The sequence below is a fragment of the Coregonus lavaretus genome (assembly GCF_964263955.1).
Source record: "Coregonus lavaretus genome assembly, chromosome: 2".
Taxonomy (NCBI): domain Eukaryota; kingdom Metazoa; phylum Chordata; class Actinopteri; order Salmoniformes; family Salmonidae; genus Coregonus; species Coregonus lavaretus.
In genome coordinates this window covers 38,223,855-38,368,033 of record NC_139989.1, presented here as the reverse complement: position 1 = coordinate 38,368,033, position 144,179 = coordinate 38,223,855, and the positions used below count along the sequence as shown (strand labels likewise).

The 144,179-nt window shown below is 45.7% G+C and overlaps 3 protein-coding genes across 3 annotated transcripts; 2 read left to right on the top strand and 1 right to left on the bottom strand.

The window, feature by feature from the left end:
• Positions 1–44,570: 44,570 nt before the first annotated feature.
• LOC311105094 (rho GTPase-activating protein 23-like) lies at positions 44,571–98,584 on the top strand (the record flags this gene model as incomplete). The annotated part of the gene is made up of 23 exons (XM_084147095.1): positions 44,571–44,855; positions 58,325–58,528; positions 62,208–62,232; positions 62,762–62,848; positions 63,745–63,823; positions 65,552–65,606; positions 67,273–68,884; positions 90,399–90,474; positions 90,614–90,653; positions 90,841–90,978; positions 91,127–91,435; positions 91,681–91,742; positions 91,859–91,977; positions 92,092–92,210; positions 92,441–92,593; positions 92,874–92,952; positions 93,086–93,159; positions 93,314–93,403; positions 93,647–93,772; positions 94,051–94,092; positions 94,422–94,515; positions 96,498–96,529; positions 96,786–98,584. 23 exons carry the CDS (start codon positions 44,571–44,573, stop codon positions 98,256–98,258), a joined length of 5,373 nt encoding a protein of 1,790 aa, XP_084003221.1. The 3' UTR covers positions 98,259–98,584.
• Positions 98,585–104,654: 6,070 nt separating this feature from the next.
• Positions 104,655–106,668, bottom strand: LOC311145302 (protein HEXIM1-like). Its single transcript, XM_084181537.1, has one exon. It carries the CDS (start codon positions 106,318–106,320, stop codon positions 105,190–105,192), a length of 1,131 nt encoding a protein of 376 aa, XP_084037663.1. The 5' UTR covers positions 106,321–106,668; the 3' UTR covers positions 104,655–105,189.
• Positions 106,669–111,230: 4,562 nt separating this feature from the next.
• LOC311100483 (1-phosphatidylinositol 4,5-bisphosphate phosphodiesterase delta-3-A-like) lies at positions 111,231–141,295 on the top strand. Its single transcript, XM_084141405.1, is given in 17 exon segments — positions 111,231–111,336; positions 111,338–111,344; positions 111,347–111,560; positions 126,289–126,456; positions 132,560–132,788; positions 133,784–133,913; positions 135,361–135,586; positions 136,082–136,283; positions 136,442–136,586; positions 137,021–137,173; positions 137,407–137,547; positions 137,663–137,816; positions 138,052–138,168; positions 138,512–138,690; positions 138,914–139,049; positions 139,510–139,659; positions 139,752–141,295. Coding segments are annotated over 17 exon segments (2,574 nt in total). The 5' UTR covers positions 111,231–111,262; the 3' UTR covers positions 139,901–141,295.
• The last annotated feature ends 2,884 nt before the right edge of the window (positions 141,296–144,179 follow it).

Below are 144,179 nucleotides of genomic sequence, written 5' to 3'. Positions count from 1 at the left end.
CTGGGAGACTAGTCAGGATCGAGGGAAAGATGAACGGAGCAAAGTACAGAGAGATCCTTGATTAAAACCTGCTCCAGAGTGCTCAGGACCTCAGACTGGGGCGAAGGTTCACCTTCCAACAGGACAACAACCCTAAGCACACATCCAAGACAACGCAGGAGTGGCTTTGGGACAAGTCTCTGAATGTCATTGAGTGGCCCAGCCAGAGCCTGGTCTTGAACCCGATCGAACATCTCTGGAGAGACCTGAAAATAGGTGTACAGCAACACTCCCCATCCAACCTGACAGAGCTTGAGAGGATCTGCAGAGAAGAATAGGAGAAACCTCCCAAATACAGCTGTGCCAAGCTTGTAGCATCATACCCAAGAAGCCTCCAGGCTGTAGTCGCTGCCAAAGGTGCTTCAACAAAGTACTTAGTAAAGGGTCTGAATACTTATGTAAATGTAATATTTCATTTTATTTATTTTTTACATTAGCACAAATTTCTAAAAACGTGTTTTTGCTTTGTCATTATGGGGTATTGTGTGTAGATTGATGAGGGGGAAAAAACTATTTAATACATTTTAGAAAAGGCTGTAACGTAACAAAATGTGGAAAAAGTCAAGTAGAGTTAAAATTCAGGTATAGGCCTAGCATAACAATTGCACCCAATATGATAATAGCGTATTTGGATACATTTCAAATACAATATTAAACCAGAATGTATTTTCAAATACTGCAGTAATTCGGTAGATCGGGTGTTTTATGTCAATTGGCGGAATTATAGGCCCATATAAAAACAATGGAGTTCAACATTCACCACCTAGACAGGGCTTATGCAATATCCGAAGTATCCAGTAGATGTCACGCTCTACTCAGACAATACATGACCATACATATCAAAGTCAATGCAGTCATTTATAATAATTCCATAGTAATACTGCGTCTGTTAGAGCCAAGTGAAAACTATGAGTATGTCAAAGAGGCCTAGGAAGACCAAAATTCCCCTGCTCTGATGCCATATTTTTCTACTGTATTCCTTCTATTGATTGGTGGTAACATTATGGCTAAATGGCATTGGTGCTTCTATTTCACAATTTTAACACATTCATAACATAATTATAACTTGTTGAATAAAGGAGATATTATGTTGGTTGTTGTAGCTCTAATTTTATCCATCTATTCAACAGATGATGATGACCTTCAGAAACCACCCCACAGGACTGATAGCACCTGAGTCTCTAGAATCTTCATCCCTACTTTTACACAAGGTCAATGAGTTTTAAAGACTGGGTCATTGCATATTGAGAGGGTATAATACATTTCCATTTGATTATAATCTTGCCTATTTATTAGCCTTTTTCTGGATGGTTTGACCCCCTGCCTGCAGCACCCCTTTCTTCCTCTCAAACGACATTATCAGCTTTTAGCCCAATAAATGCACTATTTTGCCCTGGTGCCCCCCTCTACCCCCTTCACCCACTACTAAAGTTTCTCCCCGATATGTCCATGCCCAGCCAGTCCCACTCTGTCAAACAATAACCCTGCTGTTCTATCTTAGAAAGGCTGTAGCTCACACACACACACACACTTCTCAGTTCAAACAGCAATATTGGAATGACAAGACCAAATGAAATTGCGGCTCTCCAAGCACTGTAGATGTTGTTCATTAGGATAAAGAAGGTAGAGATAGATGCATTACTGACTCCCAGCCTTCTATACAAAGACAAATAGAAAGTAGGCCACAGCTTGTTAAAATGCTGTTTGATGCCCCCTTTCATTGTCTCCCCTACTCTCACCCCCTAGTCCCCCCCACTCACCTCCTAGCTGACTATAGTATCTATCACACACTACCCCAGGCAGCATGTCACAGCTATGTTATGTGTCGGTTGAATCGGAATAAGCCAGAACAGGTGCTGTTTTGTTTATCAGATGTGGAGAGACCGTTGATTCCCCCTGCTTACCAGATTAGCCCATGGTGTTTTTATGTGTAGGATGATTGACTAAGCTATACATCTGTTTTTATGCAGTGTTGTGGCTGATATAGAAAATGTAGAGTTTGGCGTACAAATTGATTAAATGATGGTATTTATGCATGGTATGATCACAATGGCCCCCATGGCATTTCTCTTCTATGGCACCTGTAACCTAGAGATCCTGGTTTGAATCCAGGCTCTGTCGTAGCCGGCCGCGACCGGGAGACCCATGGGGCGGCGCACAATTGGCCCAGCGTCGTCCAGGGTAGGGGAGGGAATGGCCGGCAGGGGATGTAGCTCAGTTGGTAGAGCATGGCGTTTGCAACGCCAGGGTTGTGGGTTCTATAAAAAAAATAAAAAATAATAATGTATGTGCTAACTGTAAGTCGCTCTGGATAAGAGCGTCTGCTAAATGACTAAAAATGTAATGTAATGTAATGTAACCTCTCATAACCCTTTAGGAATTCTAATGAGGGAGAGAGAGAGAGGTCTCTATTCCTTTGGAACTTTTGTTTATTTCACTTTTGTTTATTATCTATTTCACTTGCTTTGGCAATGTAAACATATGTTTCCCATGCCAATAAAGCCCTTTGAATTGAGAGAGAGAGAGAGAGAGAGAGAAGGGTGAGGGGTGGGGGATACAGAGGGATATAGCAGAGGGAGAGGAGGAGGGAGTAATAATACAATAGAGGGAGAGGGAAGGGGAGGGAGATAGACAGAGGATAGACAGAGCAGAGAAAGAAAAATAAGTAGCGAAGAAAGGAGAGAGAGAGAGCGGGAGAGGGAGCGTTTGTGTTTAAGTGTAGCCATGGCCTTCAGTGAGTTGTCCAGTTCCTGTTGTTGAGGTGTGGAGGGGAGGGAGTTTCACTCAGTACAGGCTGAGAGAGGAGAGAAACTATAGACAATGTGTTTTTCCTGACTGACCAACAATGTGTGTGTGTTTCCGTGTGTGTCTCTGTGTTTACATTTTTGTGTATATTCACATGTACTGTAGGTAGATATAAACAGTCCCTTACTCCGTCTCACTTTTCCTGTCTGTGTGTGGCACTGCATCATTAAACATTTCTTCAAGTGAGGGACGCACCATGAAAAACATGCATTCCTTAAAGGGGCACAGGGATCCCTATAGCCCTCCCCTGCTCTCCCCTTTCCCCCAATCACAGTACCAGGACTACATGTCCCCCTGCAGGGGGCGGGGGTCATAATTCCTGTCAGCCAATGGTTTTGTACCAGGAGACCTCCTGGTTGGTGTCTTCTATGGCAACTGAGGTTTTCACAGAGGTATTAACTGGACAGCTGGCAGAGGGTCCCTCAGACCTCTACTGGGAGTCACGTGGTCTGGCCCGACCAACCCCTTTCCTCACCCCCCTCCCTCTTCTCTCATTTGCTCATTCTGGCTCTGTGTAGCTACAGCGAGAGGGGGAGGGAAGGAGGGAAGTCAAGAGAAGAGGAGGAGGAGGAGGAGGAGGAGGAGGGAGGGAGGGAAGAGGTGGAGGAGGAGGAGGAGGAGGAGGAGGAGGAGGAGGGGGGGGGGGCAGCACCAGAGAGCGAGTCGAGGCTAGGAAAGAGAGGGAGAGAGAAATTGAATTGAGAGAGCGCAAGCGGGAGTCCTCTCCCTGTGTAATTCTGCTATCAGTGAGAGAGGAGAAGATTCCACACACGCCCTGTTTCCCCCCGCAGCTCCACGGAAACAAGCAGGAGAACGACAGAAGACAGAGGAAGGACAAGAGAGGAGCGACTGGCGGGATAAACACAGGCTGTCAGAGCCACAGAGAGGAGGGAGAAGGAGCGAGGTATAGACAGAGAGAATCATGCCTCTCCAGAGAGGCGCAGCCGCCTGCTGCTTGGCTGCCTTGCCAATTTGAGGAGAGGAGGATCGCAGTTGGGAATACTGAGCCAAGAACGCCGAAGGGGAGCCAAGGAAACGCTGGTGATTCTGTGCCATGAGCGGGAACAGGAGGAGGGAGGAGGCTCGCTGAAAACATGGACCAGGTGAGGAGAGGAAGAAGAGAGGAGAAAGGAGGAGCAGTGGGACAGGGAAACGCCGCGTAGTTCACACACACCATAAACATACCTTACGCACACTAAACACACGGTAGACCCTCTGATTCATTCATAACATCCACCACCCCACCTATTTCCCTCCCAACACCCCCGGCCCCCGGGCAAAAACAAACAGCACAGCATGCTTCTTCTCCTCTGCCGCTACTACCGTATCTGATCCCCCCGACTACTGCTGCCTTTCCCCGTCAGGCTGAGGGGCGGTGGGGTGCCGTTCCGGGGGGAGGGGGCCATCGGGTGTGCCTGTCGTCAAACAGCCACCACCAACAACCAGGCCTCTGGAGGGTTGACAATATCACTCAATACTATGTATTTTCTCCCAGATTTGTACTGTGATCAACAATACACAGGAGAGAGATTACTTGCTTTGGCTATGTAAACATATGTTTCCCATGCCAATAAAGCCCATTGAATTAAATTGGAGGGAGAGAGAGAGGGGTGTGGCTGTGGTTTAGCAGGCATCCTTGATGATGATCCCTCATAACCAGATCCCTGTAATTAGCACCGTGTCACATTATCAGTTAGCATGGAGGGGATTGCAATGCTAATCAGGGCTTTACTATGGTTGTGTGCTTCACTGTGTGTGTAACCCATTGACTTTAAGGAGGGTGTCACGGTGAGGACGCCATGCAACAGGGCTCTCTGAGGAGGACGCTCAGACAGTAGAGTTCAGAGTCGAGGGAAATTAGCAAACACTGTCTGAGCTATTCAACCAGGACCACAAGTTTACTCACAAAAAGAGTTCAGTCATCGGTGTGTACTTTTTTTCTCCTATATTAGCATGGACCCCAATGTCCTGACAATTCACCCGAATATCCTGAAAAGGTAGGAAAACAAAAACATTTTTGAAAAGTCAGGATTTTTTTCAGGTCCTGAATTTGTTCAAATGCTATTTTAAGCTTAAGGGTTATGATTATGGGTTAAGGTTAGGGTTTTTGGGGCTAGGGTTAGGTTAAGGGGTAGGGTTAGGGAAAATACGATTTTTAATGGTAAAACATTTTTACACACCAAAAAGTCCTAACATTTAATGAAAACAAAGCTGTGTGTGTGGATCATGTATGAGGGGCTGTGAGTGGGTCATTTATAGAAATAGAATCTGGTTATTCTTTCGATGGGGTCATCATGGTACATTCATGGTCTGTGACAGTGTGTTTCTGTGTCAGCTGCACTATGACAGTTTGTCATCAGCCTTATAAGTGTTTGTGCGTCACCTGTCCCTGTGCTGTCTCCACTTGTTTACCTTCTACTCAATAGAGAATGAGACATAGGGAGAAACCACTACAGTATTCTATAGGATAGCATAATACATTGTGTGGTTGTGAATTCATTGGTCTCCATTTGTCCAATGTCTCCATTTCAATGTTGCAAATGTCTAGATGTGTGTGCAAACATATGTCCATAAATACATGTTTGTAGGCTACATGTCATATACACTGAGTGTACAAAACATTATCAACACCTGCTCTTTCCATGACATAGACCAGGTGAAAGCTATGATCCCTTATTGATGTCACTTGTTAAATCCACTTCAATCAGTGCAGATGAAGGGGAGGAGACAGGTTAAAGAAGGATTTTTAAGCCATGAGACAATTGAGACATAGATTGTGTATGTGTGCCATTCAGAGGGTGAATGGGCAAGGAAAAATATTTAAGGGCTTTGAACGGGGTATGGTAGTAGGTGCCAGGTGCACTGGTTTGTGTCAAGAACTGCAACATTGCTGGGATTTTCACACTCAACAGTTTCCCGTGTGTATCAAGAATGGTCCACCACCTAAAGGACATCCAGGCAATTTGAAACAACTGTTGGAAGCATTGGAGCCAACATGGGCCAGCATCCCTGTGGAACGCTTTTGACACCTTGTAGAGTCCATGCCCCGATGAATTGAGGCTGTTCTGAGGGCGAAAGGGGGGAGGGGTGCATCTCAATATTAGGAAGGTGTTCTTAATGTTTGATACACTCAGTGTTTGTTTGTAGGGGACATGTGTGATACTATCTTTATTGCTGGCATTCACACATTTGCTGGTGTTTACATTAAATGTCAAAGGTTTTCATTCATGCCTTAATGACCTGAGGGTGGATTGAACAGTAGAGATCAGAGAAAGGGGCATCTATGACCCAGCCTTTACCTTGCCATCAGGTGCCCTCCATCACCCCATTAGGGCTTACAGTATAGTCACCTCATATACTTCTATGGCCCTGTCTCTGTCCCTGTCCAGTTGGGGCCTGTGCTTGGCTGAGGTTGATGAGACTGATGTTAGGCGGGACTCTGTAGTCTGGTTGTATCTGATGTTAGGCGGGACTCTGTAGTCTGGTTGTATCTGTTGTTAGGCGGGACTCTGTAGTCTGGTTGTATCTGTTGTTAGGCGGGACTCTGTAGTCTGGTTGTATCTGTTGTTAGGCGGGACTCTGTAGTCTGGTTGTATCTGATGTTAGGCGGGACTCTGTAGTCTGGTTGTATCTGTTGTTAGGCGGGACTCTGTAGTCTGGTTGTATCTGTTGTTAGGCGGGACTCTGTAGTCTGGTTGTATCTGTTGTTAGGCGGGACTCTGTAGTCTGGTTGTATCTGATGTTAGGCGGGACTCTGTAGTCTGGTTGTATCTGTTGTTAGGCGGGACTCTGTAGTCTGGTTGTATCTGTTGTTAGGCGGGACTCTAGTCTGGTTGTATCTGTTGTTAGGCGGGACTCTGTAGTCTGGTTGTATCTGTTGTTAGGCGGGACTCTGTAGTCTGGTTGTATCTGTTGTTAGGCGGGACTCTGTAGTCTGGTTGTATCTGTTGTTAGGCGGGACTCTGTAGTCTGGTTGTATCTGTTGTTAGGCGGGACTCTGTAGTCTGGTTGTATCTGTTGTTAGGCGGGACTCTGTAGTCTGGTTGTATCTGTTGTTAGGCGGGACTCTGTAGTCTGGTTGTATCTGTTGTTAGGCGGGACTCTGTAGTCTGGTTGTATCTGATGTTAGGCGGGACTCTGTAGTCTGGTTGTATCTGTTGTTAGGCGGGACTCTGTAGTCTGGTTGTATCTGTTGTTAGGCGGGACTCTGTAGTCTGGTTGTATCTGTTGTTAGGCGGGACTCTGTAGTCTGGTTGTATCTGTTGTTAGGCGGGACTCTGTAGTCTGGTTGTATCTGTTGTTAGGCGGGACTCTGTAGTCTGGTTGTATCTGTTGTTAGGCAGGACTCTGTAGTCTGGTTGTATCTGTTGTTAGGCGGGACTCTGTAGTCTGGTTGTATCTGTTGTTAGGCAGGACTCTGTAGTCTGGTTGTATCTGTTGTTAGGCGGGACTCTGTAGTCTGGTTGTATCTGTTGTTAGGCGGGACTCTGTAGTCTGGTTGTATCTGTTGTTAGGCGGGACTCTGTAGTCTGGTTGTATCTGTTGTTAGACTGGACTCTGTAGTCTGGTTGTATCTGTTGTTAGGCGGGACTCTGTAGTCTGGTTGTATCTGTTGTTAGGCGGGACTCTGTAGTCTGGTTGTATCTGTTGTTAGGCGGGACTCTGTAGTCTGGTTGTATCTGATGTTAGGCGGGACTCTGTAGTCTGGTTGTATCTGTTGTTAGGCGGGACTCTGTAGTCTGGTTGTATCTGTTGTTAGGCGGGACTCTGTAGTCTGGTTGTATCTGTTGTTAGGCGGGACTCTGTAGTCTGGTTGTATCTGATGTTAGGCGGGACTCTGTAGTCTGGTTGTATCTGTTGTTAGGCGGGACTCTGTAGTCTGGTTGTATCTGTTGTTAGGCGGGACTCTAGTCTGGTTGTATCTGTTGTTAGGCGGGACTCTGTAGTCTGGTTGTATCTGTTGTTAGGCGGGACTCTGTAGTCTGGTTGTATCTGTTGTTAGGCGGGACTCTGTAGTCTGGTTGTATCTGTTGTTAGGCGGGACTCTGTAGTCTGGTTGTATCTGTTGTTAGGCGGGACTCTGTAGTCTGGTTGTATCTGTTGTTAGGCGGGACTCTGTAGTCTGGTTGTATCTGTTGTTAGGCGGGACTCTGTAGTCTGGTTGTATCTGTTGTTAGGCGGGACTCTGTAGTCTGGTTGTATCTGTTGTTAGGCGGGACTCTGTAGTCTGGTTGTATCTGATGTTAGGCGGGACTCTGTAGTCTGGTTGTATCTGTTGTTAGGCGGGACTCTGTAGTCTGGTTGTATCTGTTGTTAGGCGGGACTCTGTAGTCTGGTTGTATCTGTTGTTAGGCGGGACTCTGTAGTCTGGTTGTATCTGTTGTTAGGCGGGACTCTGTAGTCTGGTTGTATCTGTTGTTAGGCGGGACTCTGTAGTCTGGTTGTATCTGTTGTTAGGCAGGACTCTGTAGTCTGGTTGTATCTGTTGTTAGGCGGGACTCTGTAGTCTGGTTGTATCTGTTGTTAGGCAGGACTCTGTAGTCTGGTTGTATCTGTTGTTAGGCGGGACTCTGTAGTCTGGTTGTATCTGTTGTTAGGCGGGACTCTGTAGTCTGGTTGTATCTGTTGTTAGGCGGGACTCTGTAGTCTGGTTGTATCTGTTGTTAGACTGGACTCTGTAGTCTGGTTGTATCTGTTGTTAGGCGGGACTCTGTAGTCTGGTTGTATCTGTTGTTAGGCAGGACTCTGTAATCTGGTTGTATCTGTTGTTAGGCGGGACTCTGTAGTCTGGTTGTATCTGTTGTTAGGCAGGACTCTGTAGTCTGGTTGTATCTGATGTTAGGCGGGACTCTGTAATCTGGTTGTATCTGATGTTAAGCAGGTGTCACGTTCGTTCATAGACGGGTCAGACCAAGGTGCAGCGTGATATGCATACATGTTTATTTAAACTTAATAAACACTCGACAAAACAATAAACGAAACGTGAAGTCCAAGGTAGACACAAACAACATACCTTTCACGGAACAAGATCCCACAACCCACTAGTGCCAATAGGCTGCCTAAGTATGGTCCCCAATCAGAGACAACAAGCTACAGCTGCCTCTGATTGGGAACCACACCGGCCAACATAGATCTAGACCTACTAGATCGAAACATAGAACTACACAACATAGAAAATCACACCCTGACTCAACAAATAAGAGTCCCCAGAGTCAGGGCGTGACAGCAGGACTCTGTAGTCTGGTTGTATCTGATGTTAGGTGGAACTCTGTAGTCTGGTTGTATCTGATGTTAGGCGGGACTCTGTAATCTGGTTGTATCTGTTGTTAGGCAGGACTCTGTAGTCTGGTTGTATCTGTTGTTAGGCAGGACTCTGTAGTCTGGTTGTATCTGTTGTTAGGCAGGACTCTGTAGTCTGGTTGTATCTGATGTTAGGCAGGACTCTGTAGTCTGGTTGTATCTGATGTTAGGCAGGACTCTGTAGTCTGGTTGTTTCTGATGTTAGGCGGGACTCTGTAATCTGGTTGTATCTGATGTTAGGCGGGACTCTGTAATCTGGTTGTATCTGATGTTAGGCGGGACTCTGTCGCTATGTTATATGTGTTGTCTGGCTGGAGGCAGCCCAGGTGATGAATGAGTAGGAGGAGAGAACTGTGGGAGATGGCAAGGAGCACAGGCACGATTCCCCCTCCCGTCCTCTCTCTTCACTTCTCTCCCCCAGACAGTGTATCCCCTGGTCATTGATTACCTCATCCCCCATTCTACCCCTCCCTCCCTCCCTCTCCCAAGGTGGTGTGTGTGTGTGTGGTTGTAAACAACAGGTTTTAGGGGGCTACTCACACCCTCCTCAGGTCAGGGTGAATTATTCATAGGGACAACTGATCTGCATTTCAAATGGCACCCTATTCCCTATATAGTGCACTACTTTTGACCCGAACCCTATGGGCCCTGGTCAAAAGTAGTGCACTATAAAGGGAATAGGGTGCCATTTGGGACGCAACCATGGTGTACTTTTCATGCCCATTCTGTCAGTCTGCCAAGGTGACGCTAGCCCCCCACTATAGTAGAGGTTACATCATCACTGCCAGCCAGCATCCGCTTGTGCGCGCGTCCGACTTGATTGTGTATGTGTGTGTGTGCGCATGCGCATGCGTGCGTCCAAGTATGTGTGTCTGTGAGCATGCGTCCGAGTGTGTTTGTGCGTGTGTTCCATTTGTTAGCCTAGTTTCTCATTTCGGAGATTGGCCTGGGGCAATCACACAGTGTGCTTCTGTACTGTGTTCCACGCAGCAGAGGGAGCATCTCGTTTTGGGGTCATGCCACTATCATGTACAACAACAGAGCTTACTACTACAGTATTTGCATGCATCAGTGTTGGCTGGGGTAGCTTACACTACCACAATGCAGCAAACAGGAAGCAATACTATTTATAAGATTCTAAACTGAGAAATGCTGACATGGTATGCATGGCCTTGGTGCAGAGCTCGGCTCTGATGTCATTGTCATGAATAGTCTGTTTTCTGATGTAATTCAATTCTATGGAAATGATGTGTCAATTCTATTTCCACATTCGATTGGAACTTTTCTTTGTAATGGGCTGTCTCTTCAGTTGCATGGGTGTGGACTCTTTGAGATGACATTGGACATTAGAGTTTCCCGAGGAGTCATTTGATCTCGCTGATGGTTATTTCCTCAACAAAGTTGGGGAACACGTCTCCTAATGACATTGGACCCTTAAAAGAGGAGGAACATCAGAGAAGCTGTACATATGTTTGTCAGTGTAAACAGGCAATATAAAGAAACATCAACATTACATTTTAGCAGACGCTCTTATCCAGAGCGACTCACAGGAGCAAATAGGGTTAAGTGCCTTGCTCAAAGGCACATCGACAGATTTTTCACCTAGTCGGCTCTGGGATTAGAACCAGAGACCTTTCGGTTACTGGCACAACGCTCTTAACCACTAAGCTATAGAGACTTACTATAGAGACTTAGTGGAATGACATCAAATCAAATGTTATTTGTCAAATGCGCCGAATAAAACAAGTGTAGACCTGACCGTGAAATGCTTACTTACAAGCCCTTAACCAACAATGCAGTTTAAGAAATGTATACAAAGTCACATTACTGTGGTCTCTCTTTCTGTTTCTCTCTCTCTCTTACACACACACACACACATTTCCGTGAGTAAGTGATAAGGAGGGTAGTGGCCCACAGAGGGACAGGAAGAGGCTGGTTATATAAAGAGTGTGTGTGAACAGATCAAGGACAGACAGCAGTGAAGGGCTAGTGCAGCACTCCTTCCTCCCTCCCCCGCAGGAGGAGACCTATCTGTGTTTGATGTTTTGACCTGAGAGCAGAGGCCACACAGGGCACTTTACCACAAATGCATATCTCCTCGGTGCTCCTCGGTAAGTGTGTGTGTGTGTGTGTGTGTGTGTGTGTGTGTGTATATATATGTGTGTAAAGTGTACTCTTGCTCTGCACTGAGAATGAGAACCCTGCCTGGGGGCACGCAGCCGCACAGCCAGACCCACTGCAATGCACCATGGGTAGGGAGAACCAGGCAGGCATGCAGGCAGGCCAATCAATAGTCATTTAGGGAGACCTCAGTGAACCCTGTGGGCTCTGATCAGCTCCGCTCCGGTCTGATCAGGGCTGTGGCTGTGCATGTCAATCCCAGCTCAACCTGCTCTCAGCTGGAGCTGGTTCATGCTGCTCACAGACTGGGTCAGGCTGGGGGGAGAGGTCAAAGGGGAAAGGTTACACTGGGTCTTTGGGGGCAATGGGGAGAGCATGGGTGAAAGACCAAGGGTTTCTGTGTAGTGCACCTATAGAAGGAGTCGTGAAATATATGTCTGCATCGGTATACTACATGTACACCTGCTCGTCGAACATCTCATTCCAAAATCATGGCCTTTAATATGGAGGTGATCCCACCTTTGCTGCTATAACACTCTTCTGGGAAGGCTTTCCACTAGATGTTGGAACATTGCTGCGGGGACTTGATTCCATTCAGATACAAGAGCATTAGTGAGGTCGGGTACTGATGTTGGGCGATTAGGCCTGGCTCGCAGTCGGCGTTCCAATTCATCCCAAAGTTGTTAGATGGGGTTGAGGTCAGGGCTCTGTGCAGGCCAGTAAAGTTCTTCCACACCAATCTCGACAAACCATTTCTGTATGTACCTCGCTTTGTGCACGGGGGCATTGTCATGCTGAAACAGGAAAGGGCCTTCCCCAAACTGTTGCCACACAGTTGGAAGCACAGAATTATCTAGAATGTCATTGTATGCTGTAGCGTTAAGATTTCCCTTCACTGGAACTAAGGGGCCTAGCCCGAACCATGAAAAACAGCCCCAGACCATTATTCCTTCTCCACCAAACTTTACAGTTGGCACTATGCATTCGGGCAGGTAGCGTTCTCCTGGCATCCGCCAAACCCAGATTTGTCTGTCGGACTGCCAGATGTTGAGGCGTGATTCATCACTCCAGATAATGCGTTTCCATTGCTCCAGAGTCCAAAGTCGGCGGACTTTACACCACTCCAGCCGACGTTTGGCATTGCGCATGGTGATCTTAGGCTCGTGTGCGGCTGCTCGGCCATGGAAACCAATTTCATTAAGTTTGGAACTCGGTAGTGAGTGTTGCAACCGAGGACAGACGATTGTTTTGAGCTTCTGTGAGCTTGTGTGGCCTACCACTTCGCGGCTGAGCCGTTGTTGCTCCTAGACGTTTCCACTTCACAATGACAGCACTTACAGTTGACTGTGGCAGTTATAGCACGGCAGAAATTTGACACAGTGCCACGTTGAAAGTCACTGAGCTCTTCAGTAAGGCCATTCTACTGACAGTGTTTGTCTATGGAGATTGCATGGCGGTGTGCTCGATTTTATACACGGGTGTGGCTGAAATAGCTGAATCCACTAATTTGAAGGTAGATTATGTACATATGTGCATGAACCAGTTGCAGACACTCCTAATATGTCCTGTACTTAATGTATGTCCTGTACAGAGCCTCAGTCTTGTTTATAAGACAGTGTGGGTCTTCATACATTACATTCCATGTAAGTACAGATAGAGAATGGGGCTAGGGTGTAGGGAGGGAGTTCCCTCCTGGCCCCTGTACTGTGCCACTGTGGATATACTAAGGCGGTGTCCCAAATGCCACCCTATTCCCTACATAGTGCAGTACTTTTGAGCAGGGTCAATAGGGCTCTTTTTTGATGCCTTTTGGGATGCACACTACTCTGTCTGTACACCACTACCTGGAGGCCTGCTCTTAAACACAAGGTGACACGTGTGTGTGTGTGTGTGTCCCTGTGTGTGTTTGTGTGTTGCTGTCTTTATGTGCGCTGGGGCTCTCTGCCAAAGTTATCTGGCAGATTGTTTTGTCTGTTTCCCACAGATGGAATGCAGTCAGCTTGGAGCTAGGCAGCCAGAGTGAAAGGCGAGAGGTGAGATTGAGGGAGGGAAGACAAGAGTGGGTAGTTATAAAAAGATAATAAGAGAGAGAGCGAAAGAATGAGAGAGGGAGAGAGCGAGATAAAGGGAGGGAATGAGTGTGTGTTCCACAGTGGAACAGGTGCTATAATCTGAAGGCAGCCCTACCAGGCACCCCCCTGTCCCCCTTCTCTGCAGTGTTAGGAATTTCTCACTCCTCCTTTTGGGCCATAAAGAGAGATGAGCGATGTTACTGTTCTGGAGTGTGTGTGTTTATAACAGAGATAGACGTTGTGTAACCTATTGCCTATGTGTGTGTTTGCAAGTGTGTCTTAAGCACAAATAACACTGTCCTCAAGTCACCCTCGCGTACACCACACTGTACTAGCATCTAAAAGTTCTCCCTCACTTGCAAACATTTGAACTATTGACTAAACAACATCTGCAAGCATTGTCTACTCTCTCTGAGAGAGAGAGAGAGAGAGAGAGAGAGAGAGAGAGAGAGAGAGAGAGAGAGAGAGAGAGAGAGAGAGAGAGAGAGAGAGAGAGAGAGAGAGAGAGAGAGAGAGAGAGAGAGAGAGAGAGAGAGAGAGAGAGAGAGAGAGAGAGAGAGAGAGAGAGAGAGAGAGAGAGAGAGAGAGAGAGAGAGAGAGAGAGAGAGAGAGAGAGAGAGAGAGAGAGAGACTTGCGATGGCTCATCATTAATTTGTCATCGACCAATGACCTCTCTCTCGTTGTATGTTTCTGTAAGCCAGGGTCTGTCAGCTACATTGTTGCCATCATGCAGAGTGAGATTGTGTGATCAGGGTTGCCCATTGATTGGTAGTGATGTACACTGCATATACCAAACATTTGGAACACCTTCCTAATATTGAGTTGCATCTTATTTTGCCCTCAGAACAGACTCAATGCTTCCTAAAGTTATGTCAAGTTGGTTGGATGTCCTTTGGATGGTGGACCATTCTTGATACACACGGGAAACTGTTGAGCATGAAAAACCCAGCAGCGTTGCAGTTCTTACATTTTAGTCATTTAGCAGACGCTCTTATCCAGAGCGACTTACAGTTAGTGAGTGCATACATTATTTTTCATTTTTCATACTGGCCCCCCGTGTGAATCGAACCCACAACCCTGGCGTTGCAAACGCCATGCTCTACCAACTGAGCTATATCCCTGCCGGCCAATCCCTCCCCTACCCTGGACGACGCTGGGCCAATTGTGCACCGCCCCATGGGTCTCCCGGTCGCGGCCAGCTACGACAGAGCCTGGATTCGAACCAGGATCTCTAGTGGCACAGCTAGCACTGCGATGCAGTGCCTTAGACCACAAACCTGTGCCCCTGGCACCTACTACCACACCCCGTTCAAAGGCACTTAAATGTTTTGTCTTTCCCATTCACCCTCTGAATGGCACACATACACAATCCATCTCAAGGCTTAAAAATCCTAAGCAGTGTCCAGGCACTGTGTGAAGGATGTCAGTCTGGAATGATCAGCTGCTGCTTCATTACTGTGATCATTATTGAGGCCAAGTAGTAGTCCTCTCTTCTCTGAGCACCACAGCTGGATCCTATCCTAGGTATACATGCCACTAACCTCCTGGCCCAATTACTGAACCACTGAAGGCTACTGATGCTCCCATTACCAAGGAAATGGAGATACTTCATACAACCAGTGTGTGCTGTAGTGATCTTGAGTATGGTGTGTGTGGGAGGGTGCGTTGGAGATGGATGAGTGTCCACCTGCACTCATCGCTCCACTCCAGTATGTCTCCTCTTCCTCCATACATCACTATAATGAGTCATTAGGCTGCTCCTTTAAGCATGGCTCCAGTTCTGTCTGTTCTGTGCTCTGGTTCATATGCTCTGGACTACTACATATCTACTGTGTCTTTACATCTCTGGGTAGAAATTGCCCAGATCTTGGATCAGTTTACCCTCCCCAAATCCTAACCTTAACCATTAGGGGGAAATGCTAAACGGACCCAATATCAGTGTTTAGGGGTAACTTTATCCAACTTTTTTAGTCTTTACATGTTAAGTGCCCACTAGTTTCCCTCTCTTTCTGTACTTCAACAGCCCTGCATGCGCCCTCCAGTGGCCATATGGTGAAACTGAAACTCAATTCATTTCCATGTTGAAGGGATTATGGATTATATATTTAGGGTAATTCTCCCTACTGTGCTGTACAGGAACAGATGGCCCTCCTCTTTATTCATCTCCACGCCAACACAAGGCAGATGTTTATTTATGTGGATTTATTTATTCAAATTTTATTGCCCATTTGTGTTAAATCCAAGACAATTTCTAATCTGTCCCAGTGGGGCTGGTTATTTGTTTCAGTGTTGATCACAGCTAGGGTGTCTAGGGTAAGTTAAATACGAATTAATAAACTGTTGTTACTGAACTGAATGTTAAATATTGTCTGGTTAAACATGCAGGGGGGTCTAGGGCCAGGCTATTTTTATGGCACCTTGTTTCATTCATATAACTGTGTTAGGAGGTGCAATAGGCTAGCAGGACAAGCATACAATATATGGTAAGGATGAGTGTGTGTGTGTTTGGAAGGGGGAAGATGTCTCCATGAGATAAGACCCCTACACCAGTCCCCCTCATGCCCCCCTTCTCCCGTCCCCAAACCCAAGGAGTGAGTCCCTCTTCTAAGGCCCCGTCTAGACAAGCTGTCCCCCTCTGTTTTTAGGACAGGGGACACTGGGGAAATGCCAGGATTAGGATATGACCCTCTGACAGAGATACAGTAATTAACACAAATATACAATTGTTTGTACAGTACAATCCTTCTGCTGTCAAATAAATCCTTAGGGGGGCCCTAACCAAGATGTCTTTAATCCTTGACGTTCTGGTGTTCTAAAATCATATCTGGTCCATATTAATGGATAGCAGGAAATGGGGTCAGTGGAAGGCCTTTATGATTGGTGATGTGAACGGACTGTGTTTATACTATGGTTAAATCATGACTGTGATATTTAATTTGAGCTCCACAGCTACCTAACGGATGTCATTACTCAGTCTGACACACAGAAATAGAATCGGAAATAGAATCTATTCTCTGACTAACAGAGTGAATAAAATAGGATAGGCAGAAGCATCAGAAATGGTATACCGTATATGAGTGACTCATCTCTGGGTCCTTTGCAGTGTTATTGCTATAACCTACATTTTACACAGGACTCCTACATGTATGCACTTACGTATAGGTCGAAGGGTCAGCAGCGTGAGGAGGTTTCCCATTGTCTCCAGCTCCAGGAAGTGACATCAGAGACGGGAAGCGGAGCGGTGAAGGTAAAGGAGGCAGCAGATACATATGTGCCTGTGAAGTGACGGGCAGAGGAAGGAAACAGGAGACCTACTGGAACCGTCTGTCTCCCAGATTGGGGGTAGAGTGCTGGGAAGAGGTGGGGTGGAGAGAGGGTGGTGGGTGCAGCACAGCGGGGATGTCTTCCGACTGAGGAATGTGTACCACTGCCAAGCAGTTATAGCAACAGTTGAATTACCTGGATGTGATGCACATGTTACGGCTCAGTATGGGGGGGGGTCTCATATTTCCCTTATTATTCACACAAGTAAAGAGAAAGGAGCCAGACTGGAAACAGTGTGGATATGACTGTGAATTGGTTACCGATTGTGACGTCCCTCTAATCAGCAGCCAGTGTGTGAAGGCCATGTATTCATGTTTTTGTGTATCTCAGATAATGGGGAATTAATATGTAGGATACATTGTGTATTTATACAACCTCAGATTGTGCTATGAGATTAGTGTGTGGGTGTGTGTACATTTTCTGGACTAATGCCAATATGATGTACCTTGACAGGGGTGTGCTAGTCCACCACACCTAGTGCAGGGTACACAAGCTGGTGACACTGCTGGAGGCCCTGAACCATGACTCCAGTGACGCCCTCCACAGCCTCAACCTTGACCTTAGCCTCAGCCCCAGACATAACCTTAGCCCCAGCTCTGAGTCTAATCTGTCTTTACAGACATATACAGTTATTATATATGTCTGACAGGGAGTTTCTCATCCATTCTCTATCTGGCTGAACAAACCTGGAGAAGAGAGGCGAGGAATGAGTGAGATGGGCAGCTGCAGAGAAGAGAGGATTATAATGATATGGAGTAAGGAGAGAGGGAGCGAGGGAGCGAGGGAGCGAGGAGAGGCTAGAGGAAGGGTGGAAGAGAGCAGAATACCAGACAGCTAGAGGAAAAGGGAATGGCAGGGGTGAGGAAAGAGGTTGGGCAGTAGACCAGGGAAAGGGGATGTGGATGGTTGGGGGAGGGGTGGAAGGGCACAGAAGTTTGAGGAAATTGTCAGTAGAAGTGACCTAGTAGGGGCTGGGGGAGAGGGAGAGGGCGGCTGGGAGGAATTTTAGCAGAGGAGTGGAGAGAGCCCTGTGCCACCTGCAATAACAGACCAGCCTAAATACTCTAACCAGTGGCACTAACACACTACCATCGCAGGGGTTTCACCACAAAAGGACACCACCATGTGTGATATTTCTGTGTATTTTACTACATGGTTTATTCACAGTATTCACATACATTTATGAAGTCCAGTCAACAAAACTACACCATGCCTTCCTGCGTCTGTACCAGTCTTGACTGCAGGTTCATCATTAATCTTGTTCTGGAGGCAGCTCTGCAGAGTGGTCACTAGCTGGCACAGCCACAAAGTCATAAAATCTGATTTTAAACCTAACCATAACCTTAACCACACTGCTAACCCTAATTCCTAACTCGAACCTTAAATTAAGCCCCAAAAGTTCATTTTAGTTTTCATAAATTTTTACAATATAGACAATTTTGACTTTGCAGCTGGCCTATCTAGCGGAAATCAGGGGTTGGAACCAAAATTATTTTCCAATCTTATTTTCCAATCTAGCTAGCTAACAAGCTTGTGTGTGCAGAGCAGCACTATCATTAAAAACACGTCTTACCTTTTTGCAGTTAATAAATCCAATATGAAACGTGATAACTATAGTATCCTTAACTAACATTGAAAAAGTTAATCCATTATATTAAACATCTCTCCCTAATTTCTGAATCATGTTTGTAACATAATCAGTATGCTTCAGAGCTTCAGAGCGTGAATGCTTTGCATAGGTGCTTTGTTGCGATTTTTGTGGGACTGAAAAAATAAATGCCCAGAATTAAAAAGAACGTTATTAACCGGTTCCCATGCTTTTAAAATAAAGGTTCTGTTCCGGAACAGTACAGATCACTTTTGTTTCCGGTTCGGGTTCTGTTCCTCAAATAATGTAGTTATTTTCCGGTTTTATTTTCTGTTCCCTGAACCGTTTCAAACCCATGGCAGAAATCACTCAGGTTTGCCTCCAGGACAAGACTCATCCCAATGAATGTCAACCTGCGTCTTGACTGGTCAGCTGTCTCCCCCCTCTACATGCCAGTTGTCCAGGCAAACAAAGAGAGGACCCCCCCCCCCCCCCCATGCCTCTACTCCTCCATACCGCGAGTGGGGAATTTATGGCTCACAGTGGAATCTGGACATGCTGGGGTCACCACCCTGCACTCCTTCCCACAGCCCCACAGCCTTACCCCCTTCAAAGGAGTGCCCCAGGATCCTCTGTGTCAACAGGCAGCACAGCCACGACAGACCAGGATGTTACTTACTGCAGTCTATCTCAAACACTCTATGGGACAAGACACTCAGACATACACACAAGTGTCTGTTACGAAGATGACTGTATGATCACTCAGAATGATCTCTCAAAAAGTGTCTATCTCTCACTCTCAAACACACACACATACACACACTTCATTATCATTCCATTGTATTTATTTAGCCAGGATACTCCATTCAGTAACATTTGCCCCAAACACATACATACACATACCACACACTTGAACTCATCCACATTGATCGGAGACCCATGCCTCCATCTCTCCCACTCCACTCTTACAGAGCACATTTTGTGCTGTGTGACCAAGACAGCTATAATGGTTTTCAATTATTATATTTGAGATGGGGTCAGAGTGAAGGTTACTGTGTATATTAGATCAACAGAGAGAGAGAGCGAGGGAGAGAGAGAGAGAGAGAGGGACAGAGAAAGAGGGACAGAAAGAGAGGGAGTGAGAGAGAGGGACAGAGAAAGAGGGACAGAAAGAGAGGGAGTGAGAGAGCGGGAGAGAGAAAGAGGGACAGAAAGAGAGGGAGTGAGAGAGCGGGAGAGAGAAAGAGGGACAGAAAGAGAGGGAGTGAGAGAGCGGGAGAGAGAAAGAGGGACAGAAAGAGAGGGAGTGAGAGAGAGGGACAGAGAAAGAGGGAGAGACGTCTTGGCTGGACTCGAACATTGTGTCCATTCAGCTCTTAGCAGTGCTACAGATACAGTCCAGGCAGCAGCACTAAATGTAATTGTGTCAGATGGAGGGCTGAGAAAGAGAGAGCGAGAGAGGGCTACTGTGCTGTGACAGGCCTGACAGAGTAGCAGTGTGTGCTAATGCGGCACTCCATACTAAGGAGGCCCACTGTGAATGATGTTGAAAGGATATGGCAACAAAGCTGAGAACGAACAAAAGTGTGGTGTGTCTGTGTGTGTGTCATACATTTACTCACACAGGAAGGAGGGCTTCAATCTCAGGACTAGAGGGAACTGGAGTGAAAAAGTGATATGAAAAGAGGAGAGGGGACGAGACATCAGTCCGAGGGGGTGAGAACAGCGATGGGACAGGCCTTGAGACGAGGAGTGTGAGTGTAGATATCCAGCTAAATGGAGTGACCGGAATTGATTGTAACATACAGTGAGTGCAGAGGCACGGGACTGTGAACTGGTCCACAGTGATAGCTAGCATGGCATTTTTTTTTCTTTCCTAATTTTATCAAGTTTGGCACAGTTGGAATCTCGTTAATGCGGCGGTTGGTTGGTTCCGGGTATGACCGCGAGCCGACCCCGTGAGCGGGCAGCGGCGAGCGGGCAGCAGCAGTGGTGGGGCCCAGCCCAGGGGGGTTTGAGATGGGGCGCAGTGGAGCGAGTAAACATGATGAACGTTGATTGTTTGTCGGTTACCCTCCAAAGTGCTCCCTCTGCTGTGCGTTGTTATGTAATGACCGCCTGGGAGGGCTGATGGTCTTTTGGTGCTCTCCCCCTATACACCCCCCTGGAGGAGAGAGATAGGGGTGTCAGCACCCATCAGCGTCAAACTCTGTCTCGCTCAGTCGACCACAGGGACCCTCTCTGGGCCTTGGGCTGTGTGCCAATGACTAAGGCTGTTCAACAGACCCAGAGAGAGAGAAGAGAGGGAGGGGGCGAGTGGTATTACTCCAGACAGATATACATACTGTACAGCGCTCAGACCTACAATAGTGTAGGAAATACATCACTAACACCAGGGGCGCAACTTTGGTTTTAGAAGTGGGGGGGACATATATACACTACCGTTCAAAAGTTTGGGGTCACTTAGAAATGTCTTTGTTTTCGAAAGAAAAGCAATTTTTTTGTCAATTTTAAATAACATCAAATTGATCAGAAATACAGTGTAGACATTGTTAATGTTGTAAATGGCTATTGTAGCTGGAAACTGCTGATTTTTAATGGAATATCTACATAGGCATACAGAGGCCCATTATCAGCAACCATCAGTCCTGTGTTCCAATGGCACGTTGTGTTTGCTAATAATAATAATAATATATCCAAGTTTATCATTTTAAAAGGCTAATTGATCATTAGAAAATATTTTTTTCCAATTATGTTAGCACAGCTGAAAACTGTTGTGCTGATTTAAAGAAGCAATAAAACTGCCCTTCTTGAGACTAGTTGAGTATCTGGAGCATCAGCAATTGTGGGTTCGATTACACGCTCAAAATGGCCAGAAACAAAGAACTTTCTTCTGAAACTCGTCAGTCTATTCTTGTTCTGAGAAATGAAAGCTATTCTATGTGAGAAATTGCCAAGAAACTGAAGATCTCGTACAACGCTTTGTACTACTCCCTTCACAGAACAGCGCAAACTGTCTCTAACCAGAATAGAAAGAGGAGTGGGAGGCCCCGGTGCACAACTGAGAAAGAGGACAAATACATTAGTGTCTAGTTTGAAAAACAGGCGCCTCACAGGTCCTCAACTGGCAGCTTCATTAAATAGTACCCGAAAAACACCAGTCTCAATGTCAACAGTGAAGAGGCGACTCCGGGATGCTGACCTTCTAGGCAGAATTGCAAAGAAAAAGCCATATCTCAGACTGCCCATCTTAATCTTTTCTTTTCATTGGCCAGTCTGAGATATGGCTTTTTCTTTGCTACTCTGCCTAGAAGGTCAGCATCCCGGAGTCGCCTCTTCACTGTTGACGTTGAGACGTTGCCTTGTTTTGTATCATAAAAAATAAAATAAAAAGTATCACATTCCAATGATAAAACTGGGGGGGAACAAAAATGCAATTTCAGAATGTGGGGGGGGGGGGGGGGGTGGGGGGGACGGACATGTTCTGTCCCCAGTGAAAGTTGCGCCTCTGACTAACACACTATAGTACAATAGTAAATAAACTACTCCTGTCTCCATAGTAACAATGTAGTAGTAAGCTAAATCCAAATCTGCCCACTCAAACACCTGATAGACCGACTTCATCACAGAAGGCTCACAGTGGCTCCTTGGCTGGGCGTATTCTTGCTCTGACTCAGTCTCACCCTCATCAATAATAGAGGGGCCATTTTGCTGGGCTGACAGGCCAGTTGACTTCTCGTGGAGAAACCCAGACAGTGGAGTGCTGTAGCACTGTATCACCCGACACAGACCCAGAGCACATACAAGTGATTTACTCCTGTTTCTGGTTGAACAGAAAACACATGTAGCCTACTGTAGGGTCAGGGTGAGTCAGAGATCGGGGGCTGCGTCCCAAATTGCACCCTATTCCCTATCGGACCTGGTCAAAAGTAGCGCACTACTTTTGACAACAACAAAAAAAATACATAGGACAGGGTGCCATTTGAGACGCACCCAGAGAGAGCCTACAGACAGTGCTCAATAGTCACAGGGGACACGGAATAGTTCATCTCACCAGCTGCTATGGCCCTCACGCTCTCTGACCTCCCACCACTGACCTTAATGCTGCAACCCACCCTAGTCCCATATCTCCCCTCCTTACCCCCTCCTCCTCCTCATATCCCCTCACTCAGGGACCACGTGACCCCTCCAGACAGCACCATCTGCCCACCCTGCTCTGCTCTCCCACCTTATAAGCACAATCTCCTAGATAAGACCCTGGTCTCTCACTCTCCCATGGAGGACTCCGACTGACCAGCTATAGACTGACCTTCTGGCAGCAGTATGGAGCAATGGGTGTCTAAAATGTGTTCACTAATAGGGCCTCACCGAATCTTCAGACTCTCCATAGATATGTTTGGAAGTGAGCTCAGGTGGAAGTAGTTGAAGGTCATGGTGTATTCAAGATGTGTGTTCAGGTGCTGAGCTGCCCTTGACAAGGCTGGTGTATCAACACAAGGTGGGTGAGGGGGTCTGCAGCCATGTGGAGGAAGGGAGGAGGAGAGGAAGGCAGGGAGGGCAGCTGTGCATGGGAAGTATATTTCTCCCTGTGACTCGTTTCCCCAGGCAGCCAGGCAGGCAGGCGGCTTTGAAGTGGCTCTCCTTAGCCTGCTCCCTGCACCCCTCTCCACAGTCCAGTGTAATAGCAGCCATGTGGGCCCCCAGCTTTGAGCCACGTCTCAACCCCACCATATTTCTCCTTACACCAACAAACTCATTGCACTCTTTCCCCCTCGCCCCTATTTGTTCTCAATCATTCTCTGCTGAAGTTATTGTCTCTCTTTCTTTTCTACCCTTTCTGTTCTTTACTCTTTTTTGTGGTCAATATCTGTCCAGAACACATGTAATAACATTGTTTTGCACTTCAAGAATGGAAAGCATAGCATACAGAACTGTAGAATAACAATACTATTTGAGATTGGATGTGGTTGTGGTTTAGATTGGGAGTGACTAGTTATTTCTGTAATTTCTTGTCATCTCTGGTCAGAGGTGACTTAAATAACCATCTGTGGTTCCTGTCAATGCAATAACTTCCTGTGACTGAGTTTCTATTTATTTACACCTACAAATGTACTAATCTGTCTATTCTGCAACCTAATGGGCTATAAATACCACTTTAGTCACACTTCCCCCAAATTCCCATCTGTACAGTATGCAATGATCTAGCTTAGGCATTTACCAGAAACTGTTTTGTTTCTCTCAACCCATGTATCACTAGGCAACAGCTCCATGCTGACTCACCTTCATATGAACCTTAATTTCTCCCCTTGTATTTTTTCCCAAGTCTATCTCTGTATCTGGGTACAAAATGGCTTTGTTTAAATGGCATTGGGAACGCCGTGGCATGCGCACCCTGCACGCGTCACGGTTTCAGAAGAGACACGCATAGTAGTGTAAACATTCCGACCTAAACTTTTTGGCACAGCCAGAGGGAGCCCGTACGCTCCTTTACGGCAAGCCGAGTGCACCGTAATGGAAGGCAGGCGCTTTGCTCAATCCGCGCGCAGATTTCCCCAACGCGCCCTCAGCCTGTTTGTCTCAGTTTAACAGGCAGGCTGAGCAAGAGAGGGATTTACGTTGAGCCAGTCTGGCGGAGGAGGGGGAGCGACATCAACCAAACAGCCCAAACAACGGAAAAGAGGGGGGTTGGAAAGGAAGGAAATTGGATAGGTGAATGCCACAGAGCATCGCCACCAGACTAGGCAATAATAGTCTGTTCTTTACAGACTATTCTGTATTTGCAGATTTTTATATTATGTTGTAACCTCTTATAGCAGCAAATCTCACTCTCCTTTTTACTGCTCAACAATCCCAGCTGTCCAATGAATGGAGTTGCTTTCTGCCTTGTTGGAATCCCACCCTACCCAGCGAACGAAGTAAGTGATCGACCCCACTGTGTTGTCATCGATGTATTCTCGTAGCCTATGTTTTGTCTTCAAGATTTACCTCAGAAGCTCTTGCATTGGGCTATCTGGTTGGTCGGAGAGCATGATTTCCTAAGAGGATTAGTCCATGTCGCTACTGTGTACACACACAGACATATGATACAGAAAACCCGTCATTTCAACGAGTTCTCTGCAACTTAGTCCACACACCAACATTTGAATGTGTTCTCTGCTGGTGTTGATTGTTTATTTTGCTAGAACGCCAACTGTGGTCAATGTCCGAGAGACAAAACTTAAACCGCTCCCTTGCGAATTGCGATTTCAAGGCCACACTGACTGACACTGACGCTGGGACGATTGAATGTAATTTTGTCTGTCTGACCATTGAGTGGAGCTGTCAAACTCGGGACGGACGTCCGGCACAGGGATGGAACTCACGTCATTATCCAACGATACCCGCCATACCCATATAACGGTTTTAATTGGCTATTTAATCAACCCGTTTAGAAGTTTCTCGGTTTGTTGAAGTTTGTTTCCATTTCAAGTTGTCGACATGATTGATTAATAAAATTCACTCACAAACGTGTTAAAAAGCATTATTGAGCTTTAATCTTAGGACTCTCTTCCCCTATCTTTCCGGTTAGTTTTCCTGCAAGTCTTTCCCTATCTACTTTGGGTATTCAAGGACATGTGTTCCCTCTCCAAAATGTTTCTGTAGCCACTTGATAAAGCCAGACAAAGCTGTGTACAATATAACGGTTTCTAGATTAATTGTTACTTTGAACTCCACATGTTGCAACATAGTATCCCTGCAATGGCCGACTGAACACATTGAATTAGAGACTTGCCTTCTAAATGACTTTTTATGACCACAGACACAAAAAAAACAGTTTGCCAATGTATACATACAAACTATCTAGTTGTTTGCTTTGCAGAAAGCTGTCGAATAAAGGCTTGTATGTTTCATTTAAAGCCTAAAGAGTACAGTTGTAGTCCTATTGGTGGATAAACTCGGATAACCTCCACACATTATTGTCCCATGTTTGCAACGCTGTCCATCCCTACATCCAGTGTTGTGGTTGAGGCCTCTGAGGGTGGTGTGACATTGCTCAGCTATGCGATAAGAGCAGAGGTTGTCAACTGGGCCTCCCAGGTGGTCTGTGTATGTTTGGAAGAGGAGGGCTCTGTGTTGCTGTTTGTATGTCCTGGCTTGGCCGCAGAGGGCTGTGTCTGGGGGAATCTGTTTTTATTTAGCCTCCCAAGGCCTTTGACACAGTCTGGTGTGTGTGTGTGTGTGGTGTCTATCTCGTGTGTGTGGTCTATCTCATGTGTTTGTGACACAGTGTTTCACAACATCACCTGGGTCTTATCAACTTCTGCTTTCAAACTTGGCATCTCCTTCTCCCTATATCTCCCTACTTTTCTGCGCCATAGGCTGCTACTCTGAGGCACTCCTTGCTGCTCTTGCTTCCTCCTGCAAAGTTTATTTTCCCTAATCCATTTTCCTCAAAACAAGACAATGATTTTGTTGACGAGACTAGTTTGATTACATTGGGACAAAGTTGTAGGAAGAAAGTAAAAGATAAGGTAATAAGCAATGATGAAACACCATGATGTTCTAACTTTCCCCCATATCAGCAGTGATGATGTCCTACATTTAAAGGTCCTAACAGTCAGAATATGACCCTGGTCACAGCCAAAGCCTCCTGCCCCAACTTCAGACCTGACCCCTGCCCCACCCTAAGATCAGACCTCATCCCACCTCTAACCCTGACACTAGTGTCAAGCCCCAATCCTGGAGTACGCCCTGGAGAGGGAGATTGAGATGCCATTTTGTTTTTAGAGACTCTTCTGAAGGCCAACAAGCATTCTGTTACCACAGAGCTTGGTGTTTGTCTGTCTGAGTGTAAGGAGGGGAGAAGTGGACCTGCGTGCTTTCCCTCTCCTTCCCCTCCCCTGGTCAGGCAGCCTGGCCTGATTGAACACTGATTCAATTAAGAGCAAACCGACCAGCAGAAAAAGAGCAACGTTTTCGGTGGCCATTTGAATTTGAAAATAGAGGCCACAGTCTGAGGAGTCTGTTGTCAGTTGGCTCAGTGTGGAGTCTGATTGGAGTCTGCTGGGAGTGACAGTTGGAGTAGGATAGTTCTGTGGGACTGCATGTTGTTTGCAGGGCCTGATGGTTGGGTGTTGCAGTGATTTGGTGTTGCAGCAATGCTGTAGCTGGAATCAATAGGGATGACTACATTACAGGGGGGTGGATGGCTGGATGGGCCAGAGGCAGGCCCACTAAGACCCAGAGCGCATTGCGTCATGTGATGCTACAGTTTATTGATAGGAAATATGAGAGTCCTGTTATGAAAATCATCTCTGGTGCTAAGCCAATCAATGATGCAGCTGCCCTTGTGTTACAGTAGCACATGGTTCCCATTGGGTTCTGTGCATGCCATGTAGGCATATGCTTTCTTTCTTTCATATATGTATTTGAGGAACACTTTTCATTATGGTGTCTGTACGCTCAGTAGTTGATAACCATCAACATAACAATATTTTAACCGCTACTGAAGTATAAGTAAAATCTTTTTTAAAAGCCCCTCTCTCTTTTGCACTTAAGAGTAGAGCATCAAACTGCAGTGCTCAAATGGGCCTGCCGATTCAGCTGATCCTAGATCAGTCACGTGAGTCAGGTCCCAGACCTCAGACACCAGAGGCATGCTGATTCAGCTGTTCCAGCATCATTTACTGGTCAGAGCCGTTTCTCAGCATCAAAAGTGCAGTGTGTGAGGCTGCAGAGGGAAAAACCCCTATCCTGGATGATTATTAGCAGATGCCTTCACCACCTAGGAAAATGTTACATCAAGACAATGAATTCCCCTACAAGTTGTAAACATAAGCATTTACAAACTTCTTATGTACTGCTTATAAATGCAGTGTATGGGTTATGCATGTGTTCTTGTGGGTACCATTCAAAAGGTCAAGTATAATGTAACCCAGGAAGAATATACTTCAAGGAAATCCTATTTGTTGTCATGTGTCCATCCGTGTTGAAGTGACTGGATGGGAGAGAGGGCAGTGGGTAACATTTCACATGGGGGTGGAGGGAGAGCGAGGGGAGAGCGAGGGGAGAGCGAGTAAGCCCAGTGTTACAGAGTGGCCTGTGCTGTGTGAGTCCATTTAACACGGCTACGACGTCTCTCACACCTTAACACCAGCACACCGCCCCTCAGGCATTCCTCAAGGCCTCTACGGCAGACAGAAACTGCATACCACTGCACTGCACTGCATACACTCACACCTCACCTCAACAATCATTAACCTACACTGGGAGAGTGGGTGAGTGTGTGGATACTTTAATCTCCCAGACACGTACAGAAGTACAGGTGCACACAGTATACTTATAATATAGATGCATTCTAGAATGTCTACATACAAACAGACTCATAGTTATTCATTTTACACATTCTCCAATGTGTATGTATACTGCTGCAGCCCTAGGCTGTATTGGACAGTATGTACTGCTTCTAAGCTTGATGTGGTGACAGTGACAGAAGAGCATGGGAGAGAGAAATGCTGTTGTTTTGAATGCTTCACGAGCATGTAGCTACATTCGGAAGTGGAGAGTGAGAACCATGCCGCGTATTTACGCTGTACATGGCTTAAATGTCGCAAGCATTCCTATCCCAGGTCTCATGCAACACAGCTGATCTGAAGACTGACGTTAGAAATGAGATCCGCTTCACGTTTCAATGTCGCGTTTCATTCAAGACATCCGTGCAAATTTCACTTTCACGTGTCTGTTGTCATCCAGTACATCTGGCTGTTGTCATCCAGTACATCTGGCTGTTGTCATCCAGTACATCTCAATCTGCAACACTTTGGATGTCTTGCCCCACTGATCAAACCTCCCAGTACAGTATGAACTTAGTACACATTGGTAGACACTGCTGGAGCATTATGGACACTGCCCTCACTGGTCACACACGCACGCACGCACACACACACACACACACACACACACACACACACACACACACACACACACACACACACACACACACACACACACACACACACACACACACACACACATCATTTACTCTAGTTTTCGTAGCCTGACTACTGAAATGTCTTCTCAACTACCATTTTGCTACTTGAGTTCCCCTGTAGAACTTGTGCATAGCTACAGTATAGGCTATGCAAACATATAGAATGAGAGTAGGAGTCATCATTGAGTAGGTTGATGTTTATTGTCATGAGTCTTGTCCTGGAGGCAGAACTGAGCGATTTCCCCTTAGATGGGTCCCTCAAATGTGGCTTTATTGTAAAAATTCATTCAAACATAAATTAGCTTTTTGGTCATAATTTAGGGTTAGGCATTATGGTTAGTAGTGTGGTTAAAGTTAGGGTTAGGTTTACTATCGGATTTTATGACTTTGCGGCTGTGCCAGCTAGTGACCACTCTGCAGAGCTACCTCCATAACAAGATTCACGCCGAAAAAAGCTAACCTGCTATCATTGACCTTGTTTACCATGGCGATGAGGGGTGCGGCCCCTATAATGCAGCTATGCTGCTCAGGGCAGACTGACATACTGTACTCCCACTGCTAATGGTTGTGTATAGACCCCCTCTCTCTCTCACTCACTCTCTCACACACACACTTCCCGTAAGGAGCACTTTCAAGGAAACCGTCTGGGAGAAATGGTGGTCCTGTTATCTTAGCTGTCCTTAATGATTGCCTGCCCCAAATAGTGGGGGTTCCACAGTGGATTCTCCTACCCCTGTGCTGGCTGGAGGGCCAGAGAAGCTGGGCAGCAAGGACAGAACCTCTGTGTCTCTATCTTATGTGGCGTCTGATGGTCAGGCGTGCAGTGGTTTAGTGGAAATACAAAGGCTCTCTCTCAGTAACAGAGCAGGGCTAATTTGATTTAGCCTCCTGACAGTCTGGCCTGCCAGTGTCCCTTTGTCTGTGTGTGTGTGTGTGTGTTTTTAAGTGTGTTGCTCTTGTACAAGAAAACATGTGATTGAGTGTGTCTCTCTGTCTCTGATTGTTGTTGTGGAGGGCTCTCAATTAAGGAATTGGGAACAGGTCACGTCTTGTTCTGCGATGCAGACTTGACTCTGTCTGTCTGACTAGATAACTGTCTATCTGTCTGTGTGATCAGCCTGAAGCCAGGGGGCGGGGCCCACACAGGGGTCAGGGTTCAGAGGTTAGGGGCCCCTGATCACACACTTGGCCCCCAATAAAGAGAGGGTAAGGAGGCAGGAGGAGACCCCTGTCACTGGGTCCAGCAGAGGCCAGGGGGTTAAGTAGGGGAGGCCTTTGAGTACCCCCCCCCCCCCCCCCCCTCCCCCATTCAGATTGTGTATACAGATGTTTTGGGTGTGTCCATATGCATATTCACATCTATGATCTATGAATCAAACTTTTTCAAGATTTTGTTTGGTGGTGTAAATGCGATGACAGAATACTGTTTGTGAGTGAGATGAGAGAGAGAGAGACGGGTGTGTATTTGTTGTTTTAATGTTGTGTATATCTGCTTGTGCATGCTGTGTGTGTGTGTTATCTGTGTGTGTGTGTGGCTGCAGTGAGCTGAATGGTGCTCTGTCTCCATGCTCCTGTCAGATGTGGGAGCACAAGCCTACTCAGCCTTTTTGTGAACAGCAGGGTATTCTCAGGAATGTGTGGAACACAGAGAGAGGGAGAGAAAGAAGGAACACAGAGAGAGGGAGAGAAAGAAGGAACACAGAGAGAGGGGAGAGAAAGAAGGAACACAGAGAGAGGGGAGAGAAAGAAGGAACACAGAGAGAGGGGAGAGAAAGAAGGAACACAGAGAGAGGGGGGAGAAAGAAGGAACACAGAGAGAGGGGAGAGAAAGAAGGAACACAGAGAGAGGGGAGAGAAAGAAGGAACACAGAGAGAGGGGAGAGAAAGAAGGAACACAGAGAGAGGGAGAGAAAGAAGGAACACAGAGAGAGGGGAGAGAAAGAAGGAACACAGAGAGAGGGGAGAGAAAGAAGGAACACAGAGAGAGTGAGAGAAAGAAGGAACACAGAGAGAGGGGAGAGAAAGAATGAACACAGAGAGAGGGGAGAGAAAGAAGGAACACAGAGAGAGGGAGAGAAAGAAGGAACACAGAGAGAGGGGAGAGAAAGAAGGAACACAGAGAGAGTGAGAGAAAGAAGGAACACAGAGAGAGGGGAGAGAAAGAATGAACACAGAGAGAGGGGAGAGAAAGAAGGAACACAGAGAGAGGGAGAGAAAGAAGGAACACAGAGAGAGGGGAGAGAAAGAAGGAACACAGAGAGAGGGGAGAGAAAGAAGGAACACAGAGAGAGGGAGAGAAAGAAGGAACACAGAGAGAGGGGAGAGAAAGAATGAACACAGAGAGAGGGGAGAGAAAGAAGGAACACAGAGAGAGGGGAGAGAAAGAAGGAACACAGAGAGAGGGGAGAGAAAGAAGGAACACAGAGAGAGGGGAGAGAAAGAAGGAACACAGAGAGAGGGGAGAGAAAGAAGGAACACAGAGAGAGGGGAGAGAAAGAAGGAACACAGAGAGAGGGAGAGAAAGAAGGAACACAGAGAGATGGGGGGAGAGGGAGACTTGGTGAGTCAAAGCAAGCGAATGATAGCAGAGTGACAGACAGGTAGCCACAGACATCCATCTCAACAGATTGAGAGGGAAAGTAGATGAGAGCTGCAACCCCTCTATTACCCAGTAACATAGCATGCACCTTACCACCTCTTTCCCTGCTACACCTACTTGTAATAAAACACACACATGGCTCAAAGTGTGTTGGGCCCTGGATGGCTCAGTTGGTAGAGCATGATGCTTGCAACGCCAGCATTGTGGGTTCGATTCCCGGGGCCACCAATACGTAAAACTCTATAAGTCGGTTTGAACAAAAGTGTCTGCTAAATGGCATATATTCTATAGTGTTTGTGTTCTTTCTGGGTGTCGTGACCTGGAGGTCCTGTTGGTACCACATTTGCAGTGAGCAGAATGATCCCCCCCAGTGTGTCTCATGTCCCATAACTGGCATGTAGAAGACCTTCCAGTAGTAATTTGCTGAATGGGAGGTTTGGTATAGCACGGATCAGGGAGGATCCTCCTGGTTTGGGTATGGCAGATAATCAAAATGCTGTTGGAAGTGGATGAAGTGGGAGCTGTAGACAGTGAGTTACTCTCTGTCTGTTGGACTGATTTCCTAGTGGACTCACTGACCCCAATCAGCATTTCATCCATTGGTCAGGCTCTAACACATTCACAACACCACACACTCTCACTCTCTCACACACACACACACACACAATCTCTCACTCACACACACACTCACTCTCGCACTGCTGCAGGACATACTTATATACTGCATGTGTGCAAACACAGAACATGCTCATACTCTCTCTCTCTCTCTCTCTCTCTCTCTCTCTCTCTCTCTCTCTCTCTCTCTCTCTCTCTCTCTCTCATCTCACATGTGTTCTGTAATGCTTGTTGTCCCTGCAGTGAGCCAGTTAGCTTGTTCTGACAGGCCGGTTGACAGCTTGGAGCAGGGGGCTGGGATGAGCAGGCAGGCTGATGAGGAGATAAGGAGGCTGGGTAGAGATAGCGTGCTGAGCTGGGCTGGTTGCCTGGGGGTAGGGAGGGTTGGGTACTAGGGAGGATAGGAGAGCCTTCCAGGCAGGCGCCCCAGCAGAGCAGGCCCCGGGCACACTTCAACTACTCAATGTACTCCTATCTCTATATCTCTCTCTCTCTCTCTCTCTCTCTCTCTCTCCTCTCTCTCTCTCTCCTCTCTCTCTCTCTCTCTCTCTCTCTCTCTCTCTCTCTCTCTCTCTCTCTCTCCTCTCTCTCTCTCTCCTCTCTCTCTCTCCTCTCTCTCTCTCTCTCTCTCTCTCTCTCTCTCTCTCTCTCTCTCTCTCTCTCTCTCTCTCTCTCTCTCTCTCTCTCTCTCTCTCTCTCTCTCTCTCTCTCTCTCTCTCTCTCTCTCTCTCTCTCTCTCTCCTCTCTCTCTCTCCTCTCTCCTCTCTTTCTCTCTCTCTCTCTCTCCTCTCTCGTTCTCTCTCTCTCTCTCTCTCTCTCTCCTCTCTCTCTCTCTCTCCTCTCTTTCTCTCCTCTCTCTCTCTCTCTCTCTCTCTCTCTTCTCTCTCTCTCTCTCTCTCTCTCTCTCTCTCTCTCTCTCTCCTTTATTTACTGTGTGTATCAGGTCCTTCTGACACTCTTCCTTCCCTCTGTTTTCTCTGCTCCTTCCTTGTGGACTTGTTTTCTTGTTTTCCCCCTTCTCCTTTCTCACTGTTTTGTCTCGTTCTGTGATTAGACTTACAGAGCCACACTCAAACCGTCTACTTTGATCTCCTCTGTACTGCCTTATTTGGAAATCTCTAAATGCTCACATTTTTCAACTTGATGTCCGTGTTTGTGTAGTCCTGGTAGGTCTCTTCTAAAGTGCTCAGTTGTCACGGTCTAAATGGCCTTTTAGGTGTATGTTGTAGACTGTATTCCATCTTTCCGTTCTATACTCAGTGTTGAGATGTAACTTGGCTTTGGTTTTGGAGCTGTACAGTTTGTTTTGGAAGAGCTCTGTCTGTCAGACTCAATGTTATGCATCGGACTCTCTCTCTCATGCTATGTTAGAACGGTGTGTCACACAAACATACATAAACACACACACACACACAGTCACACACACACACACACACACACACACAGTCACAAACCCAACCACAAGGAAATGATAAAGGAGAAATGGTGTGTTTCTCTCCACTATCCACAGTAACTGTATCCCTTTCATCTGAGAGTGAGACAGAGGGAGGCCATATGTGTGGATGTGACTGGCGTGTCAACAGCCATGTTCCTATAGTCTCTGTGCTCCTCCTGGGGGGAAGGGGAGAGACCAAATTGAGGCTCTGCATGCAGAATTCTGCAGAAATATCTTCAGTGTACCGCGTAAAACACAAAATAACGCATGCAGAACTAGGCAGATACCCGCTAATTATCAAAATCCAGAAAAGAGCCGTTAAATTCTACAACCACCTAAAAGGAAGCGATTCCCAAACCTTCCATAACAAAGCCATCACTTACAGAGAAATGAACCTGGAGAATAGCCCCCCCCAGCAAGCTGGTCCTGGGGCTCTGTTCACAAACACAAACAGACCCCACAGAGCCCCAGGACAGCAACACAATTAGGCCCAACCAAATCATGAGAAAACAAAAAGATAATTACTTGACACATTGGAAAGAATTAACAAGAAAACTATGCAAACTAGAATGCTATTTGGCCCTAAACAGAGAGTACACAGTGGCAGAATACCTGACCACTGTGACTGACCCAAAATTAAGGAAAGCTTTGACTATGTACAGACTCAGTGAGCATAGCCTTGCTATTGAGAAAGGCTGCCATAGGCAGACCTGGCTCTCAAGAGAAGACCGGCTATGTGCATACTGCCCACAAAATGAGGTGGAAACTGAGCTGCACTTGCTAACCTCCTGCCAAATGTATGACCATATTAGAGACACATATTTCCCTCAGATTACACAGACCCACAAAGAATTCGAAAACAAATCAACGTTTGATAAACTCCCATATCTATTGGGTGAAATACCACAGTGTGCAATCACAGCAGCAAGATTTGTGACCTGTTGCCACAAAAAAAGGGCAACCAGTGAAGAACAAACACCATTGTAAATACAACCCATATTTATGTTTATTTATTTTACCTTTTGTACTTTAACTATTTGCACAACATTAACAACACTGTATATAGACATAATATGACATTTGAAATGTCTCTAATCCTTTAGTGTGTAATGTTTACTGTTCATTTTGTTGTTGTTGCTTATTTCACTTTTGTTTATTATCTAATTCACTTGCTTTGGCAATGTAAACATATGTTTTCATGCCAATAAAGCCCTTTGAATTGAATTGAGAGAGCCTTGTATCTGACCTTTATCTGCTGTGTAGAACATGGAGACCTTCATGGTCTGGAGGGGTGGAATGCTAGAGGGACCCGTCTCTCCGAGTCTCTGCCAGCCTTCATCTTCTACCCACAGCTAAGCTCTCCTCTGGCATGCAGGAAAGGCCACTAACACACAGTGAGGCTAAAGACACAGAAAGGCCATCAGGCCTGGCATATGTATCTCATCAAATTACACATGGAGATACAAGGCAGAGCCTGTGGCATATAGAACCGGCAGGGGTGCTGTGTACTGGCCTAGAACACACACCCACGGCTGGCTGGGCAGTACAGTGTTCATTCTAACAACAGGAAGGAGCGTGCAGCTCTACTGAAGATGAGACGATAGTGAGGACGAAGAGGACTTATCCTACCGTTTTCAAAACATGCCCAGGGAGAAGGACCTATTTGGGTACCATCTCTGTGCCAGTGGGGGATAGGGTACGGCTGGACCAGACGGTGGCTCAGGGGGGCGGTGCCCCGAAATCTCTGTGTCATCTCTACATCGTCTTATCACAGTGTACAGTGTGGGTAGTGGGAGCTGCAGCAGCTCAAGTCCAGGCTAGCACAGCATAGCATAGCACAGCATAGCACAGCATAGCATAGCACAGCATAGCACAGCATAGCACAGCATAGCACAGCATAGCATAGCATAGCATAGCATAGCACAGCATAGCATAGCACAGCCATGTTTCTTCTCCGTCCTTGTTGTCCTTTCTCTCTTTTCTTCTCCGTTGGTCTGCTGTAGGGTCTCTTGTGAATGACAATGAAACTCCAGCTCTGAGTTTTGGCAGATATGTTGACGTGTCACTTAATTAGCGACTGAGAGAACAGAATGTTGAATGGGGAAAAGCCTTGTGAAGAGAGAGGGCAGGGGGTTGTTAGAGTTTAGTGGTGTGTTCTGTTCTGTTCGTTGGCTGGCTGCTGTGCTGTTGTTGCTGTCCCTCACTCCCTGGGTGGTTGTCCTCCACTCCAGCAGAGAGAGAGTTCACTGACTCCTAAGTGCTGATAGAGAAAAAGTGTGGACTGGAGCAGTAAATGAAAACAAAGAACTGAGAGAGATAGGAGGATTGGGGAGGGTTGAAAGAGACAGAGAGAGATAGACGTTTATAAGAGAGTGAGTGAGAGGGAAGACATTTAAACATAGCCCTTTTTCCCACCTAGAAATTGTGCTCACACCCACCCTGTGCTCAAGCTGTGTGTGTGTGTGTATGTGTGTTGGATATGTGCCTTCTTGTGTGTACAGTAAGGACAAGGAACTCTCCTCTCCTCCATCTTCCTACTCCAGTCTTTGGTGCGTGGTAGGAATGTAAAAGCCATCTGACCTTGAATGGAAACTCCAGTGGTGTGTGTGGTGTGATTGACAGACCATCTAGCTTGACTGTATTAACATTCAGACCCTGCCTGGCTTAGAGTATTATACACTCCATCCATCGGTGCGAGTCCTCCTCCATCTTGGCTCAATGCTGGCTCCGCTACGCCCATGCCTTTGGCCCACTGCCCAGTGTGGCTCCATGATGAGCCTAGCAGGTCCAGTTTCAGTCTGCCCATGCCACGGAGGGAAACAGAAACGTCATCCCCAGCCCAAAGTTATAATTTTCATCTGTTAATTACATAGAGGCTCAGATGGGCTAAATATACCGGCAGCCGGGGCCTGGAGTGGAGGAGGAGGAGGAGGAGGAGGAGGAGGAGGAGGAGGAGGAAAGGGGCCCCAGGATCCCAACCCTCTACCCAGACACAGAGGGGGGTGAAGTGGGCACAGAGACCTGCTGGAGCCCTGTGGTTTCGGGACCTCTACTCTGCTTCTGAAAACACGCTGAAAAGAAAGAGTGAGCGAGAGAAAGAAAGAAAGAAAGAAAGAAAGAAAAAAAGGAGGGGGGGGGGGGGGGCTGTCATTGCAGCTCTTTGCCAGATGTTGTCATTCCTCTGTTTAGGTTACATGTTACATGGAATACACACAGGGAGACGGATGTTAATGCTGGAACATAATCAAGGCAAGACAAGGTTCTGTACCTGACAAGACCAAGCCGTTGCCTCTCACTGCAACCTTCAGACAGACACTACTAGATGTAGACTCTAGTGGTGCAAGGGTTCTGGAAGATAATTACCTTTAGACGTATTATTGATGGTTGTCATGGTGACTGGCGATAGTGAAAGTTAAGGTGGGAGAGTGAGTTAGTAGTTGGTTGTGGTAACGTTATTGATGGTTGTTGGGGTGAGAATTGTCTTTGTGCCTGTCACTGTTGCTATGGCGACTCCAGAGATTGATGGGCTCCAGAGGTGTAGTAGCAAGGAGTGATGTTGATGGTCGTCAGGCAAGGTGGTCACCACGGTGATGGGCAGGGGTATGCAAGAAGAGCAGCCGCTGCACTTGTGGAAAAACAGAGCACGAGAGAAACAGAAAAAAACAAAAACATGCTCAGAACATTTGAGGGTGTATTTTTAGGGCAGAATAATTTCACAGTTGAGTAAAAACAGGTCAATTTGGACACGTCTCGTGCCTTTCCAGTTACCCCTTCATCTCTTAGTCCTCTTAGTCTTAGTGAACGTGACCAAACTCTCCTCCATAAACAAGCAGCTTCAAATGAGGAACCAGCCACTCCTTAAGTAGGCTAAAGTGTATCACTCTCTCTCCACTTAGTGTGTGGTATGTGCTGGGGAGATGGAGGGAGAGAGGGAGAGAGGGAGAAAGAGAGAGACAAGCCCAGGAGGGTTGTAAGGGGAGAATGAAATTCTCATATCTTCTCTCTCTCACACACTCTTCTTTCTTTCTTTCTCTCTGTCTGTCTGTGTGTGTATGTGACTAATGATAACATGGAGTCAGATGATACGAGCACCAGACCACCCTCGGTGGCATTGAAGTGCTGCACAGCCAGGGAGAAGGTTGACAAGGCTGGGTCTCTCACCTCAGTATTCCACCCCCCCCCATCCTCCTTCATGTACCAACAGCTCATACTAGTTAATTGTTCATCAACCTAATGATAATGCTCTATGGGGCGAGACCTGCGAGACTTACACACCGCATTTAAGACAGTGCAGTGGGTGTGCCTTAAGGCAGGGGTTTTCAACTGGGGTCTGTGGCCCCCCAGGGGGATGTTTTAATGTCAAAACATATTATTTTATGAATATCGCTTGCTGCAACAGAATATCATTGTGCATGCCATTTTTATGTCTCTGCGTCCAGTATAAGGGAAGTTAGAAGTAGTTTCACGTGCCAATGCTAACTAGCGTTAGCGCAATGACTGGAAGTCTAAAACAGTTAGCAAGCTATCCGACTCTGGGGAAGTAGATAAATGGCTTCATTGCAAAATCTCGAACTATCCCTTTAATATGGAGGAAAGTACAGTTATTGGAGCTAATTACAGGTTTTTTTCTGTATAAGAAATTCTTAGGCGGGCAGTCTAAGTGGTAATTTTCGGGATGGAAAAACATTTTGTGCCAACTTAAATGACCAAAACCAGATAGAAAGCATGCAGAAAAGATATTGAACTATATATCTATTTAAATAATACCATATTTGAGAACTAACAATAAAATAAAATCTAGACAGTCAGGGAGAATAGAAAATTCCCAAAAATGGTCATTCAGGGCACATGCCCATTTTGATTTTGTTATAATGTTTGAGCAGAGGAACACAGCATTAGCCATGGCAAAATGCATAGAATTGCAGGAAATTAGCTTTAAAACTGTAAAATGGTCTCTCAGCTCCATGCCAAACTGTGTAGAATTGCTTGAAATTAACTTCAAAACTGCAAAATGTTCTCTCATCTCAATTGTATTAGTTTTAGAATTGCTGAAAATGTGCTTTACAACAGCAACATTTTCTCTACACTGCCAAGATACCTCTCTAGCTAATATGCTATTTTAGAGTTTACACTGCCTTTATAAAACTGTCTACCAAATCTATTCATTTTTACAATGTTGATTACTTCTACTTGCCAATAGCATTCACCTGATGATAAGAAAATACGTGATTTATTTATTTAGCTAACATATGATGGGGGTCCCTAAATTGCTGGTTTGCCTGGGTGGGGGCCCTGGGCAAGAAAAGTTTGAAAACTGCTGCCATAGGGTGTATGTGTGTGCATACAATCACAGGCACGCATCCTCCAAGCTCTTCCAGCCCCTACCCCTCATGCAGGCATCTTCCAGTACAGTACAGTCAGTGGAGGAATTCTGACCACACTGAAGGCTATACTTAAAAAATCCAGCCACAGGCGAACTCCATATTTAGGGATTTTAGTGCTCTGTGTGTGTGTGCGTGCGTGTGCGTGTGTGTGTGTGTGTGTGTGTGTGATCATATCTGTCACATCCTGCTCTTGATCTGCTTTACATCTCTCCCTCTCTCTATCTCTTTATCTCTCTATCTAACTATCTCTCTCTCTCTCTCTCTCTCTTTATCGCTCTCTCTCTCTCTCTCTCTCTCTCTCTCTCTCTCTCCCTCTATCTCTCTGCCCTCATTTCTATCCCTCATAGTAAGTTTTCCCCCAGTTTACCCTTTTAACATCTGTCTCTGTCTCTCTCTCTCTCTCTCTCTCTCTGTCTCTCAATTTAAGGGCTTTATTGGCATGGGAAACATGTGTTTACATTGCCAAAGCAAGTGAAATAGATAATAAACAAAAGTGAAATAAACAATCAGAAATGAACAGTAAACATTACACTCACAAAAGTTCCAAAAGAATAGAGACATTTCAAATGTTATATTATGGCTATGGACAGTGTTGTAACGATGTGCAAATAGTTAAAGTACAAAAGGGAAATTAAATCAACATAAATATGGGTTGTATTTATAATCTCTCTCTCTATCTCTTCTCTCTTTCTCTCTTTCTCTCTGGCCTGCTAGGTTTCAGGCTGACTCATGTATCCCATGTTCCCCTGGGGCATTACTGGGGTGATGGATGTTCACTGAAGGATATATTGGACACACCCACCTCCTTGTATCCCACCAATATCCACATTCAGCCAATCAGCTCTCTCTGAGCTCCCCACTCAGCCAATCATCTTCCGCTATGTGTCTCACCCCAGTAGTGCCATGTTCCCTGTAATCACTGTATATGTGTCAATGCGTGCATGTGGGAGGAGGTGTGCCTGAATATGTGTCATTGCTTGTATGAGTAGGGGGAATACGGGTAGGTTGGATTTGTCTGTGAGAGTGTGGATCAGTCTGGGTTGGCCCAGGTTAGAACTCATATGGTCTCACATGGTTCCACTATAACAGCATGAGGTCACCACACACACACACACACACACACACACACACACATACGTAGAATGCATCCGTAATGTGCTGTCTGCGTTCCTGTTGGGTAAGTGAGGGGAAGTCGAGGGTCAGGTGGGTCTAATATGTGTGTTTCCTGTCTGCTGGAGAAATGGGGGGGTGTTGTGTCAGTCAGACAGTCAGACAGTTAGACAGTCAGTCAGACAGGGCCAGGCAGGGAGGGACCACCCTGCTCCTCTCAGCTGTGTAGAGGGGGTAGGAGTGAGGGGGAGGAAGAGGTAAGAAGACCCCACTCTTGTTTCCCCAACTCCACCTGCCACTGGCCTCCTACGACTCTTTCCTCCTCCGAACTCCTCACAACAGGTGTGACCTCACCTCTGATCTCCCATCAGAGTATCCTGTCCCAGCCCTAACCATAACCATTAGAAGGGGAACCTAAAACTGACTGTAGACCAGTGCTTACATACTGTACATTATTTATTTTTATTTTTTATTTTTTGTCATTTAGCAGACGCTCTTATCCAGAGCGACTTACATTTAGTGCATACATTTTCATACTGGCCCCCCGTGGGAAACGAACCCACAACCTGTGTCCCTGTCCCATACATACCCATCTGCCATTGAGCTGCATGGTATGTCTGCCCTCTAGTGGTCAGAGAGCTGTAACTGCGCCCTGCGGGACTCAGCCTTTGGCCTCTCTGTGTGTTGTGGATTTGCAGGAGATTAGAGTTAAAATTAACCTGCTTAAAAGAGACTGGTCCTTTTTTTTATCCATCCACTGCTTTTTATAGGATCCACTGCTGGGAGTAATGGTAGTCTGTCTAGACTGTTCTGCTATCTAATGTTTTCTAGACTGATAGGCAGAGTCAGCCAGCCAGCCAGCCTCTCACTTTCTCTCCTATCGTTTTCACTGTGCTTACTATATGTGTCTCTAGCTCCACACAGGAAGTTATAGTGACAGTGGAAGGCTGTGGTATGAGTGCTGTTGTGTGTGTGTGTGTGTGTGTGTGTGTGTGTGTGTGTGTGTGTGTGTGTGTGCGTGTGTGTATGTGTGATGTGGTCAATGGCCATTCCCTGGGAAAGCCACATCATGTGGAGTCTACTCAGACTGGTGTTTGGTGGATTCCTCTGGGCTGGCCATGACTCTGACCTGGAAACTTGGAGCTAGAGGAAAACCCCTCCACACACACACACACACACACACACACACACACTCATACTGTGCCCACACACTATACTGTACACTAGCCCATACCCTCATAGTCACCTTGTCCTCAGTGACCCTAGTTTCTTCTTGTTAAGCTCTTGTCTCAGTGTCTGTGTTTACTGAAAACATCCCCCTGTTTTGTCTGCGTAGTCATTTGTTTGATCTTTCACACTGATCTCTCACTGACACAGAAGGTCTCACTTTCTCTCTAACACACACACACACACACACACACTATTGGTGTCTCTGAATCTCTGATATAGATCCTGCCTGATGTCTTGCTCAGCTAGCTGTGTGTATGAGGGTTGTTTTGGCTGGTGGTTCTCAGTCAGTCAGTCAGTCAGTCAGTGGAGAATGGGAGTAGGCTACTCTGCTCTGCTGTGCTCCATCAGACTGTGTTAGTTAATCTGCTGGCCGGTGGTGTCGTGGTGTCGGCGCCACTATGAAGGGGATTATCTACCGACTAATCTGTCTGTGAGCACACCACCGCCCCGACCCACGCTCTCCCTCCGTGCTCTCTTTCACACTCTCTCGCTCTCTCTCTCTCTCTCTTTATCGCTCTCTCTCTCTTTATCGCCCTCTCTCTCTCTCTCTCTTTATCGCTCTCTCTCTCTTTATCGCCCTCTCTCTCTCTCTCTCTTTATCGCCCTCTCCCTCACTCTCTGGCTCGGTGGTGTGCATGGCTGGGAGGGCGGGCGGGGGGCCGGGGCGGCTGTATGGTAGGGTGGGGGCAAGAGGCGAGCAGTGTGGCGTCTCTCCAGAGATTAGAGGCGTGTGCCATTTTAATCTCACACTCTTTGATTTCAGGACTTCAAGGGCTTTAGAGGCGGATGGGAGGTTACGATGACGTTGAAAGAAAGACGTTGAGCCACAGACAGACAGGTGCACAGGTGTTCACTTTCTCCCGGGATGAGGAGGAGTGTTTAGGATGTAATGTTCAGGAGCTAATGAGCGGTGTGACCCGTTAGTGGTGTTTAGGCCTCATCCAACCACAACGTAGCAGGATGTTTACCTGTGCACGTTTATGGGCATGTCTCAGCCAATCAAATCAAATCAAATCAAATTGTATTTGCCACATGGGCTGAATACAACAGGTGTAGCCCTTACAGTGAAATGCTTACTTACAAGCCCTTAACCAACAATGCAGTTTAAAAAAAAAGTAAGTGTTAAGTAAAAAATAGATATATAAAAAATAATTAAAGACAATCAGCACCCAGCATGGTCACTGGTGGCAACAGTGTGTGACTACTTTGTCCTCCGTTTAAACTGTAACTCAACACCTTTTCTCTCCACTCTTTTGTTGCTTTCTTCTCCTCCTGTTTTTGTAAATATCGTCACAGGTCACTAGTGAGAAAGGGGGAAAAAGAGAGAGAGACAGGGATCTTTTGTTCCCAATTGGGCTTGTCTGTTATTGGCAAAACTCTGCGGCAAAATTCAATATGGGTCTTTCTCAACGCTGCACTTGTGATAAGCAGACCGTTTTCATTGATTGAACCAGGTAGGCTCATCATAGGGTGGTGCTGGCTTATGATGTCATACACACAGCATCCCCTATCAAGCCCAGTCCCCTTCTGAAGCTTCCATCTGGCTGTGGTCTTTTTCTGAATGGGACGTCCCCTGACTGATCTGGTCCTGGTGTCTCTCCATCCGGTCCGGGGCGGTTCTGCTTGGCGGTCTGTCAGAACCCAAACCTCCGGTCTGACCACAGGCTGAACACAACCCCTCACAGTCACAACCCACAGCCTATAGGACTTTAGTCTTTATGAGAGCGTAATTACACACCAGCAGTGTATTTATACACGTGTGTGACTCAATGGGCCATGTGTGTGTCTGTGTGTGGAAGGAGCGTTCCCTTTGTGTAGTGTGTGTTTGTGTACAGTACAGTTTGTACGTCTGCACATTTGTATTGTGTAAAGCTGGTGGCTGTTTATCACAGGAGGTTGGTGGCACCTTAATTGGGGAGGAAGGGCTCGTGGTAATGGCTGGAGCGGAATAGGTGGAATGGTATCAAATACATCAAACACATGGTTTCCATGGTTTCCAGGTGTTTGATGCCATTCCATTCACTCCGTTCCATCCATCATTATGAACCTTCCTCCCCTCAGCAGCCTCCACTGATGTTTATGTATTTCAACATAAACTAGGTGAGCCTGCAAAGTGTATTTTTTGTGTGTGTCTGGAGGGCACGGTCTGTGTGTGTGTGTGTTTTAGAGAGTGTGTGTGTTCAGGTGTTGTGGTCATGTTGATGCTTGCCCTGCTGTATGGCAGCAGGTGAAACCAGTCTAACCTCATCTGTAACAGGTCTATGTAGTGAGGTTATAGAGAGAGCATCAGGGTATGAAGCCTTACCTCTGTCAGACTCACCATGGTCACCTGCCTACCACTTTCACATACACTCAGGACCCCTGGATGTTTGGTGAGAACTCTGCTGTATGTGTGTGTGTGTGTGTCACTGTTTGTTTTAGTGTGCGTGTGTATTCATGACTGAGTGTGAGCGGGGGTCAGTGTCAAATTGATGTCCAATTGCAGCTGTTTTATTCTGGGCTGGCAGTGGGGCAGCTGGAGTGAAGCGGCAGCCTGTTGCTCGCTCTCTCTCTCTCTCTCCTTTTATTTTTCTGCTCTTGCAGTTGTTCCACTGTGTCTGCTCGACTTGATCCCATGTCATTTCGATTTTGCTAGAGCGAGAACGAGAGAGAGGGAAAGAGAAACTGTGTGCGGTTACAGTGGTGGAGCATGTTTTATTTTTTCTTTGTATTTGAATTTCTTTTAATCCCCTGAGCTGCGGCAGGTGGAAGGGGGGGGGGGTGGTTTTGTGTGTGTAAGTTGAGTGCCGGGATCATAGCTGTATCACTGTGTCTGTGTCTCTTTCACACATATACACGCCACTAAACTCCCTCTACACACACAGGACAGGACAAAGCCACAGGGACCTGCTGTTGGATTTAGGCCTACCACATTACCAGCCTACAGTAGAAAACTCCATCCGGACTTTAAGAGTGGAGCACAGTGTTGGGGCCCGGCCCTCAGTGTTCACAGTGTACATGTTGGATGTTGTGTGTGTGTTTTTGTCTCTCTGTCAGAAAAGTGGATTTTGAGTGACATATTGGAATGATCGTGACGGATCACACGGAGCGGAGTGCAGAAAGGAGGGAACAGAGGAGGGAGAGCGTGAACGAGTGACCGAGACAGAGCAAAGGAAGAATTGGTAGAAGTGAAGTTGGACAACGAGCTGGAGGCTGACAAAAGGAGGAAAGAGAGAGGGAGTTGTGAAGAGAGAGAGAGGGAGGGCGGGAAAGAGAGAGAGAGAGAGGGGAGGGCGGGAAAGAGAGGGAGCGAGAGAGACAGAGGAGCCAGCCCTCTGGCAGTGACAGTTTGTGTGTGTTAGGGGGGTTGACAGACACAGTGGCTTTGTGTCCTGCTGAAAACCGCTGGACAGGACACTGCTGTGCTGGGAGAGGAGAGGCACTGTCAGTTAGTCTGTCAGTCGCTCTGTCTGTCTGTCTGTAGCGAAGCCAGACCTCTCTGTTACCAAACCCTCTGGCGTACATCTGCTCTCCAGGACTTCTTTGATTTCATCTCAGGGCCCAGGACGCCCCACCACGGCATGCGTGCACCCCCAAGCGTGTGTGTGTGAGCGTGTGTTAGTGTGTGTGCCTTGGAAAGCTCATGCCCTTCACATCCATGGAGGTCAGGAGTTTGAGACTGTGATGTGGGACTAAAAGCAGGTATCTTTGGAGACGTGCCAGCGTCAGGATGGAGAGGAGAACCGAGGACTAGACTGAACTGAATTGGTTGGAACTATTGGGATGTAATTTTTTTCAGGGATGGTCTTGGTCCATCTGAAGAGCTACTCAGCCCTCTTTGTTTCTGCTTTCACTGCTTGTTTTATCTCCACGGATTTATGCTGACAGTATGACTTGGCCAGAGAGGGGGAGTGTGTTACACTGACACCTGCGTCGTTTACTGGAAAATAGCGTGTTTGTGCGATACTTTCAAGACTTTGTGTGTGTGTGTGTGGCCCATGTGGGCATTGAGTCGGCCCGTGTTGGGTAATCTCTGTGCCCCCATGCCCGCGGCTATGCCCCCCTACCCTGCTCTACCAGCTGGGTCAGAGTGGTGCTTCCAGAATCCCGTAGGGGTGGACTGTAGTGCCCCCGAGCCTCGCTGTATCTGGTTGGCAGTGCTGCATGGTGCCCCCTTGCCCTCACCCTCGCCCTCACCCTCGCCCCCCACCATGAGGCCAGTCACGGTCGGCAATGGACACGGCTGCACCAGCAGGGCCCAGCAACGTTCTCACCAGCCCAGGGTAAGGACTGGGCCCAATGCCCGCCACACCCTGCCATGCCATCTGTGCTCTGTGGGCAGGGGGTCTGTAAGATGGAGGTTTGTGTGTCTACCTCAGAATCTCAGTTGAGGTATCCATAGAGAGAGTTATGTGGAACTGGTGTTTTGCTAATTGTGCAGTGTGTATGCTTGCTTGTGTGTTTGTGTGTCAGAGAGAGAGAGAGCTCCTCCTAATGTGTTTTCTCTGTGTCTGTCACAGGAGGTTGGTGGCACCATAATTGGGGAGGACAGGCTCGTGGTAATGGCTGAAATGGAATAAGTGGTTTCCATGTGTTTGATGCCATTCCATTCGCTCCGTTCCAGACATTATTAAGAGCTGTCCTCCCCCAAGCAGCCTCCACTGATGTCTGTGGCAGTGTGATGCTGAATGTGAGCGACAATAATGCACTAATCATTAAGCATCAGCTATAGTTGTGTTGTCCTCTTTAGGGGGTTGTGCCATATTGACTGTTTTCCCCTGGAGGGTTGTTACTAATTAGTGAGTTAAGACAGATGGAGGGGCTTGTTAAGTGGCAGTTTGAGAGGGGGTGTAGGGGCAATACGCCCCCCAGAATTCAGGGCATCTCTCATCCATGTGCACTCGTTTAGTGTGTGTGTGTGTGTGTGTGTTTGCTCTCTCTCTGTCTCTCTCACAGACACACAGTTGAGAAATGGCGGCTTGGGGAATGTGGGCAGGCAGGGGAAAGAGCAACCAGGGCCAGGCTACAGTATATGGACACAGCTGGCGTAAACACACTGTCTGTGTGCAGTAATGGCCTCTCGCAGTATGTGGACTGCATCAGTCCTGGAATCTCAGCTAGCTCCATCTGTAATTGTGTTGACCAGGATAGTAACACCAGTGTAACAGTATGTGGGTAATGCCAGTTAAATGCCACAGCGATGATGTCATTCTAATGTTGCTCAATGGCCAGGTTGGTGAGGCCATAACACACAGCACTCTCAGTATCTCTCTCTGATGGGAGTAGACACATTTGATACATCCAGTAGCCTAATAGACGTTACTGTTGTCTGTATGCCACTGAATGTAGGGTTTAAAGAGTTTGGGTTATTATGGCTAGGATCTGTACTGAACAGAAATATAAACGCAACAATTTCAAAGATTTTACTGAGTTACAGTTCATATAAGGAAATCATTCAATTGAAATAAATTCATTAGGCCTAATCTATTGATTTCATATGACTGGGACTACAGATAAGCATCTGTTGGTCACAGATACCTTTAAAAAAAAGGTGGATCAGAAAACCAGCATTTGCCTCATGCAGCGCGTCACATCTCGTTCGCATAGATTGATCAGGCTGTTGATTGTGGGATGTGGAATATTGTCACACTCCTCTTCGATGGCTGTGCGAAGTTGCTGGATATTGGCGGGAACTGGAACACGCTGTCATACACGTCGATCCAGAGCATCCCAAACATGCTCAGTGGGTGGCTTGTCTGGTGAGTATGCAGGCCATGGAAGAATTGGGAAATGTTCAGCTTCCAGGAATTGTGTACAGATCCTTGCGACTTGGGGCCATGCATTATCATGCTGAAACATGAGGTGATGGCGGCGGATGAATGGCACGACAATGGACCTCAGGATCTCGTCACGATATCTCTGTGCATTCAAATTGACATTGATCAAATTCAATTGTGTTCGTTGTCCGTAGTTTATGCCTGCCCATACCATAACCCCACCGCCACCATGGGGCACGCTGTTAACATTGTTGACATCAGCAAACCGCTCACCCACACAACGCCATACACGTGGTCTGCGGTTGTGAGGCTGGTTGGACCTACTGCCAAATTCTCTAAAACGATGAATGGAGGCGGCTTATGGTAGAGAAATGAACATTCAATTCTCTGGCAACAGCTCTGGTGGACATTCCCGCAGTCAGCATGCCAATTTGCGCGCTCCCTCAAAACTTGAGACATCTACTGTATGGCATTGTGTTGTGTGACAAAACTTTACATTTTAAAGTGGCCTCTTATTGTCCCCAGCACAAGGTGCACCTGTGTAATGATCATGCTATTTAATCAGCTTCTTGATATGCCACACCTGTCAGGTGGATGGATTATCTTGGCAAAGGAGAAATGCTCACTAACAGGGATGTAAACAAATTTGTGATTTTTTTTCTCCAGATAAATAAGCTTTTTGTGCGTATGGAACATTTCTGGGATTTGTTATTTAAACTCATGAAACAAGGGACCAACACTTTACATATTGCGTTTATATTTTTGTTCAGTGTAGAATAAAAGCTCAGGTTAGACAATTGCATTGGTTAGACAAACAATAAGATGATAATTATACAGATAGTTAACTAACCTCTGGTTGATGTAGTGTTAGCCTAGTCCTCTCCAGTCCTACCTATTTCCCCCTGGGGTGTAGGTTAGAGGCCGTTTTTGGGAGGGAGAGTTGGGTATGTATTACTGGAGATTCATATTCAGCAGAGTTGCTCAAGCTGAAAACCCTGTTTAACTGATGTGACATCAACTGACTTGATCTGACAGAGGGCTCAGACAGGTTCTTGAGAAAACACACACACAGAGGAATTCAGGCGGTTATGTAAATGACAAACGTTTTTTTGAAGCTGTGTGTCTGGTACAGTGCCTTGCAAAAGGATTCATCCCCCTCGGTGTTTTTCCTATTTAGTTGCATTACAACCTGTAATTTAAATGGATTTTTATTTGGATTTCATGTATTGGACATACACAAAATAGTCCAAATTGGTGAAGTGAATTCAAAAAAATAAATAACAGAAAAGTGGTGCGTGCATATGTATTCACCCCCTTTGCTATGAAGTCCCTAAATAAGATCTGGTGCAACTAATTACCTTCAGAAGTCACATAATTAGTTAAATAAAGTCCACCTGTGTGCAATCTAAGTGTCACATGATCTCAGTATATATACACCTGTTCTAAAAGGCCCCAGAGTCTGCAACACAACTAAGCAAGGGGCACCACCAAGCAAGCGGCACCATGAAGACCAAGGAGCTCTCCAAACAGATCAGGGACAAAGTTGTGGAGAAGTACAGATCAGGGTTGGGTTATAAAAAAAATATCAGAAACTTTGAACATCCCACAGAGCACCATTTAAATCCATTATAAAAAAATTGAAAGAATACAACAAACCTGCCAAAGAGGGCCACCCACCAAAACTCACGGACCAGGCAAGGAGGGCATTAATCAGAGAGGCAATAAAGAGACTAAAGATAACCCTGAAGGAGCTGCAAAGCTCCACAGCGGAGATTGGAGTATCTGTTCATAGGACCACTTTAAGCTGTACACTCCACAGAGCTGGGCTTTACGGAAGAGTGGCCAGAAAAAAGCCAACACGTTTGGTGTTCGCCAAAAGGCATGTGGGAGACTCCCCAAACATATGCAAAAGATACTCTGGTCAGATGAGACTAAAATTGAGCTTTTTGGCCATCAAGGAAAACGCTATGTCTGGTGCAAACCCAACACCTCTCATCACCCCGAGAACTCCATCCCCACAGTGAAGCATGGTAGTGGCAGCATCATGCTGTGGGGATGTTTGTCATCGGCATGGACTGGGAAACTGGTCAGAATTGAAGGAATGATGGATGGCGCTAAATACAGGGAAATTCTCAAGGGAAACCTGTTTCAGTCTTTGAGATTTGAGACTGGGACGGAGGTTCTGTCAGTGTTGTTGTATTGGTGTGGTGGGGAATCAGGCGCAGAAGCAGAGGTACAGTCCAACAAGACTTTACTATGAACAATAATCCAAAAAGCGGCTGAAAGCCAAACAGACGCGCACAGGCGTCCACAAACTATCGCACGAAACACAGTGCGCAAAACTCTCCTAACAGCGGAGGAACTACTGAATAAATGGCGTACTGGCAAACAAGGCAAAGGTACGCAAGACACTTGACCAAACAATTACACACAACACTATACAAACAACAAGGAAACTAAATAGGGTGCTTAATGAGACCTAACACTAGACAGGTGTGGCTAACAGACAAAACTAATCAAACAGGAAACAAAGAACATAGAACGGTGGCAGCTAGAATTCCGGAGACGACGCACGCCGAAACCTGCCCGCACAAGGGAGAGAAGCAGCCTCGGCCGAAACCGTGACAGTACCCCCCCCTTGACGCGCGGCTCCAGACGCGCGCCGACTCCGGCCTTGGGGACGACCCGGAGGCCGCGGCGCAGGGCGCGTCGGATACTCCCGATGGAATTCCGTCAGGAGCGACGGGTCCAAAATGTCTCTCCTCGGCACCCAGCACCGCTCCTCCGGACCGTACCCCTCCCACTCCACTAGATACTGAAGACCCCCCCTCCGACGTCTAGAATCCAAGATGGATTTCACGGAGTACGCCGGTGCCCCCTCGATGTCCAACGGGGGCGGAGGAGTCTCCAAGATCTCATTTTCTTGGAGTGGGCCCGCTACCACCGGCCTGAGAAGGGACACATGGAACGAGGGGTTAATACACTTATATTCCACTGGTAACTGTAATCTATAACATACCTCGTTCAACCTTCTCAGGACTTTAAATGGCCCTACAAACCGCCGACCCAGTTTCCGACAGGGCAGGCGGAGGGGCAGGTTTCTGGTAGAGAGCCAGACTCGATCACCAGGTGCGTACACCGGTGCCTCACTGCGGTGGAGATCAGCGCTCGCCTTCTGACGTCGGAGGGCCCGCTGCAGGTGGACGTGTGCAGCGTTCCAAGTCTCCTCCGAGCGCCGCGCCCACTCATCCACCGCAGGAGCCTCGATCTGGCTCTGCTGCCAGGGGGCCAGAACCGGCTGGTAACCTAACACACATTGAAAGGGAGTTAGGTTAGTGGAGGAATGGCGTAGGGAATTCTGGGCCATCTCGGCCCAGGGAACGTACCTTGACCACTCCTCCGGCCGGTCCCGGCAGTATGTTCTGAGAAACCTGCCCACATCCTGGTTTACGCGTTCCACCTGCCCATTACTCTCCGGGTGGTACCCCGAGGTGAGGCTTACCGAGACCCCCAACCGCTCCATAAACGCTCTCCAGACTCTGGAGGTGAATTGGGGACCCCGATCAGCCACAATGTCCTCGGGTACCCCGTAGTGCCGGAACACATGGGTAAACAGTGCCTCGGCAGTTTGCAGGGCCGTAGGAAGACCCGGCATGGGGAGCAAACGACAGGCCTTAGAGAACCGGTCCACAACGACCAGGATGGTAGTATTCCCTTGAGAGAGAGGAAGGTCAGTTATAAAATCCACCGAGAGGTGGGACCATGGTCGTTGTGGAACGGGCAGGGGCAGTAACTTACCCCTAGGCAGATGTCTAGGCGCCTTACACTGGGCGCACACCGAGCAGGAGGAAACATAAACCCTCACATCCCTGGCCAACGTGGGCCACCAATATTTGGCACTAAGACAGTGCACTGTCCGGCCGATACCCGGGTGTCCAGAGGAGGGTGACGTGTGAGCCCAATAGATCAATCGATCCCGACACTCGAGCGGAACATACTTCCGACCCTCCGGGCATTGTGGTGGACTAGGGTCGGTGCGTAATGCCCGCTCGAGCTCAGAATCGAGCTCCCACACCACCGGTGCCACTAGACACGACTCCGGCAGTATGGGAGTGGGCTCCACGGACCTCTCCTCCCCGTCATACCGCCGAGACAGCGCATCTGCCTTACCGTTTTGTGACCCAGGGATGTAGGTGATCTTAAACGAGAAACGGGTCAAAAACATACTCCATCTAGCCTGCCGAGGGTTCAGCCTCCTCGCTGCCCGGATGTACTCCAGGTTACGGTGGTCCGTCAAAATGAGGAAAGGGTGTTGAGCCCCCTCAAGCCAGTGCCTCCACACCTTAAGGGCCTGTACCACAGCTAACAGCTCCCTGTCCCCTACGTCATAATTTCGCTCCGCCGGGCTGAGCTTCTTAGAATAGAAGGCACAGGGGCGGAGTTTAGGTGGCGCGCCTGACCGTTGTGAAAGCACGGCGCCAATACCGGCCTCAGACGCGTCCACCTCTACCTGAAATGGTAAAGAGGGATCCGGATGAGCCAGCACCGGAGCCGAGGTAAACAGGTCCTTCAGTCTCCCAAACGCCCTGTCCGCCTCGACCGACCACTGCAGACGCACCGGACCCCCCTTCAAGAGAGACGTGATGGGAGCTGCCACTTGTCCAAAACCCCGGATAAACCTCCGGTAGTAATTCGCAAACCCCAAAAACTGCTGCACCTCTTTCACAGTGGTTGGTGTTTGCCAATTACGCACGGCTGACACTCGGTCTACCTCCATCTTCACCCCTGAAGCTGACAACTGATAACCCAAAAAGGAGATCGACTCCTGGAAAAACAGACACTTCTCCGCCTTCACATACAGGTCGTGCTCCACCAGCCTCCGCAACACTCTGCGCACCAGGGCCACATGCTCGACACGGGTGGGCGAGTACATGAGAATGTCATCAATGTACACCACCACTCCCTGCCCCTGCATGTCCCTAAAGATCTCATCTACGAATGATTGGAAAACTGACGGAGCGTTCATCAACCCGTATGGCATGACCAGATACTCGTAATGGCCCGAGGTAGTACTAAAGGCTGTTTTCCATTCATCTCCCTCCCTGATGCGCACCAAGTTGTACGCGCTCCTGAGATCTAACTTCGTGAAGAAACGCGCCCCATGCAACGACTCCGTCATGGTCGCAATCAGCGGGAGTGGATAACTATACTTCACCGTAATCTGATTGAGACCACGGTAATCGATGCACGGGCGCAAACCCCCATCCTTCTTCTTCACAAAAAAGAAACTCGAGGACGCAGGGGAAGTGGAAGGCCGTATGTATCCTTGTCTCAGAGATTCCTCTATGTAAACCTCCATAGCTTTCTTCTCCTCCTGAGACAGAGGATACACATGGCTCCGTGGGAGCGCAGCTCCTGCCTGGAGATCTATCGCACAATCCCCCTGCCTATGGGGTGGCAACCGCGTCGCCCTCGCCTTACTAAACGCAATAGCCAAATCCCCATACTCAGGTGGAACGTGCAATGCGGGCACCTGGTTTGGACTCTCCACCGAGGTAGCCCCTACGGAAACGCCCAAACATCTACCCACACACTGAGCAGACCACTCCATCAGAGCCCTCTCCTGCCACGAAATAACTGGGTTATGGGTACTCAACCAGGGCATGCCCAGCACCACCGGATACGCAGGAGAGTCAATCAGGAACAGCTGAATCATTTCCTGATGATCCCCCCGCGCACACATCCTAAGTGGCGCCGTGACCTCCCTGATCAAGCCCGTACCCAACGGACGACTATCTAGGGCGTGAACGGGAAAAGGAACATCAACAGGAATAAGGGGAATCCCTAACCTTAAACAAAACTTTCTATCAATAAAATTCCCAGCCGCGCCCGAATCTACCAGCGCCTTATGCTGGGAATGAGGTGCTACCTGTGGGAAACTGACAGGTATACAAAAATGGGCAACAGTGAGCTCTGGGTGAGTGGGGCGCCTACTCACCTGGAGGGAATCCCCAGTGCGGGACCTGTCGTCATCTCCCTGAGGAGGCCATCCCCAGCACCTAGCCGCGGTGTGTCCTCCCCGACCACAGTTGGTGCAGCGGATGGACCCCCTCGCCTGCCGACTCCTCCTATCTCTAGCGCCAGCGCCCCCGAGCTCCATAGGACATGGCTCGGATGCGCTGGAGGGTGGAATGGACGGACCCCCTCAGGACGTCCGCGGGTGGCCAATAGGTTATCTAACCTGATAGACATGTCGACCAGCTGGTCGAAAGAGAGACTGGTGTCCCTACAGGCCAGCTCCCGACGGACGTCCTCTCTTAGGCTACATCGGTATAGATCGACGAGGGCCCGCTCATTCCACCCTGCATCAGCCGCTAGAGTACGGAATTCAAGCGCAAATTCCTGCGCACTCCTCCTCCCCTGCCGGAGGAAGACCAGACGCTCCCCCGCCGCTTTCCCCTCCGGGGTATGGTCGAACACCGCCCTAAAGCGGCGGGAGAACTCGTCGTAGGTGACACTCGCGGCGTCGATCTTCCTCCACTCCGCGTTGGCCCATTCCAACGCCTTCCCGGACAGGCAGGAGATCAGGGCAGACACGCTCTCATGCCCCGAGGGTGCCGGGTGTACGGTGGCCAGGTACAGTTCCACCTGGAGGAGGAATCCCTGGCACCCAGCCGCGGTTCCGTCATAGGCCCTCGGGAGAGCGAGTCGGATCCCTCGGTGTTCTGGCGCTGGAATGGGCGGGCTGGCCGATGGTGCTGGCTGTGCTGGCGGTGAGGAAGGTGTTGGAGGTGCGCCCCAGCCTCGGAGCGTGGTGATTACCTCCTGCAGGGCGGTTCCCATCTGGAGGATCTGTTCTTGTTGCTCCCGAACCTGGACCTCCAGTCTCGTCGGCGCTGCTTCGGCTCCTGCTGATTCCATTTGTGGTGTGTAATTCTGTCAGTGTTGTTGTATTGGTGTGGTGGGGAATCAGGCGCAGAAGCAGAGGTACAGTCCAACAAGACTTTACTATGAACAATAATCCAAAAAGCGGCTGAAAGCCAAACAGACGCGCACAGGCGTCCACAAACTATCGCACGAAACACAGTGTGCAAAACTCTCCTAACAGCGGAGGAACTACTGAATAAATGGCGTACTGGCAAACAAGGCAAAGGTACGCAAGACACTTGACCAAACAATTACACACAACACTATACAAACAACAAGGAAACTAAATAGGGTGCTTAATGAGACCTAACACTAGACAGGTGTGGCTAACAGACAAAACTAATCAAACAGGAAACAAAGAACATAGAACGGTGGCAGCTAGAATTCCGGAGACGACGCACGCCGAAACCTGCCCGCACAAGGGAGAGAAGCAGCCTCGGCCGAAACCGTGACAGGTTCACCTTCCTGTAGGACAATGACCCTAAGCATACTGCTAAAGCAACACTTGAGTGGTTTAAGGGGAAACATTTAAATGTCTTGGAATGGCCTAGTCAAAGCCCAGATCTCAATTGAGAATCTGTGGTATGACTTAAAGATTGCTGTACACCAGCGGAACCCATCCAACTTGAAGGAGCTGGAGCAGTTTTGCCTTGAAGAATGGGCAAAGATCCCAGTGGCTAGATGTGCCAAGCTTATAGCAACATACCCCAAGAGACTTGCAGCTGTAATTGCTGCAAAAGGTGGCTCTACAAAGTATTGACTTTGGGGGTTGAATAGTTATGCACGCTCAAGTTTTCCGTTTTTTTGTCTTATTTCTTGTTTGTTTCACAATAAAAAAAATATTTTGTATCTTCAAAGTGGTAGGCATGTTGTGTAAATCAAATGATACAAACCCCCCAAAAATCTATTTTAATTCTAGGTTGTAAGGCAACAAACTAGGGAAAATGCCAAGGGGGGTGAATACTTTCGCAGGCCACTGTATGCTGATATGACTGTTCTGAGTGTGCGTGTTTATCCTGTTGTGAAATACTGTATGTGTTTAAGAGACTGTCATGGTGCAGCTGGCCTTTTCACTGTACTGACACACAATCAGATGTTGGCTGTCATGCTAGTTTGAACTAGGATGTATTCAGACTTGGAGAGGAGCCGGAGTAGAGACAATGATACAGCTGGAAGGGCCTTTGATACACAGTAGATGATGTGGCTAGGGCCCTGGGTTTTTCCTAACTACCTGATCTGACCAGGAAGAACTATTGACCCTTAAAGTATTAGTAATTATCACTTCAGTTTGTATCCTGTTCTCTTCTCCAGTCCCCCATCCACCCATCAGACCAGCTCTCAGACCAGGGCTATGGAGCAGACAGTGGGTCTTTGGATTAAAAGCGTGTCAGCGTTTGTAACCTCTGTAAAGCTCCACTTTTCAAACGGGATGCAGCTCTCAGCTGTTTGAAAGAGCATTGTTCCCCCAGTGGCTCTAGCACTGTGTGTGTGTGTGTCTGTGTGTGTCTGTGTGTGTCTCTGTGTGTGTGTGTGTGTGTGTGTGTGTGTGTGTGTGATAGAGAGGTTTGTCAGGCATTTCTTTCCTTCACCATCAATTTCAACCACTCTGAACTAATATAGCTTTATAATCACTTCATAACTGTATCATCTTTAGGCTGGTGATGTAGTGGCTCATATGGACATGGTTGTAGAGTAGTGGTGACATGGACATGTCTGCTGCCCACCCCAATAGAAACACAATCTTTTTTAGTTTTAGTGGAGAATAGCCAGGCAGTCACTGATGTCCCACACACTCAGGGCCAGGCAGGCAGGCAAGACAGGCAGTGGGGTGGGAATCATCTCTGGCCCAGAGCTCCAGTCTCTGTGTGTTTGGGGTAATCACAGGGTTTGGTATTCCCAGCGCCGGGAGGGGCCGTGTGGTCGAAACCAGCGTGCTGGAGCCTGTCTCGCACTTGGCCCAGCCTGCTCTCGCTCCTTCCCTCTCCACTCGCTCCTTCCCTCTCTCTATCATTCTCTCCTTCCCTCGCTCTCCTCACCCCCTCCTTGCCAGTCCCTGTCAGTGTGTGTTTCAACATGCCTCGATCCAACCGCTCCCTCTGTGGAATTCTCTTTCTTTCTCTCTTCATATCTTAAGCCTACTCTTTCATTTTCACTCTCTCTATTTTCCTCTCTTCTCTTCCCTCCCCCTCTCTTTCATACATCTCTCATTTACACTTTCTCCCTTGTTATTCTCATGTCTCGTCTGTTTATGAAATGTGGGAGAGTTACTTGGGCATTGTGACATGGTGAGAACAAGGTGACATCATCAGCTATATAGAGAGCTATGCATCGAGCGGAGGAGAAAGAGAGGATGTGTTGTAAAGGTCACTACAGCTGGATCATATGGCAAGAATGTATATGTGGTGATGGAGGAAGGAGAGATGGAAGGGAGGAGAGGTGAGAGCGGTAGAATGGAAGGAAGAACAGAGGAGAGAAGGGACTGTATTGTAGAAGCGAGGGATATTGTGAGAGAGAGCGAGAAAGAGCTGACCCCCTGTGGTTTTGTATTTATAGGTGCTCTGTACGCCTGGTTATCCCTCCTCTATGGTACCACACTTCCTGTCCCCAGCCTGCCACTTCCTGTTGTTGAGCGGGCTGGGTGATTGGCCCTGCGAGGTCAGAGTGTGTGGAGGGGGGAGGGGGCACAGGAAGTGAAATATAGGGTTTGTGTTGGGGGTTAACCCTTTACACTTGTGGGAATTGACCTATATGGATAGGGCTAAATATATATATTTCCTACAGAAGAAATATGGAAAGCATATGCATAACCATGGTAGCAATTAAAAGGGAACAGTTTGGAGATTATGGGAAAATCATTAGATTAAAGGTGAGGACAGTTCATCTGACACAAGACTGAATCCAAACATTACACTGTTGATTTAATGTACATTTTACATTTACTGTACTTTTTCGCCACATTTGTTGATAACGAAATCTGATAATACTCTGGATACCTTCAGTAAAATGAGAAGAACATTCTTGGAAAATGTGGGGTAGGTGCAACATAAAACAAAAACTTTACAAGGGTTTGAGTGAGAGGACTAACTGGTGTCTCCAAGTGGCCACACAACTCTCCAGAGTGTGCACAGTTCTTAAGTATTTTCAATGCACTTTATGACTCAAAGAAGAGTCATCAACTATAAGGTGCTTTTTTGAGCACTCCTAGCTGTGGCATTGAGGAACTAGAGCACACTTGTAGTTGTTTTGGTTGGAACACATTCCTGCATCCCCGCAATCATACAATTACCCTTGTTGTTTACGCAATCCAAAAACGGTCCATTATAAATAGCAATATGGGTCAGGTGGGCATAATTTGAAAGCTTGTTCCATTGCCAACATGACTAGCTACATTTCTATAATACGATCTTACAGTCTTAGGCTTTCCCAAGGCAATTCAGAGAAGCAGATCGTAATTCTTGTGCGCATAGAATGGAGTCACGAATGCATTCAAATGCGTGGTCCTTCTTCACAATAGACAAACATAAGCTCATTCTGTTCAGGACAACCCAGGGTATGACGCCATGTCATCTTGTAACTGAACATCAAACATAGTTATCATAAACATGGACACTGTATATGACATGAGTTTTATGATATGGAAATGTGAAGTGCACATTTGGACTCACAGGTATTTGGCTTGCTTGTATGACATCAAAGCTGTATTTATTATAATCCTCAACGTCTCATCTTTCAAAATACATCGAGTCCTCTTAATTTACAGCATTTCCCTCACACAGAAAACAACACATTTGCAAAAGTTGCCCAATTAGCGGGAGAGATGGGGGCAACTTCTTCATGTGGTGCTCAAGTTCAGAACGGCTGTAAGTCAAAACCCATAAAGCACTGTGAAGCGGAGACCCTGACTTCCATGTATAGGATGTGACAGTACTGCCACTGCATTCCAATTTAGGCTCTTATCAGTGCCCAAATCTGCCATTTCAACCCGTATACGGGTACGAGTGTGAAGGGCTACTGCCAGCTGTGGGCCAGCCGTACTCACCAGTCACCTATTAGCATTAAAACATGGATACACACACACACACACACACACACACACACACACCCTCTCACACACCCTGGGAGTGGAGAGTCAGGAGGAGAGACACCGGTACAATTATGTAACTGGGCTTCCATAGAGAAGAGTCAATAGGTATTTTGACCAAACAGGCTCATCTACGTTTACGAAGGTTGTGTCTCCCTCCTCCCTCCCTCCCATCCCTGTTTGGTCAGGTGGTTGTGTTTGAGTGACAGATTTGGGTTGTAGCAGCAGAAGCAGGGTGTTAGTTTTCACATGTATCTGTCATGTTTGGTATTTTCCCAGGCCCAGAACTATGATGCCTTCTTTGGGGAAAATGAGTGGAAATCTACTCCAAATCACCCTGACCCTTTCACACAACTCTGGTGCGCTATGACATGACCAAGGTCAATCCTGATTGGTTACCGGCATTCCTTAATTGGTTAGAGTTCCGTCCTGAGCATTCCTGAGTGTTTCTCCCAGGAGCCCCTCCCGCTCCACTCCGTCTAGACCTGGGCTCTTCCTGACAGCGTCCGGACCCTCCAGGACCCACTAGTGTTTTATGGGACATTGTTGTGGTGCTGGGTGCCATGTGGGGACTGCCTGGCCCTATGGGCCAGCCGTGCTCACCTCTCACCCACTAGCATTAAAACATATGGATACACACACACTCATTGTCCGCCAGTCTCCCAGGACAGAAACAGACACATTCCTATTCCTGCCTGCAGGGGAAGTCACTAATGAAGTAACCAGCAACCCATAAGGTGGTCACTCTGGGGTCTGTCTCTTGCTGTTATGGCTCCAAGTATAGCATGGATGTCGTTTGACCTTTGTTCCAGTTCCATAAAGTTATGAAACTTTTTCCTGAGAATACTTGGTGGAAGGAGGAACTGGTTGGGTACTTATGGAGTGTTGACCGTTGGAGTGACATAGGTGATTGTTTTAGGGATATGACCTGAGTCTCACGTGTATTCATTCTCTTTCTGTTCAACAGGCAAAGGGGTGGAGAGATGGGCTCTCCTCGTCCGGTGACAACCCTCGGCCTGCGATGGCAGCGGGAGTGGGAGGAGAGGGGGTTGGCGTTGGCTGGCAGGGCCCCCGGACGCTACTACTCCAGAAGAACTCCCAGGGCTTCGGCTTCACACTGCGCCACTTCATCGTCTACCCACCAGAGTCTGCCCTGCACACCAGCCTCAAGGTACCACCACTGGACACAACAACTGGGGCTTTAAAGGAATAATCCACTCAAAACCACACATTCTGCAAATATGTGAGAGCAACATATGTTGTGAAGAAAAATCGCATTTCAACGTTTATAATAAATTAGAAGACAATAAAATCATACTTGTAGATATCTGCAGAACTCAAGTCGACTACAAAACCCACAATGCAATGCTCTATCTAGAAAGGCTGGCTGGCTGGCTGGCTAGCTAGGTAGCTAGCTAGAAAAAATTGCTACACTCCATAATACCAAAGTCATTATCATCATGTGAAGTAGTTACAGTAGCTAGTTGTAAAATCCCTGAAACAAACTGCACTATCAATTTTGGTATTTTATTAGGATCCCCATTAGCTATTGCGAAAGCAGCAGCTACTCTTCCTGGGCTTCACACAAAACATGAAACTTGACATAATACAGAACATTAATAGACAAGAACAGCTCAAGGACAGAACTACATCAATTAAAAAATTGCATACGTAGCCTACATATCAATACATACATACAAACTATCTAGGTCAAATAGGGGAGAGGCATTGTGCCGTGAGGTGTTACAATATCACCATGTTCGACCTGGTAGAGATAACGTTTCTAGCTCAAAGCTGTGTGAGTCGAGTTGCTATGGCAACTCACAGGGCGACTAGAGGAGAAAACAGGTTTGTGCCATGGTAGTTGAAGGAAGAAAGGATATTAATCTTTGAGGACGTTTGAACAAAATATATACTTTGTCGTGACGATATAGACTGATGGATGTGTTCTACACAAGTATGCCCATATCATCTATTGGCTTATTTGGCGATCTGGAGTGTTCGGGTAATTGTTTTAAAAGCGTTATGAAAACGGATAGTTTGTAATCCCCATCTCCATTGACGAGAACCTTATCATGATGAAGTATCACGTCACATTTCATTTCTAGGGTGGATTATCCCTTTAAGACTGACCCAATCATATCACATGGACTGTAAGGCTGAGCCAATCAGATCACTGGAACTGTAAGGGGCAGTAAGACGGGACCAATCAGATCACAGGGCAAGAAGGTCGGAGGTCGATCAGAACACAGGAGCAGTAAGGTCAAGACAATGGGGGACAATGGATGACAAGCCAAGCATAGCTAATTAAATGCAGGGATTGAACAAGCGTAGCCAATTAAAGTGTTGGGGTAGACTCGTATGAGTTAATCAGATTAGGGACATAGACAGATGGATGCCATAAGAAGAGCCCTGTCATTAGAGTAGAGATGGATAAACAAGCGAAGGACAGAAGGGGATGCAACTTAGGTGATACACAACCTGTATGACCAATTAAGGAGAGAGAGTCCCATTAAGTTATCAGTCTGTTTTACCGTCTATGGACAGACAATGCTACCACTGCCAGCGTACCTTTTGGCTGACTTTTTCCAAAAGGAGGGCACTGCTGTAAGAAACCGTACAGGGACAACAACAGTGTTTACCTGAAAGATATGTTCTATCTTAACCTTACAGCCATTCAGCATCATAGATAACAATCTCCTCAGAAAAAGCATCATCCCTGTGGGTGTTTTGTTCTGTTCTCTGAGGTGTCGGGGCAGACAGAGCTACAGATGTGAAATGGGGGGGGGGGTTCAGCCAGCCGAAACAAGGTCCCTATTATGATGAACCCCCTTCAGCCCCCAGCCGAGCAGCTGCAGTAAGGACAGGACACAGTGGGTGCGTCCAAAAATGGCACCCTATTCCCTATATAGTGTATTAATTTTGACCACAGCCCTATGGGCCCTGGTCAAAAGTAGTGCACTATAAAGGGAATAGGGTGCCATTTGGGACACAACCTGTGTCAATAGGCTCTGTTGTCCTGGCCTGCCTGGTACCACTCTCATATCACCCCCAGCCTGGACCGGCAGTACCATGCCCTCTACCAGGATCCCTACGGACAATGGGCCCACTGCTGCCTGCACTGTCCTGTCCCCAGGGTCACATGCTGCTGTGAGGGGCAGCTAGTGGCACAGAGAACGCAGTCTTCTTCCCTACCCATCTGTAAGGGCCTCAGGGGTGACTGCCCCATCAAAGACCTGTATGATGTGTGACTCCCTTCATCATGGACAGATGCCTGATGATCTTCCTAATGGACTGATCAGTGCATACATGGCACCTGTCCCTAACCCGAAATCTATATCCACAGAGAGAGAGAGAATCAAAGAGGGATGTGGAGATGAGGATAGTGCATCTCCATCTCTCGGTCCTCAGCCCCACCCCAGGCCCGCATGTGTCCAGACAGGGGTGGTCAGCTCAGCTGGGGAGCGTCCCTGGCTCCTGGCTCTATTCTGGGGCGGCAGCCCTCCTTTCTCTAGCCATAAACCCCCACTATTGTCTGTGGAGGCAGGAATGAGCCCACTCAGCTCTGCCTAAAGCCAGGCACCAGCCAGCCAGTCCACCCTGCCCCTCACTCACCCCAAACTGCCCACTCAGCTCAGTGTGTGTGCGCCTACATCAGTCTATCACCCTATCAAACAGCACCCATGATAGACAGACTGTTTGCTCAGTGCTGCCCTCGTCTGTCTGATCCAGACAAATACATGTGTTTGGCTCTGTGTATGACATCACCACCTGCAGACAGTCAAACCTGTTTGAGTGTCTCTGCTGTGTGTGTGCTGAACGTTAGGAGCTCATAAACCAGAACTGGTCTGTTTGTCTGAGAGTCCTGGCTGGGATACCAGTGAAGTCACTCCTCACATGCTAATCATCTTGTAAAAAAAGATCTACATGATTCAAATGCCAGACACTGTGCATAAACACGAGCTTAGGGGACACTTTGAGTGTTTGGAAGCTTCCATTCACACGAACAACCACACATGTGCACACAACAAGTAGATACACTAGTGTACACTAGTCTTTTTTTATTTATTTTTTAACCCCTTTTTCGTGGTATCCAATTGGTAGTTACAGTCTTGTCCCATCGCTGCAACTCCCGTACCGACACAGGAGAGGCAAAGTTCGAGAGCCGTGCGTCCTCCTAAACACAACCCAACTGAGCCGCACTGCTTCTTGACACAGTGCCCGCTTAACCCGGAATCCAGCCGCACCAATATGTTGGAGGAAACAACGTACACCTGGTGACTGTCAGCGTGCCCGGCCCGCCACAGGAGTCGCTAGTGCGTGATGGGACAAGAACATCCCTGCCGGCCAAACCCTACCCTAACCCGGACGATGCTGGGCCAATTGTGCGCCGCCCTATGGGACTCCAGAGCCTGGACTCGAACCAGGATCTCTAGTGGCACAGCCTTAGACCACTGCGCCACTCGGGAGGGTGCACACTAGTCTAAGGCGTCGTGGCTGTTTCCTCACCCAACTCCACCCTTCCTATGGCGGCAGGTAGCTTAGTGGTTAAGAGCGTTGTGCCAGTAACCGAAAGGTCGCTGGTTCTAATCCCCGAGCCGACTAGGTGAAAAATCTGTCGATGTGCCCTTGAGCAAGGCACTTAACCCTAATTGCTCCTGTAAGTCGCTCTGGATAAGAGCGTCTGCTAAATAATGTAAATGTAATACCTGTGTCATTCTGGTTTCACGGAAAGAGGTGGACGTTGTGTGAACAGATGTTAAGGTTGTCGTGGAGCTTTGTCCCCTGGGTAACATTGTCTGTATGGGCCTGGATATCAGTGTTGATGTTGTTTTTCATTGTCTTCACAGGACGAGGAGAACGGGAATGGAAAGGGTAAGTTGCCCCCCCTCTCCCTCAGTCAACACCATCACCACTAGACTCTGGTCTCTCGATGATGTCACCACCCCTCTAGCCAGGGTCCCCCTCTAGTCTGTAGCTACACTGCTCCCCCTGCAGGATCGAGCCTCCCCGCTGCTGCTGATGGGCTGGTGGCCCCAAAACACTGGTCCTAGGACAGTTTGATTCCTTATCTTGTAATGCTCACAGTTAAGAAAAGGGGGAAGGAAACTGAACCTGGACCTGTGCATAGAGTTGTCTTTTTATTGAGTCTCAATTGGATTATTGGCAGTATTTATGTTCATGTCATGATATTGATGCATATAGTATATTCCCACTAGGCACACACTGGTTGAATCAATGTTGTTTCCACGTCATTTCAATGAAATTACGTTGAACCAACGTTGAATAGACGACGAATTGAAGTCTGTGCCCAGTAGGCAATGATTAATTAATAGTTATTATCAGGTTCTATTTAATCAATTGAAGAATGAACTGACAGTAACATACTGTATGTTCCATGTAGGGAGAAGTAGGTTGGAGCCAATGGACACCATATTTGTCAAGAATGTGAGAGAAAGAGGTCCCGCTCACCAGGCTGGCTTGTGTACAGGTAAGGACAATATGTGTGTGAATGAGAAAGAGCGGGACGGGAGAATGAGTGTGGGCAGAACAGTCTGATTTGTAATGGAAATAACCTGAAGAGCATCAGACATGATCACACATAGATGATGAGATCAGAGCGAGAGGGAATCAGGTGCTTCCAATGATTCAACAAGGATACTAACCAGACCATGTTCAGCAAACACACACACATTAAAGTTGCATTACTGTCTTAGGAAATTAGTAATGATACTGATGAGAACAGAATTACACAGACTGACAAATACCCAGCAGTGTGACTTAGAGCTAATTAGAGATATTTTCCTGTTGTGTCTTGCAGGCTAAGCTGGGTAGCATTCCTCTCCCTGCAGCCCAGCCAAGCTAAATCAGTACTCCTAACAAATATATACGCACACACACACACACAAACGTGCACCACCAAAACACATCCACACACTAACACACAACGAATGACTCATCCCTTCTCCTGCCATACACACAAACAGATACAGGCATTTTTCCTCAGGCTTATGATCCGGTATGTCAACACACAATATACCCCGAGGCGACACCTTGTCCTTCCTGACTTCACAGCACCTATTGCAAACACATAGTTCTATATTTCCATACACAGTCCCTATCAAGCCCCCCTCTCAGCCATAAACCACCCATCCCCCAGCAGGATGTGTGTGTCTGGGTCTGGGGTCTCCCTGACCTTCCCTCCCCTGACCTGACCCACCAGGATATCCCTCTGCTGGAGGCCTGTGTCTGGGGGGGGAGGTGGGTGTGACTGGGGTCAGTGATGGGGGTGGTGGAGGGGTTGCTCTAGTGCGTGTGTGGATCACTGAATATCTGTGCTGTGTTTGGTCCTACTGTGATTTAAGTATGTATGCGTGTGTGTTGCAGGGGATCGGCTGGTGAAGGTGAATGGAGAGAGTGTCCTGGGGAAAACCTACTCCCAGGTGATCGCCCTCATACAGAACAGGTAAGTGCCACTGGACTGTGTGTGCCCACAGTATGTACAGTACAAGTCAAAAGTTTGGATACACCTACTCATTCCATGGTTTTATTTATCTTTACTATTTTCTACATTGTAGAATAATAGTGAAGACATCAAAACTATGAAATAACACATATAGAATCATGGAGTAACCAAAAAAGTTTTAAACAAATCAAAATATATTTGAGATTTGAGATTCTTCAAAGTAGCCACCCTTTGCCTTGATGATAGCGTTGTACACTCTTGGCATTCTCTCAACCAGCTTCGTGAGGAATGCTTTTCCAACAGTCTTGAAGGAGTTCCCACATATGCTGAGCACTTATTGGCTGCTTTCCCTTCACTCTGTGGTCCAACTCATCCCAAACCATCTCAATTGAGTTGAGGTCGGGTGATTGTGGAGGCCAGGTCATCTGATGCAGCACCCTTACACAGCCTGGAGGTGTGTCCATTGCTCGTGTTTCTTGGCTCAAGCAGGTCTCTTCTTCTTATTGGTGTCCTTTAGTACTGGTTTCTATGTAGCAATTCGACCATGAAGGCCTGATTCACACAGTCTCCTCTGAACAGTTGATGTTGAGATGTGTCTGTTACTTGAACTCTGTGAAGCATTTATTTGGGCTGCAATCTGAGGTGCAGTTAACTCTAATGAACTTATCCTCTGCAGCAGAGGTAACTCGTGAGAGCCAGTTTCATCATAGAGCTTGATGGATTTTGCGACTGCACTTGAAGAAACTTTCAAAGTTCTTGAAATTTTCCGGATTGATTGACCTTCATGTCTTAAAGTAATGATGGACTGTTGTTTCTCTTTGCTTATTTGAGCTGTTCTTGCCATAATATGGACTTGGTCTTTTACCAAATAGGGCTATCTTCTGTATACCACCCCTACCTTGTCACAACACGACTCATTGGCTCAAACGCATTAAGAAGAAAAGAAATTCCACAAATTAACTTTTAACAAGGCACACCTGTTAATTGAAATGCATTCCAGGTGACTAACCCATGAAGCTGGTTGAGAGAATGCCAAGAGTGTGCAAAGCTGTCATCAAGGCAAAGGGTGGCTACTTTGAAGAATCGAAAATTGAAAGTATATTTTGATTTGTTGAACATGTTTTTGGTTACTACTTGATTCCATATGTGTTATTTCATAGTTTTGATGTCTTCACTATTATTCTACAATGTAGAAAATAGTAAAAATAAAGAAAAACCCTAGAATGAGTAGGTGTCCTAAAATGTTAACTAGTACTGTATGTATGGGTGTTGTTTATGTATGAGATGTGTCTGTTTTACAATGCATGTTTTATGTATGTATAGTATCATTCTGGAATGTGGAACATAACATGTTCAGTTGTGTAAGTCTTCCTTGACTGTGTGAGTAATTCCTCCTAAAGAGAATAGCCTGGAGCAGTGAGTGTACAGATCACATCCACTGAGAGCAGTAGTGTCACCAGGGTCAGCAGCAACAGTGTCTCCTGTGACATGGTTGCTGATCAACTAATCCCAAACCAAAACAAATCCCTTCGTCACAACTGGGGGGAAAGTGTTATCTTACTGTAACATGATGAGTTTGGAAAAAATGTGGAATTATATTGTTTTTCTATCCTTCCATCTGTGTTCCCTTTTCCCTTCCTCTGTCATTTTCTCCCCTCTCTTCGGTTCCCCCTCTCTTTGCCCTCTCTTCCTTGTCCCCCCTCTCTTTTCTTCTCGTTCCCTCCACAGTGAGAGTGTGTTGGAGCTCTGTATAATGCCAAAAGATGAAGACGTGCTGCAGCTGGTAAGTGTGAGTATGACAATTCTGCCACACTACACCCTAATAGAAATACATACTCTCTCCTGAATCATTGATTGATTTACGAATACTAATACTACAGAGAGATAACATCTTGGATATTGTCATTCTTGTCATTCCTCCATTGCTTTGAGTTGAAATTCTCAAACTCTCATAAACTAGCTTGACTGTGACTAATATGCTTTCTAGTCTGTAGTTAGATTACAACACACATTCATTCAAGCTATTATTCAAAGTTCTGTAGACGCGTCACATGAAAAGCAGCTACCTACATACTCACACACCCACACACATTTTGACTCTGTCCATAAATTGCTCCACCACTTACTCACATGACCAGACATGCAGAGCAGAGCATGTCACCGCCTCTCCTCTGGACCAGGAGGAGCAACCCAGGGGCACAACACTGACACAACCTCCCAGACCTGGGCGCCCAACCTGGGCTTCTCTCTCACACACAACCCCCTACCCACCAAGCACCCTGTCTGATTCCCCTTCCCGAATACTGCCATCCTTCAACTCCACTACCACTACCCCACCCCTCCACCCTTCTCTCCTCTCACTCCGCCCCTCACTGCAGCACGTGCATCAGTTGCATTCCAATGGTGACATCACCAGCACTAGCTACGCCCCCTTCCACCCTCCCACAGGGTAGAGTGAGGGAGAGAGAGAGGGAAGAGGAGAGGGAGTTTGGAAGGGCTTGTCTGAGGACAGCATACTGAACGAAGCAAGTAGAAAACAAGAAGAAAGTTCGACAGATAGCTTAAAAAGAACAGCAAGAGTGACAAAAAAGGAGTGAAAAGAACACGGCGAGACATAACGAGAGAGAGAGAGGGAGAGAGTGGTAAATCGTAGCAACGGGAGTGGTAGTGTCTGTGGGAAGCAAACAGACTAGTGCATTGAGGAGTCTTCCCCTCCTCTCCTCTTCCTCTGTGAGTGACTTCAAGCCAGTATTGAGTCTGAGAGACACTGCCAGACTGCCCTGCTCTCGGAGGTAAAGCCTGAACACCACTGAACACTTTATCTTTAAGTGTTGCCTTTTGATAGACAATTTTTGGGGGGCAAAGATGTTTGAAGTCTGTAGCTTTGTTGTTTCTTGTTCAGTGTTGTGGCTGTAGCTTCAGGGGCTGAACGATGCTTTAGATGTGTGTTGTTGTTGTGGGTGTATATTAGATCAAGCGAGCTATAGCAGTGGGATTCTGTGCTTGTTTTGATAGATACAGATTCTGCTCTAAGTCAGTGCTTTGTTGTAGTGGTGTATTTGGAACATTGCTGTGGGTCTGTGCGGCTGCAGGTGGTTGCTGTGTTGTGGCTCTTGCTCAAGGCGTGTGCTGGAGCCAGTAACTAACTAGCTAGCTAGCTGTGTTTGTGTTGGAGGCTGAGTTGGGGCCTAAAGAGTCACTGTGGCTGAGCAGACTGAGGTGGTAGGAGGATGAACGTTGCTTGCTGTATAACATAATAGTTAACAAGGAGCTTTAGTGGAATACTGTGCCGGTCAAACCTGTGACTGTCAAAGCAATGCTATTGAATCATTGACAGAGTCCATCTACTGATCCTGCTCCTTCCTCCCCTCTGACCTCTGACCTCTGTTCGTCACCTGAACTCCTCCTGTTTGTGTCTCACCTCTCTCCCTCTATGTCTCCCCCTACAGGCATACTCCCAGGATGCCTACCTGAGGGGCAACGAGCCTTACACAGGGGGAGCCCGGAACCTTCCGGTACCCCCGCCCCTCTGCTACACTCCCCGCGCCAAGTCCCAGCCTCCCGCCGGTGCCCCGGCCCCCATGGGCCAGAACCAGCTGGATAACTGGAGCCGCTGGGCAGGCTCCTCCAGCCCTTCGTCCCCCCTGGACAACCGCTCCGCCGTTGGCAGCCCGGCCAGCTGGCAGGAGGGGCGGGGCGGAGAGCCGGGGGGCATGGGCCACAGTAGCCCCCCCCACAGGACAGAGGAGATCCAGTACGGTGTGACCGGGCAGCAGCCTACGGGACAGACCAGGGGTCGCTCTTACTCCTCATCTTCCTCCTCAGGAGGGCCCCTCAGCAGCCCTCTGCATGTCCACTACGTCAACCACAATGCTGCCACCGCCACCACCGCCTCCTCTCAGCCACGGAAGGTCAGCCAGGCCTGGGCCAGCCCTCCCCAGCCCAGCCCCAGCCGTAGCCAGCACTGCCAACAGGCCCTGTCTGAGTGGTACTACAGCCAAGCTGCTGAGCAGCGCCAGGGCCGTAGTGGCAGCATGCACCAACGCCACCGCAGCTACTCTCAGGACAGGCTGTGTGAGACAGGCCCCGGGTGCCACCGCCGGGGTCCGGGTGGCTGGCCCCACAGCGCCTCCCAGGACACCCTGATGCTACTGCAGCAGTCGGGCCCCGGCCCCCACGGGGACCCCTCTTGGACCTACGGAGACTGGGAGGGGGCCCGGGACCGGAGTCACCCCTCCTACGGCAGCAGAGCCCGGTCAGAGAACCTGCTGGTACAGTACGACCGCTATGGCCACTCACTGGAGATGCTGGAGTCGCCCCGTTTTGAGAGGCCCGCCTGGCTGCAGCAGGCCCCACAGCAAGCTCCCAGGACTGAGGCCTACCAGAGGAAGGGGAACCATTATGGTGTCGCACCAGCCCCCTCTATGGGCCGACAAGCACAGCCACACCACAAAAACCACTCCCAACCCCAACCCCACTCACAGTCCCACACACAGCCCCAGCCCCAACAGCCAGCCCCCCAGAGCAGACGTCTGCCTACCGGACAGAGCCTGGACGACCAGCCAGTAGGTTACCGCAGCTACAGCCCCTCCTTCTACCGCAAGACAGGCCGCATCATGCAGCAACCCTCCTTCAGGGACCCCTCCTACCTTGGCCCCCACCTCAGCTGGGCCCCCACCCCCAAAACCAGCCCCCCAGAGGGTGTTGTCCCCTCAGTTCCATCCCCCCTGGCCTCCACCACCCCCGAGCCCCTTGACAGGGCCTACCACCCCACCAACCATGAGAGGGGGGCAGTGGAAGGGCAGGTGGAGGTGGAGGCTCAGACCCAGGAGGTCAAACTGAGACAGAAACCCCCCACGGGGCGAAGGAGCGCCCACGCCATGCGCCACCCCCACTACACCCTGCCTGTAGATGGCACGGAACCCCCTGTGTTCCCCCCTGACCCCCACGACGCTGTCCCCGCCCCTCGCCCCTCAGGAGAGGGTGCCCCGCGCCGTACCAATGGCAACCTGGCCCCTCTGTCTGTAGAGAATGACGCAATGGCCTCCATTCCCTTTATAGGTAAGCACCTCCACCACCACACACTCCTCCTCCTCTTCCTCTCCCTACCCCTCCATGTGACCTGCAGACCCAATCGCTCCCACTTCCGTTTAAGACACAAACATACTCCTCCTGATTGATCCTACTGGAATTTACTGGAAACTAACTGTTCGTAAAAACAAACAAGAAGCTTACCAGAAAGAGCGGGGGACATAGACTATGACTTGGCCTGTATTTAGAGAATAGAACCCTTTCATTTCCTCTGTCCGTCTGCCTGTGTAATCAGGATCCGGGCTTTTCTTCACTCTCTGTCTCCAGTCTGTGTCTATGTTCATGTTGGGTAATACTGGCACTTCCCACAGACATGATGACGGTATTAGTAGTGTTTGATTGAATCATAATTTACGGGACTTCACTAATACCCCCCTCCCCTCACCCAGTCTCTCAGATTGCCTTTCCATTCACAGGAGATGAGGTGGAAGCTGACTTTATGTCTGGCGCTAGCGTGTGTCTGTGATCACAGATTACGTCTGTCTGTCCACCTATCTGTCAGTTTGCTTTCACAACAGGGATAATATTTTTCTCTCTCTACGTCATTGACATGAATTCCATTTTTGGGCGGCAGGTAGCCTAGCGGTTAAGAGCGTTGGGCCAGTAACCAAAAGGTTGCTGGTTGGAATCCCCGAGCCGACTAGGTGAAAAATCTGCCGATGTGCCCTTAAGCAAGGCACTTAAACCTAATTGCTCCTGTAAGTCGCTCCGGATAAGAGCGTCTGCTAAATGACAAAAAACCTTTTGGCATTGTGCCTGGATTTATTGAGATTGACCCTCTGGGCTTCGTAACTGTTTGAACGTTTGTGTGTTTGCGTACTACGTGTGTGTGTTCTACTGTAATCACACATATTTGTATGTGTGTATGTACAATGTGTGTGTTTGTGAGAACAAAACAGGAGGTATCTGGTCGTGTCTCAGCTTGTTGCCTCTGCTCTGCTGCTGAAAGAACACATGATGAACATAACAGGGCCTCACTACATACTGTGCAGTACTCATCAACAGGCCATAGCCCCTTAGCCCTACAGTCAAACCACAGGAAAAACAACCAACCACAGCTAGGGCCAGGCCAGGGCAGGGCCATATACAGTGCCTATAGGAAGTCTACACCCCCTTGAACCCTTTTCACATTTTGTTGCATTACAAAGTGGTATTGAAATAGATGTAATTGTTTTTTGTCATTGACCCACACAAAATACTCCATAATGTCAAAGTAATAAGAAAATGTTAACAAATGAATAAAACATTTACTAAAATATAGTCATTGCATAAGTATTCACCCCCTTTGTTTAGGCCTAAATGTACATTTTGGATTAACAAATCACATAAGTTAATAGAGGTTGACATGATTTTTGAATGACTAACCCTTGCTCTGTCCGCCATATATACAACATCTGTAAGGTCCCTCTGTCAAGTATTGAATTTCAAGCACAGATTCAACTACAAAGACCAGGGAGCTTTTCGAAAGCCTCATATAGAAGGGCAGTGATTGGTAGATGGGTAACAATAACAAATCAGACATTGAATATCTCTTTAAGCGTGGTCAAGTTAATAATTATGCTGTGGATTATGTATTAAACCACCCAGACACATCAAAGATACAGTCTTCCTTCTGAACTGAGCTCCAGGACAGGAAGGAAACTGCTTAGGGATGTCACCATGATGCCTATGGTGATTTTAAAACAGCTACAGAGTTCAATGGCTGTTATGGGAGAAAACTGAGGATGGATCAACAACATTGTTACAGACCTATATCCATCCTGCCCTGCCTTTCGAAAGTATTTGAAAGCCAAGTTAACAAACAGATCACCGACCATTTTGAATCCCACCGTACCTTCTCCGCTATGCAATCTGGTTTCCGAGCTGGTCATGGGTGTACCTCAGCCACGCTCAAGGTCCTAAACGATATAATAACCGCGATCTATAAAAGACAGTACTGTGCAGCCGTCTTCATTGACCTGGCCAAGGCTTTTGACTCTGTCAATCACCGCATTCTTATTGGCAGACTAAATAGCCTTGGTTTCTCAAATGACTGCCTCGCCTGGTTCACCAACTACTTCTCAGATAGAGTTCAATGTGTCAAATCGGAGGGCCTGTTGTCTGGACCTCTGGCAGTCTCTATGGGGGTGCCACAGGGTTCAATTCTCGGGACGACTCTATTCTCTGTGTAAATCAATGATGTCGCTCTTGCTGCTGGTGACTCTCAGATCCACCTCTACGCAGACGACACCATTTTGTATACATCTGGCCCTTCATTGGACACTGTGTTAACAAACCTCCAAACGAGCTTCAATGCCATACCACACTCCTTCCTTGGCCTCCAACTGCTCTTAAACGCTAGTAAAACTAAATGCATGCTCTTCAATAGAACGCTGCTTACACCCGCCCGACTAGAATCACTAATCTCGGCGGGTCTGACTTAGAATACAGTGGGGGGAAAAAGTATTTAGTCAGCCACCAATTGTGCAAGTTCTCCCACTTAAAAAGATGAGAGAGGCCTGTAATTTTCATCATAGGTACACGTCAACTATGACAGACAAAATGAGGGGAAAAAATCCAGAAAATCACATTGTAGGATTTTTTATGAATTTATTTGCAAATTATGGTGGAAAATAAGTATTTGGTCAATAACAAAAGTTTCTCAATACTTTGTTATATACCCTTTGTTGGCAATGACACAGGTCAAACGTTTTCTGTAAGTCTTCACAAGGTTTTCACACACTGTTGCTGGTATTTTGGCCCATTCCTCCATGCAGATCTCCTCTAGAGCAGTGATGTTTATGGGCTGTCGCTGGGCAACACAGACTTTCAACTCCCTCCAAAGATTTTCTATGGGGTTGAGATCTGGAGACTGGCTAGGCCACTCCAGGACCTTGAAATGCTTCTTACGAAGCCACTTCTTCGTTGCCCGGGCGGTGTGTTTGGGATCATTGTCATGCTGAAAGACCCAGCCACGTTTCATCTTCAATGCCCTTGCTGATGGAAGGAGGTTTTCACTCAAAATCTCACGATACATGGCCCCATTCATTCTTTCCTTTACACGGATCAGTCGTCCTGGTCCCTTTGCAGAAAAACAGCCCCAAAGCATGATGTTTCCACCCCCATGCTTCACAGTAGGTATGGTGTTCTTTGGATGCAACTCAGCATTCTTTGTCCTCCAAACACGACGAGTTGAGTTTTTACCAAAAAAGTTCTATTTTGGTTTCATCTGACCATATGACATTCTCCCAATCCTCTTCTGGATCATCCAAATGCACTCTAGCAAACTTCAGACGGGCCTGGACATGTACTGGCTTAAGCAGGGGGACACGTCTGGCACTGCAGGATTTGAGTCCCTGGCGGCGTAGTGTGTTACTGATGGTAGGCTTTGTTACTTTGGTCCCAGCTCTCTGCAGGTCATTCACTTGGTCCCCCCGTGTGGTTCTGGGATTTTTGCTCACCGTTCTTGTGATCATTTTGACCCCACGGGGTGAGATCTTGCGTGGAGCCCCAGATCGAGGGAGATTATCAGTGGTCTTGTATGTCTTCCATTTCCTAATAATTGCTCCCACAGTTGATTTATTCAAACCAAGCTGCTTACCTATTGCATATTCAGTCTTCCCAGCCTGGTGCAGGTCTACAATTTTGTTTCTGGTGTCCTTTGACAGCTCTTTGGTCTTGGCCATAGTGGAGTTTGGAGTGTGACTGTTTGAGGTTGTGGACAGGTGTCTTTTATACTGATAACAAGTTCAAACAGGTGCCATTAATACAGGTAACGAGTGGAGGACAGAGGAGCCTCTTAAAGAAGAAGTTACAGGTCTGTGAGAGCCAGAAATCTTGCTTGTTTGTAGTTGACCAAATACTTATTTTCCACCATAATTTGCAAATAAATTCATTAAAAATCCTACAATGTGATTTTCTGGAGAAAAAAATTCTCAATTTGTCTGTCATAGTTGACGTGTACCTATGATGAAAATTACAGGCCTCTCTCATCTTTTTAAGTGGGAGAACTTGCACAATTGGTGGCTGACTAAATACTTTTTTTCCCCACTGTATGTGGACAACTACAAATACCTAAGTGTCTGGTTAGACCGTAAACTCTCCTTCCAGACTCACATTAAGCATATCCAATCCAAAGTTAAATCTAGAATCGGCTTCCTATTTCGCAACAAAGCCTCCTTCACTCATGCTGCTAAACATGCCCTCGTAAAACTGACCATCCTACCGATCCTTGATTTTGGCGATGTCATTTACAAAATAGCTTCCAACACTCTACTCAGCAAATTGGATGTAGTCTATCACAGTGCCATCCTTTTTGTCACCAAAGCCCCATATACTACCCACCATTGTGACCTGTACGCTCTCGTTGGCTGGCCCTCACTACATATTCGTCGCCAAACCCACTGGCTCCAGGTCATCTATAAATAACTTCTAGGCAAATCCCCACCTTATCTTAGCTCATTGGTCACCATAGCAAAACCCACCCGTAGTATGTGTTCCAGCAGGTATATCTCACTGGTCATCCCCAAAGCCAACACCTCCTTTGGTCGCCATTCCTTCCAGTTCTCTGCTGCAAATGACTGGAACGAACTGCAAAAATCTCTGAAGCTGGAGACACTTATCTCCCTCACTATCTTTAAGCATCAGTTGTCAGAGCAGCTTACCGGTCACTGCACCTGTACACAGCCCATCTATAATTAGCCCACCCAACTATCTCATCCCCATATTGTTATTTACATTGTTATTTATTTTGCTCATTTGCACCCCAGTATCTCTATTTGCACATCATCTTCTGCACATCTATCACTCCAGTGTTAATACTAAATTATAATTGTATTATTATTATTATTATTATTTTGCACTATGGCCTATTTATTACCTTACCTCTAACTTACTACATTTCCTATTGTGTTATTGACTGTACGTTTTGTTTATTCCATATGTAACTCTGTGTTGTTGTTGTTTTTACCGCACTGCTTTGCTTTATCTTGGCCAGGTCGCAGTTGTAAATGAGAACTTGTTCTCAACTGGCTTACCTGGTTAAATAAAGGTGAAATAAAATACAAAAAAAAAAATTGTAGTGACTCCATAATAATGACTTAAATGACAGAGTGAAAAGAAGAATACAAATATACTGAATAAAAATATTACAAAACATGCATATGTATGCAATAAGGCACTAAAGTAATACTGCAAAGAAAACACGGCAAAGGAATACACTTTTTGGCCTAAATGCAAAGGCTTATGTTTGGAGCAAATCCAAGACATCACTAAGTAACAGCCTCCTTATTTTCAAGCATGGTGGTGGCTGCATCATGGTATGGGTATGCTTGACATCGGCAAAGAGTGGCCAAGTTACAGTTTTGACTTAAATCTGCTGTAAAATATATGGCAAGACTTGAACATTGCTGTCTAGCCATGATCCCCAACACCTTGACAGAGCTTGACAGACTTCACATTTGACAAATGTGCTTCTAACATGTATTGACTCAGGGGGGTGAGTACTTAACTAATCAATGTATATTAGTGTTTTATTAAATTGACATTTTCTTCCACTTTGACTTCAGAGTATTTTGTGTAGATCGTTTACATATATGACAATTCAATCCATTTTATTCCCACTTTGTAACACAATCAAATGTGAAGAAATCCAAGTGGGGTGTAGACCTTCTATAGGCACTGTAGGCTACTCCACTCCCTCAAATGGTCAGGACAACAACCGAGGTCAGTAAAGTGCAAAGCAGATTCAAATGAGCTGCGTCGGAAACTTGTACCTACGTTGAAATGGAGAGATACAGTTGAAGTCGGAAGTTTACATACACCTTAGCCAAATACATTTAAACTCTGTTTTTCACAATTCCTGACATTTAAACCTAGTAAAAATTCCCTGTCTTAGGTCAGTTAGGATCACCACTTTATTTTAAGAATGTGAAATGTCAGAATAATAGTAGAGAGAATGATTTATTTCCGATTTTATTTAGTGGGTCAGAAGTTTACATACAAATCAAATCAAATCAAATCAAAATCAAATCAAATTTTATTTGCCACATGCGCCGAATACAACAGGTGTAGGCATTACCCTGAAATATACAGGGGGGTACCGGTGCAGAGTCAATGTGCGGGGGCACCGGCTAGTTGAGGTAGTTGAAGTAATATGTACATGTGGGTAGAGTTAAAGTGACTATACATAAATAATTAACAGAGTAGCAGCAGCGTAAAAAGATGGGGTGGGGGTGCAAATAGTCCGGGTAGCCATGATTAGCTGTTCAGGAGTCTTATGGCTTGGGGGTAGAAGCTGTTGAGAAGCCTTTTGGACCTAGACTTGGCGCTCCGGTACCGCTTGCCGTGCGGTAGCAGAGAGAACAGTCTATGACTAGGGTGGCTGGAGTCTTTGACAATTTTGAGGGCCTTCCTCTGACACCGCCTGGTATAGAGGTCCTGGATGGCAGGAAGCTTGGTCCCAGTGATGTACTGGGCCGTACGCACTACCCTCTGTAGTGCCTTGCGGTTGGAGGCCGAGCAGTTGTCATACCAGGCGGTGATGCAACCAGTCAGGATGCTCTCAATGGTGCAGCTGTATAACTTTTTGAGGATCTGAGGACCCATGCCAAATCTTTTCAGTCTCTTGAGGGGGAATAGGCTTTGTCGTGCCCTCTTCACGACTGTCTTGGTGTGTTTGGACCATGATAGTTCGTTGGTGATGTGGACACCAAGGAACTTGAAGCTCTCAACCTGTTCCACTACAGCCCCGTCGATGAGAATGGGGGCGTGCTCAGTCCTCTTTTTTTTTCCTGTAGTCCACAATCATCTCCTTTGTCTTGGTCACGTTGAGGGAGAGGTTGTTATCCTGGCACCACACGGCCAGGTCTCTGACCTCCTCCCTATAGGCTGTCTCATCGTTGTCGGTGATCAGGCCTACCACTTTTGTGTCATCGGCTAACTTAATGATGGTGTTGGAGTCAATTAGTATTTGGTACCATTGCCTTTAAATTGTTTAACTTGGGTCAAATGTTTCGGGTAGCCTTCCACAAGCTTCCCACAATAAGTTGGGTGAATTTTGTCCCATTCCTCCTGACAGAGCTGGTGTAACTGAGTCAGGTTTGTAGGCCTCCTTGCTCACAAATGCTTTTTCAGTTCTGCCCACACATTTTCTATAGGATTGAGGTCAGGGCTTTGTAATGGTCACTCCAAATCCTTGACTTTGTTGTCCTTAAGCCATTTTGCCACAACTTTGGAAGTATGCTTGGGGTCATTGTCCATTTGGAAGACCCATTTGCGACCAAGCTTTAACTTCCTGACTGATGTCTTGAAATGTTGCTTCAATATATCCACATAATTTTCCTTCCTCATGATGCCATCTATTTTGTGAAGTGCACCAGTCCCTCCTGCAGCAAAGCACCCCCACAGCATGATGCTGCCACCCCCTTGCTTCACGGTTGGGATGGTGTTCTTCGGCTTGCAAGCCTACGCCTTTTTCCTCCAAACATAACGATGGTCATTATGGCCAAAGTTCTATTTTTGTTTCATCAGACCAGAGGACATTTCTCCAAAAAGTACGATCTTTGTCCCCATTTGCAGTTGCAAACCGTAGTCTGGCTTTTTTATGGCGGTTTTGGAGCAGTGGCTTCTTCCTTGCTGAGCAGCCTTTCAGGTTATGTCGATATAGGACTCGTTTTACTGTGGATATAGATACTTTTGTACCTGTTTCCTCCAGCATCTTCACAAGGTCCTTTGCTGTTGTTCTGGGATTGATTTGCACTTTTCGCACCAAAGTACGTTCATCTCTAGGAGACAGAACACGTCTCCTTCCTGAGCGGTATGACATCTGCGTGGTCCCATGGTGTTTATACTTGTGTACTATTGTTTGTACAGATGAACGTGGTACCTTCAGGCGTTTGGAAATTGCTCCCAAAGATGAACCAGACTTGTGGAGGTCTACAATTTTTTTTCTGAGGTCTTGGCTGATTTCTTTTGATTTTCCCATAATTTCAAGCAAAGAGGCACTGAGTTTGAAGGTAGGCTGTGAAATACATCCACAGGTGTAGCTCCTCCAGTGACAGGCATGAGGCAAGAGGTCTTGATTCAAATACAGGGCTTTAATGCTGGTCAACCCGTGAGAACTGGTTTAAAGAAAGAAAAAATACATTAACAAAATAATGCCATATGCATGTCTCACACATCTGGCGTTATAATCAAGCTCATACAGCTAGCCACTTTATGTATATTTTACACCAAAACTGACGCACGTAAACACAAACACCCTCATAGCAAAATAAGTAGTCAACAAACCTCATTGCTGCTTATCACACAGAGGTACTAAACATCCTTTTAAATGTCCTTTATCTTCTTCTGTATACTTTCTTTGTAAGTATGCACTTAAACACGATAACAGTGGAAAAATAATTCGCTTTTTCGCGGTAAAGTTTTCTCGGTGCGTCGCTAAAGGCACTCGGGTGACAACACTCGGGCGGAACCAATAATTAGTTCCGTCTTGCTGTAAACGTACAATACAGAAGAAATTAAATAATAAAAAGTGCAAATACATGAAATAAACTGGCGACAGAGGCAGTTACACTCCCACCAAATCACAAGTGATTTCTTAAAACTTGGAGACAAACCTACTGCATGAATAAATAAAATGAAACTCTGTCCTAATAAACAACTAATAAACTGTGTGTGAGTGTATGATAGAACCATCAGTCTGCTTCTAGCAATGTAACTGTTTTCTGAATGGGTCTCTCCAGGTAAACAGGTTTGGCTGTACGCTTTCCTCTTCCATCCAGGGAGGAGTCACTGATGAGTAACTTGAGTCTCCTCACTCTTTCATCACTTCCAGGATACACCTCGATGACTCTTGCTAGCTTCCATTGGTTTCGTGGTGTGGCAGCATCTTGTAACAGAACAATGTCACCGACCTTTGCATTTCTGCGATCTTTGGTCCACTTCTGTCTGTGTTGGAGATTCAGGAGATACTCCTTTTTCCATCGTACCCAAAAGTTGTTGGTTAAGAGTTGAACTCTGCGCCATCTTTTGCGGAGGTAGAGATCCTCCTTGACAAACTTTCCAGGAGGAGGGAGAATGATTGTGGATTTCATGGTCAAGATGTGGTTTGGTGTCAAGGGCTCTGGACTGGTAGAATCGTTCAGATGATCAGTGGTTAGAGGTCTGCTATTCACAACCGCCATAACCTCATATAGAAATGTTCGTAGGGAAGAGGAGTCAAGTTGCCTGGACGACTGTTCTAGAATGGACGCCAGGACACTTCTGATAGTGCGGATTTGTCTTTCCCAGACTCAACCCATATGACTTGAGGCAGGGGTGTTCATGATGAACTCGCAGCCCAAATCTTTGAGCTCTTCTTGATCCATCTCTTTCAGTGCTTCAATGAACTCACGCCTTGCTCCGACAAAGTTTGTCCCTTGATCACACCTTATCTGCCTTACTGATCCACGAATGGCGATGAATGAACGCAGAGCATTGATAAAGGCATCTGAGGTCAAGTCATCAAGTGCTTCAATGTGAACTCCTCTTGAACACAACGGACATAGTTTGTGCAACTGGTTGGCTTTGTCTTTGACCTTTGTCTCCTTATGATGTCTAAGGCGTTGAATTTCTTGAGAGAGAGTTGCTTCTTGGACCATCTTGATTATGGTCAGCTCCGCCTCTTTCCTTTCCTCCAAGTTCGAGGCCTCACAGGACTTTGGCTTGAGACCTTTGATTTCCTTAGCACGGCGCTTGAGTCTGGCAACAGCCTTCACCATTCTTGCCCAGTCTGAGAACTTGTGTAGACGATCTAAAATTGTTTTTGCTTCTTCTGCCTGAGTGTCATGAACCTGAGCTTTCTTGACCTCTGGGTCACTGCTCTCGATCTCTCCCACCATGACAACTCCAGTTGGTAGCTCTTTTTGCCAAAGAAGGTCTGGACCTGTGAACCAGTTAGAAGCTGTGAGTTGTTCTGCTGTGACACCCCTTGAGGCGTGGTCAGCTGGGTCATCTTCTGAAGCCCTTTCTACAAAATCAGATTCCAACACCTTGATGACGTCTGTTGGAAGGACTACTTCTTTGATCTGTGTTCTACAGACATAGTGCACTTCGTTTGGGAGATTTGGAAGAACTGATGTCACTTGCTTCACAATGACTTGATGGCTTATTCCAAAGGCATCTCCAAAGTCAAGACATGGGTTGCCATAGCCGACTACACTCCAACCCAAGTCTGTTCTCTGAGCAAAGGGCTCATTTTCTTCTCCAGCAACCACTTGTCTTGGTACAAGAGCTTGAGGACAGTTGTAGCCAATTAGTAGGCCGATGTCACAGCTCTGCAGAGGAGCAATTTCATCTGCAATGTGCTCAAGATGAGACCATGCCTTGGCAGTCTCTGGTGTGGGAATATGATCTCTGTTTGCAGGGATGAATTCTCTTGAGTAAGTTCCTGGCAGGTAGATTATCTTATCGGAGTAGAATCCTCTTATTTGTAGATCAGTCAGCCTTCTGCTAGGCACCACTGTATTTCTTGAAGCCATTGTGGAGAGCTTTAACTGGACTGGTTCATTTTTAGTGTGAAGCATCTTTGCTGTCTCTTCAAGGATGAAGGTCGTGTCACTCTGTGTATCGAGAAGAGCGTACACAAGGACTTCATGATTTGGCTTACTTGTAGTGGACAACCACACAGGAATGACTGAGGATGTATGGGTGCCTTTCACATTCTGGATAACTCTGTTAGATGTTACCTCGCGTGGTGGTTTTGTCACCCTCTCTTGTGAACGATCTGTCGTTCCTTCTCTTGACTTGTCACTCTCCATTTCTCCATCAGTCCTTGTTGACATTCCTCTTTCTTTGCTGCGATTATCGTGTAGGCAGGTTGGATGTCCTTTCTCACAAGTATCACAGATCCTTCTATTTTCACACTCCTTTGAGCGATGGCCAGGCTTCAGACAGCCAAAGCACCACTTCATCCCCTGAACAAACTTGACTCGCTCAGAGATGGTTTTATTCATAAATTTCCAACACTTGTGTAGACTGTGACCTGACTTCTCACAAAAAACACAGCTTGTGGAGAAAGCTTTTTCATCTGAGTTAGTTGCTAGTACCTTTGCTCCGAGAGCTCTGTTCTTTAAAACATTGATCTGCTCACCTTCAGCAGGTTTCAGAGCATGGAGAGATGTTATTGGGTTATTTGCAATCTTAGCTTCACGTGTGAGAAACTTTACAAACTGCTGGAAGCTTGGGAATGTGTGACTTTCTTCCTCCACTTCTATGACCTTTCTGTTCCATCTCGAGGTCAGCCAGTCTGGAAGCTTTGCAAGTAACTTCTGGTTCTCATTGCAGTCATTAAGTACTTCGAGGCCTCTGATCTGAGTCATAGCAGCCTCACAGCTCCGAAGAAAATCAGCAAACTCTTGAAGTTCGATACTGCCTTTGGAGCTTATCTTGGGCCATGCCTCCAGCTTATCTCTGAATGCTTTGGCTATGAGGAATGGATTTCCATATCTTTCCTCGAGAATCCTCCATGCTGCGTGATAGGCTGACTCTGAACCAAGCAGGAAGTAGCTCTCTATAGCCTTTTTAGCAGGTCCACCCACATACTTTCGCAAGTAATATATCTTTTCTTCGGCTGGAATGTTTTTCCGATCAATGAGTGTCTGAAAAGAAACCTTCCAGTCATTGAATCTGAGTGGGTCGCCATTGAATATTGTTGGTTCAGGTATAGGAAGACGACCTGCACTGATGGACTCTGCAAGTGCTCTAACAAGAGCTGCTGTGCTGTCATCCTGCTTTGAATGTGCCCGGTCTTGTGGTGAAGAATGGTGCTGCAACAGATTATTTTCATGTTTAACTTCTTCCTTTTCCTTCATACAGACACTTTGATGGAGTAGACTGCTTATTTCTTTATCTGAGCACTCACTCTGATCATACACTCGCTGACGTGCCTTAGCAGCCTTTAACTTTTTAACTATCTCTAGTCGCTCCAGTTGTCTCCGCTTTGCATCTAGCACCTTTTGTCTCTCTGCAGCTTCAGCTTCAAGCCTTTCCAATTCCTCAATGCAACACTCTTGTTCTAGTAGTACTTCTAGAGTAGCTTCATTGGCAGCAACTTCAGCAGCGGCATCTTGTCTGCTAACAGAAATCCGACTTGAATGTCTGGAGCTGCTTTGAGCATGAGAGGACTTAGTGCATTGGGATTTGATACTTATCTTGTCTGAGGCTACAGACTTGAATATAGACGATGTCGCCCTGTTGCTTCGTTGTTCATCTCCTCCACCGTTATCTTCTGTCTCCAAACGATATTTTGCAGTTTGGATGATCTTCCTGGTTACTGCATCACAGTTGTCAATTCTGCGACGTGTGTCATGGTCAGGGTTGTCTATGCGCCTTAACTCATCATAAGCAATGTTCAGATTCTCTGAGGCAGCACTTATTTTGCTTATGTGTTCATGTAGCAGGTTGTTTGAGCATTGTCCACTCAAAGCTTGCTTGGCGTCTTTAGCAATAGCCTTCCACTCCTCATAGCTCACAGTGAAACAGTGAGCAAATCTTCTTATTTGCTCATTGTACAGTTCTTGGCCCTTTTCTGTTAACTTTCGGTCTCTTTGGCTTCTTTGTGAGGAAGTGTGGTCATTAGCTCTTGTGCCTTTAGTAGCCTGTGGTTGCATGTCTATGCACTGCTGCTCTATACTTTCACCTACATTAACCTGCTTTCTCCCAGAGGTAAGACTAGGCTCTGACATTGTTACTTGGTGTACTTAAATTTGGGTTAAATCTAATTTGGCCTGTAGCTAAGTGATTCAGCTCCCATTAGCTATTCACATTTATACTATTTTTACCACTAATATTATTTTTTAGAACATATTCACTTCTACTTCACACAAATCAATATCACGTTGTTCTATGAAATGCAAAATTCAGTCTCTTGGTTGTAGCTTAGTTAACACTTAAACATACACACAACTATACCGTATGAATATGAAGGCAAAATGTGTCAGTCTCTTGTGGGAAATAGTTTAAGCTTCTTTGCATCAGCTGGATTCATGGTAAGGCGCCTGGATTCTTCTGTGGATGCTGCGGCTGTGTAAATGTCAGGAGCAGATGCACACTCTTGGATGTAGAGATGTCCCTTCTTGTCCATGGATCACGGCTCTTTGGTACTGTCTTCCTCGTCTACTCATGCAGAGCAGTTGAGTTCTCACTGTAGCTCCTCCAGTGACAGGCATGAGGCAAGAGGTCTTGATTCAAATACAGGGCTTTAATGCTGGTCAACCCGTGAGAACTGGTTTAAAGAAAGAAAAAATACATTAACAAAATAATGCCATATGCATGTCTCACACATCTGGCGTTATAATCAAGCTCATACAGCTGGCCACTTTATGTATATTTTACACCAAAACTGACGCACGTAAACACAAACACCCTCATAGCAAAATAAGTAGTCAACAAACCTCATTGCTGCTTATCACACAGAGGTACTAAACATCCTTTTAAATGTCCTTTATCTTCTTCTGTATACTTTCTTTGTAAGTATGCACTTAAACACGATAACAGTGGAAAAATAATTCGCTTTTTCGCGGTAAAGTTTTCTCGGTGCGTCGCTAAAGGCACTCGGGTGACAACACTCGGGCGGAACCAATAATTAGTTCCGTCTTGCTGTAAACGTACAATACAGAAGAAATTAAATAATAAAAAGTGCAAATACATGAAATAAACTGGCGACAGAGGCAGTTACAACAGGTACACCTCCAATTGACTCAAATGATGTCAATTAGCCTATCAGAAGCTTCTAAAGCCATGACATCATTTTCTGGAATTTTCCATTACATTTACATTTACATTTATGTCATTTAGCAGACGCTCTTATCCAGAGCGACTTACACAGTCAACTTAGTGTATGTAAACTTCTGACCCACTGGAATTGTGATACAGTGAATTATAAGTGAAATAATCTGTCTGTGAACAATTGTTGGAAAAATGACTTGTGTCATGCACAAAGTAGATGTCCTAACCGACTTGCCAAAACTATAGTTTGTTAAAAATAAATTTGTGGAGTGGTTGAAAAACAAGTTTTAATGACTCCAACCTAAGTGTATGTAAACTTCCGACTTCAACTGTAGATGCCCTCAATGTGGGGCCAAGCCATGAGGAACAGAGCGAGAGAGAGAGAGGGAGACCTATAAAGAAAGAGATTTAATCGGGAAGAGAACCAGGAAACAGAAAGTTCTTGCTGCTTCTCTTCCCTCCTGCTCAAAGCAGCTGAAAATGTACCGAAACTAGGCAGTCAGGGCTGCAAGCTGAGGCACGTTTAATGACCAAAGACTGAAATGTAAAACTTCTCTCTTGCTGTTTCTCTATATCTCCATCTTTTCCTCTCCCTGATAAGATCTGTGATCTGGTTGTTTGGGAACATAATTTAATAGGCTGTTGTTCTGTTGACTTTAGATGATGAGGCCGTGTAGTAGACAGAGACACAAAGCACACAGTCTGTGCTGTGCTGGATGGTGGTTGTATTCTCTTGCTCTCTAGTATAGGTAGTTTGACTTAGCGTTCCCTATATCGTGCTTTCACTCACTGTAGTCTCCTTTTGAATAGTGTTGGTAGCTTGCGGTAACAAAACCAATGAAAGGAATAGGAGCATTTTAACTGTAAATCCTAGGATTGGGTCTTATTAGGATGGCAGGTTACACTTTCCCCCCTGAGCCTCCTTTTGGGGGAACCCAGTAGTGTAGATGGTTGGACAGGGGGCCTGGTCGTAGTGGGGACCCCCTGTGAGGCGCACAGTACAGTAGGGGTCCACACTGTCTCTGTCACACTGCCAGCCTCAGGCATTGCACTCTGTGCCCCCCGCCCTCAATGCTGCCTTTGTGCACCACTGGGAGATGGAGGGGGTACTTACCAGTCCACAGCCCCTCCGCACTATACCCTCCCCACAACAGACACACATACACACACACACACTGAGCCGGCCAGAGCATGGCCTATCCTCTCAAAGACATCTCTCTTTCTCCCGTTCCCTCCCTCTCTCTCTCTCTCTCTCTCTCTCTCTCTCACCCTCTCTCTGTGTCTCTGTGTGAGCCGGTGAGGTCATGGCGTCTCCTATAGAGAAGGGGAAGTGGTAGTAGGCTATAGGAGTGTGAATAGTTGTAGTAGTATAGAGCCCTGCTTCATTCTAAGGCCTGTAGTGTGGTGGCTGTGAGCTCCCTACCGCTCAGGGTTCCTCTCTCTACTGGCTCTACTCTGCTGCTGCTGGCTCTGTTAATGATGGCCTTTGTTAAACCCACAGGCAGCGAGAGCGGCTATTTCTGGGCTTGGCTGTAAACAGGCAGATTCCACATCCCAGATTGGGAATGTTTCTGCCTCTGCCCCTTCTCCTACTGCCTCTGTTGGGCTGGCCCTAGCACCGAGACGTGAAACGGACTGATACAGAGAGAAGAGGAGGGGTGAGGGAGACATCGAGAAACAGAGGAAAGCAGGTGGAAGGCAGTGAAAGTGGAAGCAGAGAGGAATAGAGGGGAGAATATGATGTCTGTGGAGAAGAGTGTATGGTCAGAGAAGAAACAGAGACATGGGGGAGAGAGGGACAAGTCTTGCATGACAAGTTATGTTTTGAGCACCTTGTAACAATACAAGAAAGCATAACATTCAGTTTCAAAAGTTCAAGTAAAGGCTATAGGGGGTGGGTTTCAAGTTGAGCCAAGGGTGGGTTTCAAGTTGAGCCAAGTAGTCTTTGAGCCATAGCATCCTTTTGAAACTGAAGATCTGCTGCCCTCTGCTGTTTAGTGAAGGTACTCACAGACAGGCACAGAAGCTGTGGTTATTAGTGTGGCCAGCATTAGGACCTGAAGCTACAAGAGTTAAACTTGGGCAAAAACCTCCCCTTCCCTCTCTACATGCAAACACTAGTCTGTGTCAATCAGAAAGTGTGTTGTGGCTCGCTGGTTTCACATCCCCTTGTGTGTGTTTTAGAATAGTTGAGGTGAACATTGTATGGTTATCTTGGACAGGGTTAGGTAGGTTACTTTCCAGTGGTGGAAAAAGTACCCAATTGTCATACTTGAGTAAAAGTAAAGATACCTTAATAGAAAAAGACTCAAGTAAAAGTGAAAGTCACACAGTAAAATACTACTTGAGTAAAAGTCTCTAAAAGTATTTGGTTTTAAATATACTTAAGTATCAAAAGTAAACGTAATTTCTCACAAAAGTATAAATAATTTCACAGGTCAAACGTTTTCTGTAAGTCTTCACAAGGTTTTCACACACTGTTGCTGGTATTTTGGCCCATTCCTCCATGCAGATCTCATCTAGAGCAGTGATGTTTTGGGGCTGTCGCTGGGCAACACGGACTTTCAACTCCCTCCAAAGATTTTCTATGGGGTTGAGATCTGGAGACTGGCTAGGCCACTCCAGGACCTTGAAATGCTTCTTACGAAGCCACTCCTTCGTTGCCCGGGCGGTGTGTTTGGGATCATTGTCATGCTGAAAGACCCAGCCACGTTTCATCTTCAATGCCCTTGCTGATGGAAGGAGGTTTTCACTCAAAATCTCACGATACATGGCCCCATTCATTCTTTCCTTTACACGGATCAGTCGTCCTGGTCCCTTTGCAGAAAAACAGCCCCAAAGCATGATGTTTCCACCCCTATGCTTCACAGTAGGTATGGTGTTCTTTGGATGCAACTCAGCATTATTTGTCCTCCAAACACGACGAGTTGAGTTTTTACCAAAAAGTTCTATTTTGGTTTCATCTGACCATATGACATTCTCCCAATCCTCTTCTGGATCATCCAAATGCACTCTAGCAAACTTCAGACGGGCCTGGACATGTACTGGCTTAAGCAGGGGGACACGTCTGGCACTGCAGGATTTGAGTCCCTGGCGGAGTAGTGTGTTACTGATGGTAGGCTTTGTTACTTTGGTCCCAGCTCTCTGCAGGTCATTCACTAGGTCCCCCCGTGTGGTTCTGGGATTTATGCTCACCGTTCTTGTGATCATTTTGACCCCACGGGGTGAGATCTTGCGTGGAGCCCCAGATCGAGGGAGATTATCAGTGGTCTTGTATGTCTTCCATTTCCTAATAATTGCTCCCACAGTTGATTTCTTCAAACCAAGCTGCTTACCTATTGCCGATTCAGTCTTCCCAGCCTGGTGCAGGTCTACAATTTTGTTTCTGGTGTCCTTTGACAGCTCTTTGGTCTTGGCCATAGTGGAGTTTGGAGTGTGACTGTTTGAGGTTGTGGACAGGTGTCTTTTATACTGATAACAAGTTCAAACAGGTGCCATTAATACAGGTAATGAGTGGAGGACAGAGGAGCCTCTTAAAGAAGAAGTTACAGGTCTGTGAGAGCCAGAAATCTTGCTTGTTTGTAGGTGACCAAATACTTATTTTCCACCATAATTTGCAAATAAATTCATTAAAAATCCTACAATGTGATTTTCTGGATTTTCTTTTCTCAATTTGTCTGTCATAGTTGACGTGTACCTATGATGAAAATTACAGGCCTCTCTCATCTTTTTAAGTGGGAGAACTTGCACAATTGGTGGCTGACTAAATACTTTTTTCCCCCACTGTATTTAGCAGTCCTATGTCTTGGGGATAGAAGCTGTTCAGGAGCATGTTGGTGTCAGACTTGATGCACCAGTACCGCTTGCAGTGCTCTACTGCCAGGTCACTGACCTCCTCCCTATAGGCTGTCTCGTCGTCACCGGTGATCAGGCTTACCACCGTCATGTCTTCAGCAAACTGGATGATGGTGTTAGAGTCCTGTGTGGCCAAGCAGTCATGGGTGAACAGGAAGTACAGGAGGGGACTAAGCACACACCCCTGTAATAGGATTAGGCTATATCTTTACATTAGAAACCAAAGTCTGTCAGATTTCCAGTCATTTCAATTAATTGAATACCCCTTGGTCTTCAGGAATTGGACTTGGAATGATGGAAATATAGATTAACCTAATTGTTTTACCTGAGCATAACCCAAAAATGAAGGATTTATTAGCCTACTCTGTTTTTTATTATTTGGTTGTCATTGAGGACTGATTGGGCTCATTGCTTCGAGCTGAAAAATAAATGCTGCTCTCATGCTTTGAGCACTGCCAAAAAGTGCTATTTGCATGTGAAAAATGAATGCCATATGCTGCATTTGCTATAGGGCTAATGTTTGCGTTTTTGTTGGGGACACTTTGATATCTCGATAATTTGCAGCTGTTTTAAGTCTATCAAAATTGTGCACGTTTGAGCATGTGTCCGTTAGTCCCATGGATTTTTTTTTTTATCAGCACAAATTAGATTGAGCAATAAAAGCCCCACTTGTGGTCTTCTTAAATTAATCTAGTTTTTGACAGTATGGAGCACAATACCACGGGGGAGTTTAGAAGGGAGGAACTTTTATTCCATAGGCTGGGATCCACACTATGCAGCTGTTGCAAGAGTGAATTTTCATGCACTGGCTGTCCACTAGTCGCAAAAACAATACATGATAGGCATCTTAAACTCCTTAAATTCAACCATTATTGGGTTAAAATACACAGTCATCCACAACAACCACAATCCGTAAGGCACAAATAGCTAGAGCAGCAGTGTGAGTCATATCAATGCGCTATTTATGTAGATATCAATACTAAGTGATATCCATATCGCCCGTATGCTACACCACTGCTGTCGTCCTTACCTCCAAGCCTTTATTCAAGTAGGATGTATAATCTTTGGATGCCGACAGCAGTCGCACCATTGGAAGACATAGCTTGGACTGTAGCCTACCAAAGCCTATTCCTGCTCTTTTCCCGCTATCCATCAAATGTGTCATCATAGTGGTCTCTTACTTGTGGTCAGACTCGCTCCGGCGGAACAAACTTAAATTTGCGCCTTTTTTCAATGCTGATTTCTATGTCTTTGAGAAAACAGAAAGGTGTCATAACATCCTTTCTGAATTTAGAAGTAATCCTATAAGTAATCATCTAGTTTTCCAAAAGTATCTGTAATCTGATTACAATCTTTTTGCTGGTAACGTAACGGATTACAGTTCTTTTTTTTTTTGTAATCAGTTATATGTAACACATTACATTCTATCCGTTACTCCCCAACCCTGATCTTGGATATATTACTTATGGTTGTTTCATGTATTTCTGTCATTCAACCTTCAAATGACTGCTTTCATTTTGAAAATGCATAGCAGCTAACCAGGACATTATCACTGCAAGCAAGACATAGTTTCACACACACCCTTACACATACTTCCCAACCCGCTAGTTGATAAAGCACTGAAACCTAGCGTTATTACATAGTACAAAAGCCTCTCCTGTTTCTATTTGAAGAACTCTTCTCATGGAGGCAGCAGACACAGGTACAGCATAGGGCATTGTTTTAATCTCTCTTTATGCCTTTTTACTTTCCACTTGATTATTTTGTCTATTGTCCATAAGTGTGTGTGGGGACGTGTTTAACTATACTTGTGGGGACTAGAAGTCCCCACAAGTATAGTAAACCAAGAAAAAGTTGACCAACTGGGGACATTTTGTTGGTCCCCACAAGGTCAAATGCTATTTCTAGGGGGTTTAGGTTTAGGTTTTTGGGTTAGGGTTAGGTTTGGGGTTAGGGGTTAGGGAAAATAGGATTTTGAATGGGACTGAATTGTATGTCCCCACAAGGTTAGCTGCACAAGACTGTGTATGTGTGTGTTTACACAATATAGCTGTAATATTGCTCATTTAGAGTTACATTACTGGGGGCCAGTATGAAAATATAAATACAAAATATAATGTATGCACTCTATGCACACACTAACTGTAAGTCGCTCTGGATAAGAGCGTCTGCTAAATGACTAAAATGAAAGTAGTAATGTGTCGTGTAATGGTTCTCAGAGAACCTGAGCTTTCCGTGTGAAAACAGTATCTCTTGTCCTTTATAGTAACCCTGTGGTGGTACCTCATCGCTCTCCTTTCCTTCAAATCCCCTCTCACCCTTGATTCTGCCCTCTAACCTTCCCTCTACCTCCCTTCTTCCTATCCTGTCTCCCACCTCTGCCCTTTCCCTCCTCTCCTCCCTCTATCCTTCTCTTCCCTCTACCCCCCCCACCCCCACCCCACAGATGAGCCGACGAGCCCCAGCGTTGACCTCCGTGCCCGCCACGTGCCCGCCTCCTCCGTCGTGTCCGGCGGCATGAGCTCAGCACCCGCCATCGTCACCAGCCCCGCCTCCCCCACCTTCACCTTCCCCCTAACCAGGCTCTTCTCACACGACTGCAGTGAGTGCCCTCCTTGAGCCGGACTACCCCGGGCCGAATCCCTGCATGCAGCCATACCAGAACCCACCCACCACCACCTCTCTAGGGTGTCTGGTACCATGCTAGCAGACATGCCACCTCCACATCTATGGAGAGAATGGCTTACTGTACACAGCATGTTCCTCTGTCTCTCTGCATGAGTTGATTGACAATATTTCCATGGCGAGGAGGTAAAATGGCCTCTAGGAAATAGGCCTTGTGTACTTCTTTGTGCCTGGTAAGATGCATGCGCGCCCTGGGGGCTCCCGTGTGGTGCAGCGGTCTAAGGCACTGCATCTCAGTGCTTGAGGCGTCACTACAGACCCACTGGTTCGATTCCAGGCTGTATCACAACCGGCCGTGATTGGGAGTCCCATAGGGCGGCGCACAATTGGCCCAGCGTCGTCCGGGTTTGGCCAGTGTAGGCCGTCGTTGTAAATAAGAATTAGTTAACTGACTGACTTGCCTAGTTAAATAAAGGTTTAAAAAAAAAGCTAATGTAGTCACTCCTCGCTGGACTAACTGCCTAGGCAGATGCATGTGCATCATTGAAGTGAATGTGGTTACTCTCTACCTTTTGTAGAAAGTGTGTTTTGTACCAATAGGGTCCACATTTCCTCTGTATAGACTGGAGCATGAAGTCCAGTGGTCCTCGTACACCCACCTTTAGCCCAGTCTGTCCAGTCTGACAGACAGACTCCCCTTGCATGACAGTAGTGAGCGAAGTGACCTGAGATTACCTAACCTGACTCCATCCTGCTAGCCCACCTCTACACCCTCTACCTCACCCCAACCACCTCACCCAACCACCCTCCACCTCTCTGTCAACTGCTCACCCCCGTCTCTTAACACCACACTCCCTAACATCCTCTGACAATCATTACATCTACATTCTTTCTTTCTTTCTTTCTTTCTTTCTTTCTTTCTTTCTTTCTTTCTTTCTTTCTTTCTTTCTTTCTTTCTTTCTTTCTTTCTTTCTTTCTTTCTTTCTTTCTTTCTTTCTTTCTTTCTTTCTTTCTTTCTTTCTTTCTTTCTTTCTTTCTTTCTTTCTTTCTTTCTTTCTTTCTTTCTTTCTCTCCTTTCTTTCTTTCTTTCTTTCTTTCTTTCTTTCTTTCTTTCTTTCTTTCTTTCTTTCTTTCTTTCTTTCTTTCTTTCTTTCTTTCTTTCTTTCTTTCTTTCTTTCTTTCTTTCTTTCTTTCCCTCACTCCGTCTCTCACTGAGCAGGCAGTATTAAATCCAGTCGCCGTTCCTCCTATCTTCTAGCCATCACCACGGAGCGCTCCAAGTCATGTGACGAGGGACTCAACACCTTCAGAGGAGAAGAGGGCCGCGTCTTCTCGTGAGTACTGGAACACCGGGGGAGACATGGGAATCGATTAGGAGGGATTCATCTGAAGCAAATGATCAATTAATTTCATAGGAAATCTTGCAGTAGCCATTTTGAACTTATTCCTAACCCTCCATTTTATTCTCCATAGGAGGCTGCCAAAGAGAGTGAAGAGTTTCTTCACAGATGGGGTGAGTTTTTCCCTGTTTCACAATAACAGTATGCTGTACCCTACACGTAACTACACTGCAGATTGCAGATGACCTACCATTTCTGGCAGCTTGGAGGGTGTGTCTGACACCATTTGTTTTCAGTGTGTTTATCCTAAAACCTGTCGTGGAGTGGTGTGTAACCTTTGACCCTGTGTGCGTGTGTTAGTCCCTGGACAGTCTGGGGGCAGCGGAGGAAGTGCGCTCCAAACGCCACTCCACCTCAGAGCTGGGCAGCATCAGCTACAGTGACATATGGAGAGAGGGATGGCTTCACTACAAACAGATCCTCACGGAGAAGGGCAAGGTGGGTTAGAGCGAGAGAGAGAGAGAGAGAGAGAGGGGGAGGAAAAAGAAAGAAAGAACAAGTAGAGGAGTAGGACTTACTGTAGTTCAATTAACCATTTCTTCTCTGTCTCTTTCTCTCACTCTCTCCATTCCGTTCTGTGTTACAGAAGGTGGGCAGCGGCATGCGTCCGTGGAGGCGGGTCTTCTCGGTGTTGCGCTCCCATTCGCTCTTCCTTTACAAGGACAAGCGGGAGGCAGTCCTGCGAGGCGCCACTCTGGGAGGTGATGCCGACGAGGAGCAGCCAATCAGCATCCGGGGCTGCCTGGTGGACATAGCGTACAGCGAGACCAAGCGTAAGCACGCGCTGCGGCTGACCACTCAAGACTTCTGTGAGTACCTGCTGCAGGCCGAGGACAGAGATGACATGCTGGACTGGATCAAGGTCATCAGGGAGAACAGCAAGACCGACAATGAGGTGGGTCAAAGGGTACCACTCTCACTTCTCAACTGACCTTTCCCCTCTCAACTCTGAACCTAGAACCCTCTGACCTCTCAGCTCTGAACTCAACTCTGACCCTAGAACCCTCATATCTTATGTCACACACTGCCTCCTATTTATATATCTCCTGTAACGTTGTACATGTCACCTTTCTTCACTGGTGTTGCTACAGTGTAAGGCTGTATTAATGAGGTAGTGGTCTGTGTGTTTGTCTGTCTCAGGAGCTGGGATTCTCAAGACAGGCTCTAATCAGTAAGAAGCTCAATGACTACAGGAAACAGAGGTGAGGGACACCTACCTGTCACTAGACAGCAGTAGTGTTTGGTACATCCATGTTGCTTGTCCTGGCTGGTAGAGTCAGTGTGTAACAGTCTTCTCTCTGTCTCTCCCTGCCTGCAGTCCAACAGGCAACAAGCCAGACTCCTCTCCCAGGGTGCCCCGTGCCAAGCCTTCCTTCCTGCTGGCCAAGATGGAGAACGCTGCCGGGGCACCGCGCTCACCCAAACCTGAGGGCAAAGGTCAGTGGTAGTCAGAGACAGGAACCAACCAGCAATGGTCATTTCAGATGGATGTTTGTTCTGACTCTGTGTCTGTCTGTCTGACTCACTGTCCCTCTGTCTGTCTGTCCCCAGATGAGAGCAGCCCCCCTAAGTCGCCATGGGGGATCAACATCATGAAGAAGTCCAAGAAGTCAGGGCCCAAGGCTTTTGGAGTGAGGCTAGAAGACTGTCAGCCAGCTGCCAATAACAAGGTCAGCCAGAGCCTCCCTTCCTCATATACTGTAAATGTATCATTTTGGGTGTGTTTATATGCACTGTTAAAGTATTTACTGAAAATGTATACAGTCTGATATACCACGGCTGTCAGCCAATCAGCATTCAGGGCTCGAACCACCCAGTTTATAATGTGGTGTATATGTGTGTTGGTAAGGTATATGTGTCCACTCCTGTCCGACCCTCCCCTGTCTGTCTGTCCTCCCAGTTCATCCCTATGATTGTGGAGATCTGCTGTGGGCTGGTGGAGGAGATGGGTCTGGAGTACACAGGCATCTACAGGGTCCCAGGGAACAATGCAGTGGTGTCCAGCCTTCAGGACCAGCTCAACAAGGGGTCGGACATCAACCCTGCAGAGGAGGTGAGCAGAGCAGGATCACATTCGTACCCACGGGCACACACACACTCTAACGTACAGTAAGCAGTAAGCATAGTACACCATGGCTGGATTAGCTGGACACAGTATATCTAGTCATCTGTGGGATGGTGTTAAACAGCTTCACTTGAAATCAGTGGGGTATACAAGTGTTCAACAACGGGAAAGGATAATATGACCATCAACTATTCTATCCAACCATTTCTCTAAAGGTCCTTTTAGTATTGCCTTTGACCTCTCTCTCCTTGTTTTTACCTCTTCACAGAAATGGCAGGACCTGAACGTGATCAGCAGCTTGCTCAAGTCTTTCTTCAGGAAACTTCCAGAGCCCCTCTTCACTGATGGTGAGTCCCATTTTATTAGATGAACCGTCAGTAAAGACATGAATAAACTCACATTCATCCTGCTTTTTACAGTTACAGTTGAATGTTAGTTTTTATTTAAATGTAACTATTCATATTACTCTTATCCTCACAGATAAGTACAATGACTTCATCGACGCTAACCGGATGGAGAATGCCGGGGACCGGCTAAAGACCATGAAAAAACTGGTATGTGAACGTTGTCTGAGCAGGTTTTTCTATTTGCATATCCGGTTTAGTCTTTCCCTGGAAGGATGGGATGATATGTTCAAGGGCTAACAGATTACACAGGATACTCAGAAGTGTTGACATATTTCTCCTTCTCTCTCTCTCTCTCTGTTAGATTCGTGACTTACCGGACCATTACTACCACACTCTCAAGTTCCTGGTTGGCCATCTGAAGACGGTAGCTGACCACTGTGAGAAAAACAAGGTCTGAATACTGTTTTCATAGTGTTTGAATGTAAATGTGTTATTATAGGCTGCATCCTAAATGGCACCCTGTTCCCTATGTAGTGCCCTACTTTTGTCCCGGATCCAATGGCACTTTATTCCCTATATAAAGTGCCCTACTTTTTACAGTGTTACAGTTCAGATGTGTTAACATGTGGTCGTCATTGTAACAGATTATTAAGGAAGACTGATATAATGAGATGTATTGTTTCTGTGTGTGTAGATGGAACCTCGTAACTTGGCCCTGGTGTTCGGGCCCACGCTGGTGCGGACGTCTGAAGACAACATGACAGATATGGTGACTCACATGCCTGACCGCTACAAGATAGTAGAGACGCTCATCCAACATGTGAGTGACCCTCTCCTCCCACACACCACCCAATAACCAATGACAAACCTGTTTACTGGCTTCATGTTAACTCTCCTCCAATGAGCTGTCACTACCCTGTAAGAATAGTCCCGTGTGGCTCAATTTGTAGAGAATGGCGCTTGCAACGTCAGGGTTGTGGGTTCGATTCCCACGGGGGACCAGTACAAAAATGTATGCAGTCGCTCTGGATAAGAGTGTCTGCTAAATGACTAAAATGTACATTTTTTGTCATTTCTCATCTCTGTTTCCTCCCACAGTATCTCTGGTTTTTCAGTGAGGACCTGGACAAGGATGAAAAGGTACAGTAAGTCTTACTGTGGAAACAGCTGTTCAGTTCACACAGTCATGTTGGAGCTGACAGTGTAGTCTGCTACAGTAAACAGCCCAAATAGAATCCTGGGATGTGATATGATACAGTATATCTTACCTATGTGTCATTGGCTGTGTCTCATATTGCACCCTATTCCCTTCGTAGTGCACTACTTTTTACCAGAGCCTTATGGGCCGTGAAAAAATAGTGCATTATATAGAGAATAGTGTGCCATTTGGGACAAAGTCACAGACTCTTGTGCAGGACTTAAATCCAGTGTTCATGTTTTGTTTGACTCGATGCCTTTCTCCCCTTCAGACTCCAGTAGACACGAAGGACCTGGTGCCTGCCCCCAACATCGACCACTTGCTCTCCAACATCGGCAGGACCGCTCTGCTAGGGGAGGCCTCAGGTGAGGGTCCGCCCACCACTGCCCAAATGCACCAATCACAACCTGCACTGAGCTACTGACAGCCTGTGCAGACCAATCACGGTTCATACTGTGGCCGAACTGGCCAATCAGTGACTGTCAATTATTATTGACGGCCACACAGTTGAACCAAATCCATACAATCAAGAAATAGGCATGACATACATTTGAAATGATTTGCACTTGCCGAGTTTCTCCCTTTCCTGATTTGATCAATCACTAGACTGTGCTTCTTTCCTCTCACCTGATTTTATTTTCTTCTTTGTTACTCATCTGTCACTTTCTCTTCTACATCGCTGCCTCCCTCTCTTAGCTGAGCCTGTGGAGCAGCCACTGCGGTAGGATGGGATTTCCCCTGCCAATTCCTGTGTGTGTGTGTGTGTTTGAGAAATAGGGAGTTGTGGTGTGATGGTGTTTGTAAGTAAAAGGTGGGTGGGTGTGTTTGGTATGTGTCACCATCTTCAGAGGAAGTTGCTCTCTGCTCCCTCAGTGTCAGCTTGACTAAGGCAGGAGGTGTGTGTGAGGATGGCCCTGCATTGTCACCCAGTCTGACTAATGGATTAATGACTTCGTGTCCTCTGTCACTGAGAGAGAAAGCCCCTCTACAGTGGTCTGTCCATCTGTCTGTCCTGTCTACCTCACCTGCTCCACTCATTCTCTATAGGCCCTCTCATGTGTTACTCTGGGGTTTTAGTGTGTGTGTGTGTGTGTGTGTGTGTGTGTGTGTGTGTGTGTGTGTGTGTGTGTGTGTGTGTGTGTGTGTGTGTGTGTGTGTGTGTGTGTGTGTGTGTGTGTGTGTGTGTGTGTGTGTGTGTGTGTGTGTGTGTGTGTGTGTGTGTGTGTGTGTGTGTGTGTGTGTGTGTGTGTGTGTGTGTGTGCGTGGTTAACTATACTTGTGGGGGCCAGAAGTCCCCACAATAATAGTAAACAAACAAAGATTTGACCAACTGGGGACATTTTGTTTGTCCCACAAGGTCAAATTATATTTCTAGGGGGTTTAGGGTTAAGGTTAGAATTAGGTTTAGGGTTAGGAGCTAGGATTAGTTTTAGGGTTAGGAGCTAGGGTTAGGTTTAGGGTTAAGGTTTTCAGGATAAGGTTAGTGTTAAGGTAAGGGTTGGGTTTAGGGTTAGGGGCTAGGGAAAATAGGATTTTGAATGGCACTGAATTGTGTGTCCCCACAAGGTTAGTTATACAAGTGTGTGTGTGTGAGCGTGTTTGTGTGTGTGTGTGTGTGTGTGTGAGTGTGCGTGTGTGTGAGCGTGTGTGTGTGTGTGTGTGTGAGCGTGTGTGTGTGTGTGTGCGTGAGCGTGCGTGTGTGTGTGAGCGTGTGTGTGTGTATGTGTGTGAGCGTGTGTGTGAGAGCTAGTGTGAGTGTGAGTGTGAGCGTGTGTGCGAGATGGTGTGACCAAAACTCTTTACTCAACCTTGATTTCTGCCTTCCCTCCTCCCGATGCTTCCTTCACCAGTTGATGTCATCAGTGTTTGCCGTGATGTCATCAGTGTGTGCTGTGATTCCTTAAAGCTGTCGTTTTTCCCCACCCTCGCCCCTCTCTCCAACGACCCTGGTCACATGCCATTCAGTTTGATCAACTCCATGACAATCAGTGGTTTGTGATGACATGTTGTTCTGTGCTGTGTGTTAATGGTGTGTGACCAGTGTCTGTATGATTCTGTTCCCCAGGGGAGGGTGAAAGGTAGAGGGTGGGCACAGAGGATGCACAACTCTCTACTAATTGGATTGTCGTTACATTAGAGCAGTCATATTTCCTGTGTTATAACAGTGTTGAAATTGTGTGTTTAAAAGCTCTAGCTAGCTAGAGAACAGAAAGGTTGATTGTTTTCTGAGCAGCAGCTCTGTGCCCCCATCTCTGCCATTCACGCTCCTCCTCCCCTCCCATGTAACACAGACCAGCTTTACAGTGTACCTTCTCCTCTGACCCTCTCTCTTTTTCCTCTCTCTTAGACTCAACCAACAGTGACTCAGCTAAATCTAAGGTAAGGCCTCAGATAGCCAACTATGCTGTTTTACACTAGTTATTGAACTTGTTATTGAACTTCTGGCCACTCATATCACACAGATAGCAGAAACTGAGCACAGTTTCACAGACACAAAACAATCTTCTTCCACTACCACAAAAATACTTTCAAAGAGCTGAAGCAAGTCACACAATGTTTCTTCACACCATCTAGTTATGGTTGAGGTTGTGTAAATCATCTGACCTTTGACCTATGTGACTTTGTTTTGCCTCAGGGGTCGTGGGGGTCAAAGCGAGACCTCACTGCCAAGGACTTCCTGACACTGTCCATCATGTCCGCTGTCACCGGATGCAAGCGCAGGAATCGCCACAACGGCCGCCTGGTGGGCAGCAGCACGGACGACGACTCGGAGCACGAGCCAATCAAAGCCAGCCACCTGGGCGCGGAGGAGGCGGGGCTGGTGGTGGGAGGAGCAGACACCGCCCCACGAGCAGAGGGAGAGGAAGATGAGGAGGAGGAAGAAGAGGAGTCTGTAGTAGAGAGAGTGAGAGTGCAGGAGGAGGTGGAGGTAGAGGAGGTGGTAGTTCCCAGCATGCCGTGCGGTGGTGAGAAAGAAAAAGCAGGGCAGACTGTGATGCTGCTCCCTGAGGAAGAGGCGGTGACGGCGGAGGTGAAGGGCAGGGCGTGGCGGGGGCCAGAGGACGCTCGCTCTATCGTCTCCGGTTACTCCACCCTCTCCACACTGGGGCGGAGCCTGGCGTCTGAGGGCCGGTGCGATGAAGCTGACGACGAGCGCAGCGAGCTGGTGAGCGAGACGGACAATGAAAGCGGATTCGCCTCGCGCTCCCTTACCCAGGAGAGACCTGAGAAACACCCCCCTTCATCCACTTCACCCACCCTCACACCCCCTACCCCCACACAGCCCCCCACAGCAGCACAACGAAGCTTCCTCTACACACACTACAAACCCCCTGCTGTCTCCCCCACTCCCCAGCACACCACCCCCACCCCCTCCACACACACTCAGGACCCTGGGGAGAGGAGCGAGGGTGGGGCACGATCCACCACACCTTCCTCCTCCTCCTTCTCGTCCTCCTCCACCACCCACAGACTGCACCCCCGGCCCTCGTTCAACTCCCACAAGCTGATTCAGTGTGACACGCTGGCCAGGAAGAAGCTAAAGGACAGAGGGAAGACCAAGGCTCGTTCTCTGGACCTGCTGGACCTCCCTGGGCCTTCAGGAGAGGAGGAGGGAGCTGGGGCACCAGGGGCCCAGAGGGACCGATCCAGGACCAACCCTTCCTCAGGGAGCAGCCAGGAGAGCCTGCGTCCCCCCCAGCCCAAAGCAGCCCTGCCGCCTAGCGAGGCTGCCTCCTTCACCCCCAGCGGGACAGGGCAGGGTCAGGGGCTCGGGTCTCTGGCTGACCAGGTGCGGGCGCGCCTGCTGGGCTCGGCTGATGACCTGCGTATCGTGGGGCTGAGGAAGCCACTCTCCCCAGAGACGAGGAGGAAGAGACGGGCCTGGAGAAGACACACTGTGGTGGTCTCACCTACCGAGACGGGCGACAAGAGGCCTGCGCTAGCCACCAACGAGTTCCCCATGTCCCTCGCCACTTCCAACCAGGACAAACCACAGGGGTCACCCCTCGACCCCCAGGAGCTTGACCCAGGACATCCTCTTCCCCTGGGCCAGAATCCCCCCGTCACACGCCGAACACCAGCCTCCAGGTTCCATCAGTATCTGTAACAATGGACAGAGACTGATAGGCCTGTAAGTTACAAGGCCCCCGGGCCTCCCTCTCAAAGTCTCCCTCCCCTGAGCTGCTGATCCAGGGCTGCTTTCTGAGGGTTAGATAGTGCTGACCCCAGGTCAGTTGCATGATGGCAGTGGGTAGTGGACAGCAGAGCCACAGACAGACACAAGGGGTCTTGTGACAGGTCTGAGAACAGTTTCTGGCCTCCAGTCTACTTACGCTCCCTTTTCATTTGAATCAGCTCCGTTTGCATGGCAAGGGGCATTCCAGTATTTGCCAAAGCTTTTTTGTTGTTGTGTGTTTTAAATAAAATATAAAATAATGCTAATCTGCAATGGGACAGCAGAGAAACAGACAGACAGACCTCATCACAGTGTTAATGTCAATGTTAAAGCCAAGAACTCTCCCTCATGCAGGCAGCAGACAGACAGTGTGTTACTGAATACTAGGATCCTTCCTGTCCTCTCTGTTGCTTCCTGTCTGACACAGGAAGTGAGTTGTCCTCTCCCAGTGCACAGGGAAGAGCATGCCAAACCTTCCCAGGGTTCCTCACAGTGACACTTTCAACAGGGCTGTGGGCTCTCTCTCTGTCTTTCTCTCACACACACACACACACACACACACACACACACACACTAGCTGAGAGATCAGCACGTACACTATAAGAAGAGTACAGGCAGTATTGGAATGTGAGTTTTGAGAAGGAGAACTCTGTCTAACTTTTGGCCCCAGCACTGACTTCTATATCACTCAGTCTTCCTTAATATTCTGTTACTATGACGACCACAGAACAACTGGCTCTAACACTCAACTAGTTGCCAACACACAGAAATAACATAACTCTCACACACACACATGCTCACACATTAGTAGTGGTCTGAAACCAAGCTGCCTGTCTCTCTTTAATGTTTGTCTGTCTGTACATATGTGTGTTTGCCTGACAATACCTGTGAGTATGTTTGAGTGTGCAGGTATTTGTGTGTTGAACTATTTTGTAACATTTGTACAAAGCCTTGTTAAGTTAACCTTGTAAATATATATATATTACATTATCATTATTTGTTGTTGTTTTTTTTGTTCGTTTTTTATGGTTTACATAAGTGCACATAGGTGCACCATCATTTCCTTCAAGATGTTACTTGAAATGTTTCCCTTAATATATTATTTTTTGTTTTATATACAGTATATATTATATATATTTTTTGTATGAAAATAATAAGTACTTTTATTGTGATTTGACTTCTCTGGTGTACCTGTTTTTAAAACAATCAAAAAAGAAACAACCTAAACCTGACTAAAAGCCTGTTCCTTGTTTCCTCATAGATGGCCTTTCTCTGTGACTCACAGTACTATGCAGAAATACTTTCTCTCATTTAGCAAACATAGAATAACTAACTCATTCAAAATTAACATTATCTAGTCGTGGTCCTCTGTAGCTCAGCTGGTAGAACACGGCGCTTGTAACGCCAAGGTAGTGGGTTCGATCCCCGGGACCACCCATACACAAAAAAATGTATGCACGCATGACTGTAAGTCGCTTTGGATAAAAGCGTCTGCTAAATGGCATATTATATTATATATAAAATCCTTAGTTCTGGCAGTTGAAATGCCTATCCGTTTCATGGCTGGATAGCATCCATTTCCACATTTGAAGAAAGCAATGTACTTTCCCCTGGCTGACACTACTATCTACCTTGTGCTGACAATGCTTATCTTATTTTGCAGCAAACGGCTTTATCTACCATAATCTAATTTAAATCAAAATAATGTTTGTATGCATCTCAGCTCTCTTATCAAAGAACGATCACATACTGTCCTTGCAACAACTCTATCATAACTGTCTTTTCAATTGGATTAAGTATTAGTTGGTAATAATTTGCTTGACCAAACCTGCCTATGTGTACCAGAGGAAACATTTGCTTTCATTTTATGGGTGACAGAGAAAGCGCAAAATATTGACAACATGCCCTGTTAAACGTCAAGGATTATAAATGCAACCTGCATGTATACACAAAGTTACATTTTGTAAGGTCTGTCAATTATATTTTCTTTGTTATATTATCAGGAATATTTCGAGTATTAAACCATCTGCACATGGTTTTTCATGTCACATATTTCATTTCCATAAGGTTAGACTCACTCAAGTGGATAACCACTGTGAGCAGGGTGCTTCAGAATTCCAGGACACAAATGACTGATTGCAGAAATGTGGTTACCATAAGTTGCCATTTTGGGGTCTGCTGTGTTTCTAGACTTGCATACCATTCTCTTGGCCATGGTCCAAGATGAGTTTCCATTTCCCAAATACTCTTTATTAACTATCCCTCGACCAATGTCATATGGGACTTATTCTTTGGTTTTCCCCTTTGCTTGACCGGATTTTTGTCATGATTAAATGTAATTGACTTTTTTTGTTGTCTTGTCTTACCTCGAGTTGCCTTACAAGTGCCTGATTTCTGGAGTGTTTTTGTTCTGCAGTGCCATGGTCAGTCCTCACCTCCCCATTAACCCTCATTATTCCAGATTCTCAAAGCCAGAAACCTCAACCTTCACATCTAGTTATAAACCAGACTGAATCCATTATCTTCTCGTTGCTGCGCTTACATCTTAGCCGCTGACCCAAAGACGTGTATCATACGAGCAGCCTCTCTGCGAGGCCATTAAAAGCACACTGTGTCTGGCCAAGGACTTGTCTATGCTGTCTGTTTGCATCTAACAAGCACTTACAAACAGCAGAATACCTGATGCTGCAAGAAGAGGGAAAGTATAGTGCTCTCACCTGCTTTTCTCCCACACTAAGGTTATTTCATGTGGACAGAGTTTTGAATGGTACGCATAACAAGCCCTAATCAAGGGTAACCAATACCTAGAACATGGGAATATGGTACCAACTCATTTGCATTAGATTTCGTTTGATGAACTAACTGTATAAATTCAAACAGTCAGTTAATAGGAGACATACAGCTTAACCGGGCTGAACCAAACTGCTCATGCCTTCATCGAAAATACAAATATATAAATTGTAGAAAATTCACTCAATGTGTGTTTAGCTGTCCGTTTCTTGAAATGTGATATACCTTATGTTTGTTATTATGTCTGTTAATATTTTGTACATATTGTCTTGATATGTAACATATTGTATTGTGTAAAGTACATTTTGAATTGCTTTGAGTAAACGATCTTATAAGAAAATGGCTTGACTAAAGGTTATCCACCTGGAACCATTTCATTCGATGGCTTTTTGCTTCAAAGCAAGGTTTTATTATGTAAATAAACAGAATTACGTTTAAAAAATATATTTTTTGCAGTTGCTTGAAAGTTTTATGAATGTTTAATGTCAATAGTATTCTGTGATCATTGCTGGCATGCGTCATTCCAGGCAACATTTTCAGATATTTCATTGAAATGGGGAAGGATGTCATTCCACATGAAAAAAATTAATTCACAAACCAAAAAAGTGGAACCAGATTTGTGACACCACTGATTGGTATCCACCCAATGCATCCTGCACCACAATAAAATATACAGTACTTATTTTTTTAAGTATCCCTCTAGCGGAGCACATCACGGATGAATCTTGGAACTACATTACCCATAATTATTCTGCTGTAGAGCACTCACGGTCTTGCGCCACACTTCCCTGCATCCAGAGAGGACCTGACAACTCGAAATCGGTGCAAATTAGATCAGTACATTCAATTAAGATTCCTGAAGTCTTGTATACGTTTGTTTCAGTGTATTGTATGTCGGGAAACCTCGTTTGATTGGGGAAATTTAAGTGCGTAAATCTGCCTAAAACCTAGCTAGCTAACAAGTTAGCAAAGTCCTGCTAAAAACAAGGAAATCGTTAGCTTGCTAGGTGGCCTAGCTTAGTAAATAAATGCCTATTTTGACCAGCCATATAGCTAGTTACCTAACCTACGTTTTAAACAGAGGGACGTTAACAATTAGCTAGCAATCTAAGCACCAACAGCTCTAGCTGGGTAAGCAATTTCATGTGCTCTGCCCACAGCCCACTTTGAACCACGGCTATATTTGTCAAATGCATACACGGTTGCAAACTAAGCATGAAAGGGAAATAACCGTCCTAATCCGTATTATATTGTAGCCATCACTGAAATCAAAATTCTTAGCAGCAGCCAAAAGGCTACCAGTATGAGCTCGAGACATTAGGAACAAGACAGAACGTCGAAAGTGGAGCTCAGGAAAATCCGTGGATTCCAAGTAGGCCACGAGAAACGCTTGACTTAAATAATTTCTTAATAATAGAACAATTTATCACTGCAATCTTGGTATTTAATTATAGTTCAAACATACATGAAAAGGTATCATTTTGGAATAAATATATTGACACAGAACTTTATTTGCAACTTTGTGTCAATGTTCTTGACATTTTATATCTCAGTCTGGAACCAGGCTAAATGGGGCAGCGTTACTTATCTTTCATTCTTAGCTTTTCTCTCTTTAAAGGAATAGGTAATCCAAATTACATATTGGTTTCCTTACCCTGTAAGTCTATGGACAAGGTATGGCAGCAATCCATGCATTGGTTTGTATTACATGGCCACTGTTTCATATATGTAACTTAATTGAGCAACACTCAGTGTTGGATACTTTAGGAGGATTTGGACCTGAAGAACAAAAAATGCTAATATCATTGACTTGCATTGGATTTGTGCCACAAATGCTAAAAAGTTTGTTTGATAACAGTGGCCAGGTAAACAAACAAAGCATGGATTTCTGTCATACCTTGTCCATAAACTTCTTACAGGGTAGGGAAACCAATGTAATTTTGTAATTTGGGTGAACTATCCCTTTAAGATGGCCACGACTCCTCTTTTCACACTATATAGCCATATACTATTCTATAAGAACAGTATGAAGGGTAAGGCTTAACATTCACATTGAATTCAATCTCATTTTATGAGTAATTGCAAAATATAATGACAATGAAAAAGTGACAGAGTTCTCCCCTGACATTCATTGATCACCCTGGGCCCAATAAAGTCCATAACCCCAAATTATACCATTGAAGTAGGGCAATGCAACTCCAATAGGACCCTTGCCTTGTTTAGAAATACTATTTTAGCAAGTTGGAGTCATCTACTCGATGAGCTTTAGCCTACTACATTAGGTCCATACCACTGAGACGGGTCAAGAGGTGACCTATGGAACAGTGACCTATGGAACTTTGGAGTACAAAATAGCTTTTGTAATTTGTGAGACCTCACAAAACCATCAGCTACAGCTAGAGTCATATATCCAGGGTTGGGTAGGTTACTTTCTAAATGTAATCCGTTACTAGTTACCTGTCCAACATAATAACGTAATTTTCGTATTACCCAAACTCAGTAACTTAATCTGATTACTTTCCCCTCAATTAGAATAAGACTAAAAGGATCTATCGAATGCATTTGGTGTGATCATCATAGTGGTCTCTGACTTTTTTCAATGCTGAATTTAATGTAATTCACAAATATCCTTTATTTAAAAGTAAATCAAGAAGTAGACATCTCATCTGATTAGTTAAGTTTTTTGTAATCAGATTATATGTAATCAGTTACTCCCCTACCCTGAATATATCTAAATATATGGCTGTGTACAGCCTACTGTAGATTCTAGCCAGTTTTTGTTTACCAAGGGTATATGCATATATGATTTCTATAGTGGCCATCGGTAATGAGTGAAGCAGTCACAACTTACCTGATTTGGTAGTGGCTCATCGAAGAGTAGAGTAGGATTGTAAGGGCACATCTAAATGAATCTGAAAAACTAGGCTATTGAGCAGTGCTATAAAGTACTTAGTAAAAATACTTTCAAGTACTACTTAAGTAGTTATTTTGGGTATCTGTACTTTACTATTTATATTTTTTGACAACTTTTACTTCACTACATTCCTAAAGAAAATAATGTACTTTTTACTCCATACCAACCCTGATACCCAAAAGTACTCGTTACATTTTGACAGGAAAATGGTCTAATTCACACACTTATCAAGATGTTCCCTGGTCATCCCTACTGCCTCTGATCTGGTGGACTCAATAAACACAAATGCTTCCTTTGTAAAATATGTCTGAGTGTTGGAGTGTGCCCCTGGCTATACGTCAAAAATAAAATTGTGCTATCTGGTTTGCGTAATATAAGGAATTTGAAATGGTTTATACTTTTACTTTTGATACTTAAGTACATTTTAGCAATTCCATTTACTTTTGTATACATAAGTATATTTAAAACCAAATACTTTTACTCAAGTAGTATTTTACTGGGTGACTTTCACTTGACTCATTTTCTATTAAGGTATCTTTACTTTTACTCAAGTATGACAATTAAGTACTTTTCCCCACCAATTGCTATTGAGCATATTCCATCACTCTACTTCTGCCTAAATAGTGAAAATAAAATGATCTAAGTCGATAGCTGTAAAATGGCTTGCAGATATTAGCCAAATACTTTAATGTATTGATATCAGGCAAAATCTGTATTTACCCACTATGAAAAAAACAAAATAATGTTTGTGTACATGTTAATTTGCACATTTAATTGTGGGAAAGTTATTTGAAATTCTCGAAAGAAGCTTTTTGACAAATGTTACATTTGGACAAACACGTCCTGCTGATTTAACAAATTGTGGGATAGTGTATTTTAATGCATGCATACCAGGGAAACAAAAACATAACGTATTTCCAAATACATTCTCTTTATAAAAAAAGAAAATTATTTTAAATATATACATTACTTATTGAAAAACTTTAAACAGGCGACTTACAGTCCAGATAGAAAAGAAATATCAAGTATTGCAATGCAATGTACGGACTGTCACTGAACCTTCCAGAGTTAACAACCGATTTCATAAAACTGGTGACCATTTAAAAAAAATCCTGTTAAGTCCCCTCATTTCCATATTTTACCTGGTTCTATCCATTTCTAGTCACCTAATGTGACAATCTTCTCCCGTTCCTTGCTCTGCTGGTTATGCGGACGTTGCTCACTGTTCTGCGCCCTCAGTCTCTCCAATTCACCCTCTAATTCTCTGATCCGCGCCGAATCCGACTGGGGCACCTGGCTCTCATCTGTGATGTCCGGGTTGGCTGCGCGTCGCAACCGGGTGTTCTCTTCCTCCAGACGGGACATGCATTTCTCCAGCTCCAGGTATTCTTGAACCAGCTCTTGCTTGGACATGTTTTGAAGACTCTCGATGTGGTATTTCTCGTAGGTCTCGGAAAAGTCTCTCTGAAGAAACTCCCCACCTGCGTTTCCAGGCCTCCCGATGCAGTCGCTGCCACCACCGCTGCCATAGTCCTCCTCATCCTCGACATCGAATAGCTCGTCCTCACTTGCGGTGTCCTCTGGGCGAGCACCAGTCCCCAACAGACGTCTGGGCCCACTTTCGGTATTCAGATCCGGTTCCTCTCGGTCGTGTTCATCCATAAGGAACTGCGTTGTATTGTAGGGGGCAACGGGCAACCCCTTCGCGAACATCTCTGCTCTCACTCGGGACGCTCGTTCTGTCTCTCGCTCGTCAAGCTTTTTCTTTTCTTCCCAAGAGAGTTTAAAATAGGGCTTCCATTGACGCTTCTTTTTGGATGGTCGACGCCTGTGTTTCTTCTTGCCCTGACGCGCATCTGCAGCTGCCCCGGCGCCCGGAGAGCCAGAGTCGCTTCTCTTCCCACACTCGCCTTGCACTTGACTCAAGGTCTCCTCGTGCGGTCCATCTCCACTATTTCCGTGGGCTACGAGGCCAGCCTCTCCGGCTGCATCTGCTCCGGGTTCCTGGCAAGGCTGTGTTGCTGCTGGGCACTTAGGAAGTGCATTTCCGGCAACGAACCTAGGGCACACCTCCCTCTGTCCGCCTTGCATTTGCCACAACTTGTCTGAAGGGATAACCCCGCCGTCGCTCTCTGCTTGCTGCTGTTTATCACCATATCGCCCCCTATCGTCAGTCTCCAGTCCACGGCTCTCATTGGTTTGGGGATGCTCCACAACTCTTCCTCTCCCACCTGATGGGGTATCTGAAGTTTTCAGGTGATTAGTCTTCTCAATGCTCGGTTCTGTCATCCTGGTGTATGCGGGTGGGCTGTTCGCCTTACCACATGTCAACCGTTGTCTCTGTGCGAATTAAGCTAAATGTTAATTAAAATATATTTTTCTAACTTTTGTTAAGTATACTGTTTCTATGTCTTAATATGAGCAACATTTACTTGACAATAAATGTTTTGCTAACTTTCGAAACGTTCACTATCGCTACTCTTAAAAACAAAGTTATGAATGGTAACACTTGTTACTTGTCGAATGATTCGTCAGAGCTACCGTAGCTAGCTAGCGAACTAACGTTAACTATTTCGGTGCCGTTAGCACTCCCAGTCCTTCTCAAGTTCGTATTTCAGCTCCACAACAGTGACTGTCCAGTATGCTACTATAGAAAGAGTTCGCGATTTTATATCAACTCTACCACTGCCAGTGCGCATGCTGCTTTTCTTGACTGTACTTGTTTTGTGGGATATGTAGTTCCAATGTAGGTAAATTACTAGCGATACCGTCCATGATCAACTACCTGACCCACAATTCTAGGGCATCTATTGAACGTTTAAGCCAATCAGATTTTAGGACATAGGACCACCCTCTCATTGCTGCTATTGGACAAAATGGCATATTCACTGTTGCTAAGCTTAAACCATATTTTTATTGGTTATCCCGAGAGTCAATCAAGTGCACATTGGTCCCATGAGGAAAGCGGTCCGGGCTATTCTTTCAGACGCTACCATGTATAAAAAGAGGGAGGAATTTGTGAACGTTTTGAAGAGTTTGGGAATTGATCTTCATTAATCGACTTCCTACTCATATTGTATACTACTATTAAATTATGACATATGAGTATGTCGTGGCTTTTATCTATTTCGGATTGTTTTGCTCAGTATCAATCATTGAGACAATCCTTTCTTTGTAACGATAATGAAACCGTCATCCTGAACAAACTAGTCCTTTTTTACGGACCGTGTAGAAAAACGGTTAACTATCGGCTACGCGCTATGTTCATTTTGTTATTGCTTTAACAATTACACAATTATTTTATGTGGTTTCAAATAGTTTCAGGTTTTTCTAGCTTTTGTAAAAATTATTCTCTCTGGTGCGGAGCGATATTTCTCTCGCCTCCCACTAATGCGCAAGGATAGGAGTGTAGAACGACGCGTAAAGAAACGACATTTTATTTAACTAGCTAGCTAGTAGCAACACACAGTCAATAGAACTGAACAACGAACGATGGTGAAATGTTAAAAATAACACAATTGCCCACTTTTGAGAGTTAGCCTTAAGCTTATTGTCGACGGTTAGTTACCAGTTGATTAAACGTGCCTCTCTTTGACCCAGTTTCTATATTAAAAACTACCTAAAGGCTTGCCGACTAAACTGGCTACTTACTAGCATTTCTAGCTAGGTTAGCTGGCTAGCTAATGTGTTAGCTAGCGTCGCACATCATGCATGTGCAGTGAAATATACAACTTTAGATTCAAATACTGTATGGTCTTGGCAAACGCCTTGATAATCGTATAAATTAGCATATTATAAAATATACGCTTCTCATTGCAAGCTGGTAACCTGGAAATCATAAATTAGCATGTGAGCTAGCTCGACCAGTAGCTAGGTACCAAGACCAGTTCACGAATCTTGCCAAATAATAATAACTAGCTAGCCAATGCCCTATTTGCATGGATGTTACCATAACCCGGTTCTAACTAAGCAAACATGCTGCACTAAAGTGGGAGTATCGGTGGAAACATGGTTTTGTAATATAGCTAGCTAGCTAACAACATTCAAAACATGCAATCAAACTAAATGTTGAGTTAGCGTTGATTAGCTAGCTAGTTAGTAGCATGCAGCTACTAGCTAGGATAGCTGGTGGTTAGGTCTCTACTGTGGTTGAAATAGCTAGTCTGTGAAGTTACCTAATTATATCTCTGCATTAATGTAAGCAGCATAGATAACTTCAAACTGTCATAATTGAGTAATTACCTCTTCAAACACATAATCTTTTTGCTTTACAAATACACAGTTTAATGCATTATTTGCACATCTCACCGAAAGTGTGCACACAAGACAACAGAAATGACAGTGTATGTATATTTTGACTGATATGCAATGTCCTTATCCCCTGCAGGCAAGAGATTCCTCCCACATGGAGAGGGCACATCTCAGTGGCATTTCACATGGTGCCTACTTGGTGTGTGATTGCTGCTGTAGGCTATATGCATGTGGGCCTACTTTTCAGTGGGTAGGCATCCCCTCCCCCTCATACCATAGACCTTTCTCTCAATCACGTTCACTCTTATCCTGATTTTCTCCTAAATTGTCATCTTCAATCATTCCCCCTCTCACACCGCCTTGCTCTCTCTTACAGTCTTTTATCCTCTCGTTCATCTATTATTTTTGCTCTGTAGTTTTCTCTTACTAAGCATCTCTTCCTCCTGTCCTCTTTTTTTCTTGGTCCTTTCATCATCATTTTTCTTGGAGCAGTTGATGCAAGAGTAGGCTATGCCCGAATGTATAGGCCCAAACGAGGAGGAACTTTCTCTTATGAGGTGCTATTCCTGTAATGTGTTCTCTCAGTCAACCTACCTGGTTAAATAAGGGTTAATAGTCTAACTAGTTTGGTGTGAGGTGCTTGCTAGCTATAACTCTCAGAGTTAAAGAGACTAATATACAGTAAATACGCCATTGTAAGTCGTGCTAAATACATTTCTACATTTATTATTATTATTATTATTATTATTATTATTACATTTGTTAGCAAGCTCACAAATACAAAAATGTACCACACACACTCAAAGTGGGCTGACCAGATGTTCTTCAGTCCAAGGCAAACTTTTGGCAATTGACAGATACCAGCCAAACCTGTGTATCTATCAGCTGCCATATTACCAATTGTTTACTGAAAGAGGAGTGATTGCTGGGGGGACAAGGAGGGAGGGTAGGGTTTGTCAAATGGGTGAGTGGGTGTTTACAGAGCCAGTGGTGTTCAGTGGAAGCTCTAGATGCCTGGGCAGGAGTACAGCAGCTCCTGGATCAGAGCCTCTGAGAGGATTATTGGACATGAGTTAATCTCTCACCCTATATATACTGCAACACGGCTGGGCACAATTGAGAATGGGTCAAAAGATCTATTCTATATCCATTTGGGATTTTTCCCATAACATTATATCAGAGCCATATACTGTATTTAGATAAATATATGGATCTGCATTATATTGTTCTATCCTTTGTCTCTGTTTTGATATTACACATCAAAGCTTACAGAGCCTGTATGATTGTTCTAAAATGGAGGCTTTTGGATCAGGTGTCATTAGTTATTAGGAGACCCAGTGCCATTCTGTGAGAGAGAGAGAGAGAGAGAGAGCGAAGGAGCTTGCATCTATGCTGTAGGGATAGGTCTGTAGATGGTCTGTGAAACATGCCTCTCTCCCCTAGGCCTGGAACCTACAGCTGAGCTCGCTCCTTCTCCTAATTATCCTCTTTATACCCTTATCGAAACCTAATTAAGTCCCAACCCCACGGGTTTGCCACTGCAGCATCGCAGACCAAGACCTATTAATCTAATCCACAGTTAGTATTTCCCCCCGGCTAACTTAAAATGACATACAGCACCTATTAAGTGGAGTCCCCTTCAAAAGCATTTCACTTTGCACAAATTGACGTTGTATGTTAAACATATATGGATGTAGAAGAAGTAATAAATCATAACTTGGGCCCAGAGCTATTTGATCATGTTTATCACCACTGCAGCCTGGTTTTTTAGAGAACATCAGGATAGGCTATAGAAATACATTTATCTTCAGAAGTAGACCAGGCTACTTGCTGCCTCTGCGATATTAAGAACCCCCCCCCCCATAATGGATTTCAGATAACAGATTTTTACAACCACATATAACCGCTAGGTGGCGCCCGGTGATAAGACTTTGAACGTGGGCTGCAGTGTATCCTGTGTTTGGATTGCGAAATACTGCTTTATGCTACCCGTCATTTTGGAAGGAGGAACTGCAGTAAAAAACACTAAATTAATGCAGATTGTAGGCTATATAGGATTAATTGAAAACTCTGTCGGCGGAACTATAGGCTACGCAATTCTTCATGAATCATGAAGTGTAGGCTATTAGATCGATTCAAATACCATAAGAATAGACTCTACCTATGAAATTGGTCAGTGAGATTGTGAAACTTTCCTTTGGCCATGACCAAATTGCCCAGTGGTGTAAAGTACTTAAATAAAAATACTTGAAAGTACTACTTAAGTCGTTTTTTTGGGTATCTGTACTTTACTTTACTATTTATATTTTAACTACTTTTAGTTTTACTTCACTACATTCTTTATGAAAATAATGTACTTTTTACTCCATACATTTTCCTTGACACCCAAAAGTACTCCTTACATCTTGAATGCTAAGCAGGACAGGAAAATGGTCCAATTCACGTATTTATCAACAGAACAACCATGGTCATCCCTACTGCCTCTGATCTGGCCGACTCACTAAACACACATCATTCGTTTGTAAATGATGTATAAATGTTGGAGTGTGCCCCTGGCTATCCGTAAAAAAAAAGAAAATGGTGCCTTCTGGTTAGCTTAATATAAGGAATTTGAAATGATTTATACTTTTACTTTTCATACTTAAGTATATTTTAAACCAAATACTTTTAGACTTTTACTCAAGTAAAATTTTACTGGGTGACTTTTACTTTTAATTGAGTCATTTTTTCTATGAAGGTATCTTTACTTTTACTCAAGTATGACAATTGGGTACTTTTTTCACCACTGAAATTGCCCCTGATAGGCTGCTATGTTCAAAGAAAGTAGGCTATAGCCAGGCAGGCTATATGAGCATGTGTCTGCCGGTACAAGTAATTTGATTTGTGTTTGTGTCAGTGGGTATAGTTTTCAAGCGTTTCTGCGCCCTTGGCTGGCCTCAGATTACGCACTGCTATTAAATCACGCTGGGAGGGACTTCGCATGGAAAGGGAATTAATTACTTTACCGCGCTCTCCTGGTGACGCAACTGAGAAACACAAAACTCAAGACTTGCTGTAGTGTTAAAAAACGGCACATGCACCGGGAATTTGCGCTCCCGAATACATACCCCTGACTTTTTCATATCAGTCAAGAGAGCCACAGGCAGAAAACTACAACGAGGACGACATTGGACCTTGCATCATGTTGGGCAGGAGCAAGAAACCTCCTATCGCCGTGCATCATGAACCCAAGGCAGTGGAATCCCAACCCAAGGCGCATGACCCACTTAGGAAGCTGGGTAAGAGAATAGTGCCTCTCGTTGGTTAAAAAGTTTCTTCTTCTGTCAATATTACTCTAATTTGTTTCCTTGAATCTTGATTAACCGGTCAAACCAACATTATTTTGCTACAACAGATATAAGAGCACATAGTTCAGCTTTGCCTTTTAAAAAAAAGTTACATTTTACAACTGTTGATTGTTTGACAAGTTATTGCTATTATTGTGCTGTGTATTTGTGTGTTGCCCTGGTCCATAAGGGGAAATAAATCAGTGCAGGGTAAGGTTAATGACAGTTAGGCTATTGCGTTCCACATCCATTGGCATCTGTGCTTATTTTTACAAGTTATCAGGAGGCATTGAATGTTTTAATATGGAAATTAAGACTTCTTCTCATTGACAACTTATAATGCTAGGAAGATAAATGGTGAACAATATGCCTTGGTGTTGGCGGTAATCCGTTTTGCTAAACAAATTAAACTATGCTTGAAATCCACTTATGCAATTGTATTTGTAAACGCACACACAAACACAGAGAGGGGGAGAGAGAGAGTGTGTGTGTATGGTAGTGAGAAAGTGTGTGTGTGTGTGTGTGTGTGTGTGTGTGATATAGAAGAGAGAGCTCAACTCAAGTGGAGATTGTGTGTGGGTGCTGACAAGTGGTCATGTGTTTGTGAGGTGTCCACTTATGATTCAGGCTCTCCACCCCACTCCCACAGATCCTCACTCACCAATGAACATCTCTGACCCAGTGCCTAGCTCTCCCACCACCCTCTCTCCATGGCCACCACACCCCCCTTATTCATCCAAACCCGCTCAACTCACGGTCACACCTCGCCTAAAATAGAGAACTGCTGAGGATGGACAGAGCACATCTCAATGTCCCTGTAAAGCCCCTGGATATCTGCCAATCTAGACGACAGAACCATGTCATACTATGTGTGTGTGTGTGTATTTACATGTCACATGCAAGCTCCCTCTTCTTGTTTTGTGTATATACTGTATGTATTTATTAGCATGTGTAAGTACAATTTCACCATAATGCATGATACAATTAATTAAATAATACACGTTTTTCATTCCCCCCCATGTGTTGCATACACACAGGTACTCGCATGTACTGTACCTAAAAAGATACAGCAGTGCATACAATCAGACAAACAAAAAACAAATCCATCAACACAATTTTTTAAAATGAATAAACATGTCACTCATTATTTATTAGCTCTTATTGCCATAAATTGGATGTGGGAATGCCAGATATGTGGTTATATAAAATATTGTCCAAAGGGATGTAGCTAGATATTTAATTTAGCCAGTGTGGTAAAATAGGGGGACTATCTGATTTCAAGAATAATGTTATGTATTTCTTTGCCACGAGCACAGACAGATCAATATATATTTTTCTGATTCTTGTTCCATGGATCTAGTTCACTAGTCCCAAACAGACACAAACGAGGCGTGACGTGAGAGGGATAGAAATCTGTAAACGTTCTGAAATTGTGTTGATTACTGATTCCCAAAACATTGAAATAAGATTGCATGTCCAAAACACTTGATAAAAAGTACCCTTTTGCCTCTTACAGCGGCAACAAAGGAAATACATTTCAGCATTCTTTTTGTGAAGTTTTCCTGGTGCATAGTAAACTCTGTGAATGGTTTTAAACTGAGAGAGCTTGTGTCTGAGGCTGTAGGAAGATGTGTGTGAGACCATTCTTCTTCTCTGCTTATGCAACCAGGAAATCTTGTTCCCATTTCAATCTAGTAACATCTGTGTCGACTGGCATATGATCTAACAACAATTTATAAACCTTAGAAATAAACTTTTTTCATTATTATTCAGTAAGACATCAAGTTGAGATGGGTTCCACAGGAGAACCCTGTTTCAATTTAAACATATGTCAGACTTGGTTCTTTGACCAAGGGGTTCTATGACCTCTTCTTGTTTTGAAAGCCTCTGAGATTAGCACACTGACCTGTGCTATCACAGAATGTGACTACACTAACCTGAGAAACACTTTTTAAGTTGCTATTTTGTGTTCTGGTGGGCATTTCCCTTTGCCATTGAATGACTTGTGGGGTGCCTAACCCTAATCCTAACCCTAACCCCATACACTCTCCATGCATGAGGTCCTGTTAGTCATCACAGACCAAACTAACAGTATCAAATGATTGTGTCTGTAACTGGCTGGAATGCAGGAGGTCAGGAGTGCTGCTGGCCTTGCAGCTCTCAGACTTCATGACCTCTCACAGTGTGTTTTGGCACATCAGACAGAGGAGAACTTACAGTGGGGGAAAAAAGTATTTAGTCAGCCACCAATTGTGCAAGTTCTCCCACTTAAAAAGATGAGAGAGGCCTGTAATTTTCATCATAGGTACACGTCAACTATGACAGACAAATTGAGAATTTCTTTCTCCAGAAAATCACATTGTAGGATTTTTAATGAATTATTTGCAAATTATGGTGGAAAATAAGTATTTGGTCACCTACAAACAAGCAAGATTTCTGGCTCTCACAGACCTGTAACTTCTTTTTAAGAGGCTCCTCTGTCCTCCACTCGTTACCTGTATTAATGGCACCTGTTTGAACTTGTTATCAGTATAAAAGACACCTGTCCACAACCTCAAACGGTCACACTCCAAACTCCACTATGGCCAAGACCAAAGAGCTGTCAAAGGACACCAGAAACAAAATTGTAGACCTGCACCAGGCTGGGAAGACTGAATCTGCAATAGGTAAGCAGCTTGGTTTGAAGAAATCAACAGTGGGAGCAATTATTAGGAAATGGAAGACATACAAGACCACTGATAATCTCCCTCGATCTGGGGCTCCACGCAAGATCTCACCCCGTGGGGTCAAAATGATCACAAGAACGGTGAGCAAAAATCCCAGAACCACACGGGGGGACCTAGTGAATGACCTGCAGAGAGCTGGGACCAAAGTAACAAAGCCTACCATCAGTAACACACTACGCCGCCAGGGACTCAAATCCTGCAGTGCCAGACGTGTCCCCCTGCTTAAGCCAGTACATGTCCAGGCCCGTCTGAAGTTTGCTAGAGTGCATTTGGATGATCCAGAAGAGGATTGGGAGAATGTCGTATGGTCAGATGAAACCAAAATAGAAATTTTTGGTAAAAACTCAACTCGTCGTGTTTGGAGGACAAAGAATGCTGAGTTGCATCCAAAGAACACCATACCTACTGTGAAGCATGGGGGTGGAAACATCATGCTTTGGGGCTGTTTTTCTGCAAAGGGACTAGGAAGACTGATCCGTGTAAAGGAAAGAATGAATGGGGCCATGTATCGTGAGATTTTGAGTGAAAACATCCTTCCATCAGCAAGGGCATTGAAGATGTCTTTCAGCATGACAATGATCCCAAACACACCGCCCGGGCAACGAAGGAGTGGCTTCGTAAGAAGCATTTCAAGGTCCTGGAGTGGCCTAGCCAGTCTCCAGATCTCAACCCCATAGAAAATCTTTGGAGGGAGTTGAAAGTCTGTGTTGCCCAGCGACAGCCCCAAAACATCACTGCTCTAGAGGAGATCTGCATGGAGGAATGGGCCAAAATACCAGCAACAGTGTGTGAAAACCTTGTGAAGACTTACAGAAAACGTTTGACCTGTGTCATTGCCAACAAAGGGTATATAACAAAGTATTGAGAAACTTTTGTTATTGACCAAATACTTATTTTCCACCATAATTTGCAAATAAATTCATTAAAAATCCTACAATGTGATTTTCAGGATATTTTTTTCTCATTTTGTCTGTCATAGTTGACGTGTACCTATGATGAAAATTACAGGCCTCTCTCATCTTTTTAAGTGGGAGAACTTGCACAATTGGTGGCTGACTAAATACTTTTTTCCCCCACTGTATGTCACACCAAAGGAGAACCTGCATTTAAAAACAATACGCTTTGTATTACAATGTCTCAGACATGGATATTTCCCCATTATACTCAATAAGGGAAATGGAACTGCCATGAGTTATGCACCATTTATTAACTTCTCCCTCTTTTGCCAGCATGTGAAATAGCATTCATGGAATCTTTAGGGGAGGGTGATTTGTTTGGGGTAGGTGTGAAGACACGTTTTCCAAATGGCAGAGAAGAGTAAGTGGACAAAGTAATGTCTCCATAGACCTAGTTCCCAGTGGCCCTGTGTCTTCCAAATGATAGGGGTCAACGGTTGTCTCCAAATAACATTAACCCAACAGATGCACGCTATCTGGCTGCAGAGAGACTGCAATATCAGCCACACATTTATTAACACTCATTGATGCCTGTGTTTGCCAAGTGTTGCAGTTTGGTATATTGTAGTTAATACATAGCCTATATCAGGGATCCCCAACTGGCGGCCCGGGTGCCGAATTTGGCCCGCGGGTGATTGCCCCCCCAATTTTTCAGAGCAACATTTTTTTCACTTATATTTTTTTATTGTTGGAAATAAAATGTTGTAAAAAGACCGGCAAATCAGCTCCAAGTGATTTTGATTTTGGAAATCTGTTCCAAAGTATTTTCACGCATAATATAGAGATACTGTATATGTGATTGTATACAAATGTAAGCAAGGTTTAAAGTGATCATGTTTTAGTAATCTGTTTGGGCTTCTTGTGGTCAATTTGCAGTCTATAAATTATTTGTAATTATGTTCCAGCCCCCTGAATCCGCTCAAGAAAAAATCGTCCCACAGTTGAATCTAGTTGATGATCCCTAGCCTATATGATCATATACGAGCTGTATAAGGCCATAAACAAACAAGAAAATGCTCATCCAGAAGCGGCGCTCCTAGTGGCCAGGGACTTTAATACAGGCAAACTTAAATCAGTTTTACCTAATTTCTACCAGCATGTCACAAGTGCAACCAGAGGGGGAAAAAAACTCTAGACCACCTTTACTCCACACACAGAGACGCATACAAAGCTCTCCCTCGCCCTCCATTTGGCAAATCTGTGAGGGGAACGGCACCTCCATACCTTCAGGCTCTGATCAGTCCCTACACCCAAACGAGGGCATTGCGCTCATCCACCTCTGGCCTGCTGGCCCCCCTACCTCTGCGGAGGCACAGTTCCCGCTCAGCCCAGTCAAAACTGTTCGCTGCTCTGGCACCCCAATGGTGGAACAAGCTCCCTCACGACGACAGGACAGCGGAGTCACTCACCACCTTCCGGAGACACTTGAAACCCCACCTCTTTAAGGAATACCTGGGATAGGATAAAGTCATCCTTCAACCACCCCTTACACCCCCCCCCCCCCCCCCCCCCAAAAAAAATATACATAATGCTATCCTCCTGATTCCTGCTTACAAGAAATAACTAAAGCAGGAAGTTCCAGTGACTCGCTCAATACGGAAGTGGTCAGATGACGCGGATGCTACGCTACAGGACTGTTTTGCTAGCACAGACTGGAATATGTTCCATGATTCATCCAATGGCATTGAGGAGTATACCACCTCAGTCACCGGCTTCATCAATAAGTGCATTGACGACATCGTCCCCACAGTGACCGTACGTACATATCCAAACCAGAAGCAATGGATTACAGGCAACATCCGCACCGAGCTAAAGACTAGAGCTGCCGCTTTCAAGGAGCGGGACACTAATCCGGACACTTATAAGAAATCCCGCTATGCCCTCAGACGAACCATCAAACAGGCAAAGTGTCAATACAGGACTAAGATTGAATCCTACTACACCGGCTCTGACGCTCGTTGGATGTAGCAGGGCTTGCAAACTCTTACGGACTACAAAGGGATGTGTGATCACGCTCTCTTTAGCCGATGTGAGCAAGACCTTTAAACAGGTCAACATTCACAAGGCCGCGGGGCCAGACGGATTACCAGGACGCATACTCAGAGCATGCGTGGACCAATTGGTAAGTGTCTTCACTGACATTTTCAACCTCTCCCTGACCGAGTCCATAATATCCACATGTTTCAAGCAGCCCACCATTGTCCCTGTGCCCAAGAATACGAAGGTAACCTGCCTAAATGACTACCGCCCGTAGTACTCACTTCGGTGGCCATGAAATGCTTTGAAAGGCTGGTCATGGCTCACATCAACACCATCATCCCTTAAACCCTAGACCCACTCCAATTCGCATACCGCCCCAACAGATCCACAGATGACGCAATCTCAATCTCACTCCACACTGCCCTTTCCCACCTGGACAAAATTAATACCTACAGTTGAAGTCGGAAGTTTACGTATGCTTAGGTTGGAGTCATTAAAACCCATTTTTCAACCACTCCACACATTTCTTGTTAACAAACTATAGTTTTGGCAAGTCGGTTAGGATATCTACTTTGTGCATGACACAAGTAATTTTTCCAACAATTGTTTACAGACAGATTATTTCACTTATAATTCACTGTATCACAATTCCAGTGGGTCAGAAGTTTACATACACTAAGTTGACTGTGCCTTTAAATAGCTTGGAAAATTCCAGAAAATGATGTCATGGCTTTAGAAGCTTCTGATAGGCTACTTGACATCATTTGAGTCAATTGGAGGTGTACCTGTGGATGTATTTCAAGGCCTACATTCAAACTCAGTGCCTCTTTGCTTGACATCATGGGAAAATAAAAAACAATCAGCCAAGACCTCAGAAAAAAATGTGTAGACCTCCACAAGTCTGGTTCATCCTTGGGAGCAATTTCCAAACGCCTGAAGGTACCACGTTCATCTGTACAAACAATAGTACGCAAGTATAAACACCATGGGACCACGCAGCTGTCATACCGCTCAGGAAGGAGACGCTTTCTGTCTCCTAGAGATGAACGTACTTTGGTGCGAAAAGTGCAAATCAATCCCAGAACAACAGCAAAGGACCTTGTGAAGATGCTGGAGGAAACAGGTACAAAAGTATCTATATCCACAGTAAAACGAGTCCTATATCGACATAACCTGAAAGGCCGCTCAGCAAGGAAGAAGCCACTGCTCCAAAACCGCCATAAAAAAGCCAGACTACGGTTTGCAACTGCACATGGGGACAAAGATCGTACTTTTTGGAGAAATGTGCTCTGGTCTGATGAAACAAAAAATTGAACTGTTTGGCCATAATGACCATCGTTATGTTTGGAGGAAAAAGGGGGAAGGCTTGCAAGCCGAAGAACACCATCCCAACCGTGAAGCACGGGGTGGCAGCATCATGCTGTGGGGGTGTTTTGCTGCATGAGGGACTGGTGCACTTCACAAAATAGATGGCATCATGAGGAAGGAAAATTATGTGGATATATTGAAGCAACGTCTCAAGACATCAGTCAGGAAGTGAAAGCTTGGTCGCAAATGGGTCTTCCAAATGGACAATGACCCCAAGCATACTTCCAAAGTTGTGGCAAAATGGCTTAAGGACAACAAAGTCAAGGTATTGGAGTGGCCATCACAAAGCCCTGACCTCAATCCTATAGAAAATGTGTGGGCAGAACTGAAAAAGCGTGTGCGAGCAAGGAGGCCTACAAACCTGACTCAGTTACACCAGCTCTGTCAGGAGGAATGGGCCTAAATTCACCCAACTTATTGTGGGAAGCTTGTGGAAGACTACCCGAAATGTTTGACCCAAGTTAAACAATTTAAAGGCAATGCTACCAAATTCTAATTGAGTGTATGTAAACTTCTGACCCACTGGGAATGTGATGAAATAAATAAAAGCTGAAATAAATCATTCTCTCTACTATTATTCTGACATTTAACATTCTTAAAATAAAGTGGTGATCCTAACTGACCTAAGACAGGGAATTTTTACTAGGATTAAATGTCAGGAAATGTGAAAAACTGAGTTTAAATGTATTTGGCTAAGATGTATGTAAACTTCCGACTGCAACTGTATGTGAGAATGCTGTTCATTGACTACAGCTCAGCGTTCAACACCATAGTGCCCACAAAGCTCATCACTAAGCTAAGGACCCTGGGACTAAACACCTAACTCTGTAACTGGATTCTGGACTTTCTGACGGGCCGCCCCCAGGTGGAAAGGGTAGGTAACAACACATCTGCCACACTGATCCTCAACACCGGGGCCCCTCAGGGGTGCGTGCTTAGTCCCCTACTGTTCTTCCTGTTCACCCACGACTGCATGGCCAAGCACGACTCCAACACCATCATTAAGTTTGCTGACGACACAACGGTGGTAGGCCTGATCACCGACAACGATGAGACAGCCTATAGGGAGGAGGTCAGAGACGTGGCAGTGTGGTGCCAGGACAACAACCTCTCCCTCAGTGTGAGCAAGACAAAGGAGCTGATCGTGGACTACAGGAAAAGGAGGGCCGAGCATGCCCCCATTCACATTGACGGGGCTGTAGTGGAGCGTGTCGAGAGTTTCAAGTTCCTTGGTGTCCACATCACCAACAAACTATCATGGTCCAAACACACCAAGACAGTTGTGAAGAGGCCACGACAACACCTTTCCCCCCTCAGGAGTCTGAAAAGATTTGCCATGGGTCCCCAGACCTAGGTTTCTGCCTTTCTAGGGAGTTTTTCCTAGCCACTGTGCTTCTACATCTGCATTGCTTGCTGTTTGGGGTGTTAGGCTGGGTTTCTGTATAGCACTTTGTGACATCTGCTGATGTAAAAAGGGCTTTATATATATATATACAATTTGATTGATTGATTGATCCACAAAGAGTTATACAGCTGCACCATCGAGAGCATCCTGACCGGTTGCATCACTGCCTGGGATGGCAACTGCTCGTCATCCGACCGTAAGGCGCTACAGAGGGTAGTGCGTACGGCCAAATACATCACTGGGGCCAAGCTTCTTGCCATCCAGGAAAAAATTGTCAAAGACTCCAGTCACCGAAGTCATAGACTGTTCTCTCTGCTATCGCACGGCAAGCGGTACCGGAGCGCCAAGTCTAGGTCCAAAAGACTCCTTAACAGCTTCTACCCCCAAGCTATAAGACTGCTAAAATTTTATTTGATATGAGCCACATATATGTCTATTTAATGAGCTGTTTTGGTTTGGGTGACATCATATGACATTATCTGCTTTTTGACAAGCATTTTGCTACACCCGCAATAACACCTGCTAAATATGTGTATGTGACCAATACAATTTGATTTGATTTGATAGGATCAATGTTGTCTTGCGTGGTCTGTGGCATTTGTCCATAGCTCAAAGTTAAACATCAGTCACTTTATGTGGATAACTATGAGGTAACACGTCTGAGGTAACACGTCGATGTCAATTAAAGTTGTGATCATTTTACAGTGGGGAAGTTACAATTTATGGTTGTGTATTGTGGATTTGATTTGCTGTGGTAGATATGAAAAGTTTATTTCCAAAACGCTATATCCACCAATTTTTCACATTTGTTTTTTTTCATCAGAAATGATTGCTTATAGGTACCGGAGCCTTCATGTGTGTATAAAATATTACCGTTCTTAGATTTTTAATTCATCGATTTTAGATGTGTATGAAAATGTTTTTTTATTGCCAAACGCTATATCCGTTGTTTAGCTGGAATGGAATGTGCGTATATGTGATATATATACAGTGCCTTCGAAAAGTATTCAGACCCCTTGACTTTTTCCAAATTGTCTTATGTTACAGCCTTATTCTAAAATGGATGTAAAAAAAAAAGTTTAATCCTCAGCATTCTACATACAATACATCATAATGACAGAGCGAAAAACAGGTTTCTAGAAATTTCTGCAAATCTATTAAAAATACAAAAAATACAAAAAAAATATTTACTTAAGTATTCAGACCCTTTGCTATGAGACTTGAAATTGAGCTCAGGTGCATCCGGTTTCCATTTTATCATTCTTGAGGTGTTTCTACAACATGATTGGAGTCCACCTGTGGTAAATTCAATTGATTGGACATGATTTGGAAAGGCACACACCTGTCTATATAAGGTCCCACAGTTGACAGTGCATGTCAGAGCAAAAACCATGCCATGAGTTTGAAGGAATTGTCCGTAGAGCTACGAGACACGATTGTGTCGAGGCACAGATCTGGGGACGGGTACCAAAACATTTCTGCAGCATTGAAGGTCCCCAAGAACACAGTGGCCTCCATCATTCTTAAATGGAAGAAGTTTGGAACCACCAAGACTCTTCCTAGAGCTGGTCAACCTGGCCAAACTGAGCAAGAGAAGGGCCTTGGTCAGGGAGGTGACCAAGAACCCAATGGTCACTCTGAGAGAGCTCTATTTCCTCTGTGGAGATGGGAGAACCTTCCAGAAGGACAACCATCTCTGCAGCACTCCACCAATCAGGCATTTATGGTAGAGTGGCCAGACGGAAGCCACTCCTCAGTAAAAGGCACATGACAGCCCGCTTGGAGTTTGCCAAAAGGCACCTAAAGACTCTCAGACCATGAAACAAGATTCTCTGGTCTGATGAAACCAAGATTGAACTCTTTGGCCTGAATGCCAAGTGTCACATCTGGAGGAAACCTGGCACCATCCCTACTGTGAAGCAGGGGATGATGTTTTTCAGCGGCAGGGACTGGGAGACTAGTCAGGATCGAGGGAAAGATGAACGGAGCAAAGTACAGAGAGATTCTTGATGAAAACCTGCTCAGAGCTCTCAGGACCTTAGAATGGGGCAAAGGTTCACCTTCCAAAAGAACAACTACCCTAAGCACACAGCCAAGACAACACAGGAGTGGCTTCGGGACAAGTCTCTGAACGTCCTTGAGTGGCCCATCCAGAGCCCGGACTTGAACCCGATCTAACATCTCTGGAGAGACCTGAAAATAGCTGTGCAGCAACGCTCCCCATCCAACCTGACAGAGCTTGAGAGGATCTGCAGAAATGAATGGGAGAAATTCCCCAAATACAGGTGTGCCAAGCTTGTAGCGACATACCCAAGAAGATTGATGCTGTAATCACTGCCAAAGGTGCTTCAACAAAGTACTGAGTAAAGGGTCTAAATACTTATGTAAATGTGATATTTCCGTTTTTTATATTTAATAAATTTGCTACAATTTCTAAAAACCAGTTTTTGCTTTGTCCTTATGGGGTATTGTGTGTAGATTGATGAGGATTATTTAAAAATATATACATTTCAGAATAAGGCTGTAACGTAACAAAATGTGGAAAAAGTCAAGGGGTCTGAATACTTTCCGAAAGCACTATATTTTAAACAAATACATGTCTGTCATTGAACAAACCCATGCCATGATTAGATAGTGAAAAAACACACCAATCTCTTTCATAATTTCTTTAAACATCAAAAGCTAATTTACCAACATTTCTGAAAATGGATATATGGCGGTTTGGAATAAAACTCTTCATATCTTTATAGGTGTGATCTCAGAAAATCAGTGCCTTAATGTCAACCCTCTCAGCCTAGCAGTCCCATTCTTTGATGTGCCGTCCTCTCCTTATCAGGGTTCAAAGTTTTCCTTAGCTTCTGTCCCAGTCTGTGTCTGAGAGCATTGATTTGATTGAGTTCAACACTGCTGTTTCGGCCTCAGTTGGCTAATTTCTTACCTAGAATCAATACAACACATCACCCATGTTTACAGCAGGTCCCCAGGGTCCAGTACTTAGTTCCTCAGACAGACATGGAGAACGAGAAAGATGACGCCTGAGACTGGAGTGGTGATTCTCCTACATCAAATGTAATACATGTTGACAAATTAATGATCCCATGTTATACTTGGTTCTCTGTTTTACCCTGAAAATCCTGGCGGTGTAGTAAGGGTATCTTTGATCCTGTCAGGTCTATGGCGCTCCTCTTCTCTCCCACTGGTTACATTGTTGCTCTACTCTCAGGGAGATGTGTCTCTTGGATTGCATGTTTATGGAATTAAGGTCCATCAATGCCCAGAAATCTTCCTACCTATCCTCTCTGTATCTTCACTATCTTTACTTATTTCCTGTCTTATTCCAAGTCATTCACTCCTTCTGTCTCCCCTTCACTCCTTCTGCTCTTGTAATTATCTCTTATTTTTCCTTCTTTCACTCTCCCTCTGTTCAGAACCTCCATCTTGTTGTGTGTTTGGTTTCACATACCTTTGTATCGTTGCTAGCCAGCCAGGTTGTTATGCTGGCCCAATTGACAAAGTGCGTGTCAGCAAAATTATCTTTCAGCTTGCTGTAGGAGCTGTGATGAACAGGATACCCAGCTCATGGGCCAAAAAAAACCCTCTGTCTCCCCTCACACCCCCCTGTGTTTCATTAAAGCAATATTACTGTATGGACAGGTCTCTCTTAGCATATAACAGTGCTGTTGTCAAGGTGAGGAGTGCTTGATACTAAAACTCTCTCCTTCTCGTCTCGATTGGCGGTATCCAGCATCCCTGAACATTTGCATATGTACGCACGCGCACACATTTTTCATCCGTATTCCTGGATGGGGACTCGGGAGGTATAGGGACGGGACAGAGAGAAAATAATGGGGTTGAGGTTAGTGAGGTGACAACAGTAGGTCCAGGAATAATAATTAAACAGGCTCATAAGGGTTGGGGTTAGTGGTGTGAGGATGGGCAGAGCGAGAACACAGGTCAGTTAGGACAGCTTAGCATGGTCACTGATCTGCTGTTAATAGGGTCCCTTGTGCTCAGTGCTCAGCCTGTGGGAATTCCTTGCATTTGGTAACAGCTTGGTGACTGGCTGTGTCAAAAACACGGTTGTTATGGTGGAGGCTTGGGGTTGGGGAGGAGGGGGGGGGTTGTCTTTGTGTTTGACCCACGGCTAGGGAGAGAGAGAGAGAGAGAGAGAGAGAGATGGCTTGCTTCCCCCCTTTTCTACTTAGGGGGAGAGGAGGATGGGGGAGGGGAGTGGGTGAGAGCACTGAGCTGCTCATGGTGTACTGGCTCTCTAGCCCATGTCTGCATCCCAAATGTCACCTTATTCCCTATATAGTGCACAACTTTTGAGCAGGGCCTATATGTACCCTATTCCCTATAGTGCGCTACTTTTGGTACTACTATGGGCCCTGGACAAAAGTAGTGCACTTTATAGTGAATAGAGTGCCATTAGAGACACAGACCAGCTCTGGAAGCCTGTGAAGAGCTCAGTCAGAGACTGGCATGGCATTGGCAGTATGAAGAACTCTGAAAGGGCTTTTAGCTGATTTAAGAGAAATAATAGACGAGGGAATCCATGCCAACAATTATTGAAATTAATCTTTGAGGATATACTTGAGAGACTTAGAGAAGAGAGGAGGAAAGGGAGGGTGTTTGGGAGGACGGGAGAGAGTTTCTTTCAGAGCACTCCTTTGAAATCCTCTTTTGTAGGTGAAAACACAGCTGAACAGTGTATGAGGTCCCATTCACCTACTGCAGAGAACCACAGAGGCATCCAACTGTCAGATGGAGAAACAGAGAAAATACTATCTCTGTTTTCAGTAGTGTCTGAATGCAGTTCCAAGTACACAATACTGTGTTCATTTACAACATGATTGTGCATGTCTTCTTGTCTGCCTATCTTTCCCCTCAATTCTCCATATTTGTCTGTTTACTCTGCTCTTTACATAGATGATAAAGCTGCTCAACATTTCAGATGTTGGTGGTTGGTTGTCCGTAAAAGGTCCCTTGCGACATGCACATCAGGGATAGCATGCTGCATCTGTGAATCACATTGGTATTAAATAACCATTAGCAATGATAGCTTTCCCTGGCTAGATGAGCTGCTGCAACTCCAGACTGACTGGTTGTTTGTGACAATCTGTTTCTGCAGCTCTGTAAACCCCTCCTTTTCCTTGAAATCCCCCTTTCCGGTTCTCTGTTGGACTGCCTCTGGCCTGTGAGGGAGATTAATCTTTGGAATATTGGCATTCGTTCCAAATCCTAGCATTCTACTTCTTCCTTTGTTGTGCAGCGTTCCAATGTCAGGCTTGGCTTATACTGCATACTGCAATGAACCATGGAAAATTAACAACAAGTTATAACTTCATATGAATATAAGAAACTACCATTAACTCCAATAACACATGGCTCACATGTAGAAAAGTTTGTCTTCTCTCGTCAGCAGATTCTGTGGGGATTTCCTGCTTCAGTACCCAGAATGTCAACCATGTTTCAGTGTTGCTCCTTTCAGGGGTTTGTATATAAAACAAAGTCCTATGTTTAGGCCCTAATTATGACAGCATGGCCTGTGTTTGTGAGTTATGGAGGTGGTGCTTCCAAAGGACTGCTGTATGTATAAAGGTGAATGAGTCATCCCTGGAACGCCCACTGCTGCCAAGCCCTCAACACACAATACAACCACAGGGCTTGAAATGGGTTGTGCTTGACTGGTTTGTTAGCATACCTGTTTTCTTCAGACTTGGGGACTGGGTCATAAATAACTCGTAACCCTCTGAGTGAGTTATTATCCCTGGAACGCCCACTGCTGCCAAGCCCTCAACACACACCACAACACAACCACAGTAGAGATCTTGAAGTGGGTTGTGCTTGACTGGTTTGTTAGCATACCTGTTTTCTTCAGACTCATAACCCTGTTTTCATCCTGACATGATATTGAGTGTCATATCCTGCAAAATATATGAGCCATATCCAAAATGGAAATGGCTCATATACTTCTACTTAAATTTACGACAGTAGAGCAGACAGACTGAACTCTCAATGAACTGCCTGTGGAGCTTGGTGTGGATGGTCTAACATTGAATTAGACTAGAGTGAATGAAATAAGGACATGGAGGGTGTGTTCTGCAACAATGACACAGTGTCAGTGACATACCCTATTACATCATACTGGAAAATTCACAGTGATACTGCACGTCACCTAAAAGTGTATAACAGTGTAGTTGACCTTGACCTTGCGCATGTGTGTGTTGTGTGTGTGTTTCCAGGGGTACTAGATGATGAGGATGTCCGTGCGATGATGCACGGTTCCAACATGGTGAAGGTACGCTCCCAGAGGTGGCAGAAGAGCCGCAGCCTGCGTCTGCTGGAGGACGGGGTCACCGTGTGGTGTGAGTCCACCAAGAGCTCCCGCAAGGCCAAGGCACAACAGACCTGTGAGTATACCATGGGGGACGGAGGGGTGGAGGGAGGGGCCAGAGGAGGAGGGGAAAGGCGAGGTATGGGGAAGGAGGAGAGAAAAGAGAGGGGTGGGTGTGGAGAGAAAGGAGGCATAAGAGAGGAGAAGGAGAAAGGATACGGATGTGGATTAAGGGAGAGGGAGGGGAGAAGGTAGGTGTAGATTGAGAAGAAGGTTAGGGAGTGAGCAGAAAAGGAGAGAGGAGTGGGGATGGGGAGTGGTCACAAGAGGGGGATGTTTTGGTCTTTTTGATTTTCAGATTCTGAGGCTTTCGCGATAATTGGAAAGGAAGCCAATATCAGATTAGGAGAAGTAGCTTTGCATGAAGGGAAGACTATCTACAGGAAAATAATAATGTATAAACAAACGAACAGGACTTCCACAAGCACACTCCCTGTTCTAGCCTATTCAACCATCCTCTTAGACCTGATTCAGTAGATTAATTTAGCCAGCTCTTTGTCCTAAGCCGTTTGGGCTTTTCATGTTGGCCAACAATAATGCCCTCTTTTCTACATTTCCCTTTAATTATTAAAAGGAATACTATGATGTGAGCCAGGAATAAAGTCAGATGCTATAACCTGTGTAATTGAATGATACAGGTAACTGCCAAAATAAAGGAAACACTTGAGTAAATGAGGGATACAAAGTATATTGAAAGCAGGTGCTGCCACATAGGTGTGGTTCCTGAGTTAATTAAGCAATTAACATCCCATCATGCTTAGGGTCATGTATAAAAATGCTTGGCATGCCATTAATTTGGCTACCATGGCTATGCCCCCATAGGATGACAATGCCCCCATCCACAGGGCACGAGGTTTGGTGAGCATGAAAACGATGTAAACCATATGCCATGGCCGTCTCAGTCACCAGATCTCAACCCAATTGAACACTTATGGGAGATTCTGGAGCGGCACCTGAGACAGCATTTTCCACCACCATCAACAAAACATCAAACGATGGAATTTCTCATTGAAGAATGGTGTTGCATCCCTCCAGTAGAGTTCCAAGGTGCATTGAAGCTGTTCTGGCTCGTGGTGGCCCAACGCCCTATTAAGACACTTTATGTTGGTGTTTCCTTTATTTTGGCAGTTACCTGTAGTAATGCATCCATATAGTACACACAGAAACGTCATACCTGCTAAAGGTTCACATCGGTCAACCACTGTTATAAAGAGGTATAAATGACACAATCTGCATTAGAAACAATGTACAGTACATAGACTTGTTATCCGTTGGCCTCAACATATTGGCTTACCTCAGCTCGCTAATCTTTTACAGGCAATGGGCCGATCAGAAAGGGAAGCTGGCACATCATATGAGTGCTCTAATGATTACGATCCCCTTAAAGAAAGAGAGAGGAAATGTTCACAATAATCTTAGATGTTTTGGCCCATTAGACTGTGGGAACGCTATTTCTACTCATAAAGTTTTGACCGCTTCCCCTCTCTCATATGCACATATACACACACATGTACACACACACTCAAACGCACGCACACACACACACGCACACACACACACACACACACACACACACACACACACAGTTTTGCTATCCTTGTGGGGACCAATTAATTTATTTCCATCCAAAATCCTATTTTCCCTAACCCCTAACCCTAAATCTAACAGTAACCCTAACCTTAACCCTTAACCTAACTATAACCCTAACCTTAACCTTAACCCTAACCCTAAGCCTAACCTTAACCCCAAACCCCTAACCCTAAAACTATACCTAACTCCTAACCCTAACCCTAACCGTAACCCCTAACCCTAACCTTAATTCTAACCCTAACACTAATTGTAACCCTAACCCTAAACCTAACCCCTAAGCCTAAATGAACCTTTTTCCTTGTGGGGACCGGTGAAATGTCCCCAATTGTCCGAATCTTCCTTGTTTTGATATCCTTGTGAGTTCTGGTCCCCACAAGAATAGTAAAACCAAAAACACACACACAAAGCTCAATGGTTTAAGGAGAAGGAGAAGTGGGCAGCGGGTGAAGCGCTTGGGAGTCCTCAGGCCTCCTAAGCCAGTATTAAATCTCAGTATAGTTTAATAGATCTACACCTACAGGGTTTGCCTCTCAGATTGCTCTTGAAATATCCCTCCGGTAAATGAGAGGCCATGGCTCTGGCCCCTCTCCATGTTCCATAGGGCAAATATAGGGCTCCTCTGCCCTGCCCATAGGGATCTGATGACACAGCCTATTGATTGTTTTTGGCTTGATGAAGGATGTGTGTGTGTGTGTGTGTGTGTGTGTGTGTGTGTGCGCTTGTGCGCTTGTGTCAGATTATAGCCCTACCAAATGGGTAAACCTCTTTATGACTCCCAATTGCAGGGTTTGGCCGTGCCTTACCAACTACTACTACACTACTATAATTGAGATTGTCATTTAAAGAGTCTAAATGTCTCTGACACATATCATTTTATGAATTAGTGCTGGCGGTCCTTAGAGCTTTGGAGTTGCCGAAGTCAATCCACATTTTTTATTTTCATTTTTGAGTCATACTATACAAACATATTATACTAGTGATCTAGATAATACACATGCAAACACACCCACCTACACACAGAGTGGAAACATCACAGACAAGTTTATGTCCACTCAATTCCAAAGTCCAGTTAACGATTACAAGGTTTAAGAGGTGTTTTGTGACGGGTTATAAATGTCAAGGTCAGGAGAGTACATTCAACATGTCGACTCAGACGGCATACATCCACAGTGGTTCACTTCAAGTGGAACACAACACTTCCTTAATACCTTCTAACACCTACTAGTCTGAGTCTGATACCACTGCTGCTAACCTAACACACCCTGGGCTGGGAGGCAAGCTGAGTGGCAACGGTTCAGAATGGGATAATGCTGATGGGAGGTTGTATTTGCATGACCTCCTTGTACCGCTCTCTTTCTCTCTACCTTCATCTTTCTCTCTTTCTTTTTTGCTATCTCTCTTTCGCTCTCTCTTTCTCCTCTTTCTCTTTCTCTCTCTTTCACTTGTTGTACAATCCACCCCCACTATGTCACTTCAGCAAGGACTATTCCTTGGTCATGGAATTCAGATTATGTCCCAGTTCTCTCCCATCGCTGTCCCTCAGGGACCAAGGAAGCACCCGCTGCTGTGGGGAATGGATACGGCCAGAGCCATGTATTTAGAGAGTTGGGCCAATGCGGTTTCTGCATTATGATGAATTTACATGACACTTCAACATTCTATGGCAGCCATGTTAGCTCCCCATTAACATTGCATGGCAAATATGTAAACAATGCTATGTAACTGGATGTCTAGAATTAGAGAAATATTCAAAATTCTAAATGTTGGCCATACTCTCAAATATACAGTGCCTTCGGAAAGTATTCAGATCCCTTGACTTTTTCCACATTTTGCTACGTTACAGCCTTATTCTAAAATTGATTAAAAAAGCAAAAACAGGTTTGTAGAAATTTTTGCAAATGTATTAAAAATAAAAACAGAAATACCTTATTTACATAAGTATTCAGACCCTTTTCTATGAGACTGGACATTGAGCCTCAGGTGCATCCTGTTTCCATTGATCATCCTTGAGATCTTTCTACAACTTGATTGGAGTCCACCTGTGGTAAATTCAATTGATTGGACATGATTTGGAAAGGCACACACCTGTCTATGTAAGGTCCCACAGTTGACAGTGCATGTCAGAGCAAAAACCAAGCCATGAGGTCGAAGAAATTGTCCATAGAGCTGCGAGACAGGATTGTGTCAAGGCACAGATCTGGGGAAGGGTACCAAAAAATTTCTGCAGCATTGAAGGTCCCCAAGAACACAGTGGCATCCATCATTCTTAAATGGAAGAAGTTTGAAAACACCACTTCTCTGCAGCACTTCATCAATCAGGCCTTTATGGTTGAGTGGCCAGACGGAAGCCACTGCTCAGTAAATGGAGTTTGCCAAAAGGTACCTAATGACTCTCAGACCATGAGAAACAAGATTCTCTGGTCTGATGAAACCAAGATTGAACTCTTTGGCCTCAATGCCAAGCGGCACATCTGGGGGAAACCTGGCACCATCCCTACGGTGAAGCATGGTGGTGGCATGCTATGGGGGTGTTTTTCAGCGGCAGGGACTGGGAGACTAGTCAGAATCGAGGCAAAGATGAACGGAGCAAAGTACAGAGAGATCCTTGATGAAAACCTGCTCCAGAGGATGTGTCAAGGGTTAGGGGTTCTATCTTTTCTGAAGAGACCTGAAAATAGATGTGCAGCAACGCTTCCCATCCATCCTGACAGAGCTTGAGAGGATCTGCAGAGAAGAATGGGAGAAACTCCCCAAATACAGGTGTGCCAAGCTTGTAGCGTCATACCCAAGAAGACTCAACGCCGTAATCGCTGCCAAAGGTGCTTCTACAAAGTAGTGAGTAAAGTGTCTGAATACTTATGTAAATGTGATATTTCCGTTTTAATTTTTTTATAGATTTGCAAAAATATATAAAAACCTGTTTTTGCTTTGTCATTATGGGGTATTGTGTGTAGATTGATGAGGAAAAAAACAAATTTAATACATTTTAGAATAAGGCTGTAACCTAACAAAATGTGGGTCTGAATACTTTCCGAAGGCACTGTATGTCTCTGGATAAGGCCTCATGTACAGTAGGGTGAGAGGCCAGGTGGCTGGTGTGGGGGGTCAGGTGGTTGTGACGTCGTCTTCCCCCAACCAGGCCACAGTTAGAGCCAGTGTGACGGTGTTGCAGTATTACCTCAGTCACACTCGGCTAACGCTACAGAACAACGACAGGCCACAGGAAAAAGGTAGGCTGACCACTTCAGCAGACAGCTACTGATAACACAAAATCGGCAGGCATCGAAGGAGTGTGTGTTGTCAAACACCCAAACACACAGGACGTATGCACGCTCATTAACACACACACACACAAATGACTACAGGGGGTCTCAAGGGCCTTTGGGGTCTGGCACCTGTAGCTCAGCATGATCCCCTCTGTTCAGATGGGCTTTAGAGAATATGCACCGCACTTAACACTTCGGCTGTGCCAGCCTCACACACACACACACACACACGCACCACACTTTACCCTACTCTCAGCATTGAAATGTCATCCTTGTCATGGAGCGATGGGCAGGAATGTGTCAGTGATTTTGAGGAGGTGGAGAAGTGGGGGCTGTTCAACACAAAGAGGCCATTGTCAGAAGAGACAGTTGTCTAGTGGCTGCCCATGGCCCCTGGCTCTGGCACAGCCAGCCCTGTGGCTGAGCCATCGTTGGTCTGTGTGTCACTATCGAAAGCTGATCCCAGTGTAGAAAGGCACTGCTAAATGTACTTAAATAACCAACTGAATGATTTGAAAGCTACTCCACAAACCCAACCACAATTCCGGCTATTCAATTAATGATGGGATATGGGTTTGTTGTTGTAGTGGAGCTAGTCTTAGGTTTGAAACCTTCACCGGGCTCTATTCTGGATGTGGTGCAGGGAGGGTAATGGGGTAGTAGGCTGGTGTTGTGTTGCTGGGCAGCGGGTCAGCCATCACGTGTAAAGCCCTGCCCACTCCCTCGTCCCCAGCATAGGTTTCACCACAGATGTTACTGTTATAAATAAGAGCTGAAATACATGCTAATCTCTCTAAAAGTCAATGAGATGGCGTTCTTCTTTCTTCCTTTATCTCTTTACACACACAAACACCTCATGGCATTGGGCTAAAGGTCCACTTGAGTGTCAGTTTGACTGCTGTGCCCTGAGTGTCAAGGAGTTGCTAATTAAATTTGGACCTCGTCATGCAGATGAATGTAGGCCTGAGTCGTAAAACATATTCTGCCGCCGCAGCTGACACAGGTCTGCGTCTGTACAGGTCGTATTATTTAAGAGCCAAATCAGGACCCCAGCACCGAGATGCCTTGTCACACTGCTACGTGGGTGTTACCACACTCCCCCTAGAGTTCACGACCTTTCAGCTCCAAGCCTCCCTCCAAGTTCCACGTGTTTTGGTGCCCTGTTTGAATTCTGTTTATTCCTACACCCAGATTGATACAATTTCTCTGTTTCTCCCACTGTCTCCTTTTCCACCACCCCTCCCCAACATCTCTCTGTGCCAGTCTCAGTGACAGAGGTGGAGTGTGTGCGTGAGGGCTGCCAGTCTGAGGCTCTGCGGAGGCTATCCGGGTCGGTACCAGAGAATCAGTGCTTCACGGTGGTGTTCAGAGGAGCCAGGAAGAGTCTGGACCTCCTCTGCCCCTGTGAGGAGGAGGCAAGGCACTGGGTCCGAGGGATTCGCACCCTGAAGGAACGCGTGGCCAACATGACCCAGAAGGAGAAACTGGACCAATATCCTTTACCCCCCGTGGCTCTTTGCTGCGCTGTGCCAGGCTGCCAGCCTTCGACCCAGAGTAAATATAGTGCAGGCTGGGCAGCCAGGATCGCTATGGTGACTGACTCTGAACATAACACTGTCACATGCACCATCCCGCATCCACAGCATACCTAAGATGTGCAGCATTGGCCCAGCAAAAAGCACTGTCTAAATATAGTCTGAACAAACATGATCCCTTGTATAGCCGCTGGGTTGTTAGCGACACAGACGTACGACAGACACACTTGTGTAAAACGCAAAGCCAGATCTTTGTATCTCTGCTTATCTGTCACTGTTCATTTTCTGTTTACGTGTGTGGAGTCATGAGAACAGATAGAGGAGTAGGTGCTCTGGGACATGTCCAGACTAGTGCCTTGGCTTGTTATTGGGTAAGATTTGAGGTGCGGTTTTACACTGGCAGGGCCCAGCCATGTTTGCAGTAGACTGATGAAGACCAGCCTTGCAAAAGCTCTTATTGTTGTGTGTGTCCTGGAAGAGGGGGGTGTCATTTTGGCTCCTCTCTCTACATCAGCCCTGGGGGGTGTCATTTTGGCTCCTCTCTCTACATCAGCCCTGTGTTCATTAGAGGCCTTGGAGGAGGCTTTTAGTATTATGACATCAGATGGATGTTGGCACAACAGGACATGTGTGTCTATAGTCAACACACATCTGAATCATAGGCTTGGGTGTATTCCATTTCAATTCCTGGTAGTTGAATTAGACACGGCTATACAATTGATTCCTGGATTGCTGTGAATTAAGAAATGATGCAATTGACCCTTACCCATAGTTGGATGTGGGCTGTAATGTGCCTGTATACAGTATGCATGTGCATCAACTCTGCCTGTATGTATAGATGTGTTTTGTGTCAATAAATACTGTGTATATACCATAGTATGTACTTTTAAGGATGTGTTTAGGGTTAGGGGTTCGGTATGCTCCCCTGGTTGCTCTCCTTAACCCGCCACACCTGGATCCGTGGCTACCTGAAACGGGCTGATGAGAACGACGATGGGAAGATGAGTTATGACGAGGTCAAACGCCTGCTGCAGATGATCAACATAGACCTGAATGAACAGTACGCATGCTCACTATTCAAGGTGAGCACATACTGTATGTGTGTGCATGTGCGTATGTGTGTGAGCGAGATGTTGTTGTTGGTTGAGGGCCATTGTTTACACAGTATGCTGTGGAGTAGATTGGGGCTGCGTTTCACTCTCAGCCTGGAGTCTGTGTTCAATTACCAACCCAGTGGCAAGCCAACCAGGAGGCCCCTCGCTCTCTTTCTCACTCACAAACTCATACTCTCTCTCCTGCAATCTTCTCTCTACTGCTGTCTTTCTTTCTCCCCTGACGGTCTCATCCTTCCCCATCTTCCCCTCTCTCCTTCTCCCCCTCTCTCCCCTCCTCCCCATCTCTCTCCTTCTCCCCCCTTCTCCCCTTCTCCCCCCCTCTCTCCTTCTCCCCCTCTCTCCTTCTTCCCCTCTCTCCCCTTCTCCCCCGTCTCCTTCTCCCCCTCTCTCCCCCTCTCTCCTTCCTCCCATTCTCCCCCTCTCTCCCCTCTCTCCTCCTCTCTCCTTCTCCCCCTCTCTCCCTCCCCCTCTCTCCCCTTCTCCCCCTCTCTCCTTCTCCCCCTCTCTCCCCTTCTCCCCCTCTCCCCCTCTCTCCTTCCTCCCATTCTCCCCCTCTCTCCTCCTCTCTCCTTCTTCCCCTCTATCCCCTTCTCCCCCATCTCCTTCTCCCCCTCTCTCCTTCCTCCCATTCTCCTCCTCTCTCCTTCTCCCCCTCTCTCCCTCCCCCTCTCTCCCCTTCTCCCCCTCTCTCCTTCTCCCCCTCTCTCCCCTTCTTCCCCTTCTCCCCTTCTTCCCCTCTCTCCTTATCCCCCTCTCTCCCTCTCTCCTTCTCCCCCTCTCTCCCATTCTTCCTCTCTCCCCATCCCCTTCTCAAATTATCAGGCAGCCAGTCATTTCTCCATAGTTGAGGATTACTGCTAGCTAAGTCTCTCAGCTCTCCTCTCCTCTCCGTTAATGTCGAGTTGTTTTCCTGCTCCTTCCTTCACCATGTGATCTCCTTCTCCAACCCTGCCCAGCCCTCTCTTCAGACACTGAATATCAAACCAACAGTGTGCAGTGCAGTAATGTGTGGAGTGTATGTTTGTCTATGTGGTATGAATTATGGGAGTGGATGGGGTTGCTGGGCACTCCCATAACTAATCAGTTCACCCCCATAGATTTGATAATATAAACATGGCTCACCTATAAGAATTGAAGATATTAACTTTGATCCAGCCCGCTGTTTTTAGGGAACCCCTTTGAAAATGTGTGGAGGGGTTGTGCATGTGAGAGTGTTTTAATCAGATCAGCCCTAACCAAGGTCCTTGTCCGTCCGTTTGCCCTTCTGTCTGTGTCTTTGTCCCTCCCTCTCCGCTGTCTGTCCCTCCTTTTCCTCTGTCTGTCCTCTGTCTGTCCCTCCTTTTCCTCTGTCTGTCCTCTGTCTGTCCCTCCTTTTCCTCTGTCTGTCCTCTGTCTGTCCATCCATCCCGCTCAGAAAGCTGACCGGTCGTGTGATGGCCGTCTGGACCACGTAGAGATCGAGGAGTTCTGCAGGGAGCTGATGAGGCGGCCGGAGCTGGACGCGGTGTTCAGACACTACTCTGGTAACGGCTGTGTTCTGTCCACCGCTGAGCTGAGAGACTTCCTGGGAGACCAGGGGGAGGACGCATCACTGATCCACGCTCAGAGCCTCATCCGCACCTACGAGCTCAACGACTGGGGTAGGCCGAAGAAACACTGAACATCATTTTAGCCTTGGATTTGTACATTTTAGTCATTTAGCAGACGCTCTTATCCAGAGTGACTTACAGTAGTGAGTGCATACATTTTCATACTTTTTTCATACTGCATTCCTTACATTCACTGTGCTTTTATTTATCTGAATGATTTATGAATTTATATTTTACATATTTAATTGCTGCAAATTCAGGGCCAGTTCTGCACCTGACTTTATTTTTCCACAATCATACGAGCATGTCTATACCAGTCTATGCCTGTTCATAATGGTCCTCTGTAGCTCAGCTGGTAGAGCACGGCGCTTGTAACGCCAAGGTAGTGGGTTCGATCCCCGGGACCACCCATACACAAAAATGTATGCACGCATGACTGTAAGTCGCTTTGGATAAAAGCGTCTGCTAAATGGCATATTGTTATTATTATTATTATTATAATCCTCACAAAAGGTAGATGATTTGATGTGCAACTCCTCCCTGCAGCCCAGAAGAACCAGTTCATGACCCAGAATGGCTTCACAATGTACATGCTGTCCCTGGAGAACGATGTGTTTAACCCTGACCACACCAGGGTACACCAGGACATGACCAGACCCCTGGCCCACTATTTCATCTCATCCTCACACAACACCTACCTCACCAAGGATCAGGTCACCAGTGCCAGCAGTGCCGAGCCATACATCAGGTATTGAATACACACACATGCACACACACAAACACACATATGAATGCTCATAGACACACACACATAAACACACATGCACACATGCATATGCATGCACACGGGCATACACCCACACACACACACACACACACCCTAAGAATATGTACTGTGTGAACCAGAGCTCTGAACCAGGGCTGTCGCTGTGTGGAACTGGATTGTTGGGACGGGGACAAAGGAGAGCCTGTCATCTATCATGGACACACCCTTACTTCTAAAGTGCCCTTCAAAGAGGTAATCGAGACCATCGCCCAGTATGCCTTCAAGGTGAGCAATATCTTTTTTTTATTACAACAAAAAAATATATATAGTAAGCACACCTGGCCTGTAAGACCCTCTTAGTGGGTTGGGGGGATGGTGGACAGATGGTTGTGTGGTTTATAGGGAGGCCAAATGTTTCACCTTAACCATCCATATGTCTTCCGTATGTGACTCTTTATGGAAAGCAAAGTATTCCTCATCTAAACAAAATAAAGTTGTCAAGTAAATAGCAGCAGGCCAATGGAAGAAAACAAATCTAGACTATTAACTTTTTGCCTCTGCTGACGTTCAGTTCAAGCTACGGTCATAGTCTTGGCTCAGAGTCTAATAAAACGATAGGCTGTCCAACAGCTTCCTGGCTTATTACCTAAGGAGCTTATGGTTTCTCTTACATTTTAATGAGTGGCCTCTTATGAACCAACCCTTGTTTTTTCCCGTAGGCCTCCCCATACCCCCTGATCCTGTCCCTTGAGAACCACTGTACGGTTGAGCAGCAGGCGGTCATGGCCCGACACCTGCGCACCATCCTGGGCAAGAGGCTGCTCACCAAACCCCTCAACAACCAGCCTCTGAAGGACCTGCCCTCTCCTGAGGTACGACACACACCCCTGTCCCCAGCTCTCTACTCACCCCTGTCCCCAGCTCTCTACTCACCCCTGTCCCTAGCTCTCTACTCACACCTGTCCCCTTCTGTCTAAGAAACCTGTTGTCCTTTTCTGCTCTCTCTCCCATCCCTTGCATGTTTATGGAACGATTGTGGAATATTAACAGGAATATTAACATATGCTTTTCAGTGTTTTGAAGCATCTTTGTCTTGCCTCTGCAGGAGCTGAGGGGTCGTATCCTGGTGAAGGGGAAGAAGGATGTTCATCACCTGAGCCAGCTGGGGAAGACCAGCAGCTTTGATACCAGCTCGGACGACGAGGCATCAAGCAGCAACAAAAAGGACAAAAAGGACCCTGCCAAGGTGCTACATATTTACCTTTCATGTGACTGAGACAGCACTGTAAGTCTACAGAAATTGATTAGGAACATACTGTATATCAAGCATTTCTCATGTGCACTCTGTGTTGCTGTCTCAGGCGGTCTCATCTAAGCTGAGCCCAGAGCTGTCTGAACTGGTGGTGTACTGTCGAAGTGTCCCCTTCCGCGGGTTCCAACACTCTGCCCAGAAACCACCTGATGAATTGTCATCCTTCAATGAGAATGACGCCCTCAAACACATCAAGGACACAGGCAAGGGGCTTAGGAAGACATAACTCGAACAGAACAGTTTTCTGTGAATCAGTTCCTGTTGAGATCCTATAATGACTCATAGTTCTTACTGGCACTGTAGTTGTAGAGAAAGTCATTGTATACACAGGTGCATTTGTGCATCATATTGTTGTGCATATTTGTGTGTGTCAGTCTTTTTATTTGCGTTTGAGGTATTGTGATGGATCTCTTACCCTCTCCTCTCATCACCTTCCAGGAAAGCTGTTTGTCAGACACAACAGCAGGCAGCTGAGCCGGATCTACCCCTCCGGGCAGCGCCTCCAGTCCTCCAACTACGACCCCCAGGATATGTGGAACGGCGGCTGCTCGATGGGTTAGCACTCTGGGCTGGAGGGGGGTGGGAGGTGGGGGGTGGGATGGAGGAAGGAGTTGGTACAAGTGGCTCATTTATTTAACATTATCTAGCCTGGAAGTCCCTGGAGATGGAAAGCTATTTTACATTGGGCCTCCACTGAGAGCATTGCAAATGTTTGGTATGAGCCTCCTATTCCTCACTCCGCTTGTCATAATAACTAACCTCACATTGCTTCCTGGTAAAGTGTGTTCTGTTGTTCATGTGTTGCGGTATGTTGTTGTTGTCTCTTTTCACACTCCTGTCTGTCCTCTCTCTCTCTCTCTCCCTCTCCCTCTCTCTATCTCTCTTTCTCTCTCTGCAGTGGCTCTGAATTTCCAGACTCCAGGGGAGCAGATGGATCTGAACCAGGGCCGCTTCCTGCCTAACGGCCGCTGTGGATACATCCTCAAACCCAGCTTCCTGTGCAGCCCCAGCTCCAACTTCAACCCAGAGATCACAGGAGGCGGGCCAGGTCACATCCCCACACAGTTCACCATACGGGTGAGAAACCTGCTGGGAATCTGATTCTGTTGTGGTGGTGTATATGTGGTAACTGCCTTGTTGGAATAGTAGTGCACATTTTAGTTAGCAGTGGTATGGAAACAGACCAAGATAGTAAACTACTTCACCTTATTAGTCATTTTGTAAAATCATTTAAATAATTTTCATATTAGAATTTGATATACAAAGGCACAAAAAGTAATTGGGGGGATTTTGTGTTCAGATAATATCAGCACAGCAGCTCCCTAAGATCAACACAGACAAGCCCAACTCCATTGTGGACCCGCAGGTGTGGGTGGAAATTCACGGGGTGGCCATTGATAATTCCAGAGACAAAACCCACCGAATCGACAACAATGGTAACCTTCCACTCATCTATTGCACATCTATTATACTCCCCTTAAAGAAATGGATAACAAGGGTTGTATACACCCTTGAATTCACATATGAACCATATTAGAAGAGCATAATAGTACTAGGAACATTTGACATTTTACCATGAATGAACATAAGGATTCCAGGGCACCTGTATGACTCCCACCACCCACGGCACTATTCCACACAGAAAATTGATCAGGAACATTATTCTGCACTCCCATATTTATCTTTACCATAATGATAATGAAACATGATAGCTACCCCAGCTACTACATTATCTTTTCTCAGTGCAGTTATTCTGAGACATGCAAGTACCAGAGAAGGAGTACCAGAAAATGATACTTCCCGTGTAGAGCTCCATTATCCCGGTCTGTGGAGTAGTTTCAGGCTGTGAATGGTGGTGGATGGCAGTGTCTGACAGCTCTCCTATGCCCCCTGCAGGTTTTAACCCATGCTGGGACAGCACTTTGAGCTTCCAGCTGCAGGTCCCTGAGCTGGCCCTGGTACGCTTTGTAGTGGAAGACCATGACCACAAAGCCAAGAACGACTTTGTGGGCCAGTACACCTTGCCCTTCACCAGCCTCCGCACAGGTACTAGGAGACTGTCTCTGTATTGTAGGCGTGTTTGTGGAGATAGTGTGTCTGTGTGTGACACTGACACCAGTAACTCTATTTCTCTCTAGGTTACCGCCATGTCCACTTGCTGAAGGCAGATGGCTCCAGCCTCTCTCCTTCCACCCTTTTCATCCATGTCAAGGTGTCCCGTAAGGGGGTCCCCATCAAGACTGTGTCCGAGCGCATGGCCTTGGCCAAGAGTAAGGGCAAAGCATGACCCCCATCTACCTGAACTAGTGCCACACCTATCTGATAAGCGTCATGCTTATTTCATCTTGGGGGGGGGGAGTCTCCCTAATTGGGGTGAAAAGGACAAGCTGCTGCCTGCCTATGTACCAGTGCTCATCTCATACACCCAATTTAGAGTTGGCAGGACCTATAAGGCTCCCTGGCTACAGAGGGGAAGACATCAGTCCTCCTCAGTCAAACCTGGATGGGAGTCTTGCCGAATATGTTGGCTGGGAGAGAAACTCTCTGGCATGTTGCTGTTGTGAGAGTATTCTGTACTCTGTCGTCAGTGTATTCAGAGTGTTCGTGTCTGTTTCCATAGAGACATGACTCTGGCACTGACCTGTTTTACACCAGAACTCTACCTGGCAGCCGTCTGCTTATAATGAAGCCGATATAGAGTTTTTATTTCACTCAAAGCCACGTCTGTGTCCTGGAGTCCCTGTAGCAGATCATTAAGATGTTTCCCTTTTTTTTTTTTACATATTTAAAGTTAAGAAATATTGAACTTTTTTGCTACTTTTAGCTGATGTGTGGTGAGCGTTCTGGCACAAAAATGCATCACCCAGGTGGGTGCCGCACATTGATGGTGGATGAGGTGAGTTTCCCCCTACTATGTAAAGCTCTTTGAGTACCTCAGTTGGTAGAAAAGCGCTATATAAATCCAATCAATTATTATTACTTTTTTACTATTACAGAATATTATGTTTGTAACTTATAAAAGTGTTTTATCAGGTAAAGACTTGTAGTTGAGCTCCTTTTTCCAGGACAATGATAGTGTTATATGACTACATTTCCTCTGTAAATTAAGTCTAGGTGTTGTGTCACACCTGGGATGACACAGCCCAAATACTGAATGAACGCCTTAACCTTAGTGACAGAATTTATACATTTCAACACTTAATGTTTTTGTAATGTGTTTGCAACAAATTGTGTTTGTTGCAATTGATGAAACACACTTCTTTCAGTGTGCAATTGCTGATAGAGGTTTTTAGATTATATTGAACATTGTTGTAAAATGTTATATTCTAATGTAGTTACAGTATTCTAATTCTCTCAGTAAAATGAGTACTGTATGTACTGTCTCTGACACTAACTTCCTTTAGCTTAATAAAAACAGCATCAAAGTCACAGAGTGTCAAACCAAGACTAAAGCAATTAACCATGATTATATTGTATACGTATAATTGAAGAATTAGCTTTCATGAATTTCCAAGGTCAGTTTTCATTTTGATGAAGTAATCCATAATGCACTAGTAGAATGTATTGTTGCTGGACTTTATTATTTGTATTATTTTGTCTGGTCATCTAAATTTAAATGACTGTATACTGTATGACTGTAAGTCGCTTTGGATAAAAGCGTCTGCTAAATGGCATATTATTATTATTATTATTATGTACTTTCTCTGACACTAACTTCCTTTAGCTTAATACTGTATGTACTTTCTCTGACACTAACTTCCTTTAGCTTAATAAAAACAGCATCAAAGTCACAGAGGGTCAAACCAAGACTAAAGCAATTAACCATGATTATATTGTATACGTATAATTGAAGAATTAGCTTTCATGAATTTCCAAGGTCAGTTTTCATTTTGATGAAGTAATCCATAATGCACTAGTAGAATGTATTGTTGCTGGACTTTATTATTTGTATTATTTTGTCTGGTCATCTAAATTTAAATTCAAAGTCACTCTAATTTTGAAAACCAGCAAATGGTTTTGACAGTTTAAAATACTGTATTTACATGTGCCTGCCTTATTTCAATGGAAAGAGCTGTTAGTATTATTTATTGTAGTTGCTAAGACAGTATATACGTGCCTGTTTACCTCAGTGTCTCTTTCATTGTATACTTTGTTGTGACTTATATCTGTGGGCTGCACACAGTGGGCATCAGATTCATATGGGCCAGTGTTAAATCCAGCCACCAGATCTGAAAGGTCTCCCAGTCCATTTAACAACAAAAAACACTTCAATCCAAACTTTGAAGATAGTGTGTCCTTATAGTGCTTTAGAAAATAATAATTTCCCTTCGCTTCAGGGGCAATATTCTCATTGACATTAGTATAGTAAGTGACATTAGTACAGTATTTATTTGGCTGTCTGCTTCATTCATCTCACAAACTGGTTTGTATTGTACTGAATGAGAAGAGAGTAATATTATTTTAATAGTAAGTGTGAAAGCCAAGAGAGCATGTTCAGGTTTTATAAAAACTATTTTAACCCCATTGTGCCCTTCTGTATTTTCAATTCTGGCATACTATTTCAATGTACAGTTGAAGTCGGAAGTTTACACACACTTAGGTTGGAGTCATTAAAACTTGTTTTTCAACCACTCCACAACTTTCTTGTTAACAAACTATAGCTTTGGCAAGTCGGTTAGGACATGTACTTTGTGCATGACACAAGTAATTTTTCCAACAATTGTTTACAGACAGATTATTTCACATATAATTCACTGTATCACAATTCCAGTGGGTCAGAAGTTTACATACACTAAGTTGACTGTGCCTTTAAACAGCTTGGAAAATTCCAGAAAATGATGTCATGGCTTTAGAAGCTTCTGATAGGCTAATTGACATCATTTGAGTCAATTGGAGGTGTACCTGTGGATGTATTTCAAGGCCTACCTTCAAACTCAGTGCCTCTTTGCTTGACATCATGGGAAAATCAAAAGAAATCAGCCAAGACCTCAGAAAAAACATTGAGACCTCCACAAGTCTGGTTCATCCTTGGGAGCAATTTCCAAACACCTGAAGGTACCACATTCATCTGTACAAACAATAGTACGCAAGTATAAACACCATGGGACCACGCAGCCGTCATACCGCTCAGGAAGGAGACGCGTTCTGTCTCCTAGAGATGAACGTACTTTGGTGCGAAAAGTGCAAATCAATCCCAGAACAACAGCAAAGGACCTTGTGAAGATGCTGGAGGAAACAGGTACAAAAGTATCTATATACACAGTCAAACGAGTCCTATATCGACATAACCTGAAAGGCCGCTCAGCAAGGAAGAAGCTACTGCTCCAAAACCGCCATAAAAAAGCCAGACTACAGTTTGCAACTGCACATGGGGACAAAGATCGTACTTTTTGGAGAAATGTCCTCTGGTCTGATGAAACACAAATATAACTTTTTGGCCATAATGACCATTGTTATGTTTGGAGGAAAAAGGGGGTGTCTTGGAAGCCGAAGAACACCATTCCAACCATGAAGCATGGGGGTGGCAGCATCATGCTGTGGGGGTGCTTTGCTGCAGGAGGGACTGGTGCACTTCACAAAATAGATGGCATCATGAGGAACGAAAATTATGTGGATATTTTGAAGCAACATCTCAAGACATCAGTCAGGAAGTTAAAGCTTGGTCGCAAATGGGTCTTCCAAATGGACAATGACCCCAAGCATACTTTCAAAGTTGTGGCAAAATGGCTTAAGGACAAAAAAGTCAAGGAATTGGAGTGGCCATCACAAAGCCCTGACCTCAATCCTATAGAAAATGTGTGGGCAGTACTGAAAAAGCGTGTGCGAGCAAGGAGACCTACAAACCTGACTCAGTTACACCAGCTCTGTCAGGAGGAATGGGCCAAAATTCACCCAACTTATTGTGGGAAGCTTGTGGAAGGCTACCCGAATCGTTTGACCCAAGTTAAACAATTTAAAGGCAATGCTACCAAATACTAATTGAGTGTATGTAAACTTCTGACCCACTGGGGATGTGATGAAAGAAATAAAAGCTGAAATAAATAATTCTCTCTACTATTGTTCTGACATTTCACATTCTTAAAATAAAGTGGTGATCCTAACTGACCTAAGACAGGGAATTTTTTACTAGGATTAAATGTCAGGAATTGTGAAAAACTGAGTTTAAATGTATTTGGCTTAGGTGTATGTAAACTTCCGACTTCAACTGTATTTGTGCTTGAATGGTGTCTGTGTGAGAAAACAGATTTATTTTTGAGGGAAGTGAAGTGAAGTAGGAGGTTGTATGCACAACATACTGACACACAACACACACAGAGCCTCCTTCTGCCATATAAATGAGTCGTATAAACGTCTAGTCAGTCTGTTGTGCTGGATTCATTGGAGAACATCAAACTATCACAACTCATTTAAAATTAGTGTAGATGATTAAACCCCCATTTGTAAGTTTTACTCTTTTCACCTATCCAAATGTTGTAAAGATGTATGAGTAATGTAAAATCAAAAGACAGAAATCAGTGCATCATATGATCATACCCAGGTCAGGTGACAAGATTTGTTGGCGCCCC

Excerpts from the sequence above, each read along its gene's own strand:
- LOC311145302 (XM_084181537.1), bottom strand. The coding sequence starts at position 106,320 with ATGACAGAACCGAGCATTGAGAAGACTAATCACCTGAAAACTTCAGAT.